The following is a 119,489-nucleotide window of genomic DNA, read 5'->3' as shown; positions in this document are numbered from 1 at the left end:
TAAAATAAAAAAAGGCGGAGAAACCGTAAATTACTTGATAACAGAAAATACATGTATTTCAATGACAGAGTTAAAAATAAATTTGACTGACCAGTGTTGATAGTTTCAAATACATGCAATTTAAAATTCACGAAATTTCGATTTGAAATATTTTAGACAACTGCGCAACCTTGAGGGAATCTTACTTGAGTCAGAAAATGATGTTCATATGATAGGTAAAATGTTCAAAACCTTGCAGTGAGCATATTCAATTGACAATCTCTTAGAAAAAATAAACTATTCGAACCAAGACCTGAAAAGAACTGCTGTTGGCACCAAATGGAGGGAAAGTTGGAGCATAGCGAACGAAATTACGGTTAACGAATTTGTACGATGAATCCAGTATAAAGATAATGTATAGAATGTACTATACAAGAGACAAAATTCACACATTTTACATCATAATGGCAGAGTTATGTCCAGGTCCTGCCGCAGAACAAATCAGTTGGACCGGCGTTTGATTTCCATAGGCAGGAAATACCTCACATTTTTTCATGGGTGTAATGGTAAATACCAGACAGCTCAACAGCCTCAATGAAGTGAAGTATTTTTAATTAATTAATTTAGACCAGAGTAATTATATAATTGTGGCAAAACATACACTTACTTTAGGGGAAGCCAGCACCCGAACAGTGCACTGTGCAATCACCAGCTTTCCTTTCCAATTTGCAAGATGCTGAAACCAGAGATCTGTATATAGTTTAAATGTTTTATTTTTTTTAATGAACCTTTATTTAACCAGGTAGGCTAGTTGAGAACAAGTTCTCATTTCCAACTGCGACCTGGCCAAGATAAAGCGTAGCAATTCGACACATACAACAACACAGAGTTACACATGGAATAAACAAAACGAACAGTCAATAATACAGTAGAACAAAATAAAACAAAATGTCTATATACAGTGAGTGCAAATGAGGTAAGTTAAGGAAATAAATAGGCCATGGTGGCGAAGTAATTACAATATAGCAATTAAACACTGGAATGGTAGATCGGCAGAAGATGAATGTGCAGGTAGAGATACTGGGGTGCAAAGGAGTAAAATAAATAAATGCCAGTATGGGGATGAGGTAGGTAGATAGATGGGCTGTTTACAGATGGGCTATGTACAGGTGCAGTATGTACAGGTGCAGTCAGTTTTACGAGGGTATGTTTGGCAGCATGAGTTAAGGATGCTTTGTTGCGATAAAGGAAGCCTATTCTAGATTTAATTTTGGATTGGAGATGCTTAATGGGAGTCTGGAAGGAGAGTTTACGGTCTAACCAGACACCCAGGTATTTGTAGTTGTCCACGTATTCTAATTCAGAGCCGTCCAGAGTAGTGATGCTGGACGGGCGGGCAGGTGCGGGCAGTGATCGATTGAATAGCATGCATTTAGTTTTACTTGCGTTTAAGAGCAGTTGGAGGCCACGGAAGGAGAGTTGTATGGCATTGAAGCTCGTCTGGAGGTTAGTTAACACAGTGTCCAAGGAGGGGTCAGAAGTATACAGAATGGTGTCGTCTGCGTAGAGGTGGATCAGAGAATCACCAGCAGCAAGAGCAACATCATTGATGTATACAGAAAAGTGAGTCGGCCCGAGAATTGAACCCTGTGGCACACCGAAAGAGACCGTCAGAGGTCCGGACAACAGTCCCTCCGATTTGACACACTGAACTCTATCAGAAAAGTAGTTGGTAAACCAGGCGAGGCAATCATTTGAGAAACCAAGGCTGTCGAGTCTGCCAATAAGAATGTTGTGATTGACAGAGTCGAAAGCCTTGGCCAGGTAGATGAATATGGTTGCACAGTAATTTCTCTTATCGATGGCGGTTATGATGTCGTTTAGAACCTTGAGCGTGGCTGAGGTGCACCCATGACCAGCTCTGAAACCAGATTGCGTAGTGGAGAAGGTATGGTGGGATTCAAAATGGTCAGTAATCTGTTTGTTAACTTGGCTTTCGAAGACCTTAGAAAGACAGGGTAGGATAGATATAGGTCTGTAGCAGTTTGGGTCTAGAGTGTCACCTCCTTCGAAGAGGGGGATGACCGCGGCAGCTTTCCAATCTTTGGGAATCTCGAAAGAGAGGTTGAACAGGCTAGTAATAGGGGTTGCAACAATTTCGGCAGATCATTTTAGAAAGAGAGGGTCCAGATTGTCTAGCCCGGCTGATTTGTAGGGGTCCAGATTTTGCAGCTCTTTCAGAACATCAGCTATCTCGATTTGGGTAAAGGAGAAATGGTGGGGGCTTTGACGGGTTGCTGTGGAGGGTGCCGGGCAGTTGACCGGGGTAGGGGTAGCCAAGTGGAAAGCATGGCCAGCCGTAGAGAAATGCTTATTGAAATTCTCAATTATAGTGGATTTATCGGTGGTAACAGTGTTTCCTAGCCTCAGAGCAGTGGGCAGCTGGGAGGAGGTGCTCTTGTTCTCCATGGACTTTACAGTGTCCCAGAACTTTTTTGAGTTAGTACTACAGGATGCAAATTTCTGTTTGAAAAGCTTGCCTTAGCTTTTCTAACTGCCTGTGTATATTTGTTCCTAACTTCCCTGAAAAGTTGCATGTCACGGGGGCTATTCAATGCTAATGCAGAACGACACAGGATGTTTTTGTGCTGGTCAAGGGCAGACAGGTCTGGAGTGAACCAAGGACTATATCTATTCCTAGTTCTACATTTTTTGAGAGGGGCATGCTTATTTAAGATGGTGAGGAAGGCACTTTTAAAGAATAGCCAGGCATCATCTACTGACGGGATGAGGTCAATGTCATTCCAGGATACCCCAGCCAGGTCGATTAGAAAGGCCTGCTCGCAGAAATGTTTCAGGGAGCGTTTGACAGTGATGAGGGGTGGTCGTTTGGTCGCAGACCCATTACCGATGCAGGCAATGAGGCAGTGATCGCTGAGATCTTGATTGAAAACAGCAGAGGTGTATTTTAAGGGCGAGTTAGTTAGGATGACATCTATGAGGGTGCCCGTGTATACTGATTTGGGGTTGTACCTGGTAGGTTCATTGATAATTTGTGTGAGATTGAAGGCATCAAGCTTAGTTTGTAGGATGGCCGGGGTGTTAAGCATGTCCCAGTTTAGGTCACCTAGTAGCACAAGCTCAGAAGATAGATGGGGGGGCAATCAATTCACATATGGTATCAAGGGTACAGCTGGGGGCAGAGGTCTATAGCAAGCGGCAACAGTGAGAGACTTGTTTCTGGAAAGGAATTTTTAGAAGTAGAAGCTCAAATTGTTTGGGTACAGACTTAGATAGCCTGCAGAGTTCTGTATTACTATCTTTGCAGTAGATTGCAACACCGCCCCCTTTGGCAGTTCTATCTTGGCGGAAAACATTATAGTTAGGAATGGAAATTTCAAGGTTTTTGGTGGTTTTCCTAAGGCAGGATTCAGACACGGCTAAGACATCTGGGTTGGCAGAGTGTGCTAAAGCAGTGAGTAAAACAAACTTAGGGAGTAGGCTTCTAATGTTAACATGCCTGAAACCAAGGCTTTTACGTTTACAGAAGTCAACAAAATGAGAGCACCTGTGGGGTGGGAGTGGAGCTAGGCACTGTAGGACCTGGATTAACCTCCAGAGGAACAGAGGAGAAGTAGGATAAGAGTACGGCTAAAGAGTATATGAACTGGCCGTCTAGCACGTTCAGAACAGAGAGTAAAATGAGATATCGTACTATTTTTGTCAAAACAGCATCAGATACATGGTTTACACATGCTAAGACAGAGGGGCGCTGTTTCGCTCGATCAGATGTTTTATATGAGATTGATGCGTCTTTCTGTCGATGCGTGTCTCAGTCAAATTAATCAATAAATCAATATTTTATTTGGACGGGCAAGGAGGTACGGTAGTGCGGGCCAGGCCTCCTAAGGCACTCCAATTATAACGCCGGCCCAAGTCAAGTGTAAAGTAATAATGACTCAATAATCAAAAATCCAACCATGCTTTCTGGGAATGCTATAAAGTCCGGAAGTTGTGAGCGGAGGTAGAAAGTTGGCTGTCAGAAGTATTATAATGAACATTTACCTTTAACCCGTCTGTCTGCTTATTACAATACATTGCATATGGGGTGTAGTGAGATACCCGACGGGTTGGACGATCCTCTTTTCATCACTCATCTTGAGAAAATGTAAACAAAAAACGTGGAAATTAATCACTCCGCCTTCATTAATTACAATGGAAAAATCAAATTATTTATTATTTAAATAATGAAAGTGCTGGGCTACGGAGAGAAAAAAAATGGTGCAGTTTCAGGCTTTGTGGGGGAAAGTGATGTGTGCTAGTGTGTCTGGGCAGGTGTGATCAGTTGATGTTTGTTTGATGATGTCGTTTGCATGTGTATGCTTTGTATTGTTTTTACAATACAATATTTTGGTCTAGGTTAGGCCAGAATTGATGCACAAAATTGGGCACGTACCACAGCTAAGGCGAGGCGAGGCAACAACCAATGGTGGCGTGATACGTCACCGACAAAAAAAATTGCTATAACATGTGGTCTGGTTAGCTAAGACACTTAAAATACTTATCCAGGAGTTGTACAATCTGCAAGCGTTAGCAACGTCTAAGCGTAGTTAGCTAACAGCAAACTGACAACATTGAAATGTCCATGTTAGGTATGCTAAGCTAGCCAGTCTAATAGACATCAATACAAATAGTGGGGTGGTTAAATTGTGTATTTTGTTGTAGGTGGTACAGAATCTGATTCCACCCACATGCTCTTCCAACCTCTAGCTCTGTACAAGGTGAAGGTAAGTTGGCATATTTACTAAGGTCGCTCAATTTACAGTAAGCATGGTATAAACATGAATTGGGTAGTGTTTGTTATGGGGTATCCAAGTGTTTTTTTTAACCTTTTCTTTTTGTAAAACCTGGGTTATCTGGAGCCATTCCCCAGTGCCCTGCTAAAAAAATACCCCAAAGCAGTGACATTTTGGATACACGCATGAGGGAGCGGACACATCTTGCTGTTATGGAGCACAACAAGATTGTGGGACAGAAACCAGAAAGGGGCACTTGAAGGATATAAAATAAAGACAACAGTAATGACACAACCACCTCATTTACAGACAGTACTTTGAGATGAGAAAGTTTTTTTTGGTTGTGCAGGGTTCTGCTTAGACAGTAAATGTATTGTTGTCTATGAGAGCGATTGAGGTGCCATTTCTCCTTAATCTCCAACACAACTATTCATACTGTGTAAGAACTTCCTTCCAAATACTTTTTACACTTTCTTTAGACCCCCAGCCCATTCACTGTGTTGACTGATCTTTCCTCTCTAAAGCAGCTCCAAATGTCCCCTCATTGTCCCTAAACAATACGCTAAATGGTCCCATTCTGTTGACACCTTTACCAACAAAGGCATGTTGCCCTACATCCCTTCCACAAAAAGTGTAAAATGCTTACGCCACGACCATGTCTTTCCAGCAGACGAGCAGTACCAGCAAATCTTCTGCAAGAGGACCAAACAGTTGTTGGTTAAGAAGCCCTACACCACTTTTGGCAGAGTCTTATCCAGCTGGCCACTTACTGCAGACAGGACAAGAACATTCGCCATAAGCACAAAGTCTCAGCTTCCCCAACCCACCAATGCCAAACACCATTGCCAGTGTACAGAAGCCGGATAAAGGACTATGGCTGCGTTTACACAGTCGGCCCAATTCTTATCTTTTTTTCACTAATTGGTATTTTGACCAATCAGATCAGCTCTGAAAAATATATGTGATTAAGACCAAATAGTGGGAAAAAAGATCACTATTGGGCTGCCTCTGTAAACACAGCCAGTGTGGCTCAGCATAAGACCATGTGTAGAACATGGGTCTCCAACCCTGTTCCTGGAGTGCTACCCTCCTTTATGTTTTTGCTCCCACCCCAGTTGTAACTAACCTGGTTCAGCTTATCAACCAGCTAATTATTAAAATCAGGTGTGCTAGATTATGGTTGAGGGAAAATTTACAGGACGGTAGCTCTCCATTAACAGGGTTGTAGAGCCCTGATGCAGAATCACCATGAGATAAATATGGATCTTTTCTTTCAAAATATCTTGGAAATTTGTATGCCTTTATGGATTCAGAGAATATATTTATATTTCCTGTACAGGGCTATGTAGTATCAAACAGATGCTCGACATTGTTTTTGTCAAAATCTAAAATACAAGGGTACACTATTTAATGCTAAATCAAGTAAAAAAACAAAAACATTGTATGAACACTGTATTACAGTTCAGTGTGTCTGGGTGTTTCTCAGGTGTAGAGACACACAAGTGCAGGGAACTGTAGCTACATATTGTTACACCAGATAATGTGATTTACCCAAAGATTCTTGCAGACATTGTCTAATTTCAGGTCTTCTCTCATTGATCGAGACAGGTGAGTGTGCACCCCAAAGAGCTGCATGGCATGATAACCGAGACCTGCTTCGATTAATGAGAGAAGACTTGAAATAGACAAGATGGCGGCTTACAAATTGATGGATTATGTCATGGAGCAAAAAGTATTTTATTAACAAAGCATTTTTTTAAATCCAAACTGACCCCCTGCAACTGGATGCAGACATTTTATGAGACTCTTGTTTCCCTGAATCAAGGATGAAGACGACATCGTTAAGATTGGTTAAATTCTCTGTGCTACGTCAAACATAACCTATCCTGTAACTCCCAGTAATTGAATAGCATAAATCTTTGGTTAAATCACATTATCTGGTATAACAATCTGTAGCTAAGAACTAGTGGTCATGATGAAATTGCCATTCACAAAGAAACATACAGTATCATCAATGTACTAAAATTCCGGGAATACAGTGCATTCGGAAAGTATTCAGACCCTTTTCCACATTTTGTTACGTTACAGCCTTATTGTAAAATTGATTAAACCGGGATAAGACAAGCAAAGCCTGCAGGCTATGTGATACAATTAGTAAGAAATAGGTAACACAGGTAATTTTAAAGAATAACCTTCTTCTATAACTATGCACTGGTAGAAGGGTTTATAGTGTGGACATGTAGGGCCCAAAGGGATGTGTACAATACATGTTTTGTGGGAACTAACGTCTGGCTGCAGCCAGTACTGAATGTGACAATGACGAAGCAGTCATGTCAAGACTATAGAACCTGACAAAAGTGTGAGGTGTGGCACAAGAAGCTGCCCCACATACATCGTCCAATGTAACGACCCAAAGTAGTGTCCAGATGTTGCCACACCTCTAGTAGAATGTGCTTTAAGTGCCTCTGGGGGGAGCCTTGCATGCAGAGGAGTATGCCAAAGAGATAGCTTCAACTATCCAGCGAAATAGTCGTTCTCTGGACAAAGCCTTACCCTGTGCTTGTGTACCAAAGCACATAAACAACTGGTCAGAGCGGCGCAGGCTGCTTTTCCGAGAGCGCACGGACAGGGTGTAAAGACACACCTCTTCCTCAGAGCGGAACAGAGGGAGAATGTAGCCAGATCAATAACCATAGATTTAAAACCAGATGTAATGATCTTAGGCAAATAAGCGGGGTTAGGTGTCAATGTAGCCCTCCACTTGTCCTCTGAGAACACCATGCATGACTGGTGCACGGAGAAGGGCCGCCAGGTCACCTACCCATTTTGCGGAGGCAAGGGATAATAGTAGCGCCGTTTTAAATTAAACGAGAGGAATTTTTATTCTATTGTGTCTCTATGCTCGAAAGGAGAGTTAGTTAATGCATCCAGAACTGTGAACAAATCCCATCTGGGGAATAGACAACGTGTAGGCGGGCGCAGACGACAGGTGCCCTTCATAAACCGAGAGGCCAAAATGTGGCTTCCCATCTATATCAGAGTGGTAAGCCAATATAGCAGCCAAATAGACCTTCAATGTAGAAGGAGAAAGACCTTTATCAAATAGACTCTGAAGGAAGCTCAGTATGATACCGATACTGCAGTGAAATGAGTCTTCACTATGCGCTTGCAAACGCATGCCACCTGTATGTGTAGAGACCTTCTTGAACTAGCCCTAGCACTCTGTATAGTCTTTATAACCGCCAGAGCTAACCCATCACTTAAGACGTTCCCGTTCAGGTACACTACATCTCCAAAAGTATGGGGACACCCCTTCAAATTAGTGGATTTGACTATTTCAGTGACACCAACAGGTGTATTAAATTGAGCAGGGAGCAGCCATGCAATCTCCATAGACAAATGTTGGCAGTAAAATGGACCGTACTGAAGAGCTCAGTGACTTTCAACGTGGCACCGTTATTGGATTCCAACATTTACAACAAGTCAGCTTGTCAAATTTCTGCCCTGCTTGGAGTGGCCAGGTCAACTGTAAGTGCTGTTATTGTGTCACTACCGAGTTCCAAACTGCCTCTGGAAGCAATGTCAGCACAAGCGCTGTTCATCGGGAGCTTCATGAAATGGCTTTCCATGGTCAAGCAGCCGCACACAAGCCTGAGATCACCATGCTCAATGCCAAGCATCGGCTGGAGTGGTGGAAAGCTCGCCACCATTGGACATTGGAGCAGTGGAAATGTGTTCTCCAGAGTGATGAATCACATTTCACCATCTGGTAGTCCAGCAGACTAATCGGGTTTTGGCAGATGCCAGGAGAACACTACCTGCCCGAATGCATAGTGCCAACTGTACATTTTGGTGGAGGAGGAATAATGGTCTGGGGCTGTTTTTCATGGTTCGGGCTAAGCCCGCTTTTTAAAAACCTTTTTATTTAACTAGGCAAATTCTTATTTTTAAAGACGTCACTACCTTGTTCAGGACCAGAACAACAGATTTTTACCTTGTCAGCTCAAAAATTCGATCTTGCAACCTTTCGGTTACAAGTCCAAAGTTTTAACCACTAGGCTACCTGCCACCCCCTTAGTTCCAGTGAAGGGAAATCTCAATGGTACAGCATACAAAAAACGTTCTTCCCACTAACTAGTCGTTACGGATCCTCAGAGAGGCATCTTGTTATTTGATTATTTTACCACCTTTTTTCTCCCCAATTTTGTGGTATCCTACAGGCTGGCATGGACGTCTCTCAGCTCCCGGTGTTCTGCGTCCTCGAAAGAACCAGCAGTTTGGGGAAGGGCAGAGGAAGAGTCCAGTATTGGAGAGCCGCACCTTGGCCGCTCTTCCGTAAGTTCTCATGGAGCTATACGGGAGGAGCCGGGTGGTGTAGAGATAGAGACCAGGTCCACTCGATGGCGGAGAGAAGGCAGAGGAAGCCCGGAGCAGTGGATACAGAAGAAGGGGTCCGTTACGTCCACCTCTACGTGGTCCGAGGCATTGGGCGCACTCTCCGTGAAAGTCCCTCCCTGACATGAACTCGACGCACTGTTTTATCCCGGCAGGTGACGACACCTCCGTCTGAGGAGAAATAAACAGTTAAAAAACAGAAATCTGAAGGAATCCATCTGGTACCCTCACTCAAAGCTTAAGAACACTGTTTGAGTGTGATTGGGAAGGCGATTATAAAATAATTACCTCAGAATCTTGTCTCCTGCAGGCGTGACGCGTTAGCTAGCTAGCTAGAAGGACCGTTAGCAGTGGCTAGAAAGCTAGCTGACTCAGGCTTCTAAACGGACAGATGTCAAAGGAATCTAAAATGTAAAAAAAATATGTCTTTGTCGCTTGGTCGAAGGCGTAGGGTATCTGAAATTGAGCAATTTGGATGAAAAAAGTAAAGATTAATTTTCAGAAGATAAGAATGGTGGCTTCGATAAACAGCGGTGGCTGAATAAAATAAGAATGAGACTCTCTGACAAGGCAGTGCGTGTTATCGTCTCTGGGGTGGGGCAATATGGACCAAATTGGCTAATCACTGCCTGCCATGGCCAAGACTGGACTTCGGTGGTTTCAAAGTAGAAAATTATTCAGTGGTGTTGTCTGGAGACAGTTTATAGCATAGTACAAACTTGAGTTTGAAATGAAGTAAAACCTGGTAGGTAGGTAGGCAGACAGTAACTATCTTACCTACAGCCATGTCTATCAGGCATGCTTTGGCAAATATTATTTTATAGTAAAACCGGCTTCAGTTTTAGATTTACAATAGTAAATTGTTGTATTATTGTTTCTCCTCAATGTTTGCAAGTAAATTTAGCTAGCTAGCTTGGTGGATATACATTAGTTTGGAATCTTATCTTGTGTCATGCTTATAATTTTGTGAGATTGAAATTGTTACACAGGTAGCTAGTAAAATAATTTACAGTTGTTAATGTTACACATTTGCTAACAAGTTACAAATTCAGGGTGCTGTTTGGATGAATATATGTTTACTTGCCTGCTTCTGCCTACCACTGCTCAGTCAGATACTTAGATACTTGTATGCTCAGTCAGATACCTAGATACTTGTATGCTCAGTCAGATTATATGCAACGCAGGACACGCTAGATAATATCTAGTAATATCCTCAACCATGTGTAGTTAACTAGTGATTATGATTGATTGTTTTTTTATAAAGATAAGTTTAATGCTAGCTAGCAATTTACCTTGGATTACTGCATTCGCGTAACAGGCAGGCTCCTTGTGGAGTGTAACGAGAGAGGCAGGTCGTTATTGCGTTGGACTAGTTAACTATAATCAAATCAAATCAAAATTTATTTGTCACATACACATGGTTAGCAGATGTTAATGCGAGTGTAGCGAAATGCTTGTGCTTCTAGTTCCGACAATGCAGTAATAACGAACAAGTAATCTAACTAACAATTCCAAAAAAACTACTGTTTTATACACAGTGTAAGGGGATAAAGAATATGTAAATAAGGATATAAGAATGAGTGATGGTACAGAGCAGCATAGGCAAGATACAGTAGATGATATCGAGTACAGTATATACATATGAGATGAGTATGTAAACCAAGTGGCATAGTTAAAGTGGCTAGTGATACATGTATTACATAAGGATGCAGTCGATGATATAGAATACGGTATATACGTATGCATATGAGATGAATAATGTAGGGTAAGTAACATTATATAAGGTAGCATTGTTTAAAGTGGCTAGTGATATATTTACATCATTTCCCATCAATTCCCATTATTACAGTGGCTGGAGTTGAGTCAGTGTCATTGACAGTGTGTTGGCAGCAGCCACTCAATGTTAGTGGTGGCTGTTTAACAGTCTGATGGCCTTGAGATAGAAGCTGTTTTTCAGTCTCTCGGTCCCAGCTTTGATGCACCTGTACTGACCTCGCCTTCTGGATGACAGCGGGGTGAACAGGCAGTGGCTCGGGTGGTTGATGTCCTTGATGATCTTTATGGCCTTCCTGTAGCATCGGGTGGTGTAGGTGTCCTGGAGGGCAGGTAGTTTGCCCCCGGTGATGCGTTGTGCAGACCTCACTACCCTCTGGAGAGCCTTACGGTTGAGGGCGGTGCAATTGCCATACCAGGCGGTGATACAGCCCGCCAGGATGCTCTCGACTGTGCATCTGTAGAAGTTTGTGAGTGCTTTTGGTGACAAGCCGAATTTCTTCAGCCTCCTGAGGTTGCGCTGCTGCGCCTTCTTCACGATGCTGTCTGTGTGAGTGGACCAATTCAGTTTGTCTGTGATGTGTATGCCGAGGAACTTAAAACTTGCTACCCTCTCCACTACTGTTCCATCGATGTGGATGGGGGGTGTTCCCTCTGCTGTTTCCTGAAGTCCACAATCATCTCCTTAGTTTTGTTGACGTTGAGTGTGAGGTTATTTTCCTGACACCACACTCCGAGGGCCCTCACCTCCTCCCTGTAGGCCGTCTCGTCGTTGTTGGTAATCAAGCCTACCACTGTTGTGTCGTCCGCAAACTTGATGATTGAGTTGGAGGCGTGCGTGGCCACGCAGTCGTGGGTGAACAGGGAGTACAGGAGAGGGCTCAGAACGCACCCTTGTGGGGCCCCAGTGTTGAGGATCAGCGGGGAGGAGATGTTGTTGCCTACCCTCACCACCTGGGGCGGCCCGTCAGGAAGTCCAGTACCCAGTTGCACAGGGCGGGGTCGAGACCCAGGGTCTCGAGCTTGATGACGAGCTTGGAGAGTACTATGGTGTTGAATGCCGAGCTGTAGTCGATGAACAGCATTCTCACATCGGTATTCCTCTTGTCCAGATGGGTTAGGGCAGTGTGCAGTGTGGTTGAGATTGCATCGTCTGTGGACCTGTTTGGGCGGTAAGCAAATTGGAGTGGGTCTAGGGTGTCAGGTAGGGTGGAGGTGATATGGTCCTTGACTAGTCTCTCAAAGCACTTCATGATGACGGATGTGAGTGCTACGGGGTGGTAGTCGTTTAGCTCAGTTACCTTAGCTTTCTTGGGAACAGGAACAATGGTGGCCCTCTTGAAGCATGTGGGAACAGCAGACTGGTATAGGGATTGATTGAATATGTCCGTAAACACACCGGCCAGCTGGTCTGCGCATGCTCTGAGGGCGCGGCTGGGGATGCCGTCTGGGCCTGCAGCCTTGCGAGGGTTAACACGTTTAAATGTCTTACTCACCTCGGCTGCAGTGAAGGAGAGACCGCATGTTTTCGTTGCAGGCCGTGTCAGTGGCACTGTATTGTCCTCAAAGCGGGCAAAAAAGTTATTTAGTCTGCCTGGGAGCAAGACATCCTGGTCCGTGACTGGGCTGGATTTCTTCCTGTAGTCCGTGATTGACTGTAGACCCTGCCACATGCCTCTTGTGTCTGAGCCGTTGAATTGAGATTCTACTTTGTCTCTGTACTGGCGCTTAGCTTGTTTGATAGCCTTGCGGAGGGAATAGCTGCACTGTTTGTATTCAGTCATGTTACCAGACACCTTGCCCTGATTAAAAGCAGTGGTTTGCGCTTTCAGTTTCACACGAATGCTGCCATCAATCCATGGTTTCTGGTTAGGGAATGTTTTAATTGTTGCTATGGGAACGACATCTTCAACGCACGTTCTAATGAACTCGCACACCGAATCAGCGTATTCGTCAATGTTGTTGTCTGACGCAATACGAAACATCTCCCAGTCCACGTGATGGAAGCAGTCTTGGAGTGTGGAGTCAGCTTGGTCGGACCAGCGTTGGACAGACCTCAGCGTGGGAGCCTCTTGTTTTAGTTTCTGTCTGTAGGCAGGGATCAACAAAATGGAGTCGTGGTCAGCTTTTCCGAAAGGGGGGCGGGGCAGGGCCTTATATGCGTCGCGGAAGTTAGAGTAACAATGATCCAGGGTCTTTCCACCCCTGGTTGCGCAATCGATATGCTGATAAAATTTAGGGAGTCTTGTTTTCAGATTAGCCTTGTTAAAATCCCCAGCTACAATGAATGCAGCCATCCGGATAAATCGTTTCCAGTTTGCAGAGAGTTAAATAAAGTTCGTTCAACCTTCGTATAAGGTTGCAAGATTGGGTCCCCGGGATGACAATGTGAGAATCTGTTGTTCTGCCCCTGAACAAGGCAGTTAACCCAGCATTCCTAGGCCGTCATTGAAAATAAGAATGTGTTCTTAACTGACTTGCCTAGTTAAATAAAGGTATAAAAAAATATTAAAATCGGCAAATACGCACCCAAAAATACCGATTTCCTATTGTTATGAAAACTTGAAACCCCCTAATTAATCGGCCATTCCGATTAATCGGTTGACCTCTAATCCACAAGCACAAAAACGTATAGTGCGATCAGTAAAAAATAAAGCATTCACAAAATGCCACAAAGAGGACTACATTCTTAAAAAAATATGTAAAATAAAATATGAGGTCAAATCATGACCTCAGTGATCTTCAGGTCGGAAAGTCAGAGCTCTGGAAAGTGGTTTGAGTTCCCGAGTTGGAGTTCCGCGTTGGATGACCATTCAAATCAATTGTTCCCGGTCGGAGCTCGTTTTTTTTTCCAGAGTTCCCAGTTGTTTTGAATGTGCTAAAGTCAGAAGTCGGAGATTTCCGAGATCCGAGTTCCCAGTTGTTTTGAACATGGCATTGAATGCACCAACAGTTTCCCTGGGCTCGGTTGGTGTTTATGGTCATTTCGGAAAAGGCTAAGCGAGAGGCAGAACTTTGCCAGAAATCTTTCTTATCCAGCAGGCGACGTTGTTTAGTTTATTTATTTATGAGGTTTATTTGATCGAATATAAATTTTGTCATGCTTAGATTGTTACGAGTGTACTGATAAGTAGGACACGTGATATCCCGGCAATTTTGAAAAAAACATTTTATATCGGAGTTGTCTCGAGATGGCTATACATATTCATGACATAAGGCTAGTAGTGTAGCAGATATTTAATACAGGTGGTTGATGTTAACAACTCAAATAATGAGAGGTATCCACCAATCCAAAGAGAGGAATAGGGAGAGCTCCGTGCAGCGTTGTGTTAGGGCGGAGAGACAAGTAGTATTGCCGCGTTCAAGTGCTAGTCAAACTCTGACATTTCAGATTTGCTAACTAGTTGTAGTCATACAAGTGCCACATTTGAACCAGTTAGCGAGTCGGAAATTTGAGTTTAGTTCCGACTAGCACACGAAGGCGGCAAAATATCCATAATCTTTGGTATGGTAGTGTACACTTTTCTAAATCCGTCATTACGCACAACCACGTAATACGTTCGCCCAATCAGCTGAAGAGCTTGAACCCCAAGAAAAAGGCAGCTAATATGGCAGGTTTGTGAGCAACCAGGTGGAACTTGCTTTGTTATTACGGTTAAACGTCGGAATATGATTGTTTTATAACGCGGAAACGGGAAGAGGCAACTGCTCGAAATGATTTACTTGATAGTAATTTCCGCATTATCTGGCGCACTCATTACGTTGGTATTACAATTCTTACTGCTTTACTGGAGAAGCCCCGAGCCAAAAACCGGGACAGTGCAATATGTCAAAGCAGTGCCTGATCCCGCCTTGAAGGATTACTTCAATAACCAACATGCCGAATCAGGTCAACAACAAGATATCGCAGCTTCTGCTGCATCCAAACAGCAAGAGGCCATCTCTCCCAGGCAACAGGAAGCAGCTGTCACAAGCAGTAGCCCTAAACAACAACCGCCACCGCATTGTCAAAGCGAGCCACTCCACACCTCCAAACCGGAGACGTGCAATTTTCTAAACGCTATCTTTTTGTTCCTATTCAGAGAACTCCGCGACACTCCTGTCGTTAGGCACTGGCTGACCAAAAAGATCAAGGTGGAGTTCGAGGAGCTATTACAAACCAAGACAGCTGGTCGGCTGTTGGAGGGACTCAGTCTCAGGGATATCTCCCTGGGTAATTCTTTGCCCGTTTTTAAAACGGCCAAACTTATTAATCCAGTGCGTTTAAATGAAGACGGCATGCCCGAGGAACTCAATTTCGAGGTGGACCTAGAATATAATGGGGGATTCCATCTAGCAATTGATGTAGACCTTGTTTTTGGGAAGTCAGCCTACCTGTTCGTAAAGATGACGCGTGTGGTTGGAAGACTGAAGCTGCAGTTCACTCGCGTGCCTTTTACGCACTGGTCCTTCACGTTCCTCGAGGACCCATTGATAGACTTTGAGGTGAAGTCACAGTTCGAGGGAAGGCCCTTGCCTCAGCTTACCTCAATCATTGTCAACCAGTTGAAAAGAGTCATCAAGAAGAAACACACCTTGCCAAATTACAAAATCAGGTAAAACTTGCTCAGAAACTATAGTTTTATATTTGTTTAGGTCTATGCAAGTCAGTAGGCCTGCGGAGAGATGGTCAAAAATCTGTATCAATATTTCAAGCTAACCTAAGGACTATGGAAAGTGGCCCTCAACAGCCTTATTTCTATAGTTACCAAGATCTGTAAGATGCATATTTGGACTCCAAGTTGGTGATAATACATAGGCCCAGAGCCTTCTATTTAGCTCAGTTTAAGGCTCTGTTTAGGCTTACTGCCACCTTTTTTAGAAAAATGTTTTGGTTAAAAATGGACCACCATGTTACTGAAAGGTTTAATGACAACAAAACATGCTGTCTTGATGTTTTTTCAACTGTCAGCCAGGACATACCCACTTTCAGTATGCACACAGAGTGTTAGTTTAAGGTCTTGAGACATGGGATGGCACCTGTTGCAAAGAAAGCCATTGAGGGACATCATGGTTGCAGACCTATGAAAGGATAGGGTTCATCCTTTTTAGACAGAGGAGTGCTTTCTGTCACTACATTCAGAATGTTTTTAAATAATCACAACCTGGTGTGAAGTAGTGACAGTTAAACATTTAGCCAACACTTGTGTAAAACTGAAAGACAAAAGCTTTCTAGTATTTCCCTGTTAGAAACATGAATGCACGTGCAGCATCCTTTCAGCTCCTCCTATTTATTAATCTCTGTCACTTTTTTCAGGCTCCCTTTTTATAGGTATTTTTTTTACTGGAAGTGTTCCCCTTCACTCTTGTATTTGGTTGCACTCTCATAGGTAAACAATTTAGACTAAGCTAGGCCTGGAAGTTTTCCGATTTTCTATAAACGTATGTCACATAGCCTAAATGTAGGTTTAACTGATGATATACTGCCTTACTAAATTAGGCTATTTTGTTACCGTAATGTTGTTACACTGTACCACTACTGTAACTTCTCAGGTATAAGAGCAATTTAATGTTAAGCATTACCTTTTCAACGTGACTAGGCCTTAATGTAGAATAAATCAATGCCTTTTCAAGTTGCGGAAAACTAATCGATTGAATTATGCTGAAAAGGTAGGCCTTAGCCTATCACCTATAATTTGCTATGGTTGATCTTCTTCTAAATGCTTCTAGTGGCTCTGTCAGCTTATCATAAATGCTGTGACAGCACTCTCTGGACTCAGAATTGGTGGCCCCAATTACATGGCACACTGTCCCATGCAGCTGGCTGTTATGTTTGGAAGGGTCACACCGGTGTGCTGGAACTGCAGCGATAGCTGCACTGGAATGTAAAACCTCTATACATTCAGTCTCCTGTACAGCGTGATTAACATTATTCCTGTCTCATTCCTTTGCTTGGATTGTTAGAATAGCAGTATTCCAGCAAAATGTTATCTTGTTGCCTGTTCTATCCTTTGAAGTGAAATGCACTTCACATCCTGGGTAGGTTGTCTGCAGGTGCGTTGGAGATTCACTAGAATGTAGCATGCCAAAATCACTTTTTAGTTTGCTATTAGCCTAATATGATTTATTTCAAGATGTGGTCTTTGCGTGTGAGTTTTTTTGGGGGCAAATCCACGCTAACAGAGGGATGCACAGTTCGGTAACAGAAGAATGGTACCAACAGCATAAACTGTCATTCTGTTACCAATCTTTGCATCTGCACTGTTCTGCAAGCACATGTGTTTTTATTTTATTTTATATGGTTTGTTGAACTTTGCAGTAATTAGTTTTTGTTAAAAATACATTTTAAAGTGAAAAATCAGAGACACTTTGCGTTTGCACTGTTTTTCAAGTAGTGCTGAGCGATTACCTGAAATTTCGGTTATTTATTTATTTTTAATCAATTAGTTGACCAACATTGTTTATTATTTAATTCCGCTTTATTAGTTTTTTTCTGTGAGCTCAACGTGCACATTGCACAGTTTCTCTAGAGATAAATCAGGTCCTGTCTGAACTGGGATGTAGTAGGGAGTTGTAGTTAACAGGCCAATATTCTACGTAGTTTAGCGCATATAACATGGTAATTATTCCGTTGTCGTAAATCGCATTCTTTACGGCAATATTTTTCGTCAATTGACGATGCTTTGTGTTCTTGAAATTTGCAACACAAACAAACATGGAGGAGCGTGAACGTGACACAGAGCACGGAGACACGGAGCTCGTACCTAAAAGAGGGGCTACTTCAGTCGCAAGGATGTGGTTTGGGTAGGGCTGGGCGATATGGCAAATAAATGATCACTATCTATATATATTTTTTTCATTCGATAACGAAAGTTATCACGATATTAATCAAATAATGTTTAAAAGGTGCATATCTGCTTCAGACTCAAGAATGCCTAATGCCTGAACAAACCACTAGGCAGAGCGTTGGGCCAGTAACCGAAAGGTTGCTAGATCGAATACCTGAGCTGACAAGGTAAAAATGCATAATAGCAATGCATAATAGCATTTGTGATGTCTTTGTCTTTTCAATGTTTGCTTGTAGGGCATAAACGCTGTCAGTGTTGACTGCTTCGGGCAAACATCCCTAGATTGGCTGGTGCTTGAGGGGCGTTTATCAATACCGTGGCGCAAACTCAAAACTTCCTGCATGTTCCAAACAGTGACTTTGTTTCAGATGTTGAATAAGGTTTGTCGTATTACCAGACTTTGTAGCCACCTGTCTACGGCAAAATTTGCACCGAATGTTGCTCTGCTCTTTGTCGGACTTCAAAAAGCCAAACCACTTCCAAATTACTGAAACAGTTTAACCCTTTTTTTATCAATTTCTTCGTTGGAAGCTGCTCCTTCTCCATGGCTATCACTGCCACTGTTTTCGCTTACATCAATAATTTTTTGTGCTTAATAGTGGCTACTCCATCACATGAGGTGCTAAGTGGTTTTTAGTTGGCGTATACCTCTCCAGGTGCATATTGTCACTTCTCCTTACGTTCCTGCTGCGTCAGAGGTCAAATTGACTGCTGTACCTAATTATTCTATATCGACATTATCGAAAATGAATCTAAACGTTTTTATATCAATATTGAGGGAAGTAATTACCTCGATTAATTATTGATTTATTGCCCAGCCCTAGGTTTTGGTATGAAAAGTCTGACACAGACCAGAAAACCGTCCTCTGCAAAATATGCCGCAGGCCAGAGTTCTGACAACAAGCTCAAACACGACAAACCTCTTTACCACCTACGCAAGAATCATGTGAAATAGTATGGAGAGAGTCTACGGATGAGACCCAAAAAAGTACAGTCGAGTGCTCAAAACAAACCCCTGACTCAGACGTTGCAAGAGGTTTTTGCCCGCGGCACACCATATGCCAAAGAATCCCGAAGATGGAAGAAGAGAACAGCTGCCGTTACAACTTACATCTGTCCAGACATGGCCCCAATTTACATGGTCGAGAAACGGGAGTTTCTTGAGTTGGTGCTAACAGTCGACCCAAGGTACCAAATGCAAATTAATATGTGACAAGTATTAATGCCAAAATAACAGGCAAGCCCCCCAAAATATATCTATTTTAGGCCTATATTTATTTTGTTTGAAACTATAGTTGAAGTATTTTCTATTTACCTTTTTTTTTTTAGATTTTATACATTAATATTTTTATTTTGTTACATGCTTAACTGAAAATTTGCACAAAGGTTCTAAATAAAAGGAGAAATAATCAAATATGAGTAAGTACCTTTTATTTGTTGAGTATAATTCAAAATGTAAAAAATGTTTCTTTATTTATTTAATTTGACCTTTATTTAACCAGGTAGGCTAGTTGAGAACAAGTTCTCATTTACAACTGCAACCTGGCCAAGATAAAGCATAGCAGTGTGAACAGACAACACAGAGTTACACATGGAGTAAACAATAAACAAGTCAATAACACAGTAAAAATGAAAAAAAGAGTCTCTATACATTGTGTGCAAAAGGCATGAGGAGGTAGGCGAATAATTACAATTTTGTAGATTAACACTGGAGTGATAAATGATCAGATGGTCATGTACAGGTAGAGATAATGGTGTGTAAAAGAGCAGAAAAGTAAATAAATATAAACAGTATGGGGATAAGGTAGGTAAATTGGGTGGGCTATTTACTGATGGACTATGTACAGCTGCAGCGATCGGTTAGCTGCTCAGATAGCAGATGTTTGAAGTTGGTGATGGAGATAAAAATCTCCAACTTCAGCGATTTAAATTTTCTTTTTAAAATTTTTATTTTTTATTTTAATTTTATTTTTTGCAATTCGTTCCAGTCACAGGCAGCAGAGAACTGGAATGAAAGGTGGCCAAATGAGGTGTTGGCTTTAGGGATGATCAGTGAGATACACCTGCTGGAGCGCGTGCTACAGGTGGGCGTTGCCATCGTGACCAGTGAACTGAGATAAGGCGGAGCTTTACCTAGCATGGACTTGTAGATGACCTGGAGCCAGTGGGTCTGGCGACGAATATGTAGCGAGGGCCAACCGACTAGAGCATACAGGTCGCAGTGGTGGGTGGTATAAGGTGCTTTAGTAACAAAACGGATGGCACTGTGATAAACTGCATCCAGTTTGCTGAGTAGAGTATTGGAAGCGATTTTGTAGATGACATCGCCGAAGTCGAGGATCGGTAGGATAGTCAGTTTTACTAGGGTAAGTTTGGCGGCGTGAGTGAAGGAGGCTTTGTTGCGGAATAGAAAGCCGACTCTAGATTTGATTTTAGATTGGAGATGTTTGATATGAGTCTGGAAGGAGAGTTTACAGTCTAGCCAGACACCTAGGTACTTATAGATGTCCATATATTCTAGGTCGGAACCATCCAGGGTGATGATGCTAGTCGGGCATGCGGGTGCAGGCAGCGAACGGTTGAAAAGCATGCATTTGGTTTTACTAGCGTTTAAGAGCAGTTGGAGGCCACGGAAGGAGTGTTGTATGGCATTGAAGCTCGTTTGGAGGTTAGATAGCACAGTGTCCATGGAAGGGCCAGAAGTATACAGAATGGTGTCGTCTGCGTAGAGGTGGATCAGGGAATCGCCCGCAGCAAGAGCAATATCATTGATATGTACAGGCCTTTACATGTGGTCATCTTATATAAACTATTTATTCATTGAATTTACAGAAAATGTGCTATATCGTGATATGTATCGTTATCGGGATATGAAATGACCTATATCGGTATATTAGATTTTGGCCATATCTCCCAACCCTAACAATTACCACGATCCACTTCTACTTGTCCGGTCTGTGCTTATTTTATGCCTGCTACAAAAGAGGCAGAAGAATGCACGATCGTGAGGGGATATAGGGCAGCGCACAATTGGCCCAGCGTCATCCGGGTTAGGGTTTGGCCGGGGTAGGCCGTCATTGTAAATAAGTTCTTAGCCGACTTGCCTAGTTAAATAAAATAAATATAGAGAGCAGCTGTTGCTTCGCGAGATATCTCTACCTGAAAATACATGATTTTAAGTGATTCATCATTGGTATTCAGCAGTCATAAAAGTATGCCTTATTTACTTTGAAGAACTACAAAATATACTTTTTTGTCAGAAAGCATAGGCAGCAGCTCTATAGAGATGAGATGATGACTTGGAATAAAATAATAGTCATCAAATAAAACGCATGTAATATACACAACTGAAAATATATAAGTAATGTGAATAAATGGCTAATAAGTGATAAGCAGTAATGGGCAGTCACTAGCGTCATGGGAATTCTATTAATGTTTTTATTCTGTGGTACAGCATTCAACTCAAATGATTGAAGTCGAAAAGCCTGATCATTTAAAAAAAGAAAATCCAACCAAAACTGAACCGGCCTCAAAAAGCACTAATTGCTCAGCACTATCTTCAAGGAAATGTGTTTTTTTAGTGAAATTGGGTGGAAATTGTTAAAAGTTGGCCTTGTGCATGGAGTTGTATGGTTTGCTTAATTTTGCAATCATTGGTTTTTGTTTGGCATACATTTTAAAGTTTAAAAAAAATTGGTGTCTCTGCATCACTGTGTTACTGTGGAATTGCCCTTTTTCAGAATGCGTAGTTGTGATTATAGGGTTGTGTAATAAACTACTGTAATATGTTCTGCTCCATTTCAAATCATGTTTATCATTGTTCTACCTGGCTGTTGCTTTAAAAATGTTAAATATTTTTTTGCCCTTTTTCTCACCAATCTTGTGATATCCAATTGGTAATTACATTCTTGTTCCATCACTGCAACTCCTCTACGGACTCGGGAGAAGCGAAGGTTGACAGTCATGCATCCCCCGAAACACAACCCTGCCAAGCCGCACTGCTTTTTGACACACTGCTCGCTTAACCCGGAAGCCAGCCGCACCAATGTGTTGGAGGAAACACTGGCCAGCTGGTGACCGAAGTCAGCTTGCAGGCGCCCGGCCCGCAATGAGTCGCTAGAGCGCGATGGGACAAGGAAATCCTAGCCGGTCAAACCCTCCCTTAACCCGGATGACGCTGGGTCAATTGTGACACAGCCTGGGTCAATTGTGACACAGCCTGGGTCAATTGTGACACAGCCTGGGATCAAACGCGGGTCTGTAGTGACGCCTCAAGCACTGCGATGCAGTGCCTTAGACTACTGTGCCACTTGGGAGGCCCCTGGCTGTTGATTTTTACATGTTTGATTTGATATCAACATTTTTAACACTGTAATGCAGGAAATAGTCCCTACAAAACCAGCTTTTCTCATTGATTTAGATTACACTTAACTAATTAGGTGAGATTAATCAGGTAATTATTGCTGTTTAAATGCCAGAGAATGTGAGTAGGCACATTGTTTCACTTGAAAATCAATGAAATGCTGTCTTGTGTCCGTTCATTTTGTCAGACTTTCCTTTTATCCACTATGTACTGTGTGGGCTGCAGAGCAGGCAAACAATGGTTTGGTTGTTTTGTGAGAACAACAACTAAATGTAACTATTTCAATGTTCCTCTGTGTGGCCACAGACACCTATTGGCATGGCATAGCCACTTCTTGTGAAAGATCTGTTTCGGCTCATGTGTGGGAGCTAACTGTTAATTGTAGACTAAATGCACCAATCTGGACGAGTTGCCTAAAAGGGTGCATGTGTCTGAGGTGCCCATGATAAGGACTGACTGAGCAAGCTAGGGTTCTGAGGTGATGTAATATAAAACAGCCTTTGAGGACAGAGCAGTGGACGTTAGGATTTGCTGAATGTCACAGATGGCAGAACTCTAGGCCAGACGGTTTACCAGGATGTGTACTCAAAGCATGCGCAGACCAACTGGCAAGTGTCTTCACTGACATTTTCAAACTCTCCCTGACCAAGTCTGTAATACCTACATCTTTCAAACAGACTACCATAGTCCCTGTGCCCAAGAAAGCGAAGGTAACCTGCCTAAGTGATTACTGCCCATAGCACTCACGTCGCTAGCCATGAAGTGCTTTGAAAGGCTGGTCATGGCTCACATCAACACCATCATGCCGGAAACCCTAGACCCATTCTAATTCGCATCCCGCCCCAACTGATCCACAGATGATGCAATCTCAATCTCACTCCACACTGCCTTTTCCCATCTGGACAAAAGGAACACCTTTCTGAGAATGCGGTTCATTGACTACAGTACAAAGCTCATCACCTAAGCTAAGGACCTTGGGACTAAACACCTCCCTCTGCAACTGGATCCTGGATTTCCTGATGGGCTGTCCCCAGGTGGCAAAGGTAGGCAACAACACATCTGCCACACTGATCCTCAACACTGGGCTCACTCAGGGGACTAAGCATGCACCCCTACTGTACTCCCTGTTCACCCACGACTGCGTGGCTAAGCACGACTTCAACACCATCATTAAGTTTGCTGACGACACACAGTGGTAGGCCTGATCACCGACAACGATGAGCCAGCCTATAGGAAGGCGGTCAGAGACGGGAACTTCTCCCTCAATGTGAGCATCACAAAGGAGTTGATCGTGGACTGAAGGAAAAGGAGGGCCGAACAGGTGCCCATTAACATCGCCAGGGCTTAATCGGAGCAGGTCGAGAGTTTTAAGTTCCTTGGTGTCCACATCACCAACAAACGATCATGGTCCAAACACACCAAGACAGTTGTAAAGAGGGCATGGGTCCCCAGATCCTCAAAAATCTCCACAACTGCACCATCAAGAGCATACTGACTAGTCTAGGACCAAAAGTCTCCTTAACAGCTTCTACCCCCAAGACCATAAGACTGCTGAACAATTAATCAAAATGGCCACCCGGACTATTTACGTTGATCTGTTCTGCCAGGTAAGGGGCCAATCACTTGGTGGATCAGATCAGAGTAAAATGCACTAAACCATTCACCCTGTTCCCATCCTAATCTGAGAGTGGACAGGACAGACCAGATTGGAATCATTTTTTTGTAAGCTTGTGCTTACCGTGCATCATTCCTTTTTAATTGTCATGACTTTGGGTGGTTGTTGGATTGACTCTACAATATGACTCGTATGTCCTGTGTGAAATTCAGAAATGATTTTAGTTTGAGATGTCCTGGACCATCCATAGTGGGTGAAGCCTCATGGCGTTGGAGCCATTACGGCATCAAACAACCCCCACCTCTCACTTATCCACTGTCAGCTGGGTTGTTTGTTACATAATCGCTCTCCAGACATCTGTTATTCCTTCACTTTTACGTCTAACCTCTATCGCTCTCTTTGAGCTTTTTGACTCTACATGCTGAGGGAGGGACACAGCTGGACACAGCACAGTTTTACATGTAGGTAGCCACTTTTTAATGGACCCTCTTCTCCTCTCTGCTCCACTCTGGATAACCTGGGACTTCAGACACTTCATTGATTGAGCTGTCATTGTTATTTAGCTGTTCTATTGGATCTCAGAGAGGGAGAAAAAGAGGTTTATAAAACAATGAAGCTAGAAGTACTACTACAGCCTGTACTACTACTACTACTACTACTACTACAGCCTGTACTTCATACAGGACAAATGGCCATGCCCTCACCCACCAATCTCCCCTTATGTCCAACCTCTGTCAATAGAACAACATATTGCATACTCTTGTATAAGTGTGTGTTTTAGTGACCACATTTAAAATACCCAAATGAGGGAGAACAGGATTTTGTGGGACAGTGTAGCCTACATTAATAATTTTGGGGGGCCAGCACCCCCCAACACACACACATCCCCTTTAACTAAAGTGCACCTAGCCTACTCTCGCCTCATGCCAAATTTGGTGATGCAGAAAACGAGACCACGTGTAGCTGTTTTCTGAAAATGTGGAATATGTGGCCAAAGAACATTTTCTGGTTGGTTTCAGGGAATGTAAAACAGTTAGGAAGTGAGACTAAAAATGGGATTGAGTGAAGTAGAAGCAAATATGTTGAATGAGCAAACCGCACTAGTTTGAAATTTACCTTATGTTTCAGTCTAATATGGCGATTTACATACTTCTGTAGCTCTTTGTTAAAAGCACGCTTTTTGTAAGTACTTAACTGTCTAATTTTCTCTAAATTTAGATGGAATTCAGCCCAAAAGGATTTGACAAATGTGATAGGCCAATGTCATATCTCAACCAATGTCTCATCCTGCGCTGTGCATAATATCAGATCTCAACAACGATTGGAGAAGGGTTTAACATCACCAGCACCACATCCTTATGATCTATCTCGTCAAAAGGTACAGGTTGGAATGTCTATTGTCCTCGATTGAAGAGGAAGTCTGAGTGAAATGCGTGATAAATTTACCTTTTCTGTAAATTAGTTAATTTTTTGATAAAATGTGGGACACAATTGTTTGGTTGTGGGACAAAGGGCCAAAATGCAGGACTTTCCTGCACAATCTGGGATATGTGGTCACCCTAAGTCAGGGTAGGGCTGTGACTGTCATGGGATTTTGGATGACACTAATGGGCCATCCACAAAAATGTATGTATGTTTTCTCCTCTGCTCCGCTCCTGACTGTATGGGCAATGTGTGTTGCAGCTGCAATATGGGGGGTGTTGCCTAGGTAACCGACAAATCCTTTGCTCCAACCCCACTGGTCATCATTAGCTTCCATAGCAACAATGTCCAAAATTTTATGGCTGAATTCTGCCCATTTCTACAATTGATCTATTAAAATGTGATTTAAAACCTAACCATAACCACACTGCTAACCTTATGCCTAACCTTAAGGCAACACCTTGCTTGTTGTAGCAAGGACCAACAGTTTCATCACGTTATTAACAGTCCATGTTACCGCAGAAACTGACAAGACTGCACGAATGCCTGGCCGTCTCGTCTTCAGTCAGCTGCTCATTGCACAAAAAAAATCGGAAACAAAAATTCTAAATGGTTATGGCTGTTTTATTTTCATTACGGTCTTCATCCATAACCATCGGTTATTCGTAATTGTGCTAGACATCCTGATAATGTTGTTCATGACATCCTGATAATGAATAACTTCATCGATTCCTTTTGCTTGAAATTTTGATATTTCTTTTTACAAGACACCTGACCAGTTTTCTTTACTTGCTAAAGTGATAGGATAACTCACTGTCTCTTAAATATGGATCGCAATCTGTTTCAGCTCAATGTTTTCAAGATTTCTATCTAACATCTTTAGATTTCACTGTTGCTAGGGCACCGGGCATAACAATGAAGTACATTTGTCTCGGAGTGCAGTAATAATTTAAGGAGCATGCATGTGATTTCAGTTCTATTTTGAGTGAAGTAGTAGAAAATGCTATGCTACTGTCTTTAGCACATACACGACCAGTTTATGATGACACATGTGCTCCCTGATCCTGTTAGGGCATTGAGCAGTGGGGGGTGGGGGGGTTACACAGGTGGTGTTGAGTCCATTTTCATAACATAAATAATTGCTGATATTTTCACCACATGGGCCATTGGCATGTTTTCCAGACATGCTTCTTCTCATTTTGAGACTGATACCTTTACAAAAAAATGTAGACTAGGTAGTGGAAGGATTTTCAGTCTGCTTTGCTCAGTAATGTAGTTTTCATACATTATTTAAGAGAATCACAATGTGTTTGGTTATTCCATCAGATTGTTGCATTTTACTGGTCACCTCTGCTTATCATTTCCTCTCACCTAGCAACCCTCATACAGTCATTTTAGGATTATTGCCTGAAACATCTGTCAGGCTGCATTTTATCCAGTCCTCCCAAAATAGACTTTAATCCTCACCGATCACACCAGGACTATTAAACTGAGTTTTGCAGATCTTTATTGGGCAACCAAGGCAGTTCAAATCACATTTGATTCATCACGTGCTTCGTAAACAACAACAGGTGTAGACTAACTGTGAAATGCTTACTTATGGGTCCCTTTCCAACGATGCAGAGTTAAAGATAAGATGTATACTTTTTTTAATAGTCCAGATTTTCTATCTGTAGATGTTCTACAGATGCTTATCAACAGATAGTATGACCAACTGCTTGCTAAGAGTAGGTTTAGGGTAAGGGTTAGGTTTTTAGGGTTAGGATAAGGATTAGTAGGTAGTCCATGCTCTACAGATGAACTATCCAAATAAGGTGTTACCAAAAGTAGAAATAGTGACCAGGAATAAATACACAATGAATAATATCAATAACGAGTCAAAATAACCTGGCTATACACTGAGTTGATGTGCAGGGGTACGAGGTAATTGAGGTAGCTATGTACATATAGGTGGGTTAAAGTGACTAGGCAACAGGATAGATAATAGACAGTAGCAGCAGCGTATGGTGTGTGTGGTGTCAGTATGCATGTGTGTGAATGTTGTGGGTGTATATAGTGCGTGTGTGGGTAGAGCCCAGTGTGTGTGTGCATAGTCAGTGCAAAAAAGGATCAATGCAGGTAGTCCGGGTAGCTGTTTGATTAGCTATTTAGCAGTCTTGTTTAGAAGTCATATGGCTTGGGGGTAGAAGCTGTTTAGGCTCCACGTTTAGCTAAAAATGTTGATAAACACTGAACGAAAATATAAATGCACCATGTAAAGTGTTGGTCCCATGTTTCATGAGCTGAAATAAAAGATTCTCTCAATTTGGGGAACAATTTGTTTACATCCCTGTTAGTGAATATTTCGCCATTGCCAAGGTAATCCATCCACCTGACGTGTGGCATATCAAGAAGCTGATTAAACAGCATGATCATTACACAGGTGCACCTTGTGCTGGGAACAGTAAAAGGCCACTCTAAAATATGCAATTTTGCCACACATGTTTTGATGGAGCGTTCAATTTGCATGCTGACTGCAGGAATATCCATCAGAGCTGTTGCCAGATAATTCAATGTTAATTTCTCTACCATAAGCCGCCGCCAACATCATTTTAGAGAATTTGGCAGTACGTCCAACCGGCCTCACAACCGCAGACCAAGTGTAACTACGCCAGCCTATGGTCTCCACATCCGGCTTCTTCACCTGCGGTATCGTCTGAGACCAGGTGCAGCTGATGAAACTGTTTGCACAACCAAAGAATTTCTGCATAAACTGTCAGAAGCCTTTTCAGGGCAGCACATCTGTGTGCTTGTCAACCTCACCAGGGTGTTGACCTGACTTCAGTTTAGTATCGTAACCGACTACATTGGGCAAATTCTCACCTTTGATGGACACTGGCATGCTGGAGAAGTGTGCGCTTCATGGAGGAATTCCTGTTTCAACTGTACCGGGCAGGATGTATGGCATTGTTTGGGTGAGCGACTTGCTGATGACCATGTTAACAGAGTGCCCCGTGGTGGTGGTGGGGTTATGGTATGGGGAGGCATAAGCTACCGACATCAAAAACCATTGCATTTTATCGATCGCAATTTGAATGCACAGAGATACCGTGACGAGATCCTGAGGCCCATTGCTGTGCCATTCATCCACCGCCATCACCTCATGTTTCAACATGATAATGCACATCCCCATGTCAGAAAGGTCTACACAATTCCTGGAAACTGAAAATGTCCCACTTCTTCCATGGCCTACATGTCACCCATTGAGGGTGTTTGGGATGCTCTGGATCGACGTGTATGACATCGTTTTCCAGTTCCCGCCAATATCCATCAACTTCACACAACCATTTGAAGAGGAGAGGGACAACATTCCACAGGCAACAATCAACAACCTGATCAACTCTATGCGAAGGAGATTGCTTTGTATGGAGCAAATGGTGGTCACACCAGATACTGACTGGTTTAATGAGCCCCACCCTACCTTACTTTTAAAAAGAATCTGTGACCAACAGATGCACATCTTTATTCCCAGTCATGTGAAATCCATTGATTTAGGGCATAATTTATTTCTTTAAATTGACAAATTTCCTTATTAACTAACTTTTGTTCAGTGTAGTTAGTTTTTTTTTACTGCTGTATGTACGGGAAACGCATGGTAAGTGTTCAGCACTCTAATGGATTGTAGATAGAAACTGTATCTGAGCCTATTGGTATCAGACCTCATGCTCCGATAGCATCTGCCTGACAGTAAGGGAGAGAACAGCTCGTGGCTGGGGTGTGTGGGGTCCTTGATGAGGCTGCATGCCTTCCTTAGGCACTGTTTTGAGTAGATGTCCTGGATGGGTGGGAGCACGGTATTAACTATGGCTGTATCCGAGTAAAAGAAAAAAAAGAGTTGTCTGTTCTTCTGACGAATCGATTGGTTGAAATTTTAAAACGTATATTTTTAAAAATATTTTTGGCAAGCAATATGTTTGGCTACTGAGCTTGTCTGATGCGTTAAGCACTGCGCATAAGATGAAGACACAGGTCAATATAGCCTAACTAGAAGGAAAAAAAACCTGTTCCCGGCCGTTCTCCTCCCGCTGCCCTCTGCTGCTGGCCTTCGCAGATTCTACCATTATGCTCCTGATGTTGCCGGGAATAAGCTACACCAGCATTCGGCAACCTTTTCCAGTTGGAGTGCCAATTTATCTGATTTATCTGAATTTCTACTGATCTGCATGCCAATTCATTTATTCCTTTATAATAATGTCTTCATATCTCAAAATCAATGTTATGTGGTTAATCAATTATATCTAAATTATTCAAATCTAAAAGTAACATCTATTGCCATATAAAAATAGCCTATAAAGCCAACAAATAAAAATGTTGAAGGTAGAAAATATCCTGATAAATATCCTGTAAATAACATTGGCTACTCATGGAACTTTTAAATATTGTGTTAACTATTGTATTAACTTGGTCTGGCCCGAAGCTCGTGCTAGCAAACTTGCAACATTGTATGAAATATTCTGGACCCTCAGAGTTTCCGGGGCCAATAAGCTCGGGACAGACACACAGCTGTAGGCTATTTTGCGCAAGGGAAAATAAGTAATCTGGTAGGCCTACACTATATATACAAAAGTATGTGGACACTCCTTCAAATTAGTGGATTCGGGCTATTTCAACCTAACCTGTTGCTGACAGGTGTATAAAAGCACACAGCCATGCAATCTCCATAGACAAACAGGCAGTAAAATGGCCTTAATGAGTTACTTTCAACGTGGCACCAGCATAGGATGGCACCTTTCCAACAAGTCAGTCAAATTTCTGCCCTGTTAGAGCTGCCTCTGTCAACTGTAAATGCTGTTATTGTGAAGTGGAAACATCTGGGAGGAACAAAGGCTCAGCCGCGAAGTGGTAGGCCACACAAATTCACAGAACGGCACCACCGTGTGCTGCAGCGCGCAACAATCGTCTGTCCACAGTTGACACTCACCGAGTTCCAAACTGCCTCTGGAGTTTCATGAAATTAGTTTCCATGGCCGAGCAGCCACACACAAGCCTAAGATCAACATGCACAATGCCAAGCGTAGGCTCAACTGGTGCAAAGCTCGCCGCCATTGGAGCAAGGGAAACGAGTTCTCTGGAGTGATGAATCACGCTTCACCATCTGGCAGTCTGAACGACAAATTTGGGTTTGGTGGATGCCAGGAAAACGCTACCTGCCGAATGCATAGTGCCAACTGTAAATCTAGGTGGAGGAGAAATTATGGTCTGGGGCTGTTTTTTATGTTTCGGGTTAGGCCCCTTAGTTCCAGTGAAGGGAAATCTTAATGCTATAGCACACAATGACATTCGAGACTATTCTGTGCTTCATCTTTGTGGTAACAGAAGTGGCACTCCTAGTGGCCGGGGACTTTAATGCAGGCAAACTTATGTCATTTTTACCAGCATGTCACATTTTGCAACCAGGGGAAAAAAAATCCTAGACCACCTTTACTCCACACACAGAGATGCATTCAAAGCTCTCCCCCGCCCTCCATTTGGCAAATCCTCCTGATTCTTGCTTATAAGCAAAAACTAAAGCAGGAAGTACCAGTGACTTGCTCAATACGGAAGTGGTCAGATAACGCGGATGCTACACTGCAGGACTGTTTTGCGAGCACAGACTGGAATATGTTCCGGGACTCATCCAATGGCATTGAGGAATACACCACCTCAGTCATTGGCTTCCCAATAAGTGCATCGATGACGTCGTCCCCACAGTGATTGTACGTACATATCCCAACCAGAAGCCATGGATTACAGGCAATGTCCGCATCGAGCTAAAGAGTAGAGCTGCCGCTTTCAAGGAGCGGGAGACTAATCCGGACGCTAATAAGAAATCCTGCTATGCCCTCAGACGAACCATCAAACAGGCAAAGCGTCAATACAGGATTAAGATTGAATCCTACAACATCAGCTCTGACGCTCGTCAGATGTGGCAGGGCTTGAAAACTATTACGGACTACAAAGGGAAACCCAGACGCGAGCTGCCCAGTTACGCGAGCCTTCCAGACAAGCTAAATGCCTTTTTTATGCTTGCTTCGAGGCAAGCAACACTGAAGCATGTATGAGAGCACTAGCTGTTCTGGATGACTGTGTGATAACGCTCTCGGTAGCTGATGTGAACAAAACCTTGAAACATGTCAACATTCATGAAGCCGCTGGGCCAGACGGATTACCAGGACGTGTACTCCGAGCATGCGCTGACCAACTGGCAAGTGTCTTCACTGACATTTTCAAACTTTCCCTGACTGAGTCTGTAATACCTACATATTTCAAGCAGACCACCATAGTCCCTGTGCCCAATGAAGCAAAGGTAACCTGCCTAAATGATTACCACCTCGTGGCACTCACGTCTGTAGCCATGAAGTGCTTTGAAAGGCTGGTCATGGCATATATCAACAGAATCCTCCCGGACACCCTAGACCCACTCCAATCCGCATACCACCCCAACAGATCCACAGATGACGCGATCTCAATCGCACTCCACACAGCCCTTTCTCACCTGGACAAAAGGAACACCTATGTGAGAATGCTGTTCATTTACTACAGCTCAGTGTTCAACACCATAGTGCCCACGAAGCTCATTACGAAGCTAAGGATTCTGGGACTAAACACCTCCCTCTGCAACTGAATCCTGGACTTCCTGACGGAACGCCCCCAGGGGATCAGAGTAGGCAACAACACGTCTGCCACGCTGATCCTTAACACTGGGGTCCCTCAGGGGTGTGTACTTTAAGTTTGCTGATGACACAACAGTGGTAGGCCTGATCACCAACAGCAATGAAGACGGCTTATAGGGAGGAGGTTAGAGACCTGGCAGTGTGATGCCAGGACAACAACCTCTCCCTCAGTGTGAGCAAGACTAAGGAGCTGATCGTGGACTACAGGAAAAGGCAGGCCAAACAGGCCCCTATTTAACATTGACGGGACTGTAGTGGAGCGGGTCGAGAGTTTCAAGTTCCTTGTTTTCCACGTCACCAACAAACTATCATGGTCTAAACATACCAAGACAGTTGTGAAGAGGGCACGACAATGCCTTTTCACCCTCAGGAGACTGAAAAGATTTGGCATGGGTCCCCAGATCCTCAAAGTTACACAGCTGCACCATCAAGAGCATCTGGACTGGTTGCATCATCGCCTGGTATGGCAACTGCTCGGCATCTGACCGTAAGGCGCTACAGAGGGTAGTGTGAACGGCCCAGTACTTCACTGGGGCCAAGCTTCCTGCCATCCAGGTCCTATATTATAGGCGCGTCAGAGGAAAGCCCATCAAATTGTCAGAGACTCCAATCACCCAAGTTATAGACTGTTTTCTCAGCTACTGCATGGCAAGCGGTACCGGAACGCCAAGTCTAGGACCAAAAGGCTCCTCAACAGCTTCTACCCCTAAGTCATTAGACTGCTGAACAATTCATTAAATTTACATTGAGTCCCCCCCCCCCTCTCCTTTTGAACACTGCTGCTACTCGCTGTTGTTTGTTACCTGTGCATAGTCACTTCTCCCCCACCTGAATGTACAGATTACCTCAACTAGCCTGTACCCCCGCACACTGACTCGCTACCGGTGCCCCCTGTATATAGCCTCGTTATTCTTTTTATTATTACTTTTTATTTTAGTCTACTTGATAAATATTTTCTTCTTGAACTACACTTTTTGTTAAGGGCTTTTAAGTAAGCATTTCACGTTAGTCTACACTTGTTGTATTTGGTACATTTGACAAATAAAATTTGAGTTGAGCTTTAATTTGAACAGTTTGGGGAAGGCCCTTTCCTGTTTTTAGCATGAAACAAAGCGAGGTCCATACAGAAATGATTTGTCGAGATCGGAGTGGAAGAACTTAACTGGCCTGAACAGAGCCCTAACCTCAACCCCATCAAACACTTTTGGGATGAATTGGAACGCTGACTGCGAGCCAGGCCTAATAGCCCAACATCAGTGCCCGACCTCATTAATGCTCTTGTGGCTGAATGGAAGCAATCCCAGCAGCAATGTTCCAACATCTAATGGAGTTCCTTCCCAGAAGAGTGGAGCCTATTATAGCAGAAACTCCATATTAATGCCCATGATTTTAGAATACAATGTTTGACGAGCAAGTGTCCACACACTTATTTGGTCATGTAGTGTATTTTATGACGTTTCCACCGTATCAGAGCATTACATTTTTTTCCTCCTTTCATGCTTAGTGGTTATTGAAAGGGAGAGAGCTGGAAAGATTTTACAATTAAGGCTAAATTGAGGAACTGTTGTAATTCTTAATGGATGTAAAAACAGACTTTGTCAGTGAGTTAAGACAATCAGATAACAGTATTAGATCACCAAATGGGCACATTTATAGACCTACACTTGTGCGCAGGCCTGGTAGCCTCATCCTACTTCTATATGCGTAAACAGGTGTGTGTCCTTAGTCAAGATTGACAGGACTCCTCCAAACAAAAACTCGGAAATGGAATGAACCAAAACTTTTTTCTCACAAGTTTAGCCTAGGTTGTGCTCTCTGCAAACAACGTGTCCACTCCTACAATGACAACGGTAAGACTGTAATAATTATTATTATAATAATATTAAATGCATAACAAAAATTACAGTAACCAAACAAACATTGTAAATGAGAAATAATGGGAATTGACAGTAAATGTACTACTGGTGATACTGGTGTGCCATTCCTGCAGCCTCTGCAATGGATTAGTCCACTCAGACAGGCGTGAATCAGATGGGTGTCTCGTGTGCCAGAATCTTTTTATATTCAGTGCCTACGTTACAGCCGTATTCTAAAATGGATTAAATTGTTTTTTTTTTCTCATCCATCTCCACACAATACCCCATAATGACAAAGTAAAAACAGGTTCCTATACATAAAAAAAAGGAAATATCACATTTAAGTATTCAGACCCTTTACTCAGTACTTTGTTGAAGCACCTTCGGCAGCGATTACAGCCTCGAGTCTTCGTGGGTATGACGCTACAAGCTTTGCACACCTGTAGTTGGGGAGTTTCGCCCATTCTACTTTGCAGATCCTCTCAAGCTCTGTCAGGTTGGATGGGGAGCGTCACTGCATAGCTGTTTTCAGGTCTCTCCAGAGATGTTCGATGGGGTTCAAGTCCGGGCTCTGGCTGGTCCACTCAAACATATACATAGTCTTGTCCCGAAGCCACTCCTGTGTTGTCTTGGCTGTGTGCTTAGGATCATTGTCCTGTTGGAAGGTGAACCTTCGCCCCATTCTGAGGTCCTGAGTGCTCTGGAGCAAGTTTTCATTAAGGATTTCTTGGTACTTTGCCCAGTTCATCTTTCCTTCGATCCTGACTAGTGTCGCCACAGCATGATGCTGCCACCCCCATGCTTCACCATAGGGATGGTACCAGGTTTGGGCTCCCGTGTGGCGCAGTGGTCGAAGGCACTGCATCTCAGTGCTAGAGGCACTGAGACACCCTGGTGGCACTACAGACACCCTGGTTCGAATCCAGGCTGTATCACAACTGGCCATGATTGGGAGTCCCATAGGGCGGCGCACAATTGTCCCTGCGTTGTCACGGTTTGGCAGGTGTAGGCCGTCATTGTAAGTAAGAATTTGTTCTTAACTGACTTGCCTAGTTAAATAAAGTTTTTTTTAAAAAATCCTCCAGACTTGACGCTTGACATTCAGGCCAAAGAGTTCAATCTTAATTTAATCCGACCAGAGAATCTTGTTTCTCATGGTCTGAGAGTCTTTACGTGTCTTTTTGGCAAACCTCACGGGCTGTCGTGCCTTTTCCTGAGGAGTGGCTTCTTCTGGCTGAGTGCTGCAGATATGGGAGAACCTTCCAGAAGAACAACAATGTCCACACAGGAATTCTAGAGCTCTTTCAGTGACCACCGGGTTATTGTCACCTCCCTGACCAAGGCCCTTCTCCCCCAATTGCGCAGTAAGGCTGGGCGGCCAGCTCTAGGAAGAGTCTTGGTGGTTCCTAACTTGGAGGCCAGTGTGTTCTTGGACCTTCAGTGCTGCAGAAATGTTTTGGTACCCTTCCCCAGATCTATGCCTCGACACAATCCTGTCTCGGAGCTCTACTGACAATTCCTTCGCTCTTATGGCTTGGTTTTTGCTCTGACATGCACTGTCAACTTTGGGAACTTATATCAACAAGTGTGTGCCTTTCCAAATCATGTCCAATCAATTGAATTTACCACAGGTGGACTCCAAGTTGTAGAGACTTCTGAAGGATGATCAAGAGAAACAGGATGCACCCGAGCTCAATTTCGAGTCTCATAGCAAATACTTGGGTAAATAAGGTATTTCTGTTTTTTATTTTTAATACGTTTAGAAAAACAAACAGTTTTTGCTTTGTCATTGTGGGATAGTGTGTAGATTACAATGGAATTTTTATTGATTGAATCCGTTTTAGAATAAGGCTGTAACGTAACAAAATGGCTGTAACAAAACAAAGAGTCTAATTACTTTCCGATGGCACTTTATTTGCAACTGCTCAACTAAAAAAATATTTATCGACCAAACAATCGACCAGTCAACTAAATGGGGTCAGCCATAATGTCAACATGGAAGGTAAATGGGACTTTAAGATATTGATTTTGGACAATGCTAGATAAGAAAAGATCAGTGTTAGCTGTGAATTTCAAAACAAATCAAATCAAATGTTATTTGTCACATGTGCCGAATACAACAGACCTTACAGTGAAATGCTTACTTACGAAATGCTTACTTACTTAAGTCCTTAACCAAAAATGCAGTTTTAAGAACATTTCCACCCCCCCCCCTTAGCAGTCAGTCTTATGGCTTGGGGGTAGAAGCTGTTTAGAAGTCTCTTGGACCTAGAATTGGCTCTCCGGTACTGCTTGCCGTGTGGCAGCAGAGAGAACAGTCTATGACTTGGGTGGCTGGAGTCTTTGACAATTTTAGGGCCTTCCTCTGACACCGCCTGGTATAGAGGTCCTGGATGGCAGGAATCTTGGCCCCAGTGATGTAATGGGCCATACGCACGACCCTCTGTAGCGCCTTATGGTTGCATCACTGCCTGCCATATCAGACGGTGATGCAACCGGTCAGGATGCTCTCGATGGTGCAGCTGTAGAACCTTTTGAGGATCTGGGGACCCATGCCAAATCTTTTCAGTTTCCTGAGGGGGACAAGGTTTTGTCGTGCCTTCACGACTATCTTGGTGTGCTTGGACCATGTTAGTTTGATGGTGATGTGGACGCCAAAGAACTTGAAGCTCTCAACCTGCTTCACTACATGAGAAAGAGGAGTTCTCAGTCCTCCTTTTCCTGTAGTCCACAATCAATAAAATGTATTTATAAAGCCCTTCTAACATCACCTGATGTCACAAAGTGCTGTACAGAATCCCAGCCTAAAACCCGAAACAGCAAGCAATGCAGGTGTAGAAGCACGGTGGCTAGGAAAAACTCCCTAGAAAGGCCAGAACCTAGGAAGAAACCTAGAGAGGAACCAGGCTATGAGGGGTGGCCAGTCCTCTTCTGGCTGTGCTGGGTGGAGATTATAACAGAACATGGCCAAGATGTTCATAGATGACCAGTAGGGTCAAATAATAATGATCACGGTGGTTGTAGAGGGTGCAACAGGTCAGCACCTCAGGAGTAAATGTGAGTTGGTTTTTCATAGCTTTTCATAGCCGATCATTCAGAGAATCTCTACCGCACCTGCTGTTTCTAGAGAGTTGATAACAGCATGTGTGGGACAAGGTAGTACGTCCAGTGAACAGGCCAGGGTTCCATAGCCACAGGCAGATCATTTGAAACTTGAGCAGCATCACGACTTGGTGTACTGGCGACACCAAGGAGTCATCAGGCCAGGTAGTCCTGAGGCATGGTCCTAGGCCTCTGGTCCTCCAAGAGCGAGGGAGACACAGAGAGAGAAAGTGAGAGAGAAAGAATTAGAGGGCATACTTAAATTCACACAGGACACTTGCTAAGACAATATAAATACTCCAGATATTAACAGACTGACCCTAGCCCCCGACACACAAATTATTGCAGCATAAATACTGGAGGCTGAGACAGGAGGGAGACACTGTGGCCCCGTCGGACGTTCCCCCCGGACAGGGCCAAACAGGCAAGATATAACCCCACCCACTTTGCCAAAGCACAGTCCCCATGCCACTAGAGGGATATCTTCAACCACCAACCTATAATCACGAGACAAGGCTGAGTATAGTCCACGAAGATCTCCCCCACGGCACAAACCGTAGGGGTGGGGGGGGGGGCCAACCCGGACAGGAAGATCACGTCATTGACTCAACCCACTCAAGTGACACACCCCTCCGAGAGATGGAATGGAAGAGCACCAGTAAACCAGTGACTCAGCCCCTGTAATAGGGTTTGAGGCAGATAATCCGAGTGGAGAGATGGGAACCGGCCAGGCAGAGACACCAAGGGCAGTTCGTTGCTCTAATGCCTTTCCGTTCACCTTCACACTCCTGTGCCAGACTACACTCAATCATAGGACCTACTGAAGAGATGAGTCTTCAATAAAGACTTAAAGATTGAGACCGAGTCTGTGTCTTTCACATCGATAGGCAGACCATTCCATGAAAATGTAGCTCTATAGGAGAAAGCCCAGCCTCCAGCTGTTTGCTTAGAAATTCTAGGGACAGTAAGGAGGCCTGTTACCATAGCGTATGTGTAGGTATGTACGGCAGGACCAAATCGGAAATGTAATGTAAAGCCCATGTAATGCTTTGTAGGTTAGCAGTAAAACCTTGGAATCAGCCCTAGCCTTAACTTCTTATGTCTGGGGGAAGTATTGAGTAGCTTTGATGAATAAGGTGCCCAGAGTAAACTGCCTGCTACTCAGTCCCAGTTGCTAATATATGCATATATAACAAAACTCATATGACAGGCAAAAACCTGAGAAAAAATCCAACCAGGAAGTGGGAAATCTGAGGTTGGACCAACTCCTTCCCTATTGAAGATACAGTGGGATATTGGTCATGTTGCACTTCCTAAGGCTTCCACTAGATGTCAACAGTCTTCAGAACCTTGTTTGATGCTTCTTATGTAAAGGAGAGGCTCATAAGGGCTCTTTGAGTCAGTGGTCTGGCAGAGTGCCACAAGCTCGTGACGCTCGTTCACGTGAGAGAGAGCTCGCATTCCATTGCATTTCTGAAGACAAAGGAATTCTCCGGTTGGAACATTATTGAAGATTTATGTTAAAAATATCCTAAAGATTGATTCTGTACATCGTTTGACATGTTTCTGCGGACTGTAATGGAACTTTTTGACATTTTGTCTGCTCCTAGTGGACGCCCTTCGTGAGTTTGGATTTGTTTACAAAACGTGCTAACAAAAGTAGCTGTTTGGACATAAATTATGGACATTATCAAACAAAACAAAAATTTATTGTGGAACTGGGATTCCTGGGAGTGCATTTCTGATGAAGATCATCAAAGGTAAGTGAATATTTATAATGTTATTTCTGACTTCAGTTGACTGCACAATATGGCGGATATCTTTTTGGCTTGTTCGGTCTCTGAGCGCCGTACTCAGATTATTGCATGGTTTGCTTTTTCCGTAAAGCTTTTTTGAAATCTGTCACAGTGGTTGCATTAAGGAGAAGTGTATCTAAAATTCCATGCAAAACACTTGTATTTTCATTAACATTTATTATGAGTATTTCTGTAAATTGTTGTGGCTCTCTGCAAAATCACCGGATGTTTTTGGAACTACTGAACAATGCGCCAATGTATACTGAGATTTTTTATATAAATATGAACTCTCCCGAACAAAACATGCATGTATTGTGTAACATGAAGTCCTATGAGTGTCATCTGATGAAGATCATCAAAGGTTAGTGATTAATTGTATCTCTTTGTGATTTTTGTGACTCCTCTCTTTGGCTAGAAAAATTGCTGTGTTTTTCTGTGACTTGGTTCTGACCTAACAATCGTTTGTGTTGCTTTCGCCGTAAACCCTATTTGAAATCGGACACTGTGGTGGGATTAACAAGAAGTGCAAATTTAAAATGGTTTGAAATGCTTCTATGTTTGAGGAATTTTGATTATGGGATTTCTGTTGTTTTGAATTTGGTGCCCTGCACTTTCACTGGCTGTTGTCATATCGATCTCGTTAGCGGGATCTCAGCCCTAAGAAGTTTAACAGGAAGCCAGTGTAGAGAGGCTAGCACTGGAGTAATATGATATTTTTTTGTTGTTGGTTCTAGCCAAGATTCTAGCAGCTGTGTTTAGCACTAACTGAAGTTTTTTTAGTGCTTCATCCGGATAGGTGGAAAGTAGAGCATTGCAATTGTCTAATCTAGAAGTGACAAAAGCATGGATTATATTTTCTGCATAATTTCTGGACAGAAAGCTTCTGATTTTTGCAATGTTAGATAGATGGAATAAAGCTGACCTTGAAACAGTCTTGATATGTTGGTCAAAAGAGATCAGGGTCCAGAGTAACTCCGAGGACTGTACAACCATCAAGATAAATTGTCAGATTCAACAGAAGAGTTCTTTGTTTCTTGGGACCTAGAACAAGCATCTCTGTCTGAGTTCAAAAGTAGACCTCTCCTTTTGTCTTGATCACATTAAGGGAGAGGTGGTTCTTCTTGCACCTCACGGTCAGGTCTCATTGTTATCGGTGATCAGGCCAACCACTGTTGTGTCATCGACAAACTTAATGATTGTGTTGGAGTTGTGCCTGGCCATGCAGTCATGAGTGAACAGGGAGTACAGGAGGGGACTGAGCACGCACCCCTGAGGGGCCCCCGTGTTGAGGATAAGCATGGCAGATATTGTTACCTACCCTTACCACCTGGGGTGGCCTGTCAGGATGTCCAGGATCCAGTTGCAGAGGGAGGTGTTTAGTCCCAGGGTCCTTAGCTTAGTGATGAGCTTTGAGGACACTTTGGTGTTGAACGCTGAGCTGTATTCAATGAACAGCATTCTCACATAAGTGTTCCTTTTGTCCAGGTGTGAAAGGGCAGTGTGGAGTGCAATTGAGATTGCATCATCTGTGGATCTGTTGGTGCGGTTTGCAAATTGGAGTGGGTCTAGGGTTTCTGGTCTAATGGTGGTGTATTGAGCCATGTGGTGTATATGCCATGACCAGCCTTTCAAAGCATTTTATGGCTACAGACGTGAGTGCTACGGGTCGCTAGTCATTTAGGCAGGTTACCTTAGTGTTCTTGGGCACAGGGACTATGGTGATCTGTTTGAAACATGTAAGTATTACAAACTCGGCCAGGGAGAGGTTGAAAATGTCAGTGAAGATACTTGCCAGTTGGTCAGTGCATGCTCGGAGTACACGTTCTGGTAATCCGTCTGGCCCTGTGGCCTTGTTAATGTTGACCTGTTTTAAAGGTCTTACTCACATCAGCTGCAGAGAGCGTGATCCCACAGTCGTCCGGAACAGCTGATGCTCTCCTGCAAGTTTCAGTGTTACTTGCCTCGATGCGAGCATAGAATTCATTTAGCTCGTCTGGTAGGCTCGTGTCACTTGGCAGCTCTCGGCTGTGCTTCCCTTTTGTAGTTTGTAATAGTTTGCGAGCCCTGCCACATCCAACGAGCGTCGGAGCCGGTATAGTATGATTCGAGCTTAGTCCTTTGTTGATGCTTTGCCTGTTTGGTGGTTCGTCGGAGTGCATCGCGGTATTTCCTATAAGCTTCCGGGTTAGAATCCTGCTCCTTGAAAGCGGCAGCTCTACTCGGTGTGAATGTTGCCTATAATCCATGGCTTCTGTTTGGGGTATCTACGTACAGTCACTGTGGGAATGACGTCCTCGATGCACGTATCGATAAAGCCAGTGACTGATATGGTTTACTTTTCAATGTCATCGGAAGAATCCCAAAACATATATTCCAGTCTGTGCTAGCAAAACTGAAGCTTAGCATCTGCTTCATCTGACCACTTTTATAGACCGAGTCACTGGTGCTTCCTGCTTTAATTTTTGCTTGTAAGCAGGAATCAGGAGGATACAATTATGGTCAGATTTGCCAAATGGAAGGTGGGTTAGAGCTTTGTTCGCGTCTCTGTGTGGAGTAAAGGTGGTCTATTTTCTTTCTCTCTGCTTGGACATTGACATGTTGATTGAGATTTTAAGTTTCCCTGCTTTGACTTTTGGAGATGAGTTAGGCTCACAGAACTAGAATGAGTTATACTTTTTTCTATTCAATACGTCTATGGTTAGGCTATCTCACATCTTCCATGTTAGATTATTTTGAACAGTTACACAATCTTATCTGGTTCAGAATGCGAGGGGCTTCAGGCTAGAAATAGCATCAGGGGCCAAAAATAAAGGCATACGTGTGGTCCCAAACAGCATGATGTTCTTAATTACAATGAGTAAAGGGAGTTGCACACTGTATATTCAAGCTCCCAGTAATTTATTGGGTGAACCACCAACGTTTCTGCGTCACTGTTTTGCGCAGTTGGTGCTTTATCCAATTAATTACTGGAAGCTTGTATATGGAGTGTGAGTCTTATTTAATAGCATACCGTTTATTCACCATTAGTCAGCACCTCAAATAACTATTTTGGGTGAGTGCCAGCTCATGCTTTTTATTACCTAATTACAACAACCCATTATTTACGGTTTAACCACCTGCCTTACTGCTGCTTTTAGCCAATGGCCACACCCAATTGCGGAAGTCACAGTGCTGGGACCAAACATTTTGTGAGGGTGTCTGTGTGTATGGTCAGGGAGAGAGGTTGTGCGAGCAACGGGCAGGAGAACGTCATGTTCGGAGAGTGGGCCAGTGTGTGAGTAGAAGAGTGTGAGCTAGGGCGAGCCTGAGAGATGGAGAGCCAAGCTGTGAGTGTCTTTCTCAGCCCCGCATTGGTTGAGGTCAGCCTCCCTGCTGTGGAGCGAGAGCAGGAAACAACCAGGGTTTGTTAGATAATCTGATCCCAACAGGATATGGATTTCCTCCTGCCTTTCCTACCTGCCTGCCAACTGGAACAGTGTGGCTCCTGTAGACGCTCCTATAGCATCTCCAACATTTCTTATCTATCTGTTCTCCGTCTTTCCCCTACTTTTCCTCATCTCACCATCTTCCTCATCTCTACATCATTCCTCCTTCATGTTTCAACTCCATATCCTCTCAATCTCTCCTTTTTATTTTCTAAAATGTTTATTTTCTCCTCATTTCTCTTTCTACTTCATCTCTTCTTCTCGTTGTCTTCTTCATTCCCTTTTCCAACCCATTCATTCTCTGAGCAAGGAAGTGCCCTTATTACTGTGTAATTATTCCTGTAATTACAATAACATATTACACTAATTTATTACACACATTGATTCAGCGCATTTTTTTTGTTTTGTGCCTTTTTATATCTGTAGTCCTATACTGTGTGGCTTTGTTTATGTGTAGGTATCGTAAATAAGCTGTCAATAGCAGCTTTAGCATGCGTTTTAGACTGTTGGTTGTCTCTAGTTTTATCACTGAGCCTGTATTTCTGTCACTTAATAGAGACAATCCTGAGGATGCTGACAAAGCAGAAATGCTTAACGATTGTGTCTGTTAATCTTTTGCTGTGGGCTAACAGCAGATCATCCTCTGAAACGTAGATGTTACCCCCAATGGAAAAGCCAGAGGCCTATGCTTCGATTGTCAAACATGGCAAAATTTTGTTTTCAGTTAGGCCCCGAGTTCTTTCAAGTGTAGAATTCCTCAGCAGTTATAGTCTCACTGAAATCCCTAACAGTATACAACAAATGTATAATAATTTACTCATTGTTTACCTTTTTGTGTTTTTCCAGATACAAACCCTTCTTCCCGTTCCAAGTGCAACCTTCCATTGGATCTTCCGCCTGTGACTTGGACCTCTCTGTTCAGGACTCAGGATTGGTTGAGGGTCGGCTTAGGGTCACCCTCGTTGAATGTAGCAGGTAGGATGACTCATTCTTGGTCATCTTTGAGAGGGGGGTGGGGTGGTATTTCCCTATGCATTACAGCAATCCCCCTTTTATCAGAGAATATATCAAATAATATAATTATACTCAAACTAAGTCAACCCTTCCCGTGTTGTATGTAGTTAGTGTTATGGTCCTAACAGGCCTATGAGACCATAAGAATGAAATGCTATTGATCATCATTGTTAATAGTTCAACAGTACTGGTCTCCACAGCTTTTCTGCACAGGGATACTATATACTTTAAGTAACACACACTATGTTCAGCACTTTTTATGCAGACTCATAAGGTAGGCCACCCGCTGTGTGTATTCTAGCCTGGTTTGAGCTACTTGACAGGTTATGATATATCTTATAGTGAAAACCACTTTTATTACATAAGTATTAAAAGGACGGACCTAAGATGTCTGGATTATATCTTAACATTGCATTTGTCACTAGTATTTATGCTAGGTGTTCAAGCCTGCTCTTCATAAATAATCAAGGCCTTTTATTCTCTAGCCACAGAAAGGAAATGCAGCACTAATCAACTTAACCAGCAAAAGGCTACAAATTTACCAGGTGATTGACTTACCGCCTACTCAAACTAACCTAATCCGTTTGGGTCGACAATGCCTACCACAGTTTCAGGCTGACTACACCGCTCACGTCGTGTGCGCGAGCATTGCAAAATCAATTTAGACATGCATGTTATTCAATTATTGCACCCACACTGCTCGCGTGCACCAATGAGCGTCTGCGTTGCCAAGGGCTAAAATAGAAGTCAGTTCTGATGCAGATTGTACTGCAAGTCCTGCCTCACCCATCTCCTCATTGATTTATAGAAGCAGCTATCCATGTGCCATCTCCTCATTGGTTACACCCACGTGGGTGACTGAAAGACAAACGAGGTCAGTGCCGGTAATGCACCTAATTTATAAAAGTTGCCAATCGCCATATAAAGTCAAGAGAAGAAAAAGAAAAAGCCTGGAAGGAGGAGAGATGACTAGAAACGATTTGGTTGACCATTTTATGTTTGGATTAATTGGCGGAGTAGAGGACCTTGTGCATTTCAGGTAAAATATCAACTCAATGTTTATATCCCAGGACAAATTAGCTAGCAACAGCAAGCTAGCTAAATAGGACAAATTAGCTAGCAAGTGCAAGCTAGCTAGCTAAATTGCCATAAATGTTTAATACTTTTCAACCGGTCCCTAAATTAATATAATTGGTTCAGAGTTTGTTTTGACATTTTTAACCTGCGTGTCGTGATCGAATTTGGTGTGGGGGGACAAAATACATTTATGCACGATGGCGCACGCGCGTAGCTGGTTTGGTTTCCATGTTAGAGGGCGCACTTAAAAAGCAGCCCTTTGTCTCGGGGTAGGTGATGTATCCCTTCACTAGTCTCCTCTCCCTTCCTGAAACACCCACTTCTGCACTGGGCTAGGGCTGTTGCGGTGACTGTTTCACCACCTCACCGACAGTCATGACCGCAGTAAAATTCCATGTGACTGTTGAGTCATGGTAATCTCCTTTTATGCACACTGGACATGCTTTAGTAGTACCCAACTTGCTAATGGCCTAATGGCCTGGTACTCAGGGCTCTATTGTCCCTCTAACCACTCTGACATCGATGCAAATGGTAACGAAACACAACAAAATGGAACAGTGCTTTCAAAGGTGATGATTAATTCAAAACACACATTGGCATATTAGGGCTTATACAGCCGCAGAGGCTTATGAGCGCAAGCATGAAATAAAAACCTGAATTATGACTCTGCCGTTATACAATATATAACCTACAGCATATTACGCATGGCAGAAAAACAAGAAACTAAACTGATTTTAAGATGCCTTTGGTACATAATTGGTCTAGCCTATACTCCACAATTAAACAAATTAGAATAATTGCTTTTGAGTGTGGACAGTTATTTATTTATTTATTATTATTCATACCAGATGGTGTGATTACCTTATGCTACGTTCCAAAATGTCTATCCAAATCAAATTTTATTGCTCACATACAGATGTTAATGCAAGTGTAGCGAAATGCTTGTGCTTCTTGTTCCGACAGTGCAGTAATATCTAACAAGTACCCTAACAATTTCACATCTACCTTATACACACAAGTGTAAAGGAACTAATAAGAATATGTACATATAAATATATGGATGAGCGATGGCCTAAAGGCATAGGCATGATGCAGTAGATGGTATAGAGTACAGTATATACATATGAGATGAGTAATGTAGGGTATGTAAACATTATATAAACTGGTATTGTTTAAAGTGACTAGTGATACATTTATTACATCCAATTTTTTATTATTAAAGTGGCTAGAGATTTAAGTCAGTATGTTGGCAGCAGCCACTCAATGTTTGTGATGTTTAACAGTCTGATGGCCTTGAGATAGAAGCTGTTTTTCCAGTCTCTCGGTCCCAGCTTTGATGCACCTGTACTGACCTCGCCTTCTGGATGATAGCGGGGTAAACAGGCAGTGGCTCGGGTGGCTGTTGTCCTTGATGATCTTTTTGGCCTTCCTGTGACATTGGGTGGTGTAGGTGTCCTGGAGGGCAGGTACTTTCCTCCCGTGATGCGTTGTGCAGACCTCCCTACCCTTTGGAGAGCCTTACGGTTGTGGGCGGAGCAGTTGCCGTACCAGGCGGTGATACAGCCCGAGAGGATGCTCTTGATTGTGCATCTGTAAAAGTTTGAGTTTTCGGTGACATGACAAATTTCTTCAGTTGAAGAGGTGCTGTTGCGCCTTCACAACGCTGTCCTTGTGGGTGGACCATTTCAGTTTGTCTGTGATGTGTATGCCAAGGAACTTAAAACTTTCCACCTTCTCCACTACTGTCCCGTCGCTGTTTCCTGAAGTCCACGATCATCATTATCGTTTTGTTGACGTTGAATGTGAGGTTATTTTCCTGACACCACACTCCCAGTGCCCTCACCTCCTCCCTATAGGCTGTCTTGTCGTTGTTGGTAATCAAACCTACCACTATAGTGTCGTCTGCAAACTTGATTATTTGAGTTGGAGGCGTGCATGGCCACGCAGTCATGGGTGAACGGGGAGTACAGAAGAGGGCTGGGAACGCACCCTTGTGGGGCCCCAGTGTTGAGGGTCAGTGGGGTGGAGATGTTGTTTCCAATGCTCACCACCTGGGGGAAGCCCGTCAGAATGTCCAGGACCCAGTTGCACAGGGCGGGGTCGAGACCCATGGTTGCGATCTTAATGACGAGTTTGGAGGGTACTATGGTGTTAAATGCTGAGCTGTAATCGATGAACAGCATTCTTACATAGGTATTCCTCTTATTTAGGGTTAGGGCAGTGTGATTGCGATTGCGTCGTCTGTGGACCTATTGGGGCAGTAAGCAAATTGGAGTGGGTCTAGGGTGTCGGGTAGGGTGGAGGTGATATGATCCTTGACTAGTCTCTCAAAGCACTTCATGATGACGGAAGTGAGTGCTATGGGGCGATAGTCATTTAGCTCAGTTACCTTAGCTTTCTTGGGAACAGGAACAATGGTGGCCCTCATGAAGCATGTGGGAACAGCAGACTGGGATAGAGATTGATTATGTCCATAAACACACCAGCCAGCTGGTCTGGGCATGCTCTGAGGACGGGGCTAGGGATGCCGTCAGGGCCGGCTGGTTTTCTTTTTGTAATCCGTGATTGACTGTAGACCCTGCCACATACGTCTCGTGTCTAAGCCGTTGAATTGCGACTCTACTTTGTCTCTATACTGACGCTTAGCTTGTTTGATTGCCAAGGCGGAGGGAATAGCTACACTGTTTGTATTCTGTCATGTTTCCGGTCGCCTTGCCGTGATTAAAAGCAGTGGTTCGCACTTTCAGTTTTGTGCGAATGCTGCCATCAATCCACGGTTTCTGGTTGGGGAAGGTTTTAATAGTCACCGTGGGTACAACATCACTGATGCACTTGCTAATAAACTCACCATATACATAAATGTTGTTGTCCGATGCTATCCGGAACATATCCCAGTCCATGTGATCGAAACAATCTTGAAGCGTGGAATCAGATTGGTCGGACCAGCGTTGAACAGACCTGAGCGCGGGCATTTCCTGTTTTAGTTTCTGTCTATAGGCTGGGAGCAACAAAATGGAGTCGTGCTCAGATTTGCCGAAAGGAGGGCAAATTCCTTTAGATCTGACTAAAATAAATAATGGATTTATTGTGATGGTGTATATTAAATTGATTTATTAGACTTTTTTAAATGTAGATGTTGGAAATGCATGCATCAGCGGCTTGTATGCGCCGAGGCCTTGAGACGCTAAACATGTTTATGTTAATTAGCTGCAAATTACCGTGAGACCGGCAGACTTTTGCATGACAACCAGATGACACAATTTCATGACCTCCAGAGCTCTACTCTGGGCCAATGAAAATGTGTAAACATGCCAGCTCTGGGTCTGAGCTCTGTCTCCTCCACCCTCTGCTTACGGTGGTGTAAGCCTTTATGTTGCTTGGGTCTGGTATAGTAGTGGAGTGGCTGCAGACGGTAGGACATCCAGAAACCGCTCCTCATTAATAATGCACAGTCCCTGCCCATTATGAGGCCAGGCCAACGCTATGACTGGCTGGCTGACACTCCTATCCTCACAGCTGCTGCAAATGGATACCCTATTACCTCACTGGGCCAGCCAGACGTGTCTGACAATGACAACCATCCACCTCAACTTACAGTGCCCAATATTGGGTTTGTCTATGTGGAATTCCATTGGGATGGTGCCAACTGCAACCAAACTGCGAGGTTTTAGATTTTGGGGGATAGGCAATGCATTTTTAAGGAAAAAAAGGTTGTTGATATTCAGAGGAATTTCAGGATATTCTACATAGGCCTGAAATGAACAGTGCACTGGTCCAGATGAATATTTGATCGATTGCAAATTGCAACAGGATCTCTTTAAACTGCCTATCATGTTCTCTTAGTTTTGGTTACTTTCTGTCTGGTTACTACCAACAGACAGTGAGAAACCTCTTAAAAGGTAATGATAGCATGCTTGCTTTTTCTTGCCTACCATGTGTCCAAAATACATCGCTAGTGAAAGTCTAAAATTCAATCTAAAAAGGGATTTCAAAGTCAATTTATTCCACTCCAAATTAATACAAAATACACATTGCATATATGAATGCATATATTTTCACACCCCAGAGTTAATACTTGGTGGAAGAAGCTTTGGCAGTAATTCAACTGTGACTCATTTTGAATAAGATTTGGCCAACTAAGCACAACTCTTACAGCAGCTATAGTTTTTGTCAATATTGCTCAAGCTCAGTCAATTTGGTTGGGAATCATTGATGGACAGCAATATTCAAACGTTGACTTTGGTGTTAAAATCTGTGTAATTCTCCCACTGAAAATAAAACTCAGACTACTGTAGGTTTTCCTCTAACTTTTAACCTGGGCTCCTTTTTTAATATTTAAATCCGGACAAACTCCCCAGTCGCTGCAGGTGACGAGCATATCTATAACCTGATGCTGCCACCACAATACTTGAAAATACAGAGGATCAACAACTTTGCTTTCACTCCACATTACTGGCCTGTATGACAAAGTGAAAAGAAGAAAGCTGGTGTTAAAAAATCCACTCCAAATCATCCATTCTGTTTGCAACAAGGCCCTTAAAGGTAAACTTAGCAAAATGACATTGCCACGAGCAGTAGGTTGTGTTGATCTTGTTGGAATAAAATCCAAATGAATCTCTTTTTTCAGATGTAATTGTAAGGCATCAAAATGTGAAGACTGTGCAAGGGGTGTGTAGACTTTCACTAGGCTCTGTATGAATATAGTTACCAGTCAAATGCTTGGAGACACCTACTCGTTTACTTTTAATTATTATTATTTTTAAAAACTATTTCCTACATTGTGGAGTAATAGTGTTGACTTCAAAACTATGGAACCATGTAGTAACCAAAAAAGTGTTAAACAAATGAGAATCTATTTTATATTTGAGTTTCTTCAAAGTAGCCTTGATGACGGGGTGGCAGGGTAGCCTAGTGGTTAGAACCAGTAACCGGAAGGTTGCTAGATTGAATCCCCGAGCTGACATGGTAAAAATCTGTTGTTCTGCCCCTGAACAAGGCAGTTAGCCTACTGTTCCTAGGCCATCATTGTAAATAAGAATTTGTTCTTAACTGACTTGCCTAGTTCATTAAAAGTAAAAATAAATAAATTAGCTTTGCACACTTGGCATTTTCTCAACCAGCTTTTCTGGGAGTTCCCACATATGCTGAGCACTTGTTGGCTGCTTTTCCTTCACTCTGCATTCCAACTCATCCCAAACCATCTCAATGGTGATTTTGGAGGCCCGGTCATCTGATGCAGCACTCATGCAGCACTTCTTGGTCAAATAGCCCTTACACAGCCTGTAGCTTGAAAGCACAAACCAGATGAGATGGCGTATTGCTGCAGAATGCTGTGGTAGCCATACTGGTTAAGTGTGCCTTGCATTCTAAATAAATCAGACGGTGTCACCAGCAAAGCACCTCTCCTCCATGCTTCACGGTGGGAACCACATATACGGAGATCATCCGTTCACCTTCTCGGCATCTCACGGAGACATGGCCGTTGGAAGCAAATATCGCAAATTTGGGAATCATCAGACCAAAGGGCTGATTTCCACCAGTCTAATGTCTATTGCTTGTGTTTCTTGACCCAAGCAAGTCTCTTCTTATTGGTGTCCATAGTGGCCTGATTCACGCAGTTTCCTCACGCAGTTGATGTTGAGATGTGTCTGTTACTTGAGCTCTGGGAAGCATTTATTTGAACTGCAATCTGAGGTGCAGTTAACAAGTTACAGCAAGCACTTGATGGTTTTTGTGACTGTGCTTGAAGACACTTTCAAGGTTCTTAATGTTCTGTGTTGACTGACCTTCATGTCTTAAAGTAATGGACTGTCATTTCTCTTTGCTTATTTGAGCTGTTCTTACCATAATGCCACTGACTGATTTATAAATCACTTGGTCTTTTACCATATAGGGTTATCTTCTGTATACCACCCCTACCTTGTCACAACACAACTGATTGGGTCAAAAGCATTAAGAAGGAAACAAATTCCAGAAATGATCTTCTAACAAGGCACTCCTGTTAATTGAAATACATTCCAAGGTGACTTCCTCATGAAGCTGGTTGTGAGAATGCCAAGAGTTTGTAACGCTGTCATCAAGGCAAAGGGTGGCTACTTTGAAGAATCTCAAATTTAAAATATATATTTGTTTAACACTTTTTTCGGTTATTACTGTGTTATTTCGATGTCTTCACTATTCTACAATGTAGAAAATAGCAAAAATAAAGAACCCCTGGTCAAGACAGAAGAAGTGTCCAAGGTTTTAGTGGTTGGCTTTTACCCAAATTCAGAGAGGAGCTCGAAGATTTGCAATCAGTCCGTGACAGTATTACGTTATCAAGTCTGTGTAAAATGTGCTGTCTACCACCACTAGATGGAGACATAGTCAGTATATTGTTAATCCAGAATCCACACATTTTGTATAAATACTGCACTTGTTGTATACAGTAATTGGGGACTCAATGGATTTAAGTAATGGGTTTATCCAGTGGTCTAATTGAGGAAAAAAAAAAAAGTTACTACCATTTCTTTTATTTGCTTTTTTAAACACTTATTTTTATGACCATAAAATTAAGTTAAAAAAATATACATTTTGAAACCATCAATTTCAAATAGGTCTACGTACTGTATATTGTAGAAATGAATCCCACAATACACAAGAATACTCTCCTATGTATTAATTTGACAGTGAAGCAAAAACTTTTCATTTGGCTCTATACTCCAGCATTTTGGATTTGAGATGAACCATTTCATATGAGACACTACAGAATGTCACCTTTTTTTGAGGGTGTTTTTATATAACTGTTTTACCGTTTAGAAAGAACTTTATGAAAGAAATAACTTTATGTATCTAGTACCGCCTATTTGAAGGTGTCTTAAGTAGTCAAGTGTAGTATTTGCTCCCATATTCCTATCACACAATGACTACATCAAGCTTGTGACTCTACAAAATTGTTGGATGCAGTTTATTATTGCAGTTTATTTTGGTTGTGTTTCGGATTATGTTGTGCCTAATAGAAATGAATGGAAAATAATATATGGTCTTTTTGAAGTCACTTTTATTGTAAATAAGAATAGAATGTTTCTGAACACAATGTGGATATTACCATGATTACGGATAATCATGAATCAGTCTTAAATAATGATGAGCGAGAAAGTTACAGGCATAAATATTATACCCCCCCCCCCAAAAAAACAAAAAACAAATGTTAACCCCCTGTTATTGGTAATGGTGAGAGGTTCGCATGTCTTGGGAGTATGATCTTTGTGCATCTAACTTTCTCATCAGTATTCAGGATTATCCATGGTAGCATGACATTAATGTAGAAGTGTTCAGAAACATTTTCTATTCTTATTTACAATAAAAAAAGACTCCAAAATGACACCATACATTATTTACCATTCATTTATATTGGGCACATCATAATCTGAAACACAACCAAAACAAACTGCAAATGCACCCAACAAGTTTGGAGTCACAAGCTTGATGTAGTCAATTTGTGCTAGGAATATGGGACCAAATAAAACACTTGACTACTTTTATACACAAGTACATTTGTAAAAATACTTATGACACCTTCAAATTGGGGTACTAGATACATAAAGTGCTGTAAAACGGGTATGTATTAAAAAAAAAACCCTCAAATAAAAGGTGACATTCTGTACTGAAACATTTTATCTTCACCGTCCAAAATAAATAATTACGGGAGTGTAAATAGCTCAACACTTCAAATGTGCAGGTACTACTGCTATAGTACAGTAGTTTATGCTTTTCTTGTGTATTTTCATCACTACACCAGGGGGCAGCAATAGCCTTGACAGTGTTTGTTTGCTTTAGTATCATTGCAACCATTGGTCAGGGGTCTCTCTGATACATCTTAGTAGCACCAGAAAACATAGTGGCAGCAACAGGTTTACATACAGTAGGCTATGCACTATACATAGGGAGACCAGGAGAATCCGCAATGATGTACTGTCTAAATGAGCTTTTTGTTCTGTAATTTCTCCTTCAGGCTGTTTATCCTGGGCTCGTATGACAGAGAGACTTACGTGCACTGCACCTTTGAGCTGAGCAGCCATGAGTGGAAAGAGAAGACGCGCAGCTCCATCAAAACGGTGGGCTTCTCTTAAGATACTGTCCCCCCTCCCCCATGTAAAACAGCAGTCATCTTTCTTAAAGACCACCCGAGTTGAATGCCTATTTGTTTCCGACAAAAAGCCAGAAGGCTACTGACACGTTTGATCCCCCATGTTCAACAAGGGGAACCGTTTTCCTGAAGAAGAATAACAAACAAAGTATCGTATCGGTGCTCCATGTTATTTTTGGGGTCCAAATCAATTGTCACATTTTGGCAATGGTGTTTAACTCTTATAGATGAGGTACATTTGTGAAACGTTAATTTGCTAAACAACAAAACACCTAATGGTGACATTTATCGGTTTCACTGATTTTTATGCATTTTTTTCACAGATATTAACATGATAGAGACCATAGCCATTAGAGAAGAAGCATGACATACTTGATCTATTGACACAAATGTTTTAACTTCCCCCGTCTGAGAAGTCAATTACCCCCAGTAACATTTTGAAAGAAAACACATAATCAGGCCTTAGAGCAAACCTTTTCTAATTGCAGCAATTCAGAGATATTAGCATTTTCACATTGGGTTTTTTCGGAAGTAACGGCTAACGACCATTTGGGACTGAAATGTCAAGTCTAGGCTAATTGCTGACTCCACCGCTCACACATCCCAACGCTGCTTCTTTCTGTGTGTATAACTGTCATTTGTATTGGCTCAAAGTTAATTTTAGTTTCATTCAAGATGTAATTTCTCTGAACAATTATTTCATATTCATTGTAATTAAAGGAGCAGCTTCCATCCTGTCCAGCAGGGGGCAATGCCACTAACATTTGTTCTTCGCTACGTCTCTTCCAATAAATGTCTCAGTAATCCTTATTTACGGAGTATCCTCTCAGTAAGCCATGCTTTCTAGCATGACATGATCTGTAAATTACAGTTGTGTGTGTGTGTGTGTGTGTGTGTGTGTGTGTGTGTGTGTGTGTGTGTGTGATGTTTGTTTTGAAGAGGGAGCCAATGAACATTTTTTATTTTACCCACATTAATTTGAGAGAGACCTAATTATCTCTACCATTACATTTTCCCATATTAAGCTTGTTTGAGTTTTACGCTTAGCTTCAAACTGTGTTTTTGTTGTTGCTCTGTAGCCTACAGTGCATTCAGAAAGCATTCAAACCTTTTCCACATTTTGTTACGTCACAGCCTTATTCTAAATTTGATTGCAAAATTCCCTCATCAAGCTACACACACTAACTACCCCATTATGACTTTTTTATTTTTTACATTTTAGCAAATGTATTAAACATTTAAAAAAAGATATGACACTTACATAAGTATTCAGACCCTTTACTCAGTATTTTGTTGAAGCACCTTTGGCAGCGATTACAGCCTCGAGTCTTCTTGGGTATGACGTTACAAGCTTGGCACACGCATATTTGGGGAGTTTCTCCCATTTTCCTCTGCAGATCTTCTCAAGCTCTATCGGGTTGGATGGGGAGTGTTGCTACACAGCTATTTTCAGGTCTCTCCAGAGATGTTTGATTGGGTTCTGGGGCACTCAAACATATACAGAGACTTGTCCCAAAGCCACTCCTGTGTTGTCTTGGCTGTGTGCTTAGGGTTATTGTCCTGTTGGAAGGTGAACCTTCACCCCAGTCTGAGGTCCTGATGACTCCGGAGCAAGTTTTCATCAATGATCTCTCTGTATTTTGCTCCGTTCATCTTTCACTTGATCTTGACTTCTCTCCCAGTCCCCACAGCATGATGCCACCACCATGCTTCACCGTAGGAAAGGTGCCAGGTTTCCTCCAGACGTGACGCTTGGCATTCAGGCCAAAGAGTTCAATCTTGGTTTCATCAGACCAGAGAATCTTGTTTCTTGTGGTCTGCGAGTCCATTAGGTGCCTTTTTGGCAAAGTCCAAGCGGGCTCTCATGTGCCTTTTACTGAGGAGTGGCGTCTGTCTGGCCACTACCATAAAGGCCTGACTCCACAGAAGTACTCTGGAGCTCTGTCAGAGTGACCATTGGTTTATTGGTCACCTCCCTGACCAAGGCCCCTCTCCCCCGATTGCTCAGTTTGGCCAGGCAGCCAGCTCTAGGAAGAGTCTTGTGGTTCTAAACTTATTATATTTAAGAATGATGGAGTCCGCTGTGTTCTTGGGGACCTTCAATGCTGCAGACATTATTTGGTACCCTTCCCCAGATATACGGACATATCCTTCAACCTCATGGCTTGGTTTTTGCTCTGACATGCACTGTCAGCTGTGGGACCTTACTTACACATGTGTGTGCTTTTCCAAGTAATTTCCAATCAATTGAATTTACCACAGGTGGGCTCCAAGTTGTAGAAACAGCTCAAGGATGTTAAATGGAAACAGGATGAGCTCAATTTCTATTCTCATAACAAAGGGTCTGAATACTTACACTTAAGGTGTGTTTATTTTTTTAAATATGTTTGCAAAAATGTCAACCTGTTTTTGCTTTGTCATTATGGGGTATTGTGTGTACATTGAGGGAAAAAATTCAATTTCAGATTAAGGCTTTAACAAAATGTGGAAAAAGTCCAAGGGTCTGAATACTTTCTGAATGCACTGTGTGTAATAGTGCAAGTGATAGCCGAAGGCAGTAGCCATTTTTGTAAAAGCTATGAATCACAGACATGCTACAACACATTTTCCTCAAACATTCCTTCCAATGTAAAACCTCAACTGCAGCTGCTGAGGTAAAAGTGTTCAACTTGCCCGGTGCATCCCTCTAATGGCTCCTCTACAGACAGATCTGTTGCCAGCTCTCCATTAATATGCAACCTAGAGATGCAGATGCAAAGTGGCATTTAGGCTGTTTTATCAGCCTCTTCCAGCTTGTGTCCCAACAGGACTCCATGCTAAGGATTAAAGGCGATACCATCTGAAAAAAGGTCACTCTCTCTCTCTCTTTGCATATTCCTTTGCATTTTTTTCCCAAGAATGATCGCTTGAGATGAGGCCCAACTTTCCTCTGAACTGGGCTCTTTGTGTGGCACACACAAATGGTTCATGGTTTTCATGCGATTGAACTACTTTCTCTCTCTCTCTCCCTCCCTTCCTCCCTTGAGCAGCTCTGTCCTCAGAGTAGCATTTTTCCAGGAGAATTGGTTCAAGCTCCTAAATTATATTATTGACAGTGTTTTTCACAGCCATTTGCAGCTGTCTGTAGATATTTACTTAGTGGTTTCACACAAAAGACATGCATAATACTGGTTTCCATTGCAGAGTGCTGCAAAGCCGGCTCTTGAATAACCTGTTTGCAGAAAGAAAATAGTGTTGTCATTCAAACTAGTTGTGTGGTCACAGTTGTAGCTTAGAGTATAGTGTAATTTTACTGGTAAATTATTGTAAACCAGGATAAGGTTTGAGCTATCTGCTTCCGTTTTACTCTCACCTTGACCACCCTCCTCTACATCGAGTTATAGCACGGTTTGCATTCCTAATATTGATTTTTAGATGCGTTTCCCTTCCTATTGTAGACTAGAGGGGGGGCTCGCTCCCTTCACACTCCTTCCTGCCATCACATTCTACCCATCTCAATATGTGCAGGGGGAGAGGAAACGTTGCGGACGCTTGGGTAAATTTAGCCTTTTTCCATGACTAAGCTGGGCTGGGTTTATTAGTGACAGGAGGCCTGTGGTGCAGACTGCTCCGCCTTACGTGTTTGCACATCTGCCCCATTGATTCCATCATCAGCCATCAACTGGCCCCGAGTGCTGATGCTTTCAGACAGCCTACCAGACAATGTGTGTCTGTATGTGTTTTATACATAAGTTTTCATATTTGTGTGTCTATCAGTCCATCTCTTTAGTACCAAAATGTTAATGGTAAATAACCAATTGATTTAAACTAGATTTTTTTTCTTTTTTTACATGGTCCTTCTGTTGTCCAAATGTGCCTGAAGGTGTGTGCTTAGATTAGAAAGTGACTGGCTGAATGGCTATATCTAAGAACTGATGTCTAGTTCTCCTCAATGACCCCCCACACACACACACTTATTTTTACTACACGTTAAGGGAAATGCACTGCTCTGTTGATAGGATCACCTCCGCTCAGTGGTTAGGAGATCATGACACTGCAAAAGAACACAGCGTTTCTCACCACAGAGCAGTCCATCTCTCTCACTCTCTCCATCATCATTGCTGTTGGTCATGGGAATGACACAGGCAGACAATGTCTCTGGCTGGAGTTAGGAGCTGTCTCTCTGAGTTTCACTCTCTTCAGCTGGCTGGAGACTAGTGAGTCTGTCTGTACACAGTTAGATGTAGTACTGTGCACGCAGTACCACAGTTCCTGTGTTCCAGTTCCTGTGACCTAGAGAGCTTGTTTGCTTTTATTTCCTTACGATTTTGTTTCTTTTATTCAGCATTTTTCTGTGTTTCTGTCCCTCCCCTTCTTTCATGAATAATCAATAAGACATTTCCTCACTTTTCACTGTAAAGGCGTCTGTCTGCATACTAGGTTTGGTTTGCTCCAAGCAGAACTCGGCTGAAGCGAATGTCTGTACTCCCTTAAAAGACCTTCACTTGATAAATGAGAAAAAATAGACACTGTTTGTCCCCCTTGAGATGCCGTAGCCAGTATACACTTCCTCAAAATAGTCTGAATTTATCTAAGACAGGGGTGCCCAGACTTTAGTTACGTACGATCTACTTTTCTGCTGCCTCTAAAAAGGCCTCTCTTAGCATTTCTCCATCCTGGAACGGTTTATTGTGCTTTGCTAGTATGTGACTCACCTGGAATGATGGAATTGTGGCTGCCTTTGATTTTGAGCTGGGCCTTGTAAAGATTGATTGTTGGGCAGCTACTTTTCTCCTACGTAGTTCACTTTGAGCTGGAAAGTCACTTTCATATTTCTTGTGAACAGTTTTGAAATGCCTCTCGACATTTCCCTTCTTAGCAAGAGCTATGTTTGAATAGCAGATCAGACACACACATTTGGAATTTTGAAAAAAATCATCTTCCTCCCACTCACTGTGAAAGTGGTAGATTTTCGATTTCTTGCTGCTTGGTCCAGCATTCATATTAAAAATGGAACCTCAACTTCATAGAAAAAAACATAGTAAAATAACAACTACCAATGGAATAACAAAGAATATTCTGTTACAGGTCTCGCAAGCGTGGAAATGTAAACGTACTAACTTCAGACAGTTGCTATGGTAGTTACAGTTTGGAAAACAAATGTAGCAGCTATAGTGCTGCGGGTTGGTCCAATTGTATGTCTATTATGCAGTTTAAAAAATGAGAAAATATTTTGGCTGTGCAGTAGTACTTGAGAAAGAAGCTAACCTGTAAGCAAAGCAAATGGTGCTTCAGAACAGTGGACCTCATTATTTTTAAGCAGACTCGATGGTAACGCTGAATTGCCCCAAAAAATAAAAATTGTGCATACATTTTGAAACTTTTTTATGCGGTCTACTAGAAAGAACGTTGCAATTGACGGGTCGACCGCGATCAACGTCCTGGACACTAATGATCTAAGATATCTCAAGAAATCTGTAATTTTGTTGTTTTTTAGGAGTAGGTCTTAGTCACACAGTTTTACCTCTAACTAAGATGTTTGGTGCAGTATTTCTCAATTTAATTAATATGCATGAAAACGAGTCTTCCCTCCTTGAATGACAACACACTTAATTGAAGAATCCCTATCGAACTGTGGATAGCCTCTAGAAAAATGTGTTTGCCCAAACAGTCGGAAAAAAACCTTGCCAAAGACCAAAACGAACAATAGACATCACAAAATGCCATCATAATAGTTCACCTGGAACAACTCCATGTGTCCATCTCTGCAGTCTGGCCTTCAGCATCTCACCAGTGCTGGTTTGGAGCAATCGAAAGGGAGCACTTCCTGTGTCCATTGGTGTAATCAGAGATACTCTGACGCACCTCTTCACTCCCCACTGTTTGTTGTTCCACTCCAGCGTGTGTGCGTTCCTGTCTCTTTTAATCCACCTTGTGCATGGTTCGCACTGACAGCTGATGAAAGGCAGTCAATTGACAGGTCTGTCTCCCCCTCTCTCTCTCCCCCTCCCTTTGACCTCGCCTGCCCCTGCTCATTCTGCCCTGCAAAGATGAGGTTCATTCAGGCGATGGGCTGCACACAACCCCAAACTCCACCATACAGGTCAGGTATACACAGTGCACTTATTGGCTCCTTTGTTGTGTGGCAGAGCTCTTCAAGCTCTTCTCTTGAGGCAAATGTTTGATTTACATGGAGAGGATGTGAAAAAGTAGATGGTTTATCAGGTATTTTTTAGTTGCTGTCATCGTGTTGGTGTGGCTATTCAATTCCCTGAGGGACAGTGATAATATACAGTGGTTGCGCCACTAAAAGTTTTGTGATTATGCTGCGGGACTTAGGTAATGTGTGGTTTAGGACGGTACCCTGCGTCACCACTTCATTGCTCCAGACCAGTGCACGGGGGAGTTGGAGCACCGATTATGCTTTTGTGTCCTACTGTGTCTCTGACAATGAATGGGTGACATAAACCTAAATATAAACTGATAATTGTGCACGACTTCAGTATTACTTACTAAAACTGTTGTTACACTAAGGTTTTTATTATTTTATTTTGTTAGGATTATTTTGCTCTTACTGTAGGCCACTCCCGATTGGTCATGTTATACAGCGCCTGAGTGGCACAACTGTCTAAGACACTGCATAGTAGTGCAAGCTGTGTTGCTACAGATGCTGGTTCAATACCCGAGCCGGCCTCGACTGGGAGGCACATGAGATGACTGTAGGTTATTGGTTTCTCTCCCTCTAAAAACAGAAATAAATAATTCTAAATAACAAACTGGCTTTATTTACAAATTAGTAACGGTGTCTCACCCCATGTTCAAGAATGGCCTTTTTCTCGCTCATTTGATGTCATTTGATGTCATCTCCAAAATATTATTTTTTTGAACAAAGCTATTATTTATTAGTTTAGAATTATATAAAAGCCCGTTGGATATTCTCACAGATATATTATTAACCCCGTTATTAGCAGGACAATATATATCGGTCATGGCTCCCGAGTGGCGCACAATGGGATTGCCTTGCAGTTCTCCTGCTGTATCCACTGAAAGCGTGTGAGGTTCAAGGCACGGGGTCAGGGGCCACGGGATGGGCCGCAGAGCCGTGCACAGAAGACCGACCTAGCCCGGAGGGAGGGAGGGAAGGAAGGACCCCCACCTCGCCACACTGGCAACACTTTGAGGCATTGTACTAATAATGTCGCTGACTAGGGAAACGTTCTAGCTGTTTGTTCTTAGTGCCAGTCTGCACGTTCAACCTAAAACAATGTAACTAATAATGGCATCTTTATGCTTTCGTTAATAAAATAATTATAAAAATACTCTTTCAAAATGCAGATGTTTTATTTAGTTATGGCTCCATAATGAATTACTATGGGAATAAATATCACTGAATTACAGAAATATCCTCCAATCCTCTATGTAATTATTAGCGGAGAGAAGTCATATTTTTCGATATACTGAAGGCCAACCGTAGGCGACATGAGTCTCACTAGTGTTGAGTAATGTGCTGTTAAAAGTGGTGTAGGTCTTATTTATTTAAAGAGCATATTGAAGTTAGAAGCAATAGAATTTGAAGCAATAGCCTACAACTATTTTAGCACAGTATCGCACTGCTCTGAAACAAGCATGGGGACTGGTTTTGATAAATCATTGAGATATTTATTTTCACTGAATTTCCATTTGGGTATTGGTTAGACTACAATTAGAAAATTAGGGAATAAAAATGTTATGCTCGTGTAACATTTAACTAGACAAGTCAGTTCAGAACAAATTCTTATTTACAAGGACAGCCTACTCCTTCCTCCCTGTCGGGGATTTGAACCCGTCTCCCACGTGCCCGCACGACACGGAGATTTTTTAGCGAAGTAGTCCAATACTGTACTCCCGACCGTCATGTTGTACAATGCCATATTTTCTGTTCCATCCTAACGGAAACCCAAGTTTTTTTGTTTTTCTTGGAATAGAAACATCATCATATGAATCAAATTAAACAAGCAACATGCATAAACTCTCTCAAAAGCCAGTAAAATACTTTTATTTCTTAACCCAGTGGGGATAGTTGATGATCTAGCCATTGGAGAACTGCTGTCACCTCAATATCTGTTACATGGCAAACAAATTGACTGCCGGATTGTGTGACACTTATCAGCGCCTTCCTCCTAGGTGTGGCCAATAAATGGCCCACTATAATTCTGTTTACAGCTGTGTGTCTGCAAGGTGGGAACAGATTAAAGACACAGACACCAGGTCTCGTAGGCTGTTTGTTATCATCATTGAATTTACAATCGATTCACCTCGGAGGGTGAGCATGACAGACCTCGCTACAACCACATTACTGACTTCCTGTCATTTGGGCTCGGAATGCCTTCATCTGATACCTTGGACAGCATCACTCATTCGAGCGTGAATGACCTCACGTTATTTGCTGCTATATGTCAGAATTGTCCCAGGTTCTGAAAGAAACATCAATACTGTGAGGAAATTAACCAAATGCGATGCTCTGTGTTTCATGCGCAGGCAGGTTTGGCTGCCACAGTGCCACAAAGAACTACATAACCTTTAGAAAGCTGTTGTTGTACCCAAACAGATCTATTTACTGAAGAAAAGCATAACACAAGTTTATTACAACTAAGTTTGGTAGAAATACTATGATGTTGGAGAAAAATAAAGAAAAAATATTGATTTTTGCTGTGGCACAGCAAATCAATGCTTGTTTTATTAGTACCGGTATAAACTCACAGCAGATGGATCTTAGGCTATAGCCTACAGTAGATCACACTAGTTGGCAAACTGCTCAGATGAGCTGAAGGAGAACTGTTTAGTTTTATGATCAGCTTATATTCCTCTGACAAGGGCCATGTTTTTTTCTCCTCAGTTTAACTTCATTCAGTATGAAATAAATTGATGGTAATTTCTTTTCTTAGAATTTTTTTCTGCTGCAGTTTGCATTTCCTCTGATCCAAAACTCTGATAGTACACAGGAAGGCTAAGAGACAAATGAAGAGACTGGTGCTGGAGGGGGTTGCTATGGGACTGGCTCCATGTCTGCTCTGGTAGGGTTCAAAGGGTTGGTTGGCAGGGGATGTTCTAATACACTGTGGTTGGACCAGACTAATATACTGTGGTTGGACCAGACTAATACACTGTGGTTGGACCAGACTAATACACTGTGGTTGGACCAGACTAATACACTGTGTTGCTGTTTACCTACGGGCTCCAATCAGCTCCTAAGGTAAGCTAAGTAAATGCCAGGGGTTAATCAGGCAAGTCAGGATTGAGAAGTCCCAGAGAGCTGAGTAGCACCTGCGATCCCACAGAGAGCCTCCACTTGAGAAGTTCAGACAAGGATATGACCAGGCTAACACTGCATTTGCCTGATTGACAAGCTGCACGTTGGAGCTCAAAGGACCAAGAATAAATAATTAAATGCCAACGTGATAAGGAAAATAAAAGTGTGTCATTGCTGTTTGAAAGGAAATTGCTGATATGAGAGGAAGGACATTTTGTGTCTTTGTGGTGGTTTTATTTCCATTTGGGAAAACCGCTGCTGATGAGAGATTATTATCTGGGTGCGAAGGACAATGGGTCTGCTATAAACAGACCTGTGGACTACGTGTGGGTGAAGAACCTACAGGGGAGGCTGTATATGCAAGTGCAAATTAGGGGAGGGGGGCATGAGTACCTTTTTGTGTTCTTCTCCATAACAACTCTTTTGTCCCCTTGCTTTTGAACCCGGCCTCCTATCATAAGCCACAGTGCAAACATTAAAATTCAAATAACTTTTGATGACAAACACGATCATAAATTAGACCGCAAGCTTTGTCAACTCAATTTTTCTAGATTTGTATTATTTAAATGTATTTGGGTACATCTTCCCATTCTAAAATAACTAATATAGTAGCTTAATTACTTAATTATTAGTGGAGGCCACTAATGCTTCATTTAAATTGACTACCACCAAGTGACATTTTGTCATGTGGCAGAGATTTTTTTTGATGCAGTTTTAAAGCTAATATCCTGAAATTCAACACATTTTTCCATGAGGCAGAGGGAGAACTTTGCCATTTTAAAGCATGTGAAGAAAAAAAAATATATATATTTTTTAATGTATTTATTTTGGGGAAAACAACAAGTATTGAGTTGAAAACATTGATAATTGGTGGAAAGAACAGAAATTCTAGATCCATAATACTGTATTACACCCTCAACTTATTCCCTTTGCCAAAATATGTTTAATCTGTTTTTAATAATATTCATAAACATGTATTTTTAAATATATTTTGAGATCTGGCCGCAGACCCCCTGCAGTAGTTGTCTGCATGCCTTGCAGGGACTTGTACCCTATAAGCATACACAAATCGATCTGACATGTGGCATTAGATTAGATTACTGGGCAGCCCAGTGACAGGGAAAAGGATTTGTTTGCCCCGACCAGCATCCGGCAGACACTCTGCTCACGTGCAACCCCCTGGACCAGCCCGAGAGGAGCTTCAAGTTCAGCCATTCTGCAGAAGCCCCAGCCCTCTCAGGTCATCTATATTTCAGTTTGTACCTCTAAAAGCACATGTTACAAGAGTGTAACATGTGCTTTTAGAGGTACAAACTGAAATATAGATGAAGCTGGTTAAGCTATGACTGTGGTACTACCTGTCCTATACAGGGTATTATATGAAACAATTTGAGGCAGAAGGAAAGTAAGGGGCTAGTATCGTTGACATGTTTTATAATTTTTCAGAATAGTGCAAAACCACTGAAACTATGTGTTTGTTTTGGCTAACCTTTCTAGTTTTTTACCTCTTGCTGCCTAACGTCATGATATTGCTGCTTATATTTTGGCATCTAGCATGGTGTCAGTCTACACATGGACGTTGATGTAGGGAGTGCTGAAGTTGAACATTTATCTAAAATTTCTGTCATAGAATTTCACAATTTCATTAGGCTACACAATAACAAAGAAGACACACACACATTATCAACAAACTAATTTAAGTAAAAATCCAACGTGCGATTTAAATAGATACTGTGATGAATCAAAGAAGATAATGGCCAACTGTATTCTTACTCAAGCGGAGGACAAGGCTACAGACGAATGTGTATTTTAATCAGGAATACCTGCAAAATAAGTAATATTAACCTTTCATTTGTTCTTCATGGCAGCACAGATAAAAGAGAGGTTTGCTGAAATAGGCAGAAAATTGTTCTATTTACACCAAGGCCATTCACTGTTGCTACGCTTCCTGTTTGTTTTTCTCCTCAGTGAGAAGAAACCAAGAGCTGTCTGTTCTCTGTCAATGTTAACTAGATTACTCAGTCACTTCAGCTCGCGCTTGAGATTAAGCACCCACATAAAATAATAAAACAATGTCATTTGAGGGTAAAAGCCATTTAAAAACAACTTTAAGCACGAAAAGTGCCATAAAAAAAGGCCTGTTTGGCACACATGGTTTTTCATTAGTTGAATTTCAGGTCTGTTTTTGTCCAACACCATGGTTGATATTCAGTCTTAATTTTTTTTCTAAATTATAAAAAAGTGTTTACTGACGCATACTGTAGATATACTTTATATTAATATTTGGATACTAACATCAAGCTGAAAGGAATATAATTGTTTTGTGTCAGCAGCAGCACTGGTGGATTATAAGAGGTTGTGCTGGTTTCTCTTATGTTAGTTGAATGAATCATCGATGTACAGTAGACCATAACTCTGAAGGAGCCAGGGACAAACACTCTTTAATGAACATCTGGGAGAGAACAGCGGTCTTATTTCTAAATTCATTAGGGGTTTTCTTTCTTGTCAGTGTCCACCGTGTGTGTGTGTTGTGCGGGAGGGGAGAAGGCACTATTTGCACTTCACAAAAAAAACAAAAAAAAACTCTGCTCTCATATGCGAATGACCCAGGGGGTGGATGAAGAGGTAGATTGAACAGCAGCGTCGCTCGTGCAACAGGTATATATGCAAGGCTACTGTGTTTGAGCACAATAGCTTCAATGACTGTCCGTCAGCACACACACACCCATCCATGTGCCTCAACTTGGCATATTTGCTCATTTACATTTGACATTTTGGTAATTTAGCTGACGCTCTTATCCAGAGTGACTTACAGAAGCGATTAGGGTTAAATGCCTTGCTCAAAGGCACATCGACAGATTTTCCACCGCTTAACCACTAGGCTACCCGCCGCCTCTCAATCTCTTGGCATCTGCTACATGGGTCATTTGTTTCTCACAATGTACTCTGTCAGACGGCCTGTCATTACAATTGCAGCGTACAATTTGATGTCTGTGCATTCTGTTCAGAGGCAATGTTGCTTAGCAGAGCATACAATTGTATTTGTGGGGACACTGTTTTTTTTGTGTGAATCATCCTGCAGTTTTATGTTTACGATTTCACTACTTGTTTCCCTGTGAACAGTAACTGAATAAAGGACGTAGTGGAGTTGTATTTAGTCATCAATGGTGTTGACTCACCTCACTTCCTGTACTGAAAAACATATGATTTCCACTCAGTGCAAGGCAATCATTTTTTCAGTATAAATACTTGAAGTGCTGTAACTGCAAGCATAGATGTATTCAACCCTGTATTATTTTGCTGCAGCCTACGACTTGGTCATCTAACTGTAAAGCTTTTTAGTGTTACGTCACCCCTATGAATGTAATCACATGTCACTCAAGACAATGGTACCATGTTGTACACACAGCTCGAGGGGACATTAATGCTGGTCAATGAATATTCCTCCTCAGGGAGGTGTGTGTTTGGTGTGCCTCTTTTTAGTTCATGGCAGGTAGGCCATCTGTGGGCCAGGCGTGCTGATCTATAGGGACCGTGTACAGCATCAGTTTAAATTGATGTGGTGCGGAGCACTGCACGCCACGGCCCTGGTGAGCGGCAGCATCTGTTTACCTGCTCCCTGAAATTATTGGCCTGGCTGAATCATACGCCGCTCCCCACTGCTCCTACTGTCTCCTCCATAATTGCCCTTTAGTCGGCGTTCATCCTTGCAAATTACCCATAATTGCCACTCAATGACTCCTCTGAGTGGGTTAGGATTTTTGGGGGAAAACAGTGACATGGACACACACAGGATGTCTATCTCAGGGTCTTGCTGCCAGGGCATGTAGAACAGTCATAGCAGAGGGTATTATCTCTGCTTTCTTCTTTTGTATAGAGTCTCATTTTTGAGAGCCTTCAAGAGGTGACATGCCTATCAGATAAACCGATTTTCTACAAATCCTATTCAAGGCAAACTGATGAGCTTCAAGCCTAACCCTCCTTGACCCGGCGAGCATTATCTTTTTTTTTTTGGGGGGGGGGGCGATTTTTACCCCATCTTCTCCCCAATTTCGTGGTGTCCAATTGTTGTAATAGCTACTATCTTGTCTCATCGCTACAACTCCCGTACGGGCTCGGGAGAGACGAAGGTTGAAAGTCATGCGTCCTCCAATACACAACCCAACCTAGCCGCACTGCTTCTTAACACAGCGCGCATCCAACCTGGAAGCCAGCCGCACCAATGTGTCGGAGGAAACACCGTGCACCTGGCAACCTTGGTTAGCGCGCACTGCGCCCGGCCCGCCACAAGAGTCGCTGGTGCGCGATGAGACAAAGACATCCCTACCGACCAAGCCCTCCCTAACCCGGACGACACTAGGCCAATGGTGCGTCGCCCCATGGACCTCCCGGTCACGGCCGGTTATGACAGAGCCGGGGCGCGAACCCAGAGTCTCTGATGGCACAGCTGGCGCTGCAGTACAGCGCCCTTAACCACTGCGCCACCCGGGAGGACCCCGGCGAGCATTATCATCACAAAATGTTGATAAGCTGCAGTACCATAAACAGTTTTGTTTAATGCTTTTTAGAATTGTGAGGTTTTAGACTGAATGTCTAGTTCAGAGATCAGTGTTTCTTCAGGTTGGATGCTGAAACTCATGAGGATCCAGCTGATGGTTTGCAGTCAATTGAATTTGCTTCGTGACTACAGCAGTGTATAGCAGACCATTCGATCTGATGTTAAATTGTCTTTTGTCAGTCGCAGCCTTGTGTGTGATTTGCATCATAACCAGCGACTGAAGTGGATTGCAATGCTTTCAGATGCAGACATTCTCAGATGAAAGCCTCCGGTTTAGATCACACAGCGTTTCCGCTCCTGGCACAAAGAAGATATTAGCCTCAGTAATAGCGGCGGCACCCTTGATATTCACTCTGCCATGCTAAATGTTGAGCTTGAATTGCTTTATGTACACTCGGGTCCAAAATGATTGGCACCCTTGATAGATAAACGAAAAAGACTGAATGAAAATAAATAATACAATTAACATTTCTGAGCTATATTGCATGCTACATTTTTTAAATTATATTTTATACTAATACAATTACTCAGAGAAAGAGATTTTGATGAACAAGTCCATGTATTTTACAGTAGGTATGGCCTTTTCTTTTTATGCAGCTTTCCACCACTGGTGTACGTGGCCTATATTTTCATATAATCTGACCCCAGCACAGGTTCCGATCCAAGTGCCATTACCGTTTAGCATACTCCAGGCGTTTACATGTGTTGGATGACATGAAAATATAGCTCTTGGGCTAGTGGTGGGTTTGGCTTCGAAAGAAAGATTAACCCATACCTACTGTAAAATATGGTGGTGGATCTTTGACGTTATGGGGCTATTTTGCTTCCACTGCTCCTGGGGCCCTTGTTAAGGTCTACGTCATCATGAACTTTACACAGTACTACAACATTTTAGCCAAAAACCTGGTTACCGCTGCCAGGAGGCTGAAACTTGGACGCAGGTGAATCTTCTAGCAAGCCAGTAACCCCAAGCACACATCAAAATCCATAAAGAAATGGTTACTTGACCACTAAATCAACATTTTGCAAAATGGCCATCTGAGTCTCCAGACTTGAACCCCATTGAAAACCTGTGGTTTGAATTGAAGTGGGCAGTCCATAAGCACAGATGAAGGATATCAAGAATCTGGAAAGATTACTTATGGAGGAATTGTCTAAATCCCTCCCAATGTGTTCTCCAATCTCCTAAAACATTTTATTAAAAGGCCCAGTGCCATTATGTTTGCAAGGTAAGGGTATTTAAAGGTAAAGGTATTTAAAAGAAGGGTGCCAATAAAAACAAAGTAAATATGACTTGTTAAACAATATCTCTTTCTCTGAGCAATTGTATTAGTGTAATTCTTTTGGCATAAAATATAGATTATACAGTATTTTGTATATTTATTTTCTGAAGTCGAGTTTGCTCGTCTTTTATCAAGGGTTTCAATCATTTTGGAGCTGACGGTATGTGTTGCTTTCAGACCCTCTTCTGAATCTCACTGGCCTCTTATTTTAGAAAAGGGGAAAACATGTTTTCTTTGGCAAGATTGGCCCCCATAGTTTGACTTACCTACAAAATGTGTAGTTTCCTCCTCTAATATTACAAGAGCATGCTGTCAACTCTGTTTGCCACTTGCAAATATATATATATATATTTGTGTAAGAATATATGTGTCGCGCGCGCGCGTGTGTGTGTGTGTGTGTGTGTGTGTGTGTATATTTACACAGTTGAAGTCGAAAGTTTACATGCACCTTAGCCAAATACATTTAAACTCAGTTTTTCACAATTCCTGACATTTAATCCTTAGATACACAGTGGTCTTCATCATTGACCTTTGCACAATTTTGATGACTTTGGCTCTTGTGCACAGTTTGTCTTTACAGCTACTGTTAGCTTTGCGGTTCTCCTAGTTTCCCGACAAACACCTGTTGCCTTTTAAATGTCGTTAGGACATTCTAGGAAAGGGGAGCAACGTGGCCAGATCAAGTTCAGCCGTGAGGCAGAGACCTGCATTAAATGAATTTGGAATGTCTCAAATGAAAAGGCAGGTTCCTGGGTCCACAGGATTTATAAACAGGTTATAGGACTAACTTAAAAAACTGCTGTCCACACCATATAATGGCGGCAGGTAGCCTAGCGGTTAGATCGTTGGGCCAGTAACCGAAAGGTCACTGGTTTGAAAACCTAAGCTGACAATATTTTATTTTGTCTGTGCCCTTGAGCAAGGCACTTAACCCTAATTTGGCTGACCCTGTAAAACAACACATTTCACTGCACCTATATGGTGTATGTGACAATAAAACCGATTTTGTTTTTTGTTTTATTTTTTAATTAAAAAAAAAAGGCTATTTTCATGGTTCACACCTCAACTGTGTTTTTATTTTTCTGGTGTATTGTAAGTATTTTTAAACCATCTGCAACATGTGTGAACATAGTCAAGATAATCTGCAGTTCTTTATGGTTGCACAATCATTTGATTTCCAACAATAAAATAGTCAAATAAATGTACGTCAAAAGCACAAGTTACCATTTTACTTTTTCTGATGATACCTGAAACTTTTATTAGAAATATAAACCATTATGATCTGTTCTTGCCTATAGTGTTACATTGTGATGTAGCCACATCTCTTTATCTCCAAAAGGTTCCCATCCCAGGTTTGAAATCATCCGTCAGCTTCAAGTGAATCAACCCCCCTCGGCTTGCCAGCTCATATAGATCATTTGCTTTTTCATCCCCGCCCCTAACTTGATCAGTGCCCTCCTTGAGAATTATGCCAAATGACAGCTGGGAAATTACAGTTGTTCGTCTCAGTCTCTCTGGCTTCTCTCAGTCCTCTCTGTCTCCCCTTCTCCCTCAACCATCAATCTCTCATCACATTTGAACTCTCATTCAAGATCTGACCGACTTCATCAACTTCCTCCACAATTCTATAGATGTGTTGGTGTGTGCACGATGTTGATAGTTGGAATTGTCCCATGATGACATGGTGTTATGAGGATCTGCATACAATAGAGGGGGACTCCAACTTTAGATGGACTGCACTTTAGCGACACATGCTGTCATGTTGTATTGGGCCAGGGAGACACAAAGCAGGTTGCACCAACGTCACAACCGGTGAATGGTGGATACGTGACTTGTTCTCAGTGCGCTGTGACAGTGATTGAGGCAGCTGGTAAACTCCAGGAGCCTCATTTATCAATCATCTGTAGGCACAAATCTGTGCGTAAACGATGCAGGGTATCATTTCCGCGCAAAGTGTGAGATTTATCAATATGAACGTTTGCTTGAGAGTGTGTGTAAATTTACATCCATGACCATGCGTACGCACAGTGTCGATTGGTCAGAATACGGGAACTGCTGGTCAAGCGTAGCCTAGTGAATGGGTCAAATATATGTTGAAATTGTAATCAATTTTGATTGTGAAGTCATGCAACATATCTTGACAGTGCATTTGTTACAATAATAATCCTTCTAAAGTACAGTTATTTGTTAAATTAGAGGTACGTGTGAAAGGGAAGCCATTGTTGAAATACAATTAAAGGAAATGGGGAAATGGAATGAGAGCTGTTATTGTATTTTGCAGAGAGCATGTTTTTAGAGACAGGTGGGACTTTTTAGCGACAAGTACAAATTGGATCATCAGACAGTTTCCCCAAACCAATGTTATAGAATTTTTGTAAGGATTTAATACCTACTTTAGAAAGGCAAGCACATGCCACTCCGGTGCACATCCAAGTGCTCTCCACCATAGGGTTTTTGGCAGGAGTTTACCGATCGGCATCTCACAGCTCGACGGACTGTGTTTTGGATGTGATCATTAGCAAAACTAACAGTTGCATACAATTTCCATACACCATCTCACAACAGGTTAAAGTTGAGGTGTTTCTTTGCCATCAATAGGTTCCCAAATACGAATGGAGCAATAGACGGCGCCCACATCGCCATAAAAGCTATGTGAACAGAAAAGGCTTCCACTCACTCAACCCATCACCTGCACATTGTGTGATGCGCAAAAGACGCTGCTGAATGTGGTGGCCAGGTGGAACACACAACTCATCCATTCTGCAGAACAGCAATGTTGGCCTGAGCTGTTGAGGATAGAAGGCTTATTGGTGAGTGTTGCCTACTCATTTGAAGTATAGTTGCCATTGCTAAACCAACTTGAATTGTTCTATTGTCCTCTATTTGTAGCTATGCTTTTATTTTGACTTGTCAAGCCACAACCGAGCGAGCCAAGTAAAACCGTTTGGTTTTACGTAACCTCTGACACTAGCACCTCTATCTCTGTATTTCATTTTCTTCAAGGCAAGGAAACATTGCTCAATCCCCACACCATTACACCACTGCCACCAGTCTGTACCGTTGACACCAGGCAGGATGGGCCCATGGACTCGTGCTGACTCTGCCATCAGCATGACTCAACAGGAGGCAGGATTTTTTTTCTTGAGCAGATAGTCAGGGAGCCGGAACATAATTACAAATAATTTGTAGACTGCAAATTGTCCGATTTTAATATTTGACTAAAACAACATGATCATTTCAAACCTTGCTTACATACAGTTGAAGTCGGAAGTTTGCATACACTTAGGTTGGAGTCATTGAAACTCATTTTTTCAACCACTCCACAAATTTCTTGTTAACAAACTATAGTTTTGGCAGGTCGGTTAGGACATCTACTTTGTGCATGTCACAAGTAATTTTTCCAACAATTGTTTACAGACGAGATTATTTCACTAATAATTCACTGTATCACAATTCCAGTGGGTCAGAAGTTTACATACACTAAGTTGACTGTGCCTCTAAACAGCTTGGAAAATTCCAGAAAAATATGTCATGGCTTTAGAAGCTTCTGATAGGCTAATTGACATCATTTGAGTCAATTAGAGGTGTACCTGGGGATGTATTTCAAGGCGTAACTTCAAACTCAGTGCCTCTTTGCTTGACATCATGGGAAAATCAAAAGAAATCAGCCAAAACCTAAAACAAAAAAATTGTAGACCTTTGGTTCATCCTTGGGAGCAATTTCCAAACGCCTGATGGTACCACGTTCATCTGTACAAACAATAGTATGCAAGTATAAACACCTTGGGACCACGCAGCCGTTATACCGCTCAGGAAGGAGACGCGTTCTGTCTCCTAGAGATTACCTGAAAGGCCGCTCAGCAAGGAAGAAGCCACTGCTCCAAAAACCGCCATAAAAAAGCCAGACTACGGTTTGCAACTGCACATGGGGACAAAGATCGTACTTTTTGGAGAAATGTCTTCTGGTCTGATGAAACAAAAATAGAACTGTTTGGCCATAATGACCATCGTTATGTTTGGAGGAAAAAGGGTGAGGCTTGCATGCCGAAGAACACCATCCCAACCGTGAAGCACGTCGGTGGCAGCATCATGTTGTGGGAGTGCTTTGCTGCAGGAGGGACTGGTGCACTTCACAAAATAGATTGCATCATGATTAAGGGAAATTCTGTGAATATATTGAAGCAACTCAACTCTCTGGCCTGAATGCCAAGGAAACCTGGCACCATCACTACGGTGAAGCATGGTGGAGGCAGCATTATGCTACGGGGATGTTTTTCAGCGGCAGGGACTTGGAGACCGGATCGAGGAAAAGATGAACGGAGCAAAATACAGAGAGATCCTTGATGAAAACCTGCTCCATAGCGCTATTGTGTGTACTGTAGATTGATGGTATTTTTTTTATTTCACTTTAGAATAATTGTGGAAAAAATCAAGTGGTCTGAATACTTTTTGAATGCACTGTATATGAATCGTTTAAGCTAGTTAAACAGGCAAAAATGACAAAACAATTTTTTAAATTTTACCTTTATTTAACTAAGCAAGTCAGTTAAGAAGACCATTCTTATTTTCAATGACGTCCTAGGAACAGTGGGTTAACTGCCTGTTCAGATTTGTACCTTGTCAGCTCGGGGGTTTGAACAAGGTATGTAAGGTAAAGTAGATGTCAATTCTTCATGGTTAGCTAGCTAACAATTATTTGTGGCTAGCCAGTTAGCCCTATTGACTTACTGTGGACTTACCCATTCACTGAAACATTCCTTCTTCTAGCTAGGACAATGATAACAGAGACGAAACAAGATGTACACAAAGAAAACATTTTACATCATAACTATCAGCTAGCTATATGTGAATCGTAATAATGTAACTAACCAGAACAGGCTAAAATGACCTAAAACCAATGTTATCCAAGGTAGATAGCCATGGAGAATTTTATATCTGGCTAGCTAACATTAATAGCTAGCCAGTTAGCGCAATTGACTTACTATGGGCTTGAGACCTACGCACACTACAGTGGGTATTGTAGGCAGGTAACCCTGCCAAAATTAACACAGCATGTATTTATTAACGTTTCAAAATGAAATATTGTAGTCAGGCAACATGTTTATAGTCGACTGCTATAAATAGAGAAGACTTCTTCACAAGAAGTCAAGTGTTTACTTACTGTCTAGAAATGAACTTCTTCATTTGTTGAATACTAATATTGTCGAATATTTGTATGCTGTAAGGGTGTTAACTGTTCTGTGATACTTTGGCTTACTGTATTTTCTTCAATGTTCTGATATCCATAGCAAGCTTAAAGTTAGAATCCTTAGTTGCTACATCCATTTTTGGACTTACACATTATTCTATATACCCATTCATTCTTGTAGAATATAACTTATAAATGCCTTATGAGCTTACTTACAAACACTGTATAGCCTCAAAACATGGTTAAAAGTATATATTTTTTATATCATGGATGGTCAGTCCATGCATCCATAGCTCTATCTATACATTTGAGAGTGGTTACATTTCTTAGCTTTTTAGCAAAACACTTTGTTATTGTTTTCACTTCAGGATTCTAGTTTTAAAGTGATCCTAAGTTGAAAGTACTAAGTGTGTTTTGTTTCTCTCTGTGTGTTTCAGGCGGAGGTGATCAAAGGGCCCTTTGGCAGTGTGGGTATGACATTCAGGCACATCCCCGACTGTGAGGGTGATGCGGTCCATGTCGGCATCGAGACAGTCACTCCCAACTCTCCTGCTGCCCTGGCAGACCTACAGAGGGGCGATCGACTCATCGCCATCGGCGGTAAGACACTAAGGCCATGCAGCATAAGTAAACCGACTGTGGCATGATCTGGCAACCCTGAGGATGTTTGAAGTGACTTAAGAACAGCAGCATGCAGTAATACTGGATGTATGTTGTTCAGTTGTACTGTTTATCTCAATATGAGTCTAACATGTTCTCTATCTCTGGGCAGGTGTCAAAGTGACATCCTCTGTCCAAGTGCCCAAACTGCTGAAGCAGGCAGGGGACAGAGTGCTGGTCCTGTATGAGAGGCCTGTGCGTCACCAGAGCACCACCATTGGCCTGGGAGCCCTTCAGGAGGGGCTGGGCCAGCTGGAGGAGCCCGGGTTCATCCTCCCGCCGGGGGGCTATGAGGAGGACCCGGCACCCATCACCGCCCTCGCCGACATATCCGACAGCAGAGACATGGACTCTGAGTTTGAAGAGTCGATTGCAGACCCCAAGTCTAGCCTGCTTAGCAGCAGCGCCGAGGCCAAGGAGGATTTCCTGTCAGTAAACCAAAGCCCCAAAAGGACTGTGGCCAATCTGGCCTCCAAACCCCTTGGCAGCATATCGCCCATCCTCAACCGCAAACTGAACTTGGCAGGGCTTCAGTCACCGGTCAGACCTCCACCCACACCAAAGCACTCACCACACAAGAGTGGCGAGCCAGGAGAGGGGCCACAGCGCCCCACTGTCCCCCCTCCACCCCCACCCACTCGCCCGCTGGTGCCCCCTAGACCCCACATTAAATTAACGTCAGCCTCTTCTGAAACACAAAGTCTGCTGGAGGGGAGCGAAGCTACCACCGCGGCTGAGAAAACTCCAGAAAAGACTCCTACACACTCCACTGGAAGCAATGGTGACAAAGGCAGTGCTGTGACGACACCTGTGAAACAGCCCGAACCAAAGCCGGCGGTCAAACCACCCGAGCCCTGCGAAGAGCCACCAGGGGCCCCCTCCGCTCCCAGCAAGCAGGACCTGGCCAAAGACAAGGTGTCTGAGAGCTCCATCATCACCCGAGACATCATGGAGGACCACTCAATGTGGGAGTCCTCAGAGATCATGTTCCGCAACCGGACGGCCCATTGGGACAATGGTTCTGTGGTGTTAGCGGTGGAGAGCAACCATAAGTACCTTAACACGGCCCTGTGGTGCAAAGACCCCTTCAAGCTGGGCAGCCTGCTGTGTCTGGGCCACGTCAGCTTGACACTGGAGCATGTGGCCCTGGAGTGTCTGTCCTCGTCTGAGTACCAGAGCACTTTCAGACTGGAAGCCCCAGAGCCCAGGGCCAGCGTCAGCCGCACCGCCCTGCGCAGCCTTAGCACCCACAAGGGCTTCAACGAGAAGCTCTGCTACGGAGACGTCACACTCAACTTCAGCTACCTGGCTGATGGAGAGTCAGAGATGTGTGGTGGGCTGATGGAGGGTGAAAAGAAGGCCAGCATGCCGGATGAGGAGCTAAGGGAGAGGGAACAGCTTTCCTTTGTTCCCCGTGACGACCTGGCCTACAGTGCCATACAGCTGGTGGAGGTGCGCCACAACTTTCAGGACACCCAGTTCCAGAACCCCACCTGGTGCGAGTACTGCAAGAAGAAGGTGTGGACCAAGGCTGCCTCCCAGTGCATGATCTGTTCCTATGTCTGCCACAAGAAGTGCCAAGAGAAGTGCCTGGCCGAGCACCCTTTCTGCGTGGCCGCCACCGACCGACGCAGTGCCGACCCGGAGGCCAAATCCACCATCAACCGCGCCACTGCGGGCCTCAGCCGCCACATCATCAACACCGGCTCCCGTCTGCTCAATCTGCGCCAGGTGCCAAAGAGCCGGCTGGCAGAGCAAGCGGCTGATGTGCCAGATGTGGTGCACATCCCCGACATCTCTGACAACGAGGGCAGCGATACAGAAACCTACGCTGGGGCCAGCCCCTCCAAGCATGCAGCCGGCGGCAGCACCAAGCTTGTACGGCGGGAGGGAGGACTTGACGACAGTGTATTTATCGCAGTGAAGGAGATCGGCCGCGACCTTTACCGGGGCCTGCCCACTGACGAGCGCTCTCAAAAGCTGGAGCTGATGCTAGACAAGCTGCAGCAGGAGATCGACCAGGAACTGGAGCACAACAATGCCCTGATGCTGGAGGAGAGGGAGACTGGGGACGCCCGGAGGAAGGCCCTGATCACGGCCGCCCTGGCCAAGTCTGGGGAGAGGCTCCAGGCTCTCACCCTGCTCGTGATTCACTACCGGGCAGGCATCGAGGACCTGGAGTCTGTGGATAGCACCGGCACCTCCCCCTCGGAACCACATGGCTTCAAGGATAAGGGGGTGGCATTGGAGGAGGCCTTACTGGGGACAGAGGTTTATGACAGTGACATATGCAGCCCAGCGGAGGCCTTGCTGCTGGATGACATCACAGAGGAGCAGATCTGTGTGGAGGCGCTCCACTAGAGAGGACAAGGACGAGGGATGGGCTTCAGAACCTTTTTCTGTGGGGGTTGTGGGGTGAAGGTTCCCTTCTGAAGATCAGCTGAGGCGGTCTGGGTGAAATTGTTGATTTGTAAAACAATTGGTCACGCAATTCATACTTGGTTTGGGGAGACCACTCTTGTTGTCCCAAAGAACAGCAGTTTAGTTTTCCTAAAATTATACTTTTAAAGGGAAGCTGGAAAGCTAGATGGTGAAATTTGCATTGAGGATCGCCTTCTATTGCCTTCTATAATTTTGCTTTTGTTGACATTACAGGGCACCTTTAACTTTTTTTCTATCACTTGAAAATGTGAGTTTAAATGTTTGTAACAGTTCAGTATTTTATCACTAAAAGTTACAGCAACCGCTTTTCCGTTTTGCAGAAGATTGCAATCAATATGTGGTTGCCGTTGCAGGAGCTATGCAAATAGCAAATGGCTCTGTTTTATCCAAATTGTATTTGGGGAATAAATATTAGTTTGATTTGTTTTACTGTGAGTAACACAAGCATATTTTGTTAGACTGGACACCGTGTTGTGCGTCTTCAGGAAGACAACAGTGTGGAAATGCAGAACAAAAATGAAATCCTCCACCATATGGAAATGTATGTTTCAGATGATGTACTTTTCATATCTTCACTTTGTGAGCACTTTTGATTTGAATGCATAATCTATTTTTAGAAATCACCTATGACTTTCCTCTTCTTTTGGACTTCTTGGATTTTTTGCAAACTACAAGCTCGTGATGATTGAATGAAATGGGCAATAATGTTGTGGGGGAAGATGGTCTCTCCCCTGTCATCCTTGGTCAGTTTATTTATAGGCCAAACATGTATGACCCATTTTTGTTTAACAAGCATATTAACTGCACATGTTAGTTCTCTCTCTGTTACAATGTTTTCTTAGCTTTTTGGGTGGAGGGATAGTTATATAATATTTTTCTCAAATGTATCATTTTAAAATGTTGTAAGTTATTTGATTAAGCACCTGCTTTTGTGTTCTTGCCCCCCTTCCAAATCGTGTATTTTTTTTTGTATGGATATAATATCCCTGAACTAAAACATAACTATGGTGGTGGTGGTTTTATCCAATCATGTTACTTCAGACGGAATGCTTGCTTTTGAAATTATTCTTGATAAATGCAAAGTATTTATGTAGTCGTGGCAGAAAGTTTTTATTTATATGGTTCATCTCAGTATGAATGATGTTACAGGAGCACATGGATCTCTGTTTTATTCTATGTACAGTGCCAGTCAAAAGATTGAACACACCTACTCATTCCAGGATTTTGCTTTATGTTTACAATTGTCTACATTGTAGAATAATAGTGAACACATGAAAATGACAAATTTACACATATGGAATCATGTAGTAACCAAAAAAGTGTTAAACAAATCTACATATATTTTATATTTGAGTTTCTTCAAAGTAGCCACCCTTTGCCTTGATGACAGTGTTACAAACTCTTGGCATTCTCTCAACCAGCTTCATGAGGAAGTCACCTTGGAATGTAATTTCAATTAACAGGTGTGCCTTGTTAAAAGTTCATTTGTGAAATTTCTTTCCTTCTTAATGCATTTGAGCCAATCAGTTGTGTTGTGACAAGGTATGGGGTGGTATACAGAAGATATAATTTTACCAAATAGGGCTAAGTCCATATTATGGCAAGAACAGCTCAAATAAGCAAAGAGAAACTTCAGTCCGTCATTACTTTAAGACATAAAGGTCCGTCAATCTGGAACATTTCAAGACCTTTGAAAGTTTCTTCAAGGGCAGTCACAAAAACCATCAAGCACTATGATGAAACTGGCTCTCATGAGGACTGTCACAGGAAAGGAAGACCCAGAGTTACCTCTGCTGCAGAGGATAAGTTCATTAGAGTTAATTGCACCTCAGAAATTGCAGCACAAATAAATGCTTCACAGAGTTCAAGTAACAGACACATTTCAACATCATCTGTTTAGAGGAGACTGTGTGAATCAGGTCTTCATGGTCAAATTGCTGCAAACAAACCACTACTAAAGGACACCAATAATAAGGAAACTTGCTTGGGCCAAGAAACACAAGTAATGGACATTAAACTGGTGGAAATCTGTCCTTTGATCTGATGAGTCCAAATGTTTGATTTTTGGTTCCAACCGCCGTGTCTTTGTGAGATGCAGAGTAGGTGAACGGATGATCTCCGCATATGTGGTTCCCACCGTGAAGTATGGAGGAGATGGTGTGGGGGTGCTTTGCTGGTGACACTGTTGGTGATTTATTTAGAATTCAAGGCACACTTAACCAGCATGGCTACCACAGCATTCTGCAGCGATACGCCAGTCCCACTAAGCGTAAACCAGATGGGATATCATTTGTTTTTCAACAGGACAATGACCCAACACACCTCTAGGCTGTGTGCTGCCTATTTTACCAAGAAGGAGAGTGATTGAGTGCTTCATCAGTTGACTTGGCCTCAATAATCCCCTGACCTCAACCCAATTTAGATCATTTGGGATGAGTTGGACCGCAGAGTGAAGGAAAAACAGCCAACAAGTGCTCAGGATATGTGGGAACTCCTTCAAGACTGTTTCATGAGTGTTCCGAAGCTGTCATCAAGGCAAAGGGTGGCTACTTTGAGCAATCTCAAATATAAAATGTATTAACACTTTTTTGGGGGGGGTTACTACATGATTCCATATGTGTTATGTCATAGTTTTGATGTCTTCACTATTATTCTAGAATTTAGAAAATTGTAAAAAATAACAACCATGGAATGAGTAGGTGTGTCAATGTTTGACTGGTACTGCATATCTTTATTTACTTCGTTTGGTGACTGGTGTGGGTTCTGATTTATAAATGCTCTGTGCAGTTAGGATGTTATAAATGCTCTGTGCAGTTAGAATGTTATAAATGCTCTGTGCAGTTAGGATGTTATAAATGCTCTGAGCAGTTAGGATGTTATAAATGCTCTGTGCAGTTAGGATGTTATAAATGCTCTGAGCAGTTAGGATGTTATAAATGCTCTGTGCAGTTAGGATGTTATAAATGCTCTGTGCAGTTAGGATGTTATAAATGCTCTGTGCAGTTAGGATGTTATAAATGCTCTGTGCAGTTAGGATGTTATAAATGCTCTGTGCAGTTAGGATGTTATAAATGCTCTGTGCAGTTAGGATGTTATAAATGCTCTGAGCAGTTAGGATGTTATAAATGCTCTGTGCAGTTAGGATGTTATAAATGCTCTGTGCAGTTAGGATGTTATAAATGCTCTGAGCAGTTAGGATGTTATAAATGCTCTGAGCAGTTAGGATGTTATAAATGCTCTGTGCAGTTAGGATGTTACAAATGCTCTGAGCAGTTAGGATGTTATAAATGCTCTGTGCAGTTAGGATGGACACACACACACACACACACACACACTGATTTTTAGGGTAAAGTTCATATAAGGAGAGCATTATTCTCTTCTCAAGGGGCCCAAATCCTCTGGATAGGATCAGTATGACATGTATTCTGTTCTCACTAAGCTAATTTATATCGCAGTGTACTTCTGTGGCTGTGCTGCCATTTGCTTCAGCACAGGACCAGAGCTGGTTAAAAGCAGGACTTTTGGGGTCAGACAGGAGGACAATATACAAGGTGTGAAGGGGAAAGGAAGCAAAGCAAAAAATGTCTGTGCAATAGACGTGATGCTCTTCTAGATACTGTCTTGGCTGCTACTTGTTGATCTCTCTTCAATTGTTGTATATTCATATTTTTGGAGGAAATGAAGACAAATGTGATAATCAGGAAGGGAATCTTCAGTTTGCAATCTCTCCTTTTCAGTTTCTCGTTGTTTCTCTCCGACGCAAAAAAATATCTGCCGTAGTTTAAGGGTCAGTTGGGTAACTTGGGGGACCCTGGGCTGGAATTGAGCTCATGAGGAGAGTAAACAAAAAACATTTTTGGTCTGTGTCTTGCTACTTCCATTACTACTGCTGCAGCTATTGTACATCTGTGCTCTCTAATCCCATTCATACGCTGTTTATCTCTCTCCCCACGATTCACATCGTGTTATGGCGTTCTGCTTTTGTGATTTGTTTTGTAAGAGGGATGTTGTACACAGTTCTAGAGGTGGATCATGTAATGAAGCGCTATTGTACATAGCCTCAATAAACAAGCTCATCTGAAGCCCCTTCCTGCGTGTTTCTACTCCAAATACTCTTTGAATTACACAATACTGAACTCATAGTCTTACAGTACCTTCAGAATATGGCATTTGCTCCTGTTAAATATTTTCTTAGTGAAACATTACATTGATCTAATGGTTTTTCTCTCACACTGTCCTGTAGACACAGGGAAAGATAAGGCAGCCATCGGTCTTATGGTAACTGTAAAGTTCCTTGGTGGAATGGGAACGGAGCATCTGGTAAGTAATTGGAGCCCAGTGGGGAGACTGACATGATAAGTACAGCGTGTCGTCTCAAACATGGGAAACTGGTAACACACCCCCCCGTCATCATAGCCTGGTCCCCCATCATCCTTGTGTCTCCCACTACTGCTTCGAAGACATCAAGAATAGGAGGCATTTATCCTCAGTCAAAAACAATCATACCATCAAACATGTAACAAACTTAGTTTGATTGAATCTACTGCTAGATATCCTCAGTCAAAAAAAAGAGATCCAATGTTGACATACTCATATTCAATCCAAACACTTTTTCAGAACAACATTTATTTTGGGGTTTTCCATCCCCACTGAGTATCAACATATATTACACAATCAGCACACTTTACAGGTAAACAACCAGTCCAGAATATAAAAGGTCAACATTTGTTTTTGTGTACCAGTTAGTAAGTAGTTGATATACACACAAACCAATGACATACATGTCAGAAGGCACACACACCAACATGGGCACACACACACATATGTTTGTGCATGTGTGCAATAGATTTCTAATATGAACAAATTACCAATATATTCAACTCTACACCCTAGGTAAATATGAACAAAAAAAGGCTGGGGAAAAAAGTTGTTTATCAGCTTAATCTTACACTCAAAATATATCAATCTAACCTTTTAAGTAAAAATAAATAAATGTTTTTTTTTTAAACAAACATGCATATCACAATTATTGGCACCCCTGCATTTAGTTCTTTGAGCACCCTTCCCCTTCCAAGATAACAGCTCTGAGTTGTCTTGTAATGTTTGATGGGGTGGGAGAACACAGGAAGCGATTTGAGACCATTCTTCCAGATCCTTGGTCCTCGCTTGTGGACTCCCCTCTTCAGCTCACCCCACAGGTTTTCAATGGGGTTTAGGTCAGGGGACTGGGATGGCCATCGCAAAAGCTTGATTCTATGGTCAGTGAACCCTTTTCTTGTGGATTTGGAGGTTTGCTTTGGATTGCTGTCCTGTTGGAAGATCCAATGACGACCCAGTTTTAGCCTCCTGGCAGAGGCAGACAGGTTTTTGCCTAAAATCTCATGATGCCATGTACCCTAACCAGTGGTGTAAAGTACTTAAGTCGTTTTTGGGGGCTATCTGTACTTTACTATTTCTGTTTTTGACAACTTTTACTTTAATACATTCGTAAAGAATGTATTATTTTTTAAATATATTTTTTTACCCCATTTTCTCGTTATCCAATTGGTAGTTACAGTCTTGTCTCATCGCTGCAACTCCCGTATGGACTCGGGAGAGGTGAAGGTCGAGAGCCGTGCGTCCTCCGAAACACAACCCAACTAAGCCACACTGCTTCTTGACACAATGCCCACGTAACCCGGAAGCCAGCCGCACCAATGTGTCGGAGGAAACGCCAAACACCTGGCAACCGTGTCAGCATGCACTGTGCCCAGCCAGCCACAGGAGTTGCTAGTGTGTGATGGGACAAGGTCATCCCTGCCAGCCAAACCCTCCCAGATGACGCTGAGCCAATTGTGCGCCACCCCATGGGTCTCCCGGTCACAGCCGGCTGCAACAGAGCCTGGACTCGAACCTAGAATCTCTCGTGGCACAGCGATGCAGTGCCTTAGACCACTGCGCCACTCGGGAGGCCCTAATTTTGATCCTTAAGTATATTTAAAACCAAATACTTTTAGACTTTTACTCAAGTAGTATTTTACAGGCTGACGTTCACTTTTACTTGAGTAACTTTCTATTAAGGTATCTATACTTTTACTCAAGTATGAAAATTGGGTAATATTTCCACCACTGATCCTTACAAGGTTCCCAGGGTTTTTGGAAGTAAACAGCCCCACAACATCACAGATCCACCACCATACTTATTTTCTGCATGACCATGGCTCTCTTTTTACACCAAACCCTTGTTGCCAAAAATCTCTATTGTAGTCTAATCAGACCATAGAACGTGGTTCCAATCAAACTTCCAATGACATTTAGCAAACTCCAAGTGCTTACGTTTGTGGCTTTTGTTCTAGCAACCCTTTCAAATAACTTTTTGGCATTGGTGGTGTCTAATTGTAGTTTTGGAGACTTGGTGACTCCAAGATGTTACCCTTCTGCAATTCTCCAACTATTATCCTTGGAGATGTTTTTGTTGCCACTTGAACCATCCTTCTTAATACACTTGCATCCTCTTCGAGGCAGGTTCATCACAGTCACCAGTTGTTTAAAATGTATTCATTATTGCCATTATTGCCATTGGTATTTTCAGGCATGTAGCTATCTTTTTATAGCCATTGCCTGATTTGTGAAGGTCAACAACCTTTTGTCCATGTTGATGGATGACTAAGGGATTTAGCCTGCGTGTCACCTCATATTTATACCCCTGTCATGGATGACCTGTTAAGAGACTCAGATCAGAATATACATACAATTGATTTTGTTAATAAGAATTTTTAGGTGTGGCAATAATTCTGACGCATGTTTTAGAATAAAAACTTTTTTTCTTGATTTGTTTTACATTTTTGTTTTTAGAATTTTAACTCAATTAAATGTTACGTTCATATGATATTTGGAGTGTAAGAACAAGTTGATAAACAACAATTACATTTTTCACAGCCTTTTTTGTTCACCTTGGGTGCCAATAATTCAGGAGGGCACTGTATAATCCACTATGTAAACGACATGACCCAACAATGTATTGCAAAATAATAACAATCTCTCAGAATGGTAGCCATCTCGACATGAGTATTTCAATTTAAAATGTTAATATACATTTAAGAGCAAATAATGAAACTAATAGTGAAGGTATCAGGAAACTTTCTCTGCCAACTCCATCACAGACTATTTTGCTTGCATCATTTATTTACAATGAAACCCATTGGGGTGTCCATTCAACCAAACCTTCAATCCAGCAAACCCAGAGTTTTGCAAATAACAGTTCATATACCTAAAAATGCAGTCTTTTTTGACATTTTTACATGTGCCATTGTGTTTTTCTGTGGCAAGGGCATAAAAGTATTTTCACAGATTTCCAGATGTCAGGTTTGCTCGAACAACCACAGAATGGTTTGTAATAAATGCACTTTGCCAAACAGCACAGAGATATTTGACAGTTATTAGCAGTGCTTTGTATGCCTGGCTGTTTCTGTTAGATCACAGTGGTCTTGACAAAGAGCAGTGGATGAGTCAATATTTTCAGCTTCAGGACAAATAGGAGAGGGGGAATGGGAGGGACACTTCATGGCTCTGTGTTGTGGATTAATACTGGTGACTGACTGCACACAAAAGTCTCTAATGACATGTGCAGGCCAGGGCCCAGTCAGCCAATCAAATCCTCAGACTGAAGTTGCTACTGTATGTATGTGCATGCACATTGCTGCTGGTCAATATGATCTTGGAAACAATGCATATTTATCTGTATATATTGTGTGTATACTTTTTGATGACCTACTGGAAGTGTTCACAAATAAGTTCACAAATAATATTAATGCTCTTCACAGGTTAGTTTAAGATTCCAACTGGTCAAGATTGAGACCAGAAATTCAACCTCAGTGTTTGAAAACACATTGCGGTTCTATTTTATTTATTTAACTAGGCAAGTCAGTTAAGAACAAACTCTTATTTACAATGACGGACTCCACCGGCCAAACCTGGGCCAATTGTGCGCCGCTCTATGGGACTCCCAATCACGGTCGGTTGTGATACAGCCTGGATTCAAACCAGGGACACCTCTAACAGTGAGATGCAGTGCCTTAAACTGCTTAAACTGCTGTACCACTCGGGAGTAGTGTTAGGGATTAACGGAAAGATCGGAAAGCTGCCCCGGTCATCCCCCTCTTCAAAGGGGGTGACACTCTAGACCCAAACTGCTACAGACCTATATCTATCCTACCCTGTCTTTCTAAGGTCTTCGAAAGCCAAGTTAACAAACAGATTACTGACCATTTCGAATCCCACCATACCTCCTCCGCTATGCAATCTGGTTTCAGAGCTGGTGATGGGTGCACCTCAGCCACGCTCAAGGTTCTAAACGACATCATAACCGCCATCGATAAGAGAAATTACTGTGCAGCCGTATTCATCGACCTGGCCAAGGTTTCCGACTCTGTCAATCACAACATTCTTATTGGCAGACTCGACAGCCTTGTTTTCTCAAATGATTGCCTCGCCTGGTTTACCAACTACTTCTCTGATAGAGTTCAGTGTGTCAAATAGGAGGGACTGTTGTCCGGTCCTCTTGACAGTCTCTATGGGTGTGCCACAGGGTTCAATTCTCGGGCCAACTCTCTTTTCTGTATACATCAATGATGTTGCTCTTGCTGCTGGTGATTCTCTGATCCACCTCTACGCAGACGACACCATTCTGTATACTTATGGCCCTTCCTTGGACACTGTGTTAAATAACCTCCAGACGAGCTTCAATGCCATAACTCTCCTTCCGTGGCCTCCATCTGCTCTTAAACGCAAATAAAACTAAATGCATGCTATTCAATCGATTACTGCCCGCACCTGCACGCCCGTCCAGCATCACTATTCTGGACGGCTCTGACTTAGAATACGTGGACAACTACAAATACCTGGGTGTCTGGTTAGACTGTAAACTCTCCTTCCAGACTTCCATTAAGCATCTCCAATCAAAAATTAACTCTGGAATCGGCTTCCTATATCGCAACAAAGCATCCTTCACTCATGCTGCCAAACACACCCTCGTAAAACTGACCATCCTACCGATCCTCGACTTCGGTGATGTCATCTATAAAATAGCCTCCAACACTCTACTCAACAATCTGGATGCAGTCTGTCACAGTGCCATCTGTTTTGTCACCAAAGCCCCATACACTACCCACCATTGCGACCTGTATGCTCTCGTTGGTTGGCCCTCGCTTCATACTCGTCGCCAAATCCACTGGCTACAGGTCTCTGCTAGGTAAAGCCCTGCCTTATCTCAGCTCACTGGTCACCATAGCAGCACCCACTCATAGCACGCGCTCCAGCAGATATATCTCACTGGTCACCCCCAAAGCCAATTCCTCCTTTGGTCGTCTTTCCTTCCAGTTCTCTGCTGCCCATGACTGGAACGAATTGCAAAAATCTCTGAAGCTGGAGACTCACATCTCCCTCACTAGCTTTAAGCACCAGCTGTCAGAGCAGCTTACAGATCACTGCACCTGTACATAGCCCATCTGTAAACAGCCCATCTATCTACCTACCTCATACCCATACTGGTATTTATTGATTTATTTATTTTGCTCCTTTGCACCCCGGTATCTCTACCTGCACATTCATCTTCTGCCAATCTACCATTCCAGTGTTTAATTGCTATATTGTAATTACTTCACCACCATGACCTATTTATTTCCTTAACTTACCTCATTTGCACACACTGTATACAGACTTTTTGTTTTCTTTTGTTCTACTGTATTATTGACTGTATGTTTTGTTTATTCCATGTGTAACTCTGTGTTGTTGTATGTGTCGAATTGCTATGCTTTATCTTGGCCAGGTCGCAGTTGCAAATGAGAACTTGTTCTCAACTAGCCTACCTGGTTAAATAAAGGTGAAAAAAAAAGACATGAGTCTTCGTTTTCCACACATTCAAATGGCTTACCATGTGTCCTATGAGCTGTGGTATCATTTACAGTGACAGTCATGTGCTTTATTAACTTGTTTTTAGTTTTGATGTGGACAGTAAAACTGAGGAAAGGCATTGGAGTGATGGTGTTTTTTTAATGTGGTATACCATGCAAATAGTCACAAGCACAGTCATAAGCAGTCAACCCAGGACAGCATTGGCAATAACAGCTTCTGGTGTATTGTCCTTTCATTTCAGGTATTTCCTCAATTTAAAAATCAATCTCAATGTATAAAAAAAAATGTTTGTGGAATCAATGAAAAAGGCCCATTTCAAGGTAAAATGTGGTTTGCCTTGTTATAGCAGTAAGAACATTCTCATTCCAAATGTATTGAGTAACTTGTATCTCTGTAATAGGCTATGTTATACTATTTATCTAAATAATAGAATGACCAACACTAAGCAGTGTTCTCATAGAGCCTTGTTCGAGATGTTGAATCTGACCCTAGGTCAGTTTCTACACAGACAGAAGTAACTCTCTAAGTACATTAGTTTTGTTCATACTGTTAATGGCCAATAGGTGAATTATTAGGATAGGTTTGTACTCCTAGCCGATCTACAGCACAAAATTTGGTGATCTACAGTCGTGGCCAAAATTTTAGAGAATGACACAAATATTAATTTCCACAAAGTTTGCTGCTTCAGTGTCTTTAAATATTTTTTTGTCAGATGTTACAATGGAACAATGAAGTATAATTACAAGCATTTAATAAGTGTCAAAGGCTTTTATTGACAATTACATGAAGTTGATGCAAAGAGTCAATATTTACAGTGTTGACCCGTCTTCTTCAAGACCTCTGCAATCCGCCCTGGCATGCTGTCAATTTACTTCTGGGCCACATGCTGACTGATGGCAGCCCATTCTTGCATAATCAATGCTTGAAGTTTGTCAGAATTCGTGGGATTTTGTTTGTCCACCTGCCTCTTGAGGATTGACCACAAGTTCTCAATGGGATTAAGGTCTGGGGAGTTTCCTGGCCATGGACCCAAAATATTGATGTTTTGTTCCCTGAGCCACTTAGTTATCACTTTTGCCTTATGGCAAGGTGCTCCATCATGCTGGAAAAGGCATTGTTCGTCACCAAACTGTTCCTGGATGGTTGGGAGAAGTTGCTCTCAGAGGATGTGTTGGTACCATTCTTTATTCATGGCTGTGTTCTTAGGCAAAATTGTGAGTGAGCCCACTCCCTTGGCTGAGAAGCAACCGCACACATGGATGGTCTCAGGATGCTTTACTGTTGGCATGACACAGGACTGATGGTAGCGCTCACCTTGTCTTCTCCGGACAAGCTTTTCTCCGGATGCCTCAAACAATCGGAAAGGGGATTCATCAAAGAAAATGACTTTACCGCAGTCCAATCCCTGTACCTTTTGCAGAATATCAGTCTGTCCCTGATGTTTTTCCTGGAGAGAATTGGCTTCTTTGCTGCCCTTCTTGACACCAGGCCATCCTCCAAAAGTCTTCGCCTCACTGTGCGTGCAGATGCACTCATACCTGTCTGCTACCATTCCTGGGCATGCTCTGTACTGGTGGTGCCCCGATCCCGCAGCTAAATCAACTTTAGGAGACGGTGCTTGCTGGACTTTCTTGGGCACCCTGAAGCCTTCTTCACAACAATTGAACCACTCTGCTTGAAGTTCTTGATGATCCAATAAATGATTGATTTAGGTGCAATCTTACTGGCAGCAATATCCTTGCCTGTTAAGCCCTTTTTGTGCAAAGCAATGATGACGGCACGTGTTTCCTTGCAGGTAACCATGGTTGACAGAGGAAGAACAATGATTCCAAGCACCACCCTCCTTTTGAAGCTTCCAGACTGTTATTCAAACTCAATCAGCATGACAGAATGATCTCCAGCCATCACTGACATGATGTCAGCTGGTCCTTTTGTGGCAGGGCTGAAATGCAGTGGAAATGTTTTTTGGGGATTCAGTTCATTTGAATGGCAAAGAGGGACTTTGCAATTCATCTGGTCACTCTTCATAACATTCTGGAGTATATGCAAATTGGCATCATACAAACTGAGACAGCAGACTTTGTGAAAATTAATATTTGTGTCATTCTCAAAACTTTTGGCCACGACTGTATAATACCACCCCCATCTGAACTATTCAGTAAATATGACTCACAGCAGTCTGCTTTTACGGCCCATGAAAACCCTGTTTTGACACGGCCCCACTTCCATTGGATAAGGCTGTTGGCTCAAAATAAACACAGGGCAATGACAACAACTTTGGTTTGCTCTAGTCGTACAATAACAATGACACAGAACAGTGAAGACGGACACTCACAACGAAACAGCTTCGCTGTTAAAAAATAAAATAATAATCATTGTATCTCTGTTTTTGTACAACAAAATAGATCCTCTGGAAGGTAACATACATGTCTGGTGTCCATTAATACTCATCGTACTCTGTCTCCATCTCTTCGTACTCTGTGTTCCCCTGTGTTGAGTATGATCGGGTCTTCATCGAGCAGTTAGAGTCCATCAAGATGGCCTGAGAAGATTACAATTGTATAGAGTCAGAATATAACCAAAGAATTTAACAGAAATTCTAAGAGAACAAAAATTAGCCACCAATAATTTGTTATCAAGGATCAAAGTTTCAGAGACAAAAGATGGCTCTCGATTGAACACAAAGAGCTTTGTACTGTGGTTACATTGTAACAGTCATGTGGAAGACAACTACCAAGGCAAATTCATCCGCCTGTCTCAGTGCATTCAGAAAGTATTCATTTTGTTACATTACAGCCTTATTCTAAGATTAATTAAATTGCTTTTTTTCTCATTAATCTACAACCAATACCCATGAAGACAAACCAAAAACAGGTTTTTAGAAATATCACATTTACATAAGTATTCAGTCCCTTTAAATCAGTACTTTGTTGAAGCACCTTTGGCAGCGATTACAGCCTCGAGTCTTCTTGGATATGACACTACAAGCTTGGCACACCTGTATTTGATGAGTTTCTCCCATTCTTCTCTGCAGATCCTCTCAAGCTCTGTCAGGTTGGATGGAGAGTGTCACTGCACAGCTATTTACGGGTCTCTAAAGAGAGGATAGATCGGATTCAAGTCTGGGTTCTGGCTGGGCCATTCGAGGACATAGAGACTTGTCGCAAAACCACTCCTGCATTGTCTTGGCTGTGTGCTTAGGGTCATTGTCCTGCTGGAACGTTAACCTTCACCCCAGTCTGAGGTCCTGATGACTCCTGAGCAAGTTTTCAACAAGGATCTCTCTATACTTTGCTCCGTTCATCTTTCCCTCGATCCTGATTAGTCTCCCAGTCCCATGCTTAACCGTAGGGATGGTGCCAGGTTTCCTCCAGACGTGATGCTTGGCATTCAGGCCAAAGAGTTCAATCTTGGTTTCATCAGACCAGAGAATCTTGTTTCTCATTGTCTGCGAGTCCTTTAGGTGCCTTTTGGCAAACTCCAAGCTGTCTGTAATGTGCATTTTACTGAGGAGTGGCTTCCGTCTGGCCACTCATAAGGCCTGATTGGTGGAGTGCTGCAGAGTTAGTTGTCCTTCTGGGAGGTTTTCCCATCTCCACAGAGGAACTCTGGAGCTCTGTCACAGTGACCATTGGGTTCTTGGTCACCTCCCTGACCAAGGCACTTCTCCCCCGATTGCTCAGATTGGCTGGCCGGCCAGCTCTAGGTAGAGTCTTGGGGATTCCAAACTTCATCCATTTAAGAATGATGGAGGCCCCTGTGTTCTTGGGGACCTTCAATGTGGCAAAAATGTTTTGGTACCCCTCCCCAGATCTGTGCCTCGACACAATCCTGTCTTGGAGCTCAATGGACAATCCCTTCGACCTCGTGGCTTGGTTTTTGCTCTGACATGCACTGTCAACTGTGGGACCTTAGACAGGTGTGTGCCTTTCCAAATCATGTCCTATCAATTGAATTTACCACAAGTGGGCTCCAATGAAATTGTTGAAACATCTGAAGGATGATCAATGAAAACAGGATGCACCTGAGCTCAATTTCGAGTCTCATAGCAAAGGGGCAGAACACTTATGTAAATAATGTATTTCTGTTTTTTATGTATGATAAATTAGCAAAAATGACATTAGTTAGTTGCAGACATACGCATGTGCAATTTAGAAAAGCATTTCTAACTATGTACAGGTATTGTACAGTGGCTTACAAAATATTCACCCCCTTGGCATTTTCCCTATTTTGTTGCCTTACAACCTGGAATTAAAATCGATTTTTGGGGTGTTGGTATCATTTGATTTACACAACATGCCTACTACTTTGAAGACACAAATTTGTTTTTTTATTGTGAAACAAACAAGAAATAAGACAAACTGAGGACTTGAGTGTGCATAACTATTCACCCCCAAAGTCAATACTTTGCAGAGCCACCTTTTGCAGCAATTACAGCTGCAAGTCTCTTGGGGTATGTCTCTATAAGCTTGGCACATCTAACCACTGGGATTTTTGCCCATTCTTCAAGGCAAAACTGCTCCAGCTCCTTCAAGTTAGATGGCAACCGCTGGTGTACAGCAATCTTTAAGTCATACCATAGATTCTCAATTGGATTGAGGTCTGGGCTTTGACTTGGCCATTCCAAGACATTTAAATGTTTCCCCTTAAACCACTCGAGTGTTGCTTTAGCAGTATGCTTATGGTCATTGTCCTGCTAGAAGGTGAACCTCTGTCCCAGTCTCTAGAAGAGGTTTCCCTCAAGAATTTCCCTGTATTTCACCTCACCAATTTGGACTATTTTGTGTATGTCCATTGCATGAAATCCAAATAAAATCTATTTAAATTACAGGTTGTAATGCAACAAAATAGGAAAAACGCCAAGGAGGGTGAATACTTTTGCAAGGCACTGTAACTGCCAAAATAAAGGAAACGCCAAGATAAAGTGTCTTAGTAGCGCCAAAACAGCTTCAATGCGCCTTCGGATTGTCTGGAACACTATTGTAGGGATGCAACACCATTCTTCTATGACAAATTCCATAATTTGGTGTTTTGTTGATGGTGGTGGAAAAAGCTATCTCAGGCGCTAATCCAGAATCTTCCATAAGTGTTCAATTGGGTTAAGATCTGGTGACTGATACACACACACACACATACACCTTTTAAACCCCCTATGCTCCTTTGAGACCCCTCTTTCAATGTCACTGAGATCTCTTATTCCAGCCATGGTAGCTACAATAATGGGCAACTCTGCATTTTTATACATGACACTACGCATGATGGGATATTAATTGCTTAATTAATTTAGGAACCACACCTGTGTGGAAACACCTGCTTTCAATATTTTGTATCCTTCTTTATTTTGGCAGTTACCTTTAGACTTACCACCATTCACCACCACCATCTACCACCAAAAGGTCCAAACGGGGAAACTTTATATAGTTAATCAAGCTGAATCCCCTGCTATCTGTTCATGTATGTGGTGTATCTGTTACAGCAAACAGTAAACATTCACACAATCTGAATGTGGTCAGAGAGAGGTGTTCTCTCATTTGTGTCTAGAAGTAGCTAGCCAATGTTAGCCAGTTAGCGTGGGTCCTTGACTGCCGTTGAATGCTCGGATCAACCCTACTCCTTACTCCTTGGCCAGAGTGTCCAGTGTGCTCTCTGAACACTCCGACCGCTCTGAATTTACAATCTGACAACGCTCTGGATTTACAAACGCCCAGAGCGCATTCTGGTACTGCAGATTGAATTTACGAATACACCCAAAATCGTAAAATGTTTAGCTAGTCATTTGTTATGCTAACAGGCTAGCAAGAGGTTGCATAGCAACAGCATCCACTTCCGGTAGACAGGCAAAGCTCTAGTATGCTCAACTGAAACGATACCATTCGTTTACAGTATACTAGAATGAACTAATAGTATATAGTATGTAGTATATACTCATTAAGTATGCAGTATACAGTATGTTAGCATGGGTATTTGAACACAGCTCATGTGTTTGATGTGTTTGATACCATTCCAGTCATTACTATGAGCCTGTCCTCCCCAATTAAGGTGCCACCAGGCACCATGTGCACAATCGATCCACCTATCCCTCCCCCATGTGCACAAATAAGCCATCCTCTTCCACCTACCCATACACAGCTTACTCATAGTCTAAATCAATTTAGTCTAGGAAACCAAAAGCAGGTAGAGTGGGGGTGGCCAAAAGCAGTAGAATGCAATTCACAGCAATGATGAGACCTGAACTGGTCAACTTAAACAGACAGCCCATTCAAAGTGTGTCTCATGATCAAAGTGTGTCTCGAGTTCCTCTCTCTCCGTTTCACCTGGTAGTGAAAAGATGGCAATAGTTTGAGCCTGTGGGGACGGCAATGGATAGTTCTCTCTGCATCAGATGCAGCTTTTACAAGTAACCAGTATTCAAACGCATACCTCTGTTTAAGTGTGTGTAGTATGTTTGTGTGTGTGTGTGTGTGTGTAGGTGTGTGCATGCGTGCACACTTCTGTGCACGTGTGTACAAGGTGTTCAGTGTCTCACCATTTTCTCTTCCCTCCCAGGAGGACTCCTGAGGAAGTAGCAGAGGGGAGCGAAGAGGATGTCCACGACGCCAATGATGGTCATGAGCCAGGGGAACCCAATGTTCTTCGCTATGGCGCCTCCAGCGGACGGACCTTCATCAGCAAAAGGAAGGTTAGTGAGCTTATAGAGGAGCCGGATATAGATTATTTTCCCCAAATTGACATATCGTGATGCCACTCTTATCGTGCCACACCTCAAAAAAAAAAACATACATAAGAACGTGTGACAGAAATGTTTTAAAACTATACTATGGGACTGGGTTATTTTCAAGCATCTGATGTTAATTTACCTAAAGCAAAGCCCATACAGAAAGCCACATCAGCAATGGCGTACACAGTGCCATAGACTGACACATGTCTCAGGTCCACCAAATATCCCATGATTGGCATCATAGAGGAATCCACCATGCCTGACAAGAGACAAGACAATGAGAAGTTCAGTAATATCTGTTACAAACCAGATGCTGATTTCATCATCTGTTGTTTCTCTATACAATGCAATACAAATTGACTTACCAATTGCAAAACCAACACCAAAATTCGGAAGTATCAGTCCATAGATGTCCTTAGCGAAAGGGACCTATGACACGACATAGTCAAGGTAAGGAGTGGAAGAGGATTTGTATCGATCAAATGTTTACCGTGTAATTCAGAATACCATCTTTATGTGGTCTCAGGACTTGAGGATCTTTGTTCTCGCACTACATTTGTTCTCGCACAACACAATTGCATAAGGAACAACAATGAAAATGTAATTATCTGTGTCCAGAGAATTCACTGTTTTCTGACTGGCTTTTGAATTGACTTCTGATTGAACTCCCCTTCCCTTCGTAGACTCAAAATATGATTTGGAGACTAATGAGATACAGTAGGACATTAAGAATCCTTACTTCCTCCCTTCTTGTATGTAACCCCTGATCTGACATGACTGGGTTGGTAAAACCCTAGCTTTCACCTACACAACATGACCAAAAGTATGTGGACCCCTGCTCGTCCAACATCTCATTCCAAAATCATGGGCATTAATATGGAGTTGGGGACGCTTTTCACTAGATGTCATGCTGAAACATGAAAGGGCCTTCCCCAAACTGTTGGCACAAAGTTGGAAGCACATAATTATCTAGAATGTCATTGTAGGCCTGTAGCATTAAGATTTCCATTCAGTGGAACTAAGTGGCTTAGACCGAACCATGAAAAACAGCCCCCAACCATTATTCATTATCCACCAAACTTTACAGTTGGCACTATGCATTGAGGTAGGTAGCGTTCTCCTGGCACTCTGGGCTCCCGAGTGAAGCAGCGGTCTATTATAAAAAATATAAAAAGATTCGTCCATCAGACTGCCAGATTGTGAAGCGTGATGCATCACTCCAGAGAACTTGTTTCCACTGCTCCAGAGTCCAATGGCGGTGAGCTTTACATGACTCCAGCAGACGCTTGGCATTGCGCATGGTGATCTTAGGCTTGTGTGTGGCTGCTTGGCCATGGAAACCCATTTCATGAAGCTCCCAACAAACAGTTCTTGTGCCGGTACAAGAACTGTTTGAAACTCTGTAGTGAGTGTTGCAACCGAGGACAGATGATTTTTACGTGCTACACACTTCAGCACTCTGCGGTCCCATTCTGTGAGCTTGTGTTACTTACCACTTCGCAGCTGAGCCATTGTTGCTCCTATACATTTCCACTTCACAATGACAACACTTACAGGTGACCGGGGCAGCTCTAGCTGGGCAGAAATTTGACGAACTGACTTGTTGGATAGGTGGCATCCTATGACAGTGCCACGTTAGTCACTGAGCTCTTCAGTAAGGCCACTATACTGCCAATGGCTGTGTGATATATATATATATATATTTTACACCTGTCAGTAACCAGTGTTGCTGAAATAGCCGTATCCACTAATTTGAAGGGGTGTCCACATACCCCTGTTTTTACAGTGCCTTGGAAAGTATTCAGAACCCTTGACTTTTTCCACATTTTGTAACGTTACTGCCTTATTCTAAAATTGATGAAATTGTTTTTTTTCTCCATCAATCTACACACAACACCCCATGATTACAAAGCAAAAACAGGTTTTTAGAAATTTGAAATAAAAACTGAAATATCACATTCACATAAGTATTCAAACCCTTTGTTCAAGCACCTTTGGAAGCAATTACAGCATCAATTACAGCATCAATTACAGCATCAATTACAGCATCAATTACAGCATTGCTACACAGCTATTTTCAGGTCTCTCCTGAGATGTTTGATCGGGTTCAAGTCTGGGCTCTGGCCGGGCCACTCAAGGATATTCAGATACCTGTCCCGAAGCCAGTCCTGCGTTGTCTTGGCTGTGTGCTTAGGGTCGTTGTTCTGTTGGAAGGTGAACCTTCGCTGCAGTCTGAACCTTCGCTGTCCTGATTACTCTTTGAGCAGGTTTTCATCAAGGCCTTTCTCCCCCGATTGTTCTGTATGGCCGGGTGGGCAACCCTAGGAAGAGTCTCGGTGGTTTCAAACTTCCATTTAAGAATGATGGAGGCCACTGTGTTCTTGGGGACCTTCAATGCTGCAGAAATCTTTTGGTACCCTTCCCCAGATCTGTGCCTCAGCACTTCTTGTCTCAGAGCTCTACGGACAATTCCTTCAACCTCATCACTTAGTTTTTGCTCCGACGTGGACTGTCAACCGTGGGACCTTATATAGACAGGTGTGTGCCTTCAAATCATGTCCAATCAATTGAATTTACCACAGGTGGACTCCAATCAAGTTGTAGAAATATCTCAAGAATGATCAATTGAAACAGGTTGCACCTGAGCTCAATAATGAGTCTCATAGTAAAGGGTCTGAATACATTTTTAAAAAACTGTTTTTGCTTTGTCATTATGGGTTATTTTGTGCTGAATGATGAGGAATTTTTATGTATTTAATCAATTTTAGAATAAGGCTATGTAACATAACAAAATGTGGCAAAAGTTAAAGGGCCTGAATACTTTCCGAAGGCACTGTATAGTGTATACCCAATAGTGTTACCCATATCCTTAGATGGACCCCCTGATTCAGATGATGCCACCAGGCCAAACAGGTACATTAATGCTAGCATTGTGTTGAGCTGGATGCTAAAAGCTACCTGATAAAGATGTGTCTAGTACTCACACAGAGGATGCTAACCCCCACGAGGACCATCCCGATGAGAGAGCACAGCCATCTGGGAAAAGAGGAAAGAGCAGTTCAGGGTCTGCCAATGACAACAGTCAATGTCCCTTTCCCCTCCCTTCACAGTTGTTTTTGTACCGCAAGCCCACAAAATCTAATTTATTACAATAATAAACTTCAAATAAATGACAGAGGAAGCAAATGGATCACAATCTGTTTTCTTTGAGACTGGATTAGGACATTTTGAGAAACAAATGTTAGATTTTTTTTCAAACTTTCTAGAAGAATACTTCTATGACTACAGGCAATATTTGAGCCCTGAAACACATGTATTTTCATAAAGTGTGAGGTAAAAATCTATTGATTTAAATGGGACTGTGCACACACAACTGTGGTAAACAAACAAACGTTAGCCAAGCGGTTATAAACACACTGTCACGCTGTAGACTTCAATAAACAGCAAATACCCAACCTGCCTGAGAAATCTCATTTAGAGTTGCTCAATAGCACAGGAAACAGATACCAACGTAGGAAAAGATAAGGGGACCGAAAAAAAACGGGAGTCATTTCCCTCCCTACCTCCCCATCTTGTGCGCGAGGACGCCAAAGATGTTCGTTCCAATCAGGTAGGAGATGCTGGCTGGCAAAAAGGCAACGCCTGGCAGAGAGAAAGATAGAGAGGGAGGGACAGAGATCAGTTGAGAGAGAGCAGGGTAGAGGGAGAGATAGCAGGGTACAGAGGGGCCCAGATAAGCAAGCACATTATCCGTCTCTATCATAGGGCTCCAGCATACCTCCTAGACACAGTAATGAGCACTCCCACTCTCCACTCGCCCGCAAATGAAACCCTAATATCCTGTCCCCTGCCCCCCCCCATGTCCCTCCATCCTCTTTCTCATCCCCCATTTATCTGTGCGAGTCCTCATAGTCAATGCCACTAATAAAAAAAATAAGTAATAATGGCGGGAAAAGAAAAGGAGTAATTCAGGTTTCACTAAAACGAGAGGTTCAATGAGGTGGAGAACGACTACAGATCCGTTTCAATGGTCATCTAGATACTGTATGAAGTTTTTGTGAATTCACAGTTATACGCCACAGTGTCATAATCAAGTTATTATTGTGATATGCTGTTTCTTTTTGCTGTGTTTTCAAACCTCGAGTTCAAATGAAGGCCATTATTCTAAGTACATTCAGCAAGCAGGGTAGCCTAGTGGTTAGAGCGTTGGACTAGTAACCGGAAGGTTGCAAGTTCAAATCCCCGAGCTGACAAGGTATAAATCTGTTGTTCTGCCCCTGAACAGGCACTGTTCCCACTGTTCCTAGGCCATCATTGAAAATAAGAATTTGTTCTTAACTGACTTGCCTAGTTAAATAAAGGTAAAATAAAAAATTTAAAAAGCAGAGTGGTTTCATGTGCAGCATTGTCAATAGGGGAAACAGGGTTGTCAAGAGGGACAAAAAGGAAAGGAAATGTCAAAATACCTAGCTGCCATTTTCTTGGACACATGGTCTCCATCATCCAAATAGGCAACGCTGGTTCTAACATTGCAATGGCCATGTTTGCAAAACAAATGGATCCTGGAAAAGAGAATGTGATTGAGGATAAGTGGATCTTGGGCCTGTTATTCTCCATCTTTACACATTTTTATGTCCCTGACAGCCCCCAGGCATAATACCCAGTATTAGGCTGCCCTGGCAAAAGGGCTGGTAATTGAAGTGGTGGGGAGTCTAACTGACACATAGATGTTGTTTCCCCAAGCACTTCAGCATCACACATACTCCAACACACACAAGCAAATGTGCACGCACACAATGAAGTAATAATATGAATTAAGTAATAATATGACTAACAATAATAAATGATGAATTCTTACCTGCAGCAATGAGTATGTATGGATCTTTAATAAGGCTCCAAAGTGAGGACCCTTTCTGGCTCTGTAGAGAGAAAAGGGTCAGGAAATGTAGAGCTAAACAGACAGCTGTCAGTCAGCCTCGAATAATTATGTGGTACCTAGTTACTACAGTGCTGTCTGTACCTTTACATCATTCCACAATGATGTACAGTTATGTACAGTTATTATCTGTGCTTTCAGTATGCAAAGTGTTTGTGCACACTGAAATACCACTGTTCCTGCTCTTACAGTAATGAATAGGAAATGTCCACACATAGCCATTGAGTTCACTAATGACTGGCACAGGTGTGACAATAACCTCTTGTCAGTTACTATGACAACGTCTCTAAGCTTAATGCTCATGTATTCACATCACTGTTATAAATCTCAGCAACAGAGATTTTTAATTTTATTTTAACTAGGCAAGTCAGTTAAGAACAAATCCTTATTTTCAATGACGGCCTAGGAACAGTGGGTTAATTGCCTTGTTCAGGGGCAGAACCACAGATTTTTATCTTGTCAGCTTGGGGATTTGATCTTGCAACCTTTCGGTTACTAGTCCAATGCTCTAACCACTAGGCTACATGCCGCCCAGCAGTGATGTACTAATAGTGAGGATTATGTCATGTCCCCTTCCCTTTTTCCCTTTTTAATATTCATCATCCACAACTAAACAATGTATAAGCGCCATTGGTCTGATAATCACAGCCACCATCTGATTGGGTCTCTGTCACTACCTCCTTGGTATCCGTGATGACTGATATGCATCAGCCCCATAGATCAAAGTCAGAGGGGCTCTGATAGGAATATCCATCCCAGGCACATGTCTCCTCTAACTGGGATGGTAACCCATCATACCAGAGACATACACAGCACACAGCTCAGGCTGCCGCTCTGATATAAAAACCTGGCTGGAAGACACTTCCAAACGGATCATCACTCATGGCTGTCACTGTGAGCGGCTGAGGTTCATTTCTCTGCTTATCTGTTTGCATGGCAGAAGAGTTCTGACAGAGAAAAGTGTATTTACTCAGTGCACAGGCCATTAGAAGTAATTTAACACTATTTGTATTCCCTAAACAGTGTAAAGCACTTTAAGCATCTGGAAAGACGCTGTATGAATCCAATCAAATCACTTATAATACTCTATTGATCCCCGCATTCATATCACAGTGATCTGGTGATTGTGAACACATTCTTCCACAATTCCAATGAATTTACATCAATAATCATAAAAAGAGCTGTCAAATCGATAGCCATACACTCACCTCTGGTTCCACCTTTGAGGGCTGGAGAATGAACAGTTGCAGTGCTGTTTGGGAGACACAGAGGATGAACTTAGTTAGCATGCCTAACAGGTGACTCCAGATTAGAGAAAACAGAATATCTGCATTATGATAGAGAGAAACATGGCCACATTACTTACCTCCATCCAGCACAGCCAGAACAGCCAGAATGAGGAAAGGCGCCGTTTTCCCCACAAACTCATACATGATGCTGCCGAATGGTGGGCCCACTGGGTGGAAGAAAGTAAAGGTGGTCAATGATTTTGTGCCAACTGTTGCCTGTTACAGTAGTCTACAAAGAGCTCAAATACATCATGAATTGTGTACATACACAGCACGCCCATGGCCAGACCACCCAGTGCTATCCCAATGGCATTTCCCCTCTCCTCGTCATCTGTGTACACACTGGCAAGCATCCCCATCCCTAGAAGAAGAACAGAACATGTAAGCTCTTATATACAAAGGTACATTTCACCTGGCCATATCTATTTAGTTGGTTTGAGCAGTCAGGGTAATATACAGTGCCTTGCAAAAGTATTCAGACCCCCCACATTTTCACAATTAAAATGGATTTAATTGTCTTTTAATTTTTTTTTTTTTTTTTTTACATACATAGAACCAGTCAAAAATTTGGACACACCTACTCATTCAAGGGTTTTTCTTTATTTTTACTATTTTCTACATTGTAGAATAATAGTGAAGACATCAAAACTATGAAACAACACATACGGAATCATGTAGTAACCAAAAAAGTGCTAAGTAAATCTAAGTATATTTTATATTTGAGATTCTTCAAAGTAGCCACCCTTTGCCTTGATGACAGCTTGCACACTCTTGGCATTCTCTCAACTAGCTTCATCAGGAATGCTTTTCAACAGTCTTGAAGGATTTCCCACATATTCTGTGTACTTGTTGGCTGCTTTTCCTTCACTCTGCGGTCCGAATCATCCCAAACCATCTCAATTGGGTTGAGGTCGGGTGATTGTGGAGGCCAGGTCATCTGATGCAGTACTCCATCACTATCCTTCTTTGTAAAATAGACCTTACACAGCCTAGAGGTGTGTTGGGTCATTGTCCTGTTGAAAAACAAATGATAGTCCCACTAAGCCCAAACCAGATGGGATGGCGTATCGAAGGGGCGCATTGATGGGGTGGCTACTTTGAAGAATCTCAAATAGAAACTATATTTTGTTTGTTTAACAGTTTTTTGGTTACTACATGATTCCATATGTGTTATTTCATAGTAAAAGGTGTTTTTGTTTTTTTACCCTTTTTTCTCTCCAATTTCATCATATCCAATTGGTAGTTGTCTTGTCCCATCGCTGCAACTCCCGTATGGACTCGGGAGAGGCGAAGGTTGAGAGCCATGCGTCCTCCGAAACATGACCCCACCAAGCTGCACTGCTTCTTGGCACACTGCTCGCTTAAGCCATCCGCACCAATGTGTCCGAGGAAACACTTTCCAGCTGGTGACCGAAGTCAGCTTGCAGGCGCCCGGCCCACCACAAGGAGTCGCTAGAGTGCGATGGGACAGGGACATCCCGGCTGGCCAAACCCTCCCCTAACCCGGACTACGCTTGGCCAATCGCACGCCGCCTCATGGGTCTCCCAGTCGCAGCCGGCTGTGACACAGCCTGGGATCGAACCCGGATCTGTAGTGATGTTTTTAGCACTGCCTTAGACAGCTGCGCTACTCAGAAGGACTAATTGTAATTTTTTGTCAACAATCTACACAAAATACTCTAACGTCAATTTGGAAGAAAAAGTATAAAATGTTTAAAACATTAATAAAAATGTAATAAATCAAATATAGTCGTTGCATAAATATTCAGCTCCCTGAGTCCATACATGTTAGAAACACCTTTGGCTGCGATTACAGAGGTGAATCTTCTTGGGTAAGTCTCTAAGAGCTTTGCACAGCTGGATTGCGCAAGATTGACCTATTATTATTTTCTAAATTCTTCAAGCTCTGTCAAGATGTTGGTGATCATGGCTAAACAGAAATGTTCAAGTCTTGCCATAGTATTTCAAGCAGATTTAAGTCAAAACTGTAACTTGGCCACTTAGGAACATACACTGTCTTCTTGGTAAGCAACTCCAGTGTAGATTTCTCTCCCAGTGTCTGGTATGAAGCAGATTTGAAGCAGGGTTTGCTTTAGGATTTTGCCTGTGCTTAGCCCTGTCCCGTTTTTTTAATCCTGAAAAACTCCCCAGTATTTACTGATGTCAAGCATACCCATGCCACGATGCAGGCACCACCACGCTTGAAAATAAGAAGGCAGTTACTCAGTGATGTATTGGATTGGATTTTCCACAAACATACGGATTGCATTTAGGACAAAAAGTGTATTCCTTTGTCATGTTTTTCTTGCAGTATTACTTTAGTGCCTTGTTGTATACAAGATGCATGTTTTGTGTATTTATGTTCTTTTCTCTCTGTCATTTACAGTGCCTTGCGAAAGTATTCGGCCCCCTTGAACTTAGCGACCTTTTGCCACATTTCAGGCTTCAAACAAAAAGATATAAAACTGTATTTTTTTGTGAAGAATCAACAACAAGTGGGACACAATCATGAAGTGGAACGACATTTATTGGATATTTCAAACTTTTTTAACAAATCAAAAACTGAAAAATTGGGCGTGCAAAATTATTCAGCCCCTTTACTTTCAGTGCAGCAAACTCTCTCCAGAAGTTCAGTGAGGATCTCTGAATGATCCAATGTTGACCTAAATGACTAATGATGATAAATACAATCCACCTGTGTGTAATCAAGTCTCCGTATAAATGCACCTGCACTGTGATAGTCTCAGACGTCCGTTAAAAGCGCAGAGAGCATCATGACGAACAAGGAACACACCAGGCAGGTCCGAGATACTGTTGTGAAGAGGTTTAAAGCCGGATTTGGATACAAAAAGATTTCCCAAGCTTTAAACATCCCAAGGAGCACTGTGCAAGCGATAATATTGAAATGGAAGGAGTATCAGACCACTGCAAATCTACCAAGACCTGGCCGTCCCTCTAAACTTTCAGCTCATACAAGGATAAGACTGATCAGAGATGCAGCCAAGAGGCCCATCACTCTGGATGAACTGCAGAGATCTACAGCTGAGGTGGGAGACTCTGTCCATAGGACAACAATCAGTCATATATTGCACAAATCTGGCCTTTATGGAAGAGTGGCAAGAAGAAAGCCATTTCTTAAAGATATCCATAAAAAGTGTCATTTAAAGTTTGCCACAAGCCACCTGGGAGACACACCAAACATGTGGAAGAAGGTGCTCTGCTCAGATGAAACCAAAATTGAACTTTTTGGCAACAATGCAAAACGTTATGTTTGGCGTAAAAGCAACACAGTTCATCACCCTGAACACACCATCCCCACTGTCAAACATGGTGGTGGCAGCATCATGGTTTGGGCCTGCTTTTCTTCAGCAGGGACAGGGAAGATGGTTCAAATTGATGGGAAGATGGATGGAGCCAAATACAGGACCATTCTGGAAGAAAACCTGATGGAGTCTGCAAAAGACTGAGACTGGGACGGAGATTTGTCTTCCAACAAGACAATGATCCAAGACATAAAGCAAAATCTACAATGGAATGGTTCAAAAATAAACATATCCAGGTGTTAGAATGGCCAAGTCAAAGTCCAGACCTGAATCCAATCGAGAATCTGTGGAAAGAACTGAAAACTGCTGTTCACAAATGCTCTCCATCCAACATCACTGAGCTCGAGCTGTTTTGCAAGGAGGAATGGTGTGCAAAACTGATAGAGACATACCCCAAGCGACTTACAGCTGTAATCGCAGCAAAAGGTGGCGCTACAAAGTATTAACTTAAGGGGGCTGAATAATTTTGCACGCCCAATTTTTCAGTTTTTGATTTGTTAAAAAAGTTTGAAATATCCAATAAATGTCGTTCCACTTCATGATTGTGTCCCACTTGTTGTTGATTCTTCACAAAAAAATACAGTTTTATATCTTTATGTTTGAAGCCTGAAATGTGGCAAAAGGTCGCAAAGTTCAAGGGGGCCGAATACTTTCGCAAGGCACTGTAGGTCATTATTGTGGAGTCACTACAATGTTGCTGATCCATCCGCAGTCCTCTCCCGTCACAGCCATTGAAACCACTTTTAAAACCACCAATGTCCTTAAGGTGACATCCCTGAGCAGTTTCATTCCTGTCCTGCAGCTCAGTTCAGAAGGACGACTGTATCTTGGAGGTGTCTGGGTGGCTTAATACATAATGCACAGCACAATTATACATTCGACTATGCTACAAGAGATATTCACTGTCTGATTTTTATTGATACCTATTTACCAATCACTGCCCTTTTTTTAGGAGGCTTTCGAAAAGTTCCCTGGTCTCTGTAGTAGAATCTGTGCTTGAAATTCAATACATGACTGAGGGACTTTACAGATGTATGTATGGGGGACAGAGGAAGCGTTAGTCGTTTAAAAATCATGTCACTTTTCCTGTGATTTGTTCAGCCAAATTTGACTCCTGAACTAATTTAGGCTTGCCTAAACAAAGGTGCTGAATACTATGCAACAACTATATTTTTGTTATTTAATTTGATATGAATCTTTAATTCTTCCACTTTGACATTACAGAGTGTTTTGTGTATACTGCTGACAGAAAAAATGACAATTACATCAATTTTAATCCCACTTTGTAACATAAAAAAATGTAAATCTGAATACTTTTGCAAGGCAATGTATTTCTTTATAGCATACTACATACATTATTATTATTAGTTCTTGAAATACTGCTCTTCATTTATCCCAGGGCTGCTTGCAACAAATCCTCTGTGACTGTTTGAATAGACACTTACCGGCGTTACGTTAGGGAGTATTTGTTGTTCCTCTCACCACATCACCTTTCAATAACTCAACTAGAGATGTGTATAATAAATGCCTCATTGTTCAACTCGAGAGACAAAGATGCATACCAAGGTAGGCCTACTGTAATAACAAAGGGGAAGGTTCTGGGGAAACTGTATGTGCTTGCTGCTCCTGTCTCAAAGTGAAGCTAATCCTGAAAGCATCTATAAATGTCAGGGGTAATGCCAAGGACCTTACCAGCCACGGAGGAGCAGGAGGAGCCCACACCCTGCAGGGATCTGGCCAGAAACAGCAGAGTGTAGCTCGATGAGAAGGCGAACACTTTACAACAACGATGATAGAAATTCAGACAACAACAAAAAAAGAAAAGAAAACATCAATCATGAAACAATATAATTGAAACACGGTGTGAGATCTGGAAACAGGTGTGGATGTGACAGGTGTGGATGTGGGTAATACTTACTAATGGTTGACAGGAACATAATACAGAACCCGGCAAACATGGGGATCTGGTATCCTATTCTGTAAGCACATTGAGACATCCTTTCTCAATACTATAGAATGTAATGCAATACTATATAAAACAAGACACATAACTACAGCTCATCTAACATTAGGAAGTCTAGTAGAAGTTGGGCAGAAACACTCTTTGGCCTCGTACACACTGCGTTTGACACAATGGTTGTGATACAACTGATATTTGTGTGATACACACCTGGGAGTTGGTCTGCACAAAAACTACACAATCATGGTGCGGTGTCAATGCTTTTGTAAATATGCATTGTGTGTACCTGACATTCCGGCGCCGACAGAGATGTACTTCCGACAGAGATGGCCGCCTCGCTTCGCGTTCCTAGGAAACTATGCAGTTTTTTGTTTTTTTACGTGTTATTTCTTACACTAGTACCCCAGGTCATCTTAGGTTTCATTACATACAGCCGAGAAGAACTACTGAATATAAGATCAGCGTCAACTCACCATCAGTACGACCAAGAATATGTTTTTCGCGATGCGGATCCTGTGTTCTGCCTTACAACCAGTGTAACCGAGTGGATCACATGCAGCGACAAAAAAAAAACGACTCAGAAAAAGAGGGAAACGAAGCGGTCTTCTGGTCAGACTCCGGAGACGGGCACATCGTGCACCACTCCCTAGCATTCTTCTTGCCAATGTCCAGTCTCTTGACAACAAGGTTGATGAAATCCGAGCAAGGGTAGCATTCCAGAGGGACATCAGAGACTGTAACGTTCTCTGCTTCACGGAAACATGGCTAACTGGAGAGACGCAATCCGAGCGGTGCAGCCAGGGGTTTCTCCACGCATCGCGCCGACAGAAACAAACATCTTTCTGGTAAGAAGACGGGCGGGGTATGCCTTATGGCCAACGTGACATGGTGTGATGAAAGAAACATACAGGAACTCAAATCCTTCTGTTCACCTGATTTAGAATTCCTCACAATCAAATGTAGACCGCATTATCTACCAAGAGAATTCTCTTCGATTATAATCACAGCCGTATATATCCCCCCAAGCAGACACATCGATGGCTCTGAACGAACTTTATTTAACTCTCTGCAAACTGGAAACGATTTATCCGGAGGCTGCATTCATTGTAGCTGGGGATTTTAACAAGGCTAATCTGAAAACAAGACTCCCTAAATTTTATCAGCATATCGATTGGGCAACCAGGGGTGGAAAGACCCTGGATCATTGTTACTCTAACTTCCGCGACGCATATAAGGCCCTGCCCCGCCCCCTTTCGGAAAAGCTGACCACGACTCCATTTTGTTGATCCCTGCCTACAGACAGAAACTAAAACAAGAAGCTCCCACGCTGAGGTCTGTCCAACGCTGGTCCGACCAAGCTGACTCCACACTCCAAGACTGCTTCCATCACGTGGACTGGGAGATGTTTCGTATTGCGTCAGACAACAACATTGACGAATACGCTGATTCGGTGTGCGAGTTCATTAGAACGTGCGTTGAAGATGTCGTTCCCATAGCAACGATTAAAACATTCCCTAACCAGAAACCGTGGATTGATGGCAGCATTCGTGTGAAACTGAAGGCACGAACCACTGCTTTTAATCAGGGCAAGGTGTCTGGTAACATGACTGAATACAAACAGTGCAGCTATTCCTCCGCAAGGCTATCAAACAAGCTAAGCGCCAGTACAGAGACAAAGTAGAATCTCAATTCAACGGCTCAGACACAAGAGGCATGTGGCAGGGTCTACAGTCAATCACGGACTACAGGAAGAAACCCAGCCCAGTCACGGACCAGGATGTCTTGCTCCCAGGCAGACTAAATAACTTTTTGCCCGCTTTGAGGACAATACAGTGCCACTGACACGGCCTGCAACGGAAACATGCGGTCTCTCCTTCACTGCAGCCGAAGTGAGTAAGACATTTAAACGTGTTAACCCTCGCAAGGCTGCAGGCCCAGACGGCATCCCCAGCCGCGCCCTCAGAGCATGCGCAGACCAGCTGGCCGGTGTGTTTACGGACATATTCAATCAATCCCTATACCAGTCTGCTGTTCCCACATGCTTCAAGAGGGCCACCATTGTTCCTGTTCCCAAGAAAGCTAAGGTAACTGAGCTAAACGACTACCGCCCCGTAGCACTCACTTCCGTCATCATGAAGTGCTTTGAGAGACTAGTCAAGGACCATATCACCTCCACCCTACCTGACACCCTTGACCCACTCCAATTTGCTTACCGCCCAAATAGGTCCACAGACGATGCAATCTCAACCACACTGCACACTGCCCTAACCCATCTGGACAAGAGGAATACCTATGTGAGAATGCTGTTCATCGACTACAGCTCGGCATTCAACACCATAGTACCCTCCAAGCTCGTCATCAAGCTCGAGACCCTGGGTCTCGACCCCGCCCTGTGCAACTGGGTACTGGACTTCCTGACGGGCCGCCCCCAGGTGGTGAGGGTAGGCAACAACATCTCCTCCCCGCTGATCCTCAACACTGGGGCCCCACAAGGGTGCGTTCTGAGCCCTCTCCTGTACTCCCTGTTCACCCACGACTGCGTGGCCATGCACGCCTCCAACTCAATCATCAAGTTTGCGGACGACACAACAGTGGTAGGCTTGATTACCAACAACGACGAGACGGCCTACAGGGAGGAGGTGAGGGCCCTCGGAGTGTGGTGTCAGGAAAATAACCTCACACTCAACGTCAACAAAACTAAGGAGATGATTGTGGACTTCAGGAAACAGCAGAGGGAACACCCCCCATCCACATCGATGGAACAGTAGTGGAGAGGGTAGCAAGTTTTAAGTTCCTCGGCATACACATCACAGACAAACTGAATTGGTCCACTCACACAGACAGCATCGTGAGGAAGGCGCAGCAGCGCCTCTTCAACCTCAGGAGGCTGAAGAAATTCGGCTTGTCACCAAAAGCACTCACAAACTTCTACAGATGCACAATCGAGAGCATCCTGGCGGGCTGTATCACCGCCTGGTATGGCAACTGCACCGCCCTCAACCGTAAGGCTCTCCAGAGGGTAGTGAGGTCTGCACAACGCATCACCGGGGGCAAACTACCTGCCCTCCAGGACACCTACACCACCCGATGCTACAGGAAGGCCATAAAGATCATCAAGGACATCAACCACCCGAGCCACTGCCTGTTCACCCCGCTGTCATCCAGAAGGCGAGGTCAGTACAGGTGCATCAAAGCTGGGACCGAGAGACTGAAAAACAGCTTCTATCTCAAGGCCATCAGACTGTTAAACAGCCACCACTAACATTGAGTGGCTACTGCCAACACACTGTCAATGACACTGACTCTACTCCAGCCACTTTAATCATGGGAATTGATGGGAAATGATGTAAATATATCACTAGCCACTTTAAACAATGCTACCTTATATAATGTTACTTACCCTACATTGTTCATCTCATATGCATACGTTGATACTGTACTCTATATCATCGACTGCATCCTTATGTAATACATGTATCACTAGCCACTTTAACTATGCCACCTGGTTTACATACTTATCTCATATGTATATACTGTACTCGATATCATCTACTGTATCTTGCCTATGCTGCTCTGTACCATCACTCATTCATATATCCTTATGTACATATTCTTTATCCCCTTACACTGTGTATAAGACAGTCGTTTTTTTGGAATTGTTAGTTAGATTACTTGCTCGTTATTACTGCATTGTCGGAACTAGAAGCACAAGCATTTCGCTACACTCGCATTAACATCTGCTAACCATGTGTATGTGACAAATAACATTTGATTTGATTTGATTTGACATTCAAGACTTGCCTTGTGTTGTCGTTTCCCACACGGAAGGTGACTATGGGTAAATAATAGGATTCTATTGTTTGCTTCAATTCCAGGATATTGTGGTGCCCGGCTGAGACGGTAAATATTAGCCTTGATGCATTCGTCTATAACTGAGCAGTGAGCACTGCTAGAGCTCAAACCTTGACTGACTTTACCCATGTGAGCATTCCATAAGAAAATATTTCACAGTAATATCTCTGACAAATTGGTCTTTCCGAATAGGTGCGCTAACATACAGATATGTCTACAAAAGTACTGATCCTTAGCATAATCGATATTGAGTAATTTCAGAATACAGTACGTAGTTCAAAACAATAACTACAAGTGCTTGTAAAGCATTACAAGCAGGGATCCATACTGAATGCATGCATGCAGAGATGCATAAATCCAACATAAACCACTAAACAGGAATTTAGCTATATAGGGACAGGCTGGATTAGATCTAACTGACATGACATTTGGTCTCAAAATAGCAATATACAAATGGCAGCGTTCGATTTGACTCCCTGTCACTTGAAAAGAGTCTGTTCCTGGTCTTTCTCTCCATGGACCTTTGACTGATTACCCAAACGCAGGCCAAGCTGAGCCACCATTTAGCTCTGGGCTAGCAGGAAGCCCTGGCAGGCACCCACACTGCATGTGGCTTCACACTGAAGATACACATTGGCCTAACCTGCATGCCTGCTGTCATCTCATTTTAGTGTCATTCAAAACTACTTGTCTTAATTATTAGTATTATTAGTCAAATCAAGTCATAACTGTATGAAACCACCCCTTTATAACCATAATTAAAACATTTGTGCAACCACGGAATCATTTTAAATGCTAAAACTCTTCATAACCTAGGGCAACATAAATAGACAGGTTTTACAAAACCTGAATTATAGTTGCCATGCAAGCCAGTTCACAGCTGGCATTTCATTGAAATAATCTAGAAATAAGTATGAAAATTAGATAACAGAAAACACACCAACCAGTGTGATCATGTCAATCACCCACCTGTTGGTGAGAGGCCCAATAAAGGGGTTGGTGATGAGCTGTACGGTGGCCTTGGAGGCAAAAAGTAGTCCCACTTTCACATTCTCATTGAGAAGCTGGTCATCTGCTTTGGGGCAGTCAGGCTCTGTGGAATTGTGGGGTGTGAGAGCCGAGGTGGAAAGAGAGACCGCCTGCGCCTGATCCAAGGTTATGGGTGTGGAGTCCATTGGGCCCCTGCTGGTTACCCTGACAGAGTTGTCATAGAGGGACACGATGGTATGGAAGGTTCCAGAAGGGGTGTGTGGGGAGGCCGTGGTGTGATTCTTGGCCATGTTGGCTACTGCATCATCAACTGTGTATAGGTAGCTGGGGATGATGGGGACTACCAGGAAGAAAGGAGCAGAAAAACAGATGCTGAAAAGTGTTATATCTACTATAGTATATTCCAATATAACCTCATCATCCAAAGAAGTCTGTGTGGAATATAATTACGAATTTATTTCATATTTATTAGATTTTCGTAGCAAGTAGGACATTAGGACACACTACATTTCTTTCAAAGGTTAAGAAAAGATTGATTTGATTTAACTCATCTAGCTATAAATGTGCCAGATAACACAATAATTGGCCCCATTAAGATGGTTTTTAGCTTATTATTTTCATATTATTGTTATTATCATGCTTTTATCATATTGTTATTCACACCCTTGCTGTTTATCGATTTGTCTCCAATCACGTATGAGCATATACAGCTACTCTAGAGTCATTTCTGACTGAAAAATTCGGACATTCTTCCAATGTGCATCTGTATCCATTGCTCAATGGACATGTCCGGGAGACGTGACGGCACAATCTCAAGCAAAATAACAGCATTCATGTGCACATCAATGTCATCCATAATCTATCTGATACGACTGGGAGATTCATTGGTAATGGCAATGCTGATGCTTTCAAGGAAATCAAGAGAGCTGGGGATCTTGGGACCAAAAATATACAATGGGTGTAGATGGATGAATTCCATGCCCAAATAATCTGTAGCGGGCCCACCATCCCGGCCCTCCATAGTTTTCATTTACTAATTACTATTCACTTGGCCACGTGAAAGGCGATATAAATGATGACCAATTATTAACAATTAACCTCCCTGTGAACTTTACACTAAAGGCTACATTCAGCTTTTGAAAATGCCTAAGGTTGTAAACAACTTGACACAATCTGATAACATGAATAATCAACAAAGGAAATGTTTAGGGAAAAACATTGTAGCACATAGGCCGCTTACTAATATGTTATTATGGGTATATTTACATTTTAATTCACAATAAGTTGGATTTATGACATATTTTATTCATTCATTCTGAAATTGGACTCAGGAGTAGACGTAAAAGTAGTAAAAGTAAATCCGGGATGTTCCAATTATTTATTTACATTTTATTTCACCTTTATTTAACTAGGCAAGTCAGTTAAGAACAAATTCTTATTTACAATAACAGGCATACCTTGGCCAAACCTGGACGACGCTGGGCCAATTGTGCCCCGCCGTATGGGACTCCCAATTACATTCGGATGTGACGCAGCCTGGATTAGTATGATATGTTACATTTGGTATGTATGTATTCATTTGTGGATGTCCATCATCCATTTCATATGATATGTTAAGAATTATAATTCGTACAATATGTAACGAATTTCCAAAATGTAAAATATGTTACGATTTCCAATTTGTTGTTGCTAATGTTAGCTAGGTGGCTAACACTAACATGTTAAGTAGTTGCAAAGTAGCTAGTAGTTGCAATGTTGCTAATTAGTTCAAATGCTAGTTGTCTGTGATGAGATTTGAACACGCAACCTTTGGGTTGCTAGAGATTCGCGTTATACACTCACCCACCCTAATTTCAGTTTTGCCTTAAGTAACCTTCTGTTTTATGTATCATACCACACCTAACATATAATACACATTTTTGTGTCCATGATTTACGTTTACTATGTATAGTTTAGTCTATGAGACCAGACTGTCATTCTTACTCATTGTGCTATCTAATATTGGATATTGGATGAAAACCAATGTGTATCTTATTTGAATAAAATGTAACAACTGAAGTAGCTAGTGTCTAATTTCGTATATAATTAAAAAGCTTCATGCAAGGTAAAATTATGAGCAAATCATAGGCTTTAGACTAGACAATGTTTTTTTTAGCCAAGACCGAATAACTTTTTTTCCACACCAAAAATTATAATTGAACTACTCTAAACAAAAAGGAGAATACAACCTTCTTACAAGTGAAACAACAAAACATTGCATGGTTGAAAATAATATTGTCAGTTGTCCACATTGTTAATGGGTTAGTTTGGCTAGCAACAGACTCGAATTGTCCTTTAGACAGGCATTGATACGTTTCAATGGGTGAAACAACAGTTGACACAACAGTAACAGGTGTGAAAATAATATTTCCAAAGTTGCACCTACCGACCACCGTTAGAAGCATATTATCCAGCAGCAAGGCGATGAAAACGATGACCAGGGTCAACTTCCTCGATTGTCTTTCCTCTCTCATCCATGAAAATAAATTAAATTCTCTCAGAGTGTCTAATCTTCCCATTTTTTGAGTCCACAAAGGAGCGAGCGAAAAAAGATTTGCTCTGGGGAAATAACAAACGTTATGGACACCAGAGAGTGACAGTCCTAAAAATGTACTTTAGCACAAGAAGCCTAATGGCAAATTATGCATTCATACAAGGCAATCTACATCAATGACTTGATGTAGATTGGAGAAGACTCAAATAAATCGCTTATGTGTCATTAGAATAAAACAGAAATTGGGACATCTGCTTCAATAAATCGTGACCTGTAATGTGACATAATGGTTGAAATCTTACCTTAGATGCACATTAGCAAAAATCACTTTGCGGCTGCAAACCGTGGTGAAAGAAACGATATGTGCAGGGCGTTTTAGTTTCTTGACTGGTCCTTGACGTCATGCAACTTTTATCATGAACATCCTCACCTAGAGCACAGCAGTGTCTCGAGAAGGGTGCAACTGCAGCCCGCAATTCGGGGGCGTTCCTACATGTGGGCATTTCTGCATCTGCAGGAACCCCTCTTTATACTTCTATTGATCCATTTTAAACTCTTACTCCAGTATATAGGCAGGGTCGCTCCAGTACAGTAGATGGCAGGGATGCAACATAATGTTGAATGCCATACGCTGATAAACCTCACAGGCAGAAGAGGCCGGGGCGACAACGGTAGCTAAGCTATAGCTAGTACACGCCGACAAAGTGTCCTTTGCCCCTGTTCTGTTAACGAAGGCTAGGGCAGGAGGGAGCCGTTCCGCTAATGTCATCCGTGTTAATCATGGCTAAAAAGGACATTTTGTTTTCAGGAATTTTTACGATATGGCCAATTTTGACGTTGTGGCTGTGGAATACAGAGAAAACCGTTTAGCACTGCCTTCTCCCAATCCTGATTCGTCCAAATAATCAATGATGAAAACCCCAAATCCAGGAACTACTGCTATTCGTAATCACATAATTCTACGTAAACCTTGACAGATTCTCCCTGTTTTATCTGTCCACGATAATCTGTCCACTATTTTGATGATGTTCATGATATGAAATCAGTACAATCTGCTAAATTGTAATTATTTGCCTTACCTCCTCATGCCTTTTGCACACAATGTATATAGACTCTTTTTTTCTACTGTGTTATTGACTTGTTAATTGTTTACTCCATGTGTAACTCTGTGTTGTCTGTTCACACTGCTATGCTTTATCTTGGCCAGGTCAAAGTTGTAAATGAGAAGGTGTTCTCAACTAGCCTACCTGGTTAAATAAAGGTGGAAAAAAATAATAATAATTCCATGTCCAATTCCATAAAGTTACACTACATGGTCAAAAGTATATGGACACCCCTTAAAACACGTGGATTTGGGTATTTCAGCCACACCCTTTGCTGACAGGCGTGCAACCATGCAATCTCCATAGACAAACATTGGCAGTAGAATGGCCCGTACTGAAGAGTTCAGTGACTTTCAATGTGGCACATTCATAGGATGTTTTCATGGTCGTGTAGCCGCATACAAGCTTAGGATCACCATGTGCAATGCCAAGCGTCGGCTGGAGTGGTGTAAAGCTCACCGCCATTGGACTCTGGAGCAGCGGAAATGCGTTCTCTGGAGTCACGCTTCACCATCTGTCATTCTGACGGACTAATCTTGGTTTGGTGGATGCCAGAAGAAGGCTACCTGCCCGAATGCTTTGTGCCATCTGTAAAGTTTGATGGAGGATGAATAATGGTCTGGAGCTGTTTTTCTAGGCCCCTTATTAGTTCCAGTGAAGGGAAATCTTAATGCTACAGCATACTAGACGATTCTGTGCTTCCAACTTTGTAGCAACAGTTTGGGGAAGGCCCTTTCCTGTTTCAGCATGACTATGGCACCGTGCACAAAGCGAGATTCCTACAGAAATGGTTTGTCAAGATCAGTGTGGATGAACTTGACTGACCTGCACAGTGCCCTGACCTCAACCCCATCTAATGCCTTTGGAATTTTTTATTTTTTTTAACCTTTATTTTACTAGGCAAGTCAGTTAAGAACAAATTCTTATTTTCAATGACAGCCTAGGAACAGTGGGTTAACTGCCTGTTCAGGGGCAGAACGACAGATTTGTACCTTGTCAGCTCGGGGATTCGAACTTGCAACCTTCCGATTACTAGTCCAACACTCTAACCGCCTGAGAGCCAGGCTGAATCGCCCAACACAGTGCCCAACCTCACTAATGCTCTTGTGCCTGAATGGAAGCAAGTCCCTGTAGCAATGTTCCGACATCCAGTGGAAAGCCTTCCCAGAAGAGTGGAGGCTGTTATGTCAGCAGAGGGGGAACCAACTCCATATTAATGCCCATGATTTTGGAATGAGATGTTCCATAAGCAGGTGTCCACAAACCTTTGGCCATTTAGTGTATTCTTTTTTTTTTCACTTCTGATTGGCATCATTATAATTTTTTATCCAACTACAGTTTATCTGTTTAAGACTGACAATCTAGCATTAAAAAGAAAGAAACAAATGGGTAGCCTAATAAGAAGGCTACACTCCAGTTTATTCATAATCATACATAGGCAACAGCCTATCACAAGGTGTACAGTAGATGTGTGTATGTGCGTGCTTGTGCTTGTGGAAGTCATTTAACAGAGATTTCTCATGGGGCTGTGAACCAAGAGCATGAACAAACACACTCCTTTGTAATTTCCCGTACATGACCGATTGTCACATCTGCACATCTGCTCATGCTATGCCCTCTGATGGTCATCCGGTGTCCTTTTGTCAGTTCTCAAGATCCTGTTGCTCTGCTGTGCTTGTTTCCCTGCCTCACACCGTCTTGTCCTCTCTTGCAGTTACCTCTCTGTCTCCTGTCTCCTGTTCCACATCTCACCACCCAACCAACTTGCCCTGTATATCACTCACCATCACTCCCTTGGATTCCCCTTAGGACCTGTTTCCCTATTCAACCCAGCCAACTCCAACCTCACTCTACACTTCTGGTTTTCCTGCATCTCATCTGTGCTATCCCGGTTCTGCACTCCATATTTCTCTGTGTACAATAAACATTTTGGTTCCATCATCCCGGCTTCCTCTTCAGAGTCTGTTCTTGGTTTCCCCATTTCGCACCACGTAACAATAATATAGATCCTGTGGGTGCGAGGTAAAACTACTGGAACTTTTGTGAACTGTCAAAAAAACGTTATTTTGATCCTCTCATACAGGAGTAATAGGAAAGGGGGGATACCTAGTCAGTTGTCCAATGTATTCAACTGAAATGTGTCTCTGCATTTAACCCAACCCCTTTGAATCAGAGAGGTGCGGAGGGGCTGCCATAATTGACATCCATGTCTTCAGCACCCGGGGAACAGCAGGTTAACTGCCTTGCACAGGGGCAGAACAACAGATTTTTACCTTGTCAGCTCAGGGATTCGATCGAGCAACTTTTACGGTTACTGGCCCAACCCTCTAACCACTAGGCAGGCCTAGTTCAATCATTTTTGTGGATATTTTTTTTTTTAAATACATATTTGTTTTAATTTCGATATATCAGGGGTTGCTGCAGCACTCTCAGCGCCACTTACTTCCCGTGGCTTTGTAAAAAACAATACTCTTGTCTATTTTGAAAAGGACTCGTCATTATGCACACTTCATTCAGTAAAGGGTGGCAATGGCACCATCTTGTGTTATATGACATCTCTTGCATCTCCACGATAATGCGAAACTGACACTGAGTAAGCCTATGTGTTGCCATAAACAGGGAACCACCTACAGTGTTTGTGCATCGCCAATTCTACGGAGACATAAAGATGACGTAGCTGTTATCTGTCTAGACTTCACGTGACTGTAAGTGTGATCGCATTACATTTTATTGGCCCCGGATATATCCACGACCTTCATCCAGTTAAACTGAAGCAAATCTAAACTATATTGACATATTCAAACTATCATGTCACCCACCAGTTTACAGATCATTTAGTCCACATCTAAAGGATGTTGATATTATAAAGATGTAAAAAAATGACCTTCACTCTTTCTGCAACCCATGATGTTTTACCCATTGTAGCCTATTCACCTCCTTGACCTACTGTATGAGATCTCCAGCTCATTAAGTAAACATAGCCTCTTGCCCCTCCGGTTGGATAGCTGACAGCAAGTTAATCAATAACTTTTCTTACATTAAGTGCATTTTTTTCTATTTTTGTGATTTATTAGTATGTTGCTGCTGTGGGAGTAGACCAAATATTTTGTTCTATTGGTTACCTCAAGATACACTAAGGGGAAATTGCTTCTGTCTGAAATAACACAGTTGCTTTCCTGAATTGTCGTAGGCCCATGTTGTTGCTACTGGGGTTTTATGAGATGCCGGTACAGTATGTTGGTTGGGATCTCCTGTGATTGGCCATTGGCAACTACCCCCACTTTACAACACTGTTCTTCCGGTTGAGCTGTCAGACTTCACTCTCAACCTTTCTTTTTTCTCTCTGCTCTCTGAGAATTTGCTGCCATACTAAAAGGATATAAGCATATCGTATTTTGCTGTTCGGGAATTTGCTGTATGAGTCTGATTTAAACAAGTTTTGATGTGTCACGATGTCTCATGTTGTTTCCTTCATGAAAAATGTAGACACCACACATTGAGTGGAACGTGTTTTAATGTTGGTGTGAAAGCAGGATATACAGTTGGCTGGAGACAGCATGAGCTTTTACATGCAGGGTGATTTAAGATAACAAATTCTCTGAAATATGTTGTCATCTCTTCTCCTTTACAATTTTAAACAAACAATTTAAGTAAACTACCGTATACATGTTAGTAGTTACTGCTGGCACATACAATGCACACAGTCAAATACTAGCTCAATGAACACAGAAGGCAAGTTGAATTTTTTTGATTGGTAGTACTTAATTTTACATTACCAAGAATTTATACATGATAAATGATAATTACACAATAATAACCATTTTGTACCAGGTACTATAGTTACTAGCCTAATTGTGTTAAATTAAGTAAATACCAGAGAAAATGCATTGTAAATAAATACAAGGTAAATATAGTGACCATATATTTTTTTATATATATAAACTGCTACCACATTAGTCCCTATAGAGAAGGCACTGAGAAATGCAGGCGCAAGTGTACAAACATTCTGAACACCTGCTCTTTCCATGAAATTAATTGACCAGTTAAATCAAATCAAATTGTATCTGTCACATACGCTGAATACAACAGGTGTTGTATTCAACCTTACCGTGAAATGCTTACTTACAAGCCCATAACCAACAATGTAGTTCAATAAATAGAGTTAAGAAAATATTTACTAAATAAACTGAAGTAAAAAATAAAATAAAAAGTAACACAATAAAATAACAATAACAAGGCTGTATACCGGGGGTACCGGTACTGAGTCAATGTGCGCGGGTACAGGTTAGTCAAGGTAATTTGTACATGTAGGTAGGGGTGAAGTGACTATGCATAGAAAATAAACAGCGAGTAGCAGCAGTGTAAAAACAAAGTGTGGGGTGGTAAATGTAAATAGTCCGGGTGGCCATTAACTGTTCAGCAGTCTTATGGCTTGGGGGTAGAAGCTGTTAAGGAGCCTTTTGGACCTAGACTTGGTGCTCCGGTACTGCTTGCCGTGCGGTAGCAGAGAGAACAGTCTAGGATTTGGGTGACTGGAGTCTTTGACAATTCTTGGTCCTTCCCCTGACACCGCCTAGTATATAGGTCCTGGATGGCAGGAGGCTTGGCCCCAGTGATGTACTGGGCAGTACACACTACCCTCTGTAGCGCCTTACGGTTAGATGCCGAGCATTTGCCATACCAGGTGGTGATGCAACCGGTCAGGGTGCTCTCAATGGTGCAGCTATATAACTTTTTGAGGATCTGGGGACCCATGCCAAATCTTTTCAGTCTCCTGAGGGGGAAAGGACGTTGTAGTGCCTACTTCACGACTTTCTTGGTGTGTTTGGACCATGATAGTTTGTTGATGATGTGGACACCAAGGAACTTGAAACTCTCGACCTGCTCCACTACAGCCCCGTCGATGTGAATGGGGGCGTGCTCGGCCCTCCTTTTCCTGTAGTCCACGATCATCTCTTTTGTCTTGCTCACGTTGAGGGAGAGGTTGTTGTCTCTGACCTCATCCCTATAGGCTCTCTCACCATTGTCCCAGGTGAAAGCTATCCCTTATTGACGTCACTGGTTAAATCCCCTTCAATCAGTGTAGATGAAGGGGAGCAGGCAGGTTAAAGATGGATTTTTAAGCCTAGACACAATCGAGACATGGATTGTGTATGTGTGACATTCAGATGGTGAATGGGCAAGACAAAATATTTAAGTGGTAGTAGGTGCCAGGCACGCCGGTTTGAGTGTGTCAAGAACTGTAACCCTCAAATCAAATCAAATCAAATTTTATTTGTCACATACACATGGTTAGCAGATGTTAATGCGAGTGTAGCGAAATGCTTGTGCTTCTAGTTCCGACAATGCAGTAATAACGAACAAGTAATCTAACTAACAATTCCAAAAAACTACTGTCTTATACACAGTGTAAGGGGATAAAGAATATGTACATAAGGATATATGAATGAGTGATGGTACAGAGCAGCATAGGCAAGATACAGTAGATGATATCGAGTACAGTATATACATATGAGATGAGTATGTAAACCAAGTGGCATAGTTAAAGTGGCTAGTGATACATGTATTACATAAGGATGCAGTCCTATGTATCTACGTATGCATATGAGATGAATAATGTAGGGTAAGTAACATTATATAAGGTAGCATTGTTTAAAGTGGCTAGTGATATATTTACATCATTTCCCATCAATTCCCATTATTAAAGTGGCTGGAGTAGAGTCAGTGTCATTGACAGTGTGTTGGCAGTAGCCACTCAATGTTAGTGGTGGCTGTTTAACAGGCTGATGGCCTTGAGATAGAAGCTGTTTTTCAGTCTCTCGGTCCCAGCTTTGATGCACCTGTACTGACCTCGCCTTCTGGATGACAGCGGGGTGAACAGGCAGTGGCTCGGGTGGTTGATGTCCTTGATGATCTTTATGGCCTTCCTGTAGCATCGGGTGGTGTAGGTGTCCTGGAGGGCAGGTAGTTTGCCCCCGGTGATGCGTTGTGCAGACCTCACTACCCTCTGGAGAGCCTTACGGTTGAGGGCGGTGCAGTTGCCATACCAGGCGGTGATACAGCCCGCCAGGATGCTCTCGATTGTGCATCTGTAGAAGTTTGTGAGTGCTTTTGGTGACACGCCGAATTTCTTCAGCCTCCTGAGGTTGAAGAGGCGCTGCTGCGCCTTCCTCACGATGCTGTCTGTGTGAGTGGACCAATTCAGTTTGTCTGTGATGTGTATGCCGAGGAGCTTAAAACTTGCTACCCTCTCCACTACTGTTCCATCGATGTGGATGGGGGTGTTCCCTCTGCTGTTTCCTGAAGTCCACAATCATCTCCTTAGTTTTGTTGACGTTGAGTGTGAGGTTATTTTCCTGACACCACACTCCGAGGGCCCTCACCTCCTCCCTGTAGGCCGTCTCGTTGTTGTTGGTAATCAAGCCTACCACTGTTGTGTCGTCCGCAAACTTGATAATTGAGTTGGAGGCGTGCGTGGCCACGCAGTCGTGGGTGAACAGGGAGTACAGGAGAGGGCTCAGAATGCACCCTTGTGGGGCCCCAGTGTTGAGGATCAGCGGGGAGGAGATGTTGTTGCCTACCCTCACCACCTGGGGGCGGCCCGTCAGGAAGTCCAGTACCCAGTTGCACAGGGCGGGGTCGAGACCCAGGGTCTCGAGCTTGATGACGAGCTTGGAGGGTACTATGGTGTTGAATGCCGAGCTGTAGTCGATGAACAGCATTCTCACATAGGTATTCCTCTTGTCCAGATGGGTTAGGGCAGTGTGCAGTGTGGTTGAGATTGCATCGTCTGTGGACCTATTTGGGCGGTAAGCAAATTGGAGTGGGTCTAGGGTGTCAGGTAGGGTGGAGGTGATATGGTCCTTGACTAGTCTCTCAAAGCACTTCATGATGACGGATGTGAGTGCTACGGGCGGTAGTCGTTTAGCTCAGTTACCTTAGCTTTCTTGGGAACAGGAACAATGGTGGCCCTCTTGAAGCATGTGGGAACAGCAGACTGGTATAGGGATTGATTGAATATGTCCGTAAACACACCGGCCAGCTGGTCTGCGCATGCTCTGAGGGCGCGGCTGGGGATGCCGTCTGGGCCTGCAGCCTTGCGAGGGTTAACACGTTTAAATGTCTTACTCACTTCGGCTGCAGTGAAGGAGAGACCGCATGTTTTCGTTGCAGGCCGTGTCAGTGGCACTGTATTGTCCTCAAAGCGGGCAAAAAAGTTATTTAGTCTGCCTGGG

At 42.6% G+C, this 119,489-nt stretch overlaps 2 protein-coding genes across 2 annotated transcripts; one reads left to right on the top strand and one right to left on the bottom strand.

The window, feature by feature from the left end:
- The first annotated feature begins 13,971 nt into the window (after nt 1-13,971).
- On the top strand, nt 13,972-76,943 carry LOC112254084 (PDZ domain-containing protein 8-like). The gene is made up of 5 exons (XM_024426319.2): nt 13,972-15,538; nt 42,888-43,016; nt 52,126-52,228; nt 72,995-73,157; nt 73,330-76,943. The coding sequence occupies exons 1-5, from the start codon at nt 14,658-14,660 to the stop codon at nt 75,576-75,578; spliced, it is 3,525 nt and encodes a 1,174-aa protein (XP_024282087.1). The 5' UTR covers nt 13,972-14,657; the 3' UTR covers nt 75,579-76,943.
- A 10,651-nt stretch (nt 76,944-87,594) lies between these two features.
- Nucleotides 87,595-111,614, bottom strand: LOC112254073 (synaptic vesicular amine transporter-like). The gene is made up of 16 exons (XM_024426310.2): nt 111,454-111,614; nt 111,044-111,216; nt 108,598-108,958; nt 103,735-103,793; nt 103,509-103,592; nt 98,762-98,854; nt 98,571-98,660; nt 98,413-98,456; nt 97,127-97,187; nt 96,735-96,830; nt 95,832-95,910; nt 95,253-95,304; nt 92,634-92,697; nt 92,408-92,527; nt 92,077-92,210; nt 87,595-88,092 (listed from the first exon to the last, which is right to left on the bottom strand). The coding sequence occupies exons 2-16, from the start codon at nt 111,174-111,176 to the stop codon at nt 87,991-87,993; spliced, it is 1,572 nt and encodes a 523-aa protein (XP_024282078.2). The 5' UTR covers nt 111,177-111,216; nt 111,454-111,614; the 3' UTR covers nt 87,595-87,990.
- Between the last annotated feature and the right edge of the window lie 7,875 nt (nt 111,615-119,489).

This window comes from Oncorhynchus tshawytscha, linkage group LG01 (assembly GCF_018296145.1).
Source record: "Oncorhynchus tshawytscha isolate Ot180627B linkage group LG01, Otsh_v2.0, whole genome shotgun sequence".
In the NCBI taxonomy this organism is placed as follows: domain Eukaryota; kingdom Metazoa; phylum Chordata; class Actinopteri; order Salmoniformes; family Salmonidae; genus Oncorhynchus; species Oncorhynchus tshawytscha.
Note: the sequence above shows the minus strand (reverse complement) of the source record. Positions and strands in the feature narration are given on the sequence as shown.

Excerpts from the sequence above, each read along its gene's own strand:
- LOC112254084 (XM_024426319.2), top strand. The coding sequence starts at position 14,658 with ATGATTTACTTGATAGTAATTTCCGCATTATCTGGCGCACTCATTACG. Across the intron at positions 43,017-52,125 it reads ACCCTCGTTGAATGTAGCAG|GCTGTTTATCCTGGGCTCGT; the intron begins GTAGGATGACTC and ends TTTCTCCTTCAG. Across the intron at positions 73,158-73,329 it reads TCGACTCATCGCCATCGGCG|GTGTCAAAGTGACATCCTCT; the intron begins GTAAGACACTAA and ends ATCTCTGGGCAG.
- LOC112254073 (XM_024426310.2), bottom strand. The coding sequence starts at position 111,176 with ATGGGAAGATTAGACACTCTGAGAGAATTTAATTTATTTTCATGGATG. Across the intron at positions 92,528-92,633 it reads TGGTGTTGGTTTTGCAATTG|GCATGGTGGATTCCTCTATG; the intron begins GTAAGTCAATTT and ends GTCTCTTGTCAG. Across the intron at positions 92,211-92,407 it reads CTGTATGGGCTTTGCTTTAG|GTCCGTCCGCTGGAGGCGCC; the intron begins GTAAATTAACAT and ends TTGCTGATGAAG.